General features: G+C 41.5%; 8 protein-coding genes and 1 long non-coding RNA gene across 21 annotated transcripts; 3 read left to right on the forward strand and 6 right to left on the reverse strand.

The window, feature by feature from the left end:
- Nucleotides 1-11801: 11801 nt before the first annotated feature.
- On the forward strand, nt 11802-21403 carry LOC125307564 (very long-chain acyl-CoA synthetase-like). Of its 3 annotated transcripts, none has more exons than XR_007195744.1 (10): nt 11802-12585; nt 12791-13000; nt 13206-13364; nt 14822-14946; nt 15121-15315; nt 15390-15480; nt 16708-16906; nt 19105-19202; nt 19303-19452; nt 19633-19721. XR_007195744.1 is itself a non-coding variant. In XM_048263606.1 (10 exons), exons 1-10 carry the CDS (start codon nt 12111-12113, stop codon nt 19807-19809), a joined length of 1860 nt encoding a protein of 619 aa, XP_048119563.1. In that variant the 5' UTR covers nt 11802-12110; the 3' UTR covers nt 19810-21403. The 3 variants fall into 3 exon arrangements, 2 of the variants coding, with proteins under 2 accessions (XP_048119563.1, XP_048119564.1); XM_048263606.1 differs by having other exon boundaries at nt 19322-19452; nt 19633-21403; XM_048263607.1 differs by having other exon boundaries at nt 12848-13000; nt 19322-19452; nt 19633-21403.
- Nucleotides 21404-21954: 551 nt separating this feature from the next.
- Nucleotides 21955-28781, forward strand: LOC125307306 (very long-chain acyl-CoA synthetase-like). Its single transcript, XM_048263213.1, has 10 exons — nt 21955-22512; nt 22701-22910; nt 23013-23171; nt 24688-24812; nt 24964-25158; nt 25262-25352; nt 25525-25723; nt 27437-27534; nt 27751-27881; nt 28139-28781. The coding sequence occupies exons 1-10, from the start codon at nt 22038-22040 to the stop codon at nt 28310-28312; spliced, it is 1857 nt and encodes a 618-aa protein (XP_048119170.1). The 5' UTR covers nt 21955-22037; the 3' UTR covers nt 28313-28781.
- Nucleotides 28782-28806: 25 nt separating this feature from the next.
- Nucleotides 28807-34157, reverse strand: hdc (histidine decarboxylase). Its single transcript, XM_048263214.1, has 13 exons — nt 34081-34157; nt 33754-33926; nt 33392-33505; nt 33137-33259; nt 32879-33013; nt 32631-32774; nt 32020-32086; nt 31339-31501; nt 31074-31161; nt 30768-30866; nt 30530-30631; nt 30076-30297; nt 28807-29230 (listed from the first exon to the last, which is right to left on the reverse strand). The coding sequence occupies exons 1-13, from the start codon at nt 34106-34108 to the stop codon at nt 28820-28822; spliced, it is 1869 nt and encodes a 622-aa protein (XP_048119171.1). The 5' UTR covers nt 34109-34157; the 3' UTR covers nt 28807-28819.
- A 1057-nt stretch (nt 34158-35214) lies between these two features.
- On the reverse strand, nt 35215-45481 carry gabpb1 (GA binding protein transcription factor subunit beta 1). 3 transcript variants are annotated; one of them, XM_048262802.1, is made up of 8 exons: nt 45204-45481; nt 42744-42851; nt 42352-42519; nt 41673-41867; nt 41432-41579; nt 37826-38005; nt 37134-37249; nt 35215-36628 (listed from the first exon to the last, which is right to left on the reverse strand). In XM_048262802.1, exons 2-8 carry the CDS (start codon nt 42849-42851, stop codon nt 36485-36487), a joined length of 1059 nt encoding a protein of 352 aa, XP_048118759.1. In that variant the 5' UTR covers nt 45204-45481; the 3' UTR covers nt 35215-36484. The 3 variants fall into 3 exon arrangements, with proteins under 3 accessions (XP_048118759.1, XP_048118760.1, XP_048118758.1); XM_048262803.1 differs by lacking the exon at nt 45204-45481 and adding an exon at nt 43144-44081 and having other exon boundaries at nt 41444-41579; XM_048262801.1 differs by lacking the exon at nt 45204-45481 and adding an exon at nt 43144-44080.
- A 139-nt stretch (nt 45482-45620) lies between these two features.
- Nucleotides 45621-59871, forward strand: usp8 (ubiquitin specific peptidase 8). Of its 3 annotated transcripts, none has more exons than XM_048262796.1 (20): nt 45621-46014; nt 46727-46902; nt 47111-47255; nt 47381-47466; nt 47868-48009; nt 48350-48392; nt 48735-48906; nt 49227-49389; nt 49595-49736; nt 50059-50294; nt 50654-51166; nt 51751-51843; nt 52221-52295; nt 52423-52682; nt 52915-53136; nt 53383-53593; nt 55069-55305; nt 55432-55574; nt 57135-57267; nt 57595-59871. In XM_048262796.1, the coding sequence occupies exons 2-20, from the start codon at nt 46799-46801 to the stop codon at nt 57751-57753; spliced, it is 3279 nt and encodes a 1092-aa protein (XP_048118753.1). In that variant the 5' UTR covers nt 45621-46014; nt 46727-46798; the 3' UTR covers nt 57754-59871. The 3 variants fall into 3 exon arrangements, with proteins under 3 accessions (XP_048118753.1, XP_048118755.1, XP_048118754.1); XM_048262797.1 differs by lacking the exon at nt 45621-46014 and adding an exon at nt 46017-46102; XM_048262798.1 differs by lacking the exon at nt 51751-51843 and having other exon boundaries at nt 45635-46014.
- Nucleotides 59872-60433: 562 nt separating this feature from the next.
- On the reverse strand, nt 60434-64979 carry LOC125307056. Its single transcript, XM_048262800.1, has 7 exons — nt 63267-64979; nt 62703-62918; nt 62350-62545; nt 62044-62256; nt 61360-61502; nt 61005-61137; nt 60434-60790 (listed from the first exon to the last, which is right to left on the reverse strand). The coding sequence occupies exons 1-7, from the start codon at nt 64457-64459 to the stop codon at nt 60587-60589; spliced, it is 2298 nt and encodes a 765-aa protein (XP_048118757.1). The 5' UTR covers nt 64460-64979; the 3' UTR covers nt 60434-60586.
- Nucleotides 64980-66214: 1235 nt separating this feature from the next.
- LOC125307058 lies at nt 66215-67033 on the reverse strand. Its single transcript, XR_007195645.1, has 3 exons — nt 66940-67033; nt 66575-66672; nt 66215-66292 (listed from the first exon to the last, which is right to left on the reverse strand). It is a non-coding gene; the product is annotated as an uncharacterized LOC125307058 (long non-coding RNA).
- A 246-nt stretch (nt 67034-67279) lies between these two features.
- Nucleotides 67280-99523, reverse strand: trpm7 (transient receptor potential cation channel, subfamily M, member 7). Of its 5 annotated transcripts, XM_048262793.1 has the most exons (41): nt 99356-99523; nt 92394-92473; nt 91640-91678; nt 90686-90884; nt 90357-90570; nt 89741-89865; nt 89148-89319; nt 88309-88483; nt 88030-88153; nt 87828-87900; nt 86102-86202; nt 85721-85855; nt 85527-85580; nt 85300-85440; nt 84777-84908; nt 84325-84602; nt 83896-84124; nt 83643-83792; nt 83387-83530; nt 82354-82482; nt 81958-82209; nt 81597-81771; nt 80193-80325; nt 79751-79935; nt 79242-79374; nt 78296-79020; nt 77834-78211; nt 76560-76654; nt 76107-76197; nt 75869-75948; nt 75567-75604; nt 74865-74890; nt 73724-73777; nt 73216-73260; nt 72757-72822; nt 71953-72236; nt 70981-71063; nt 70365-70570; nt 70160-70211; nt 68734-68840; nt 67280-68433 (listed from the first exon to the last, which is right to left on the reverse strand). In XM_048262793.1, the coding sequence occupies exons 1-41, from the start codon at nt 99356-99358 to the stop codon at nt 68309-68311; spliced, it is 6030 nt and encodes a 2009-aa protein (XP_048118750.1). In that variant the 5' UTR covers nt 99359-99523; the 3' UTR covers nt 67280-68308. The 5 variants fall into 5 exon arrangements, with proteins under 5 accessions (XP_048118750.1, XP_048118752.1, XP_048118749.1 ...); XM_048262795.1 differs by lacking the exon at nt 77834-78211; XM_048262792.1 differs by having other exon boundaries at nt 77879-79020.
- A 5129-nt stretch (nt 99524-104652) lies between these two features.
- LOC125306725 (signal peptide peptidase-like 2A) lies at nt 104653-114941 on the reverse strand. Of its 3 annotated transcripts, XM_048262184.1 has the most exons (17): nt 114752-114941; nt 114230-114340; nt 113918-114097; nt 113709-113798; nt 113480-113613; nt 112438-112586; nt 112252-112348; nt 110983-111084; nt 110205-110286; nt 109695-109769; nt 109440-109496; nt 109207-109260; nt 108295-108394; nt 108088-108168; nt 107792-107952; nt 106960-106993; nt 104653-106143 (listed from the first exon to the last, which is right to left on the reverse strand). In XM_048262184.1, exons 1-17 carry the CDS (start codon nt 114797-114799, stop codon nt 106103-106105), a joined length of 1596 nt encoding a protein of 531 aa, XP_048118141.1. In that variant the 5' UTR covers nt 114800-114941; the 3' UTR covers nt 104653-106102. The 3 variants fall into 3 exon arrangements, with proteins under 3 accessions (XP_048118141.1, XP_048118143.1, XP_048118142.1); XM_048262186.1 differs by lacking the exon at nt 109207-109260; XM_048262185.1 differs by lacking the exon at nt 106960-106993.
- Nucleotides 114942-116064: the final 1123 nt, after the last annotated feature.

A 116064-nucleotide genomic window follows, 5' to 3' on the forward strand; every position in this document is an offset into this window, starting at 1 on the left:
GTTAGAATGGCTTAGAATGCAGTGCAGCCAGCAACACATGTTATGTAGGCTATGTAGAGTATTGGTCTTCACAACTGAACGTAAATGCCCCCGCCCCTTTTTTACAATATAAAAATGTCTAGTCATTTGTTATACCAATAGGCCTACTATAATAACAGTGCCGCATGGGGATTTGAAGAAAGAGGACCTATGCAGGCTATTTTTTAGACCATTAATTGTTCTAACAAAGTGTTCTATCATCATGGTCATGCGATCATTGAGGGCGAAGAGTGTCCAGCGCTCCACACTCAACTTGTTTACCATTATGAGTGCACCATCCGTGTAGCCTACTTGCAGCGCACTTTGTTGTCAAAATTGGGGGCCAAGCAGCGAAGCTGCGAAGGCACCCATTGTGTTTCTACGTTTTCCTATTATTGGGGGCCAAGCAGCGAAGCTGCGAGGCAACCCATAGTGATTCTACGTATTCTTCTTATTATTATTATAACGAAACGCTCATTTGCCATTGAACCATACAGTAAAAAGTTGAGAAATTTGGCACATTGATTCGTTACAGGCATATGTTTAATTTCAGAAAGTTTGATGTCTGCACCTGGAGTGCTCTAGCACCACCAACATTTAAAATCTTGTATTACATCTATGCACTTACCGTACACCACATTTTGAACATTAAGGTATATTTGGAATCCTTGGATGAGACCGAACTCGACGCACCCCATGACGTCAATTTCCGCCATGTTGGATCTTCCGCCATATTGGATGTCATCAAAAACACTTAAAAGGCATCAAAGTACTCAAAGTTTGTCCGACTTTTGACCAATAGGTGGCGCTATAATTAGCAAAATTACGTTTTAGCCTGTAACGGGTCATGTGTTTGGAATTAAAGCATATTAGTAATATCTGTTAATACCTTGAGAGGTCCTTAGGCCGCCACATGCCAACATGTGATGTCAACATAAATGATCCAACCGCCATATTGGATGTCATGAAAAACGCTTAAAAGGCATCAAAGGTCACAAAGTTTATCCGATTTTCACGAAACTTGACGCAGATGATCTTCAGACCATGACTCATAAATGCATTGCTTTTTGGAGCCATATTGAAAACCCATTGCCTGTGGTGACCAATTAAGTTTGGCGGTGAAGCCAAAGGAAGTGAAGTGATCTCAGCAAGACTTTCGTGTATCAACACCAAACTCAGTACATGGTCTCAGGACCCAATTAGGAAGAAGCTCAATAAATTTGATGACCTTTGACCACTAGGTGGCGCTATTATCACAGGATGTGGGCTCATATTTCAGCAATGCTTTCACGTATTGAAACCAAACTTAGTATATGGACTTGGGACCAAATCCTAAGGACACACAAAAAATGTAGCAACCTTTGACCACTAGGGGTGCTATAATTTGCAACACTTTCTCGTATCGACACCGAACTTGGTACATGGACTCGGTACCACATCCTGAAGACGCTCAATTAATTTAGTGACCTTTGACCACTAGAGGCACTATAATTATCAACACTTTCTTGTATCGACACCAAACTTGGCAAGTGGACTCGTGACTACAACCTGAGGACACACAATAAATTTGGTGATGTTTGAGGTATGCATATGTGTGGGGGGCTATTGGGGTGTGTGGCTGAGGAGGTTTATCCGTGTATATGTGTGTTGGACGGGGGGGTTAATTGGGTGTGTATATAATGTAACAACATTGGGTTGCCATGACAACTCCTGCTAACTGCTTGGCCCCCACATTGCTGCTTGCAGCTATATTTATTATTATTCCGTCATGGACGTCTATGGCAGCCCATAGAACCGTCTGGTAAAAAGTTGTAAAATTTGGCACACAAATTAGGCACAGTCCCATTATTAATTTCACCAAGTTTCAAGTTGGCACCTCGAGCACTCTAGCGCCACCAACAGGCCAAAGTTGGACGTGCGTTCATACAAGTAACTTTTGACCCGTTGGCTCGATTGTCAAATATGAGGTATCGTTGGAATCCTTGGACCAAGCAGAGTTCAACGCGCACCCCATGATGTCATTTTACGCCATGATGGATTTTCCGCCATATTGGATTTAATCAAAAACACCTAAAAGTTTTCACAGGTCACAAAGTTTGTCCGATTGACACCAAACTTGACACACATAATCTTTGGTCCAAGCCTCAAAAAAGTTATCCCTTTTTGTCTTCAAATCTAAAACCGTTCGCCCGTAACAGCCAATCATAATTGGCGGCGAAGCCACCAAACAGGAAGTGAAGTGATATCTCAGCAAAGCTTTCACATATCAAAACCAAACTCGGTACTTGGGGTCAGGACCAAATAAGGAGGAGGCTCAATAAATATAATGACTTTTGACCGATAGGTGGCGCTATAATTAGCAAATTTACCTTTTGGCCTGTAACGGGTGTTGTGTTTGGAATTAAAACTTACTAATTGTGATTGTTAATACTATGGGAGGTCGTAAGTCCGACAGATGTGAATTTGTGACGTCAACGTAATTGATCCAGCCGCCATATTGGATTTAATCAAAAACACCTAAAAGTTTTCACAGGTCACAAAGTTTGTCCGATTGACACCAAACTTGACACACATAATCTTCAGTCCAAGCCTCAAAAAAGTTATCCCTTTTTGTATTCAAACCTAAAACTGTTCGCCCATAACAGCCAATCAAAATTGGCTGCGAAGCAACCAAATAGAAAGTGAAGGGATATCTCAGCAAGGTTTTCTCGTGTCAAGACTAAACTTAGTACATGTGCTCAGGACTCAATTAGGAGGAGGCTCAAGAAATTTGGTACATTTTGACCACTAGAGGGGCGCTATAATCACAGGAAGTAGTGTCATATCTCAGCAATGCTTTCACATATAGAAACCAAACTTGGTATATGGACTCGGGACCCGATCCTGAGGACGCACAATACATTTGGTGTACCACTAGGGGCGCTATAATTAGGAAGACTTTTTCGTATCGACACCAAACTTGGTACGTTGATTTGTGAACACATCCTAAGGACCCACATTTAATTTGGTGTGCTTTGACGACTAGGGGTGCTATAATTATCAACACTTTCACCGATTTAAACCAAAGTTGGTATGTGGACTTAGGAGTACATCTTGAGGACACACAATAAATTCGGTGACCTTCGAATCCAGTCCAGTCCAATCCAATTCAATCCAATCAAGTCCAATCCAATCTAACACAACACAGTCAAGTCCAGTCCAATCCAATCCCAACTCCTGCTCAACAGCTTAACTGCTTGGCCCCCTCATTGCTGCTTGCAGCTATATTTGTCAGTGTGAATGCACTCATGTGAAGGAATACACAGTGCTAGTGACGACCTAGTGACCATCCAAAGGATTTACATCTTATTATTGTGTATAAAAAATATTACATTAAAAAGGAAAAATGGTTGTGCTTTTGATTTTTGAATATTTTTAAAAACAGTATAGTTCTCTACTTCAACTCAATTAGCATTTTGACTTTGCAACTTTCACTTGTATTGGAGTAATATTTGACAAGGTGTATCTGTACCAGAGCCATATAAAGGTAGAGTTGCGACAACTCCATTGACGCTAATGTTCCATTTTTCTCCAACAATGGCAGCTAACGGAAGCCTCAAATAGTTCCCGGAAGTTAAGTAAGGGATAATGTATAGAACGCTGGTCATTATGGGGAAAATAAGTCCGACAGGGGCGAAACCGACCCCGACGCCAGCGAGGGGTCTTGTTTCGCCCTGAAGGGACTTATTTTCCCATGATGACCGGGCGTTCTATACATTATCCCGCTTTATTATAATGGGCTACTTGCCAAAACGAAAAAATAAACTCCATGATATGTCTCTTTACACTTATTTGTTACTGTTTCGTTGTGGCTTTTGCTGAGAAACAAATAGTTCGCAACACACGCTGAACTTGAATCAAACATTCTTTAGAACACAGCTGATCAACCGTCTGCTTTCACTTTTGAATGAAGTTCCAAGCACAAACTCCGTTGCCATTGACAGCGGTCATTCTTGTTTTCAGAGGTCCTTTGCCAAGAAATAATGACCGCTAGAACTTTCGGAAATCCCATTCAAGTCAATGGAGCATTCTACTTGCATTGTGAAGAGCCGTATAATAACAATTAATAATAGCAGCAGTGCAGTTACAGCAGTATAGACTGTTTGTAGCCAACATTTCAGACTCAGATTTACATTCCTTTGCCTCATCCGAATAATAATAATAATAATAACAGTAATAGTAAAGTAATAGTAGGCTATCAATAGCCTAATTATAATAATAAACGATTTATGTATCGACTATGACTTTTCTGCTGCTCAGTATTTATCAGTTCCTCATCAAATAAATTAAAAGAGGATAAAAGCCCAATAAATGTGCTACACGTAATAGCCGAATATAAGATAACCCTTGCCTATCCCATTTCAATTAGGCAGCACTACACCACCACAAACAAGCTGTCATTAAGTTTTTGCGTTTAGTAGGCCTACAACTTTTATGACGTGACGTTTCTTGGGCATTTAGCTTCACCATCACGTCAAGTTGTAACGTATGCGCAATGCTCTAGGCTATGGATTTAAGTGGCTTAAAGGCAGCAAAAGTGGGATATAATGCAACTGCTTTCCCAAAACAATTCCTCCATAACTGTGTATTTAATCGTTTGATATGTGGATAACTTTCAGTGGACTAAACAAAAGGTAAAGATTTTGTTATCACAAGGCTAGCTGGTTCGTTATATGGCGAAGCATATAGCCAACTTTGTTTGCAGCAGTGAAGCTGAGTTTGTTGTTATAACATTGTTGGTAACTGTCAGGGAATTTAACCCCAACATATAGATACAAGAACCACAACACGTAGTATGGCTTTGCCCACAAACTCTGGTACCAAGAGGAGAGCCTGCTAATGTAAGGAAGAATTCCTCACACCATCAGTCTCTGATAGGGTTGCAAAGGGGCGGAAAATTTCCGGTAAATTTCCGGAAACTTTCCATGGGAAGTTAAGCTGGGGAATTTTGGGAATATTCCAAATTGGAAACTTTCATGGAATTAAAGGAAATTATGGGAATTTACGGGAATTAACTGGGAATTTTTGGTAATTCATACTGTTTCATATACAAACATTAATATTTTGTTTCGTAATAAGCAATATGATTTGTTTGTTCGTATTTTCGCTTAGCTTAGCATACAAAGCTAGCTACCATGCTAGCGGGAATCCCATTCTCTACCTATGGTTTACTAGCGTGCTAAGCTAGCAACACTGAAACCACTGAACTGCCCAAGATAAACCATGCCACTCAACAACAAAATCCGATTGGTTGGAACATTAACTGACTATCAGTTTGTTCAGTTAAAATCCCAGAAAATGGTAAAAAAAAAAAAAACACCCTACCACCCTAATCAAACCTTATAGATCATTTAAGTTATATATAAGTTGTCAAGCTTAATCAGACAGATTAATCATCCCATTACAGTTTATGCAAAATTATGTACACCCATTTGAATGAGGACAAAAGTGACGACAAGCCAATAACTGGGCAACTCTGTTTGCAAACTTCCCCCAGTTTCACATCAGTTATTCCAACATGAGATGACATTTTCACTGGGAATTTATTTTCCCCATGCACATGAACACGCCATAGGTTTCCTTTATGTCTAGTAGTCTATGCTGATTGCTGTGTGCATGGGATTGACGTATGTGCAGGGTAGAAATTTGACTGAAATTGCATTAAATCAGGTTGTTTTAACTAATATTATGCTGCAAGATGGGGTTTCCACTACATTTAAGTTCCCTGTTATAGACTAACTTGCCATATAAAAAATTCCCAGTTTATTCCCATTATTTCTCGTTTATTCCTGTTAATTTCCATATATTCCCGTTAATTCCCATGGAAAGTTTCCAACTTTGAAAATTCCCGGAATTTTGCAACCCTAGTCTCTGACTCTGCAGCCCAAAAGCTGTGTCTTTTATTGTACAGATGCACACAGAAAATAGGAAGCAAGACATAGTTGTTTTTATAAAATTTTACCCATGCCGCAAGTCAAGTCATTACAAGTCAAAGGGGCAAAGTCAGAGTTGAGTCTCGAGTCAATAGCATGGAAGTCCAAGTCGAGTTACAAGTATTTTTTTAATTTTGTCAAGTCGAGTCTGAAGTCATGAAAATCGTGACTAGAGTCCAAGTCATGTGACTCGAGTCCACAACCTGTCTTGATTGCCTGATTTTTTTTTCATTGTAGGCCTACAAAATTTGTACCAGCATGTTTATGCAAGACATTTGACATAAACAAGTGAACTGCAATATGCACGGGTGCTACATTTTAAATGCCTTACTTGAGTGTAATGTTACCTTCTTTTATTTAAGTAACATCCAAATCCATCTGTCATTCTGCCATGTGTCCCATTATTTCTCGTTTATTCCTGTTAATTTCCATATATTCCCGTTAATTCCCATGGAAAGTTTCCAACTTTGAAAATTCCCGGAATTTTGCAACCCTAGTCTCTGACTCTGCAGCCCAAAAGCTGTGTCTTTTATTGTACAGATGCACACAGAAAATAGGAAGCAAGACATAGTTGTTTTTATAAAATTTTACCCATGCCGCAAGTCAAGTCATTACAAGTCAAAGGGGCAAAGTCAGAGTTGAGTCTCGAGTCAATAGCATGGAAGTCCAAGTCGAGTTACAAGTATTTTTTTAATTTTGTCAAGTCGAGTCTGAAGTCATGAAAATCGTGACTAGAGTCCAAGTCATGTGACTCGAGTCCACAACCTGTCTTGATTGCCTGATTTTTTTTTCATTGTAGGCCTACAAAATTTGTACCAGCATGTTTATGCAAGACATTTGACATAAACAAGTGAACTGCAATATGCACGGGTGCTACATTTTAAATGCCTTACTTGAGTGTAATGTTACCTTCTTTTATTTAAGTAACATCCAAATCCATCTGTCATTCTGCCATGTGTCCCATTATTTCTCGTTTATTCCTGTTAATTTCCATATATTCCCGTTAATTCCCATGGAAAGTTTCCAACTTTGAAAATTCCCGGAATTTTGCAACCCTAGTCTCTGACTCTGCAGCCCAAAAGCTGTGTCTTTTATTGTACAGATGCACACAGAAAATAGGAAGCAAGACATAGTTGTTTTTATAAAATTTTACCCATGCCGCAAGTCAAGTCATTACAAGTCAAAGGGGCAAAGTCAGAGTCGAGTCTCGAGTCACGAGTCAATAGCATGGAAGTCCAAGTCGAGTTACAAGTATTTTTTTAATTTTGTCAAGTCGAGTCTGAAGTCATGAAAATCGTGACTAGAGTCCAAGTCATGTGACTCGAGTCCACAACCTGTCTTGATTGCCTGATTTTTTTTTCATTGTAGGCCTACAAAATTTGTACCAGCATGTTTATGCAAGACATTTGACATAAACAAGTGAACTGCAATATGCACGGGTGCTACATTTTAAATGCCTTACTTGAGTGTAATGTTACCTTCTTTTATTTAAGTAACATCCAAATCCATCTGTCATTCTGCCATGTGCACTATATCAACAGTTTAGGCCAGGAGTCCACAACCTTTTATGTACCATGTACCGGTTTGATTCCCATTTTTTTTTCACGGACAGGGGGGGTCAGGGGTTCCATGTTCCATATTGTTGTGCATAGCCTGCTTGAAAAGAACTAGCTCCAGTTATGTATGAACAGTGAAGGTAACGAACTCTTAAAAATGTGAAAAACGTGAACTTGAAGAAGTGAAAATTGAACAATATGAACTATGAAAACTGAACAACTTGAAGCTACATCTATCAAGTGTGAACACAAAATATGGGAACAAACATGAACTAAATGTGCATTACGAATATAATCAGTGGGAGCCCTGTGCTTGTTTCCCTGCAACAAGAAGGTTCCATCTGGGGGTGATGGAAGACAGTGACACCCTCAGTGTGTGTGAAATGTCCAGTCGATTGCGCAATTTGGTCTTAGTTGCAGTCATTGCAGAAAACCCGGTCTCGCATAGATACGTGGTGGGAAATGGTAGCTTAGCGTTTTTCAGCGCTTTTACGGCTATCTCGGGATATTCTGCTTTGGTTTTGATCCAAAAACCTGCCAGAGAGGTTTCCTCATACACACTCTTATGACCACAGTCATTTGCAATTTCGATCAACTGCTCTTCTTCCTGCGCTGACAAGTTAGGACTATTCGGGATATTGACAAATGGGTTGCGGACCCACTCATTGGTTTGCCGTGGATCTTTGGAGGATGGGAAGTACTAACGCTCAAACTCATTTGAAAGCGCAACAAGGTGATCGCGCACCAGCTGCGAGAGAAAGGGCCCTGCCTCAGTCTCTCCCATAACCCCCACTACTGTTTGGAACATATCAAATACACCCCGTCCCCATTCATCCCCACAAATCAAGCTTGGCTTTAAATGCAGCGACTTTATCTGCCAGTTTAAAGACAGTCGTCATTCTCCCCTGGAGTGACAGGTTGAGGTCATTAAGCAACCCGAATATGCCACACAGGTAAGCGAGTTTTGACACCCAGTCCTCATCACTAAAATGTGCAGCTAACGGTGACTTTTTTCTGTAAGAAATCTCTGCAGCGGCTCTCGAACACTCTAAAGATGCTTGTTTTTTGTTGCTCATTCTAGCAGTTTAGCTAACTTCGTGTGACACTACCGTTCGCCAAGAACTAATCAAGTGAAGTGAGCTGATTTGAGGCTGCGCAGCGCTGAAGGCAATATGTAAAGTGTTGAAGGCGGGACAGACAGACGTAAGAAAATAGACATTGCAAAATGCAAACATGCGTGCAATCAAACAACTGCATATAGGCTTATGCCATTTAAAAACGTGATATTATTGCAAATTAAATTGAGTTTAGTTTGCATGCATTTTTTTTAAAACTCATGTCGTAGGCTACGGCCCGGTTAGGAATGTCCCACGGCTCGGTCACGTGACCCCTACCGCGGGTCTGAGCTCGTCACCGTCATCACAGCAAAAAAAAATATCTGTGAAACATTTGGGTGATTCGACTTCGACGTTTTCAACCATGACATAGCCTATGCACAATTCCGGTTTGAAAACGTAGCAGAATCTCAGAGTTATGCAGTCAGTTTAGACGTCTGCAGGTGGCTAGCCTAGGCTACATGAAGTTGAATCCCACTATAATTGGCCTGCACATAAGGGATGGAAATTAACCACCCGCCCCCCGCCAAATGCGGGTAGTTTTGTGCGCTGGCGGGTGAATTTGGTCAACTTACCAGCCATTGTGGCGGGTAGAGCTAGCGTACCACAAATAGTCAGATCCGGTCTAATTTTCATACTTATTGACGGTTAAAAATAAGAAAGTGTCTGTAGGGATCATGTAGCCTAACGTTACCAGCCTATAAGGGTAAATCGCGCTGATTTGAAGTTCTACAACTCGTAGTGAGCCGCCACCGCAGCATAGCCTATAGGCACTGGTGCAACGCTTCACTTTCACTTCACTACCATTAAGAAACTGTCACTATGCTTTCATGTGCCACTGCTAGATTATTTCAGCATGACTGCATAGACATAAATCTAGTGAGATCTGTGGATCTGAGTTATATCTTCACAGGCTAATATTTTCACGTAAATAGTTCTCTTTTGAATTGGCCCGTAGGCCTAGGTATTTTAATCCGGCCCGCGACACGCTGCTATTTAGACCTATGAGGCAGACAGACGGCCATCTCCACACCCATTCGTCGTGATGGAATATCTCACAAACTTTTCATTCAAAGAAATTACAAACCGTATCAGAATAAACAGAAGAACTTACCGAACGCAAAGGTGTAAAGCATTCCCTTATACAAGTTATAGCCGTTCCCGAGTAATCCGGTTTTGAAATTAAAGCAAATGTCTACACGGTCTCCAATGTTGGGCTTTTGTCATATATGATAAGGCCAAATACAAAATAAATGTTAACAATATCGGCTAGATAACTGTACAAACAGAGTTTTTCCAATGTAGTTTCACAAAATGCTAAGCATGCATATTACTTTTCTTAAAGCTGAGCTGTGCTTAAATTGTTCAGTGCATGATTTCATTACGGCCAAATAGAAAATAAATGCTAAATGTTAAATATAGCCTTGATACCTGTAAATATTTAAATCAGATTATGTACACTATAGTTAGATCAAGTTGGATTATTCACCCCTTGCAGACACGTGACTTAAGTCACGTGACGGCTCCATGCTGGACGGCAAATTACATTATGTCATAAAGATTATGATGAACTGAACACCATTACTATAACATCTTTGTAGTTCAATGTATTGCTGTTTGGGGTCTGATAGTCAAAGAAGATGCCAGTGGTGTTGTTAGATGAAATGGGTCATGATCGCAAATGTAAAGTTATTAAAACTGGTGGTAACAGCAAGGGGAGATAACGTTACATTAGGCTACTGTAATTAACAGTATGGTAAATGAACACCCATAAGTATTTCTGGACTAAAATATTGCAAAGCGATTTGGTTACTTTATTTGTCTTGCTTTTATCAGTTGTAACATAGTCAAAACGTTAAGAATGTCATATCAGAACATGAAATAATAACTAGCTGCCACACTTAGAAGCTAGCTATTCTAGCTAACGTTTATCGTAGCTCATAGTGCTAGGGCTAATGTAACTCGTCAGTTTGTACGTTGCCCAGCGAATAAACTTACTTCTTACATGTCTTAAGTTAAAGAATTGAAAAAAATCGGAAATAAAAAAAAAACTTGAACGGTATTATCTGTTTACATTCAGATCTTGCCAAAGACTTTGCCTAAGTGCTATCTGTCGTCCTTTTCAGAGTCTATGGTTGCTATAGCAACCGCTGCTGTGCTTCATACACTGAGGAGATAAGCATGCAATTGTGGTTGAAATACTCCCGAAACACAAAGAAAACAAACCAAAATATATCTATGCAAGAACATGGGATGATGTTGTATTCCAAACAATAAGCCAACAGTCGTGGAAGGGCATTACTACGGTTAAATCTCACTATAATCTCCTAGCTGTGCGATATGTCCCATTTACAACCCATTGATTTGATTCGTGTTCTTGCTGTCCACTAGGCTATTTTGCTGTGGCGCGAACAAAACGTGACGTCACTTGCAAGGGGTGAATAGGATGCTCCAGAACTCACACAAACGGAGTCTTAAAGGAGCCACACCACTTTTATGACAAGACACTATAGCAAATGAATGTGGTTCGGTTGACCTTTAGTTTTGTTGCTACTGTGCTTGGAGGACAGGTTTAGGGCAAAACTCAGCACATTTTAGTCATATTGCAATAATGCCGATTACCGTGATCATTTTGGGTAGCCTACTATAATCATGATATCACATTTTCATGCCGTTTCTCTAGTGGCTGGTAAAAAAGTTGAGTGGCTAGTAGATTTTGGAATCCACCAGCCACAGTGGCAGGTAGAAAACATATTTAATTTACATCCCTGCTGCACATGTGTACACGTAGGCCTACTGTAGGCCTATGTAATGTCATGATGTGTAATGTGATGAACCATCTTATGACATTTATACTCAGAGAACGTGCGGTAGCTTACCGTTGTAACATTAGCATAAGCGTCATGACTGTAACAGTTCTTAAATCATGATAGCCTTGTTGATAAACTGCTTATTTCTTTCATGTCTGAAGCATTTGGTCCAGTGGTCTTTGAAGTTGCTGCAGCTGCCTAAAGTTTAATTGGCTGTGATGGCTGATGGCGGCACAAAATTCATAATCCATAATCCATTTATTTATTTATTTATTTATTTATTTTTTTTTTGTGTGGGGGGGCTATAGGGGCTTTCAATGTAAGAAAACATCCATACCGTCCCAGCCCTACCAGAACATGCACTTTGGTGACCATGTTTGCCCTCTCAGCTCACATTCAGAGACATCTTCCAGGCCTGTTTCTTTTTTTCCTCCCAGACTTTGCTTCTGCTTCTCTTTAGCTGTTATACTACTTCTTGCCACAAGGTGGCCACAATGCCCAATAATGACTCCTAGTACTATTTTTTGATGGAAAAAAAGGGCTCTTCAGCTTTGTAAATGATTCCAAACTTCTGTAGTGTTATGTTTTGGTTTTGTTTGTCTGGAAGAAATTTGAGCAGACTTGTTCGGAACTGTCAATATGTTAACTTTGTTCAGTATTTGTTTTGGGGTAGTTTTGTTTTTTATTGGGCTTTACATCCGATTTCCTTACTTTAGACATGACTGTGTGTACATTTTGAAACTTTTAAAAGTGAGTTCAAGGAGAAAAGAGTTCCGAAAGAAAAAGCCTTTCTACACCATCCTGGACTGTTTTTTGGACACTGTCAAAAGGCAACCAGACAAGCCATTCATTGTTTTCGAGGGTCTCGTGCACTCATATGAGGACATTGACAGGCAGAGCAATCGAGTGGCGTGGACATTGAGGACCCAGGCCAGACTGCGCGAGGGGGATACTGTAGCTCTGTTCGTGGCTAACGAGCCTTGCTTTGTGTGGCTGTGGCTCGGCTTGTGCAAACTTGGCTGTGCAGTCTCCCTGTTGAATTGCAATATCAGATCACGATCTCTGCTACACTGCTTCTCCTGTTGTGATGCTAGTGTTCTCATTGCTTCAGGAGGTAAGTGATCAGCATGTAACTTGTCAATCAGCAGATTCATTTTCCAGGGACTGAAGTCTAATTGATCTGAAATTGCTAACTAATTTGAAAATACTTGAGCTATATAGGACCTATACAAAACATTCCTGGGTTAAGCAATTCAGCACTGTGCATACCTCTATTGTCTAAGCTTCTTTGGCTATCATTTTGTAATGATTTTCTCCAGATTTGAAGGACCCTGTTGTTGAAGTGCTTCCAACACTAAGAGAGCAGAATGTCTCAGTGTTTATCCTCAGTAAGGAGTGTGACGCAGAGGGGATGGAGGCCCTCTCAGATAAGATGGCGAATGCCTCAGATAAGCCTGTACCACCAGCATTCAGGTCAAATGTCACCATGGGATCCCCAGCATTGTACATTTACACATCCGGCACCACAGGTGCTCTGGCCTTTGCATTATATCTACCTCATGATAAGCACAATGACTCTATCAATGTTAATGTTATACACATTCTCTTAGTTGGTATTTTAATTTCAATGCATATATTTGATTAAAATGTATTCATATTTGTATATAGTACTATAGATGGACATTAAGTTAATAATCATTTATAAAATATTTAATCCACAACGGGTCTCCCTAGGTCTCCCTAAAGCTGGCCTAGTAACTCATGATAAGGTCTGGAGCCCCTCTGTCTTTCTACTCCTGGCTGGGGTCACCTCAGATGATGTGATCTACACGCCCCTCCCACTCTACCATGGTGCAGGCCTCCTCATAGGGGTGTGTGGAGCCATAGAGCGGGGTAAGTGGTAACAAGACAACTGTGTGTGTGTGTGTCTGGGGGGTATACAATCAAAACTTGTGTTACAAAACAACAAAACACAAGCACTCTGCATGTGTGTTGTGGCTACCATTCCTAGACCTCATCAGATCAGAGCTTTTAAAGCATGTTGTTCCATGGATATGACACATTTCAAGGAAATCCTCAGCTCAGTGAATGCTGTCTTTTAGTTTTAAATATGAACTATAAGAGACAGCTTGAAAAGAGTCATTTCATTTACTCTAGAGCAAGGTCCAGCTCAGTCACATTGTGCCCAAGGTGTACTCTGACCACATTCAAAGTTCAGGACACTTACACTAACTCCAGTTAATCATTCACTCACAACATAGACGATAGTTGCGGAATTCTGTATTAAGTGACTATCTTTTTTCTCCAAAATTTTAAAGCTGCAGTTGGCAAGATTTTTTTTACCATATTCACTGAAACCGACACTATGCTCCGACAGAACAACATAAATCAGCCGGTTTTAGGGGAAAAAAAATGCACTTCTACCTCCACCTACAGCTTGTTATTTGTTTTGCAAAAATCCACAGCTCCCGGTTCTTCTGGTCCAATCAGAGCAGGGCTGTGTGAGATCTGACTGTCAATCACAGTCTGGTGCAGTCTGGTGCGCACTGACGAGCACAAACTTGATGAGAGGGTGCTTGGTGGTAGTGGGGGAGGGGCATGAGAGTTGTAAACATTCAACATTTTGGCTACGTCCCCTCAATCTGTCAGACTTGCCAACTGCAGCTTTAACATTTAGATACTTAGCCAAATAATTTATACAATTGCAATTATCTCTTTCAACATATTAAATACAATATGCAGTATTTGTATCATCACATGCAGCATAAAATCATCACTATATATCCAAAGAGTTGTACCTGTAATGGATTAATTGAATAAAGCCTTATTCAGTCTTTTGCATATAGAGCATAAAGTAACTTCAGGCATCTGGTGTCAATTACAATGTCAGCCAAGGGTATTGGTGTAACCCCACGGACAATATGAGCATGGAAAAATAGAACTGCCAGTACAGGACTTTTTGCTGAAAAAAAAATAATTAATTGCTTGTAGGACAATGACAGTGACTGTTCTGTGTTGATATTGCGCTCCATATGGACAGGGATGGGTGGGATTGGCAAGAAGGAGTAGTTGTTTGGGATATCTGTGATGATGATGATGATGATGATGACGATGTTAAAACTGTCTTTCCTGTCATCATGTCCTACCTCATCAATTTTCCATTCAGTCAAATCCAATCAATCTCTGTGTACCTCAGCACCTTTTTATCCAATCAAATCCAGTTTGTGACCTTTCTCACTCAGCCACAGCTCACCAGTACCTTCCTGGCTCTGTCAAATGTGCTTGACATCGGCATAGTAAACCTCTAAGTACTTGTAAAATTCATAGCATAATTTCTTTCTTGTGCCCAGGTATAACAGTTGTCCTGAGACGAAAGTTCTCTACCTCACAGTTTTGGGATGACTGCAGAAAGTATAATGTGACTGTCATTCAGTACATAGGTGAAACATTACGCTACCTCTGCAATTCACCCAAGGTATCATCATAACCATCCTCAGATACTAAAAGTATGGCTTTGAATGAGAATGCAAAAATACAGATTTTTTTGCAATTGAATTATTCATGAGGAATGTAATGGTTTCACATACATGTGATTGGCTAGTTTAGTTCTGATTCTGATTGAAAATATATCATCTAACTGCACTCATAGAAATTCAGTGACAGAGAACACAGAGTCAGGCTCGCTATAGGAAATGGACTCCGAGCTGATGTCTGGAGCAACTTCAGGAGTCGTTTTGGAGAATTGGACATCAAGGAGTTTTATGCAGCATCCGATGGCAACATAAGTTTCATGAATTACCCTGGAAAGATTGGTGCAATAGGCCGAGTTAATTTCTTCCATAAGGTAAGTCATTCCTCTTTTTTTACATTTGTAACTGAGAAAATTGAGCACTGAACATTGTTTTTGTTGCTTTGCAGAGACTGTTCCCTTATGGTTTAATAAAGTTTGATTCAGAGCGAGAGGAACCAGTGAGAGACTCCAATGGCTTGTGCATAGCCACACCTCAAGGTCAGTTTGTAATCACTCACTGAGACAAAAATGTTGTTATGGTTATTGTATTTAGCAGACGCTTTTAAGACACTTTAGTTATACAGAATTTGAGCATTACAATAGTCCAAATGAACAAGTATACAATTTAAAAAGTTGGTAAGCCTACATTAAGCAAAATAGTAATAATAACAATGATATCAATAACAATATCAAATATCAATAATGTAAACAAACAAAATAAATATACAAACCATAACTCTAAGAATTAATCAATTAAGTGTAAGCTGAACGGGTTAGTTCAGCTTACACTTTCAAAAATTCAGAACAAATGCCAGTGTTTCCCATACATTGACTAATCTGTGGCGGGGCGCCACAAAATAAAAATCGGCCGCAACACATAAATATTCTATGTTTAATTTAATTTAATTTAATTTAAATTTAAATTAAATTAAAATAAATATAAGATCAAATCCTTGCATTGCCATTGAGCTGCGCTTTTTATGCACGCAGCCTTTCCTTGCCCCGCCCCGCTCTCTCTCGTAGCCCGCTGCCCCTCCTCTGCATGTGCATTTAACAAAATATTCACGGTTGTTGAAGGATTGTTGTTGCCACATAGAAGCATTGCATAGAAGACGTCTAGCTAAATTGCTATTAAATCCGCTTAGCATGGTGACCATGCTGCGCAAATTTGTTCAAAACTGCTGCATTGAAGTTAACTCTGCTAAGATCTTATCACAACATAGTAGGCTACATTGAAGAGACTAAACTAAGTTAAGTTATGCAATCAAGCAGTATTTCAAAGCTAACGTTAGAATACTGTTTGGATGCCGAATTTAGCATGCTTAGCCTACTTACAGCTGCTTGTCAATTTCGTTGAATGGTCTCATTTTATTGACTCTGACACTGAATGTTTGCAAAATCCCGATGTAAATGGAAAAGTGTTTTGGGTTCCCTCAAGTGACAGGCATTCAATTAGACCTATACACCCCTGCTGTCCAACTCAGCTACCGCCACAAATTGAATCAAATTCTGTGGAAAACACTGAATGCAATCCCAAAATGAAGTGCACTGTAGTAGCCTACATTTACATGTAAATGTTTTCACTGACCTGTTATCCTATATTTTATTTAATCTTCTTTTTATCTCAATCATATCAATAATCAAATTTCAAATGTTGTATTTTGCACTGCTTTGTTTGTCATAAATTCATTGTCAAAAACAATGTTTCCAAATGTTGCTTTGTAGGTGAAGCTGGTCTCTTGGTATCAAAAATTACCAGAATAGCTCCTTTCTTAGGATATGCAGGAAATCCTGAACAAACAGAGAATAAAAAGCTACATGATGTCTTTCAAAAAGGAGATCTCTATCTAAATAGTGGAGATCTGCTGATGATCGATCAGGATAACTTCATTTACTTTCAGGATCGGATTGGGGAGACTTTCAGGTACCGCTTATTTTCTGGTCAGGTATTGTTTATTTGTGTATCAAGAAGTCTTTTAAATGTAACACATCTGAATATTACTGTGCAATACACCACCATCATAATAAGATGGTGGGGATTTAAAAGGATACTTAACAAAAGCAAGCTGTGATATCAACAAGAACAACAAGAAACAAGAAAACGTTATATAAGCGGTCAGAACAGGATTCATTAGAGAGACAGTCAAGGAAGCAAGGTCGTAATCATAATATAATTTGATATTGAAAAAGTGTGGAGTATATATATATATTTATACCATGGTCTAGGTTGAAAAGGGTGTCGTTTAAAAAGTGATATACTACACCTATGAAGTAGATCTGGGGCCGTATTCACAAAGAATTTTAAGGCTAAAAGTAGCTCCTAAGTGGCGAATTTAGGAGCAACTCCTAAAAATAATGGGCGTGTCACTCCTAACTTTAGGACTCCTAATTTTTTTCACTAAAAGTAATTCACGAAGCATTTTAGACCTAAAAGTAGCACCTAAGTCTGGGACAGCCTAAAAGAAGTCGAGAGGACTCCTAACCAAAGTCCTTTTAGGCAAGTCCCTCCACTCGGCGGCCATATACCAACGTTTTATGGGCACTCATCGGGCACAGTCTTTGGGTCGAACTGCGCGAGCACAAGGCTTCACGACACCAATCTTGCTCCAGCGGCGAGATCACAACACATGATTGGCACGATGTATTCACATCACACCACATGATTGGCTCAATGTATTCACATGTCGACGTTTTGCCTAGGAAGGGGTGGGATATGTGTAGACAACGGCCATATTGGCGTGACAAACTAGCCCCATGCATTTCTATGGAGTATTTTTTGAGTGCTGTGTCTCCTCATTAGAAAGTCTCTGTCCTAACTCACTAAGACCTATTCACAAACAGCTTTTTGTGGCATTTCAGATAGATATATACTTTATTGATCCTCAAGGGGAAATTCAAGAAATTCACATTGCGATGTTTTGAAATGCGTAGCCTATGCGGCAACAGGAGCTTTCAATCGCAAGGGAACAATTTTGCATTCATAAAAGGAATGCAATAACGCCACCAACAACAACCAAAACTACTCATTGTTAACATGTAAATTAAATGTAACGTTTCATTGTGAATCAAATTAAAATGTTCTCCTCTTTGCAAACGTAGGCATATGGTGACAGATTAATTTAATAATGTTGCAAAGATACTGCATCAATCCGTAGGCCTATGTTTCATTAGGCTACTAGGCTATTTGTTTTGCCTTACTCTTTATTAATTTAGGCTAGGTCTTTTTATTCAGTTATTCATCATCTTCTGTCCTTCGCACTACTTGTGTAGCGCACGCATTCTCAGACCTGTCACTCATCATCGTAAGGGAGGTGTTTGGAATCATTCCCGCGTTACAATCATCAGCCAATCAAGGTGGTCACTTCAGTCAAGCTCGTGCATGAGTAATGACGTCATCCATAGCAATGAAGACTCACTCTTAGTTTAGGAGTTGTCATTTTTCCTTACTAAGACTACTGTAGGTCTGAAAGGCTTTGTGAATAACTTTTAAGAGAAAACTCCTAGCTAAAATCTTTTAGTGCGATTTAGGAGTACTCCTAGTGGTAAGATAAAAGGCTTTGTGAATACGGCCCTAGATCTGGTAACAAAAAGTTTAATCGCCGTTCCATATCAATGCTTATGAATGGTAACTATAACAACGATAGTAGGACGGCTTCGCAACAATGGAATCAACTGTAAACAGCTGAAAAAACTAATGTTTTTAGCTCTAAAACTCATTTAGTATTAATTGATTTCATATTTATTTATTTCGTAAGTGACCATGGTATAAACGGGATAATGCCCTTCGATGCGTCCATTATCAGAAATAAATGGACTTCGTGTAAGCAACCGTCCTCCACTTCGCGTCGGACGGTTCACGCCTCCGCGTCGTCCATTTATTTCTGATAATGGACACCTCGTCGGGCATTATCCCTTACGCCCAACGCCCAACGTTTGACACTCCCAATGTGGACTGGACATCCCACTAAATTCAAATAAGCTTTCAGCCAGTGACCATGCGTTTTAGACTGTCATGATAGGATCCATTATCTTTATTCAGTAAAGTTAATGAATGAGTGGGCCTTCTGATATTGTTGTTAAATGTTCAACAAGATATTGTGTTTTATTTATTGAATCGTTCAGATGGAAAGGAGAGAATGTTGCCACAACTGAGGTTGAGGATGTCCTGACAGAGTTGCATTTCATTGAGAATGCCACTGTCTATGGTGTCAGAATGCCAGGTACAATGTGCTATGGTAAAATGTGAGATACATGTAATGATTTCATTGTCAAGGAAGAGTTTGTGGACTTAGATCTAAGATCTGTATCTTATCATCTAAGATGTAGCAAATCTGTCCAGGTCACGAAGGGAGGATAGGCATGGCCACTGTAACAATAAAAGCAGGTAGAGAGTTTCACTGCTCTGAGACTTTCACACATGTGGCCAATAACTTACCATCTTACGCTCAACCAAGATTCATCCGGATTAAGGTATGCCCTATAGTGTATTGAAATGCATGTGTGTACATAATTATATGGGAATTTTATTGACTAGTTGGTATACTTTTTCCAGATTCATACTTTATTGAGATTCGTAATGTCTCAATATGAAACATTCACCATAAACAATGTTTTAATTTCTCTTTACTATCCTTTTCTTCTGTGTTTCAGAGTTCCTTGGAGGTCACAGGGACATTCAAGCACATGAAGGTCAATTTGGTTGCAGATGGTTTCAACCCATCAGCTATCCAAGATCCACTGTATGTTCTTAATGAAAAAGAACATTGCTATGATCAGATGACTATGAATTATTACAAATCGATTAATTCAGGGGAAGTCCATTTGTAATTAATTTTTAGTTAACATTTAGTTAACATTTAATCTGCAAATGATCTGCAATGGGAGAAAAAGTCAAAATGAACACCCAGTTTTTAAATTGCAGCACATTTCTACTTGGTCTCCAACTTCGGGCTGTAATTCTAATGTTATAGCACCCCAAAATAATGAACTGCTGCTTGAATATTGTGTTCTTTTTGAACATTTATTTAAACTAATTACATAGAAAACATAATGAACTGCATACATATTCGTATGCATTATGTCTATTTTCGGCTATAGCCTAAAACCATGACTGAAGCCTAATTACTCTCACGTTCTTAAAGTGACAGGCACTCAATTTGACCTACACACTATAGCCTTCAGTGTAATGACATTAAAGATAAATGTAAGTCAATATGACAATCGTGTAAAATGTAAGTCAAAATAAAAATCAATATGAAATATTCAACTATACTGTGTATTTTAGCTGGTAATTACGTAGATCATAAATAATATAAACTTAATATGAATATGAATTTCATCATGTATGAAATACAAACATATGACATGAAGCCACCTTTTCAGTGAGTGTGTTGGGGGGAGTCTATATTGTGTAAAGTCTAAAATCTCCACTGGTGTGGTGGGGGGCTCCCAAATCAAATCAAGAAAGTATCAAAATTATTGACTTATTATCGATATCAAAACAATACTTTTGACACACTTAAATTATTATCATGTATTTTTCATTGGCTCCAGACTTATGCATGAGATAGATACAGGGCTTAAAGCAATGAAAATGTCTGTGCCTGAAGTTATCAGACATTTATAAGGGCGTCATATAGCCTATACTGTAGTCTCATTGCCTATTTTCAAATCTTTAGCATACCAGCTCATGCCAGAATTCAGGCACAGTGCCTGAACACTTTAAGCCCTAGATAGATAGACTACAGAACATCTATGAATCTGTAAATAACTATTATTGTATTGGATTTGAGTTGTATCGATCTACAACACCACTACAAATGGCACTGGGAAACCCTACATACTGTCATATTTTATTCACCTGGTTTAACAACTACCACATGTTTATATAGCCTATGTAGTCTAGGGCCTAGGCTATGGGCCCCATGTGTCTGCCAAGGTTGTGCAAGATTGTGCTGATACCTTTTGCACCCTTTTGCGTTGGCTGATACCTTTTGCGTTGACATCCTGGTAACCGCTCTGTATGCTATGACTGATGCAATGTTGCCATTATAGCCTCATTTCGTTGTCTTTGTACTTGTAGGCCTACTCTGCACAATGACAAAAGTTGAATCTAATCTAACCTAATCTAAATTTATCACATGAAATGATGTAACATTTTTGTTTGTTTGTTTTTACACTTCAGTAAATGCATTGGTCTTAAGCATAATAAATTGCCATAGGCCTACACATCTAAAATGATGTTTTTTGACGCTTGTTTTTTGGATTTGCTTGTGAGTTTCTGTGAAGAAACAATTCCAACAACTGACCTAGGTCTTCAACAAAACAGAGTACAGCCAAAGATAATGAATGAGTAGCAAGATGGGTCGTCCTAGTTCATGTCTATGAGGGCAAAGTGGAGTTCAGTCAGAGACGGGCTCTGGTTCAGTTCCCGCCTGCAGAGGGGCGTGTCACTGACGTAGGCCTATGACTTACGTTTGAACGCCTCGGTTCCACGCCAGACAAGCCGGAGTACAAAATAAACTTGGTGTACACCTTCATTAATGTTGATTTTCTCCCGACTGGAGGGTCATACTATCACGACATTCTACTGAAATAGGGAGGAGGGTTTGGAGATCATGATACCGTGTCCGAAATGTGCATCCATTGCTCAGAAAAATAAGGCTTTGACAAATTCTGGGAAATTCTGGGATTCTGCCATAGACCTCAACGTTAAAAAGAGAGCCCGATCACTGCATAAATGTGCGGGGGCGTGTACTGCTACCCTATTTGCATACATTTCCGGGGACAGGAAATGGCCTCTCATTAAGTATCTTCGTAATCAACCATCTTTGTTAAAGCTTTACTAGACTATTTCACACGCGTCATTGGCCTTAAAGCCTTGTAAACGGGCCTATGTTGACCAATTTCCTGTGTATCATGTATCCACCTCCTGACATGATTGGTTGCTGTTTTGTTCGTAGCAGTAATCCCATTGCTTATTACCCCAGAGGTGGAATGTATTCAGAAACCACATATCCCATATCGGAGCTTCTCTTTACATAGCCTACATAAACATGTATGCCATATTTACTTTCTTAGTCGGTTTGGCTTTTTTGCCATTTTTTATTTACGCTCGATTTCCATATTTCCTAGATGATGTGAGGTACATATTTAATGGTATTAGTATTGGGAATCGCGTTAAAAGATATGCTTCTAAAAAACCCTGTTATACATTGCTGGACCGTTTTCTTGACAAAGTGAAGGCACATCCGCTCAAAAGTTTCATAATTTTCGAGAATGAAACGTATTCTTACCAAGACGCCGATAGACGAAGCAACAAAGTTGCCAGGGCTTTGTCGCAGCATTCAAAACTTCAAGAAGAAGACGCAGTTGCCCTGTTCCTTGGAAACGAGCCGACTTACGTATGGCTCTGGCTGGGGTTAACCAAACTTGGATGTGTACCTGCACTTATAAATTACAACATAAGGACGAAATCGTTGTTGCATTGTTTCTCTTGTTGTGGTGCAAAGGTACTCATTGCAGCTGCAGGTGGGTATGGGCATGCATACTAAAAGGCTAATGTGCAGTCAACTTCAGAGTTCAGAGAAAGCATAAAACGGGCTATCTGATTAGGAAGAATGATGGTTGCTAAGCCTTAGTAAAACATCTGAAAATGAAATTGTTTAATCACAGTATGTTTTCTAGACATTTTTGAATTGCATCTGCTGTCTTTTTAGAACTGAAAGACGCTGTTGTGGAAGTTCTCCCGGCACTTCAGGAACAGAATGTCTCAGTGTTCATCCTCAGTAAAGAGTGTGACACAGAGGGAATAGAAACCTTATCGGATAAGATAGATGCTGTTTCCGATGAGCCCGTACCATTAGCACTGAATTCAAACCTGACAATTAAGAGTCCAGCTCTGTACATTTACACCTCTGGAACAACAGGTATGCCTCTACATGATGGGATACAGAAGTGACCATTCTGTGTGTGGGATCAACTCTTAGTCAATTTATTATTTATGCTGAATTGTGTATTTCATGGCAAAGGTCTACCCAAGGCAGCTGTGATCAACCATGAACGAGTGTGGCTGGCCAGTTCCATGCAGACTGTAGCAGGTGTACGGGGAGATGACATCATATATGTTTACCTCCCTCTGTATCACAGTGCTGGATTCTTGATGGGACTAACAGGAGCTATAGATCAAGGTAATTGTCATGTGACTTGAAATTCAAGCTCCAGGGCATGTTGGTTACCACCTCTCTCTCTCTCTCTCTCATACTGTATCTGCAAGTCTACACATACAGGTGGGTCTCAAAAAATGTAAATATTGTGGAAAGGTTCATTTTCACCCCTTATCTTTCATATATTCTAGATTCATTAGATATAAAGAAAAATATGTAAAGCCATTTTTTGTTGTAATCTTGATAATTACAGCTTACAGGTCATGAAAACCAAAGAAGAATATCTCAAAATATTAGAATAAAGAGGTTATTATAATACAGAAATGTCGGTTTCCTGAGCCTTTAAACTCAGGCTGGTTCAGTAAACACAACCACAATCATGGCAAAGACTGCAGACTTGATAGTTGTCCAGAAGGCACTCATGGACACCCCCCTCAAGGAGGGTAAGCTACAGATGGTGGGCAGGGTGTTCACGGAGTGCTGTATGAAAGCATATTCATGGAAAGTTGACTGGAATGGAAAAGTGTGGTAGGAAAAGGTGTGCAAGCAACAAGGATGGCAGCAGCCTTGAGAGAATTGTCAAGCAAAGTCGATTAAAGAACTTCGTGGAACATCACAAGGAGTGGACTGAGGCTGGAGTCTGCATCAAGAGCCACCATAGATACTTGTCCAAGAAATGGGCTACAAGTGGCATATTCCTAGTGTCAAGCCACTCCTGAATCAGAGACCAGGTTAGAGTGTCTTACATGGGCTAAGAAAAGACAGAACTGGACCATGCTCAGTGGTCCAAACTCCTCTTTTCACATAAAAACAGAATTTGCACTTCATTTGAATATCAGGGTCCAATCAAGGTCCCAAGAGTCTGGAGGAAGAGTGGGGAGGCACAGAATCCAAGTTGCTTGAAGTCCAGTTTGATGTTTCCACAGTCAGTGATGATTTGGGCTGCCATGTTAATGCAGTCTTCAACCAGGAGATCTTAGTGCACTTCATGCTTCCATCTGCTCATAAGCTTTATGGAGATCCTGATTTCCTTTTCTAGGACAGACAACTCGTCTGACCTGAACCCCATAGAGAATCTATGGTTTATTGTCAAGAAAAAAATGAGAGACACCAGACCCAACAATACAGATGACCTTAAGATCGCTATCAAAGGAATGGAATAACACCTCAGCAGTGCCACAGGCTGATTGCCTCCATACCATGTACACGCCAGAACAAGTATTGAGTGTAGAAATTAACTATTTTAGACTAGTCCGATTGGTTCATTTCTTTTCAAAAGGTCGACATTTCTGTAGGCTATTATAACCTCCTTATTCTAATATTTTGAGATACTAATTTTTGGTTTTCATGAGCTGTAAGCCAGGTTACAACAAAAATGGCTTGACATATTTCACTTTAAATCTAATAAATCTAGAATATATGAAATATCCACTTTTTGAACTAAATTAGGGGGTAAAAATTAACTTTTCCACAATGTTCTAATTTTTTGAGACCCACCTGTACATCATATATAAATATTTCATGTTTTGTTTGAGTATAGGTATAACAGTGGTCCTGAAACGCAAGTTTTCAGCATCACAGTTCTGGAATGACTGCAGGAAGCATAATGTGACTGTTATTCAGTATATTGGTGAAATAATGCGTTACCTCTGCAACGCACCAAAGGTAAACATTTGCACATTTATACTTCCCACAATCCCATAATCCATGCTGTGTGTTTCAGATAACCTTATCATACAGCACAACATAATGTGAGTCATTTAACAGTCACTGTGTATGACCGTTGAGAGAGATTGTCTGCTTTACCACCCTGTAGAAAGACATTGACCAGAATCACATGGTCAGAGTAGCCCTCGGCAATGGAATCAGAGCTGACACTTGGGCAGAGTTTTTGCAGCGCTTTGGAGACATCCGCATCGTTGAGTGCTATGGCGCCACAGAGGGAAACACAGGCTTTGTGAACTACGTTGGCAAAGTTGGGGCAACTGGCCGGGTGCTCACAATTCAGAAGGTGAGGAGCATTGACCAATAGAGAAGATGTAGGTGATATTTCAGGACTTTTCTCCTGTATAACTCTCATCTCTGTTTTTGGTTTTCTTTGCTTTGTCAACAAGAAAGCTCAGCCATTCGCCCTGATCAAATATGACACAGAGAGAGGAGAGCCAGTGAGAGACTCCAGAGGCTTTTGTGTGGAAGTGGCAACAGGTAATTTCACTAAAGATCACAAACCACAGTGTTTATTTTGTATATTACCATGGGATGAAACTCCTATCCTTACCTTGAAAGTCAAAGACATTGCTACACAAAATAATGTAATTGAAGGTACTAAAAGTGGGAGAAGGTTCGTTTGAAAGAGACACTTTGCTTTCTTTCACAGGTGAGGCTGGCCTTCTTGTGGCAAAAATCACCAAAAGAGCTCCTTTCACTGGCTATGCCAATAACACCCAGCAGACAGAGAAGAAAAGGCTGAGGGACGTGTTTGAGAAAGGGGACCTGTATTTTGACAGTGGAGACCTTCTCAAAATGGATGAGGAAGGCTTCATCTACTTTCAGGATCGGATTGGAGATACCTTCAGGTGAGTTGAATCCGGTTGGGGTTCCAGTCGTGTAGTTGAATTGTAGTTTTTGCAGGTGGTTGAAATGGTCCATTGAGAACCGAATAGAAAGGCCTCTTTTCAGCTCTCAGGTTGCTTCTAAGCTTTGCATAACTGAAACTCACAAAGCCCATTAGGTGTGAAATGTGATATTTACTCAACATTATATGAAGTTTGAATTAAGAGCATTCCTTCAAATCTATTGCAAGGCCCCGAATGCATCTACAAAGGGAATGTTTTAGGTCAGCTCACATACCATGAATGTGGAGATAATGCATACATTCTCTTCATCTAGGTAGTCATGTGAATGAGGAGGTAACATGCTATCAATGCCTTTATCTCTATAGTCATCTGTCACTTTGCAGAGAGTAACTCTATTATACTTTGATACACGTGGTAGACATTTACATGTGGAATGAATATTGTTGCTCTTAAATATTTGTGTATTCCAATTTTTCTACAATACTTGCAAACCATTTCTCTCATGTTTCAGGACTCATATGCAAGTGAAATTTGATATTTACTTAACATGTATATGAAGTGTGAATTAAGAGCATTCTTTCAAATTCATTGCCAGGCCCTGCATGCAAAAAACAAAGAATGTTAAATGTGAAGAAGGAGATTCTTAGGTGAATTCACATAGCATTGGTATGAGTTCATTACAAGATTGATACTGAAACAAGCTGCGACTGTCCTGTCTGTGTGAGGTTTCTTGGTGAAAAAAATGTAAAAGGCAGTCAGAGGTCTGAGGCACACTGATTTTGTGAAAATATAAAAAATCCTTTATTCCATTGGATTGGGCTAGCGCCTACGCGTTTCGACTCTACTGAGTCTTCCTCAGGGCAATCAGTAGTTACACCCACCGGTATTCTTTAAAAACAATCAATCAGAGTCATGTGATCACATACAAGATACAATATTAATGGATAATAAATAAAAACTTTTGATTACCAAGCCAAGATAGGAGGATAAATACATCAAACAGTGCTCTGGATACATTAAGGCCTAGAGATCCAAAACAATCCACATAATACAAGATGTTACAAAGTGTTAAAAGTGTCAAACATTGTGGATATACACAAAAACAGTATCTCACATAGTATTATATAATTCTCAAAACATGTAGGCATACATGATTTGATATTAAAAGATGCCACATTATTATTGGTAATTCCCGAAGAGCACTAGCCTGACGAGCCAGACCCACATCAAGATGTAGGATCTGGGGACTCACCATTCGCAGTGCTCCGTCCGTGGGGCGGGATAAACGGCTGTCTTTCAAATCCCCTCTGCACGCAATAGGATAGCGCTACAAATCATGAGTCCCATGCGTTTTCCCACCAGCGGAGCTAGTTGGCTAGTTGTTTAAACTTTTGCCAACTTAAACAAAGCTTAACGGATCCGTATGTAAGATTGTGGCCAAAACTGGTACTGCAATCACTTTCAAATTACTGTAGAGCGATGTATCCCCTCCCCCTCAAATGTATCCCCTCCCCCCCATGGACTGCAAATTAGATGTGGAATAAACGTTGTTGCTCATTTAATATGTAATTTTTTTCTACAATTTTTGCAAACCATTGCTCTCAGTCATAGACACATACAAAACACAGTATAGTTACTGTACATGCAACCTTGCTGTGGTCTATGCATTTCTCTGAATGACTTCAATGAGTGATGGTCTTTCAATTTTACCAGGTGGAAAGGAGAGAATGTGGCAACCACTGAAGTCACTGATGTTCTTGTCACTCTGGATTTTATAGAGGAAGCCAATGTTTATGGTGTCAAGGTCCGAGGTAATTCATGGCTAATTCATATACGCTGACCTGAACCAAGGTGGACTAATTCAGATGTGTGGAGGTCAGGATCTGACTGAGTGCTTGTGTGTGAAATTTGTTGAGGTTGGATAGTTTGTATAAATGTTGAATGATTGATTTTACCACACTAAATTCAGTAACCCTGAATTTCAGTTTAACCATGTAAGTAAGTACTATGTATTCATTTCCAATCAGGCAATGAAGGAAGGATTGGAATGGCATCGTTAAAAATAACTGAGGGAATGGAGTTCAACAGCACTGCCACCTATGAGCATGTGAAGGCCTACCTTCCTAGTTATGCAAGACCCCGATTTATTAGGATCCAGGTAAACTTTTTTAATCTGAACTCACCATGTCATGATCTCTTTTAGCACTTAATACATTCTTAAACAACCATGTTAGAGCTAATGATCAAAACCTGCAAATGTTCCTGTTAATTCTCAGACTGTCTTAGTTCAGTTGAACAGTTTTTACTTACATATATACTTTTAATCCCATAAATCTACTTAAATTCTGCTAATTTTTGCTTGATTACTTAGCAGATGCTTAAACTAAGAGATCTCTTTATGTAATACAATCCCAGAATTCTCTTGAACTGACCGGCACCTACAAACAGAAGAAAGTGAAGCTTGCCGAAGAGGGATTTGACCCATCTGCTATAGACGAAGCAATGTATTTCCTGGAGGAGAGCCAGGGCTACATCCCCATGACTAAGGACATTTATAGTGCCATCAATGATGGAAGTATGAGGCTGTGAGATCATCTGCTGCCTCGTGGCTGTGAGATAGGTAATTTGCTGAGGAGATTATGATGACTGATGTGTTTTTGCACTGTAGTGATCTTCACATTGAATATGCACTGTTCTTATCCCTTCAACTCCAAAGGGTATTGTAATCATGTCTGTCTGTCCATGTGTGTCCTGCACTGATACACATTTTCTATAACTTGATCCTCCTCTTTAGGAACTGGATGCAAATATTTTTCCATTTCTTTACTGACCAATCATCTTGGCTACACTATAAACATACTTTGTTAATGCAGAGACATTACAACACTCAGTTTGTTAATGATAACTAAAACTGTTGTTTTATAATTCAGAATTTTATTTTATTTTTTTACCTAATTTTTTAAAACATTTTCAAGAAAAGGCCTCCTGATGTATGAATGTTATTGTGGATCAAAACCTGTGACAAACTATAAGTTGAAATAAAGGGCTATGTTGATAACATTAGTGAGAGAGTGACTAAATAAATGATAGCATTTGCTATTTAGTCTGCAGTGCATAGGAGTCCATTTGGGACATGCTAAAGCAGTTGAAGCAGTTGACTCTGCTGCTGATGATCCAAGGCTTGGGGCACGCCTGAAAGCTCTTGGTGGGGCAGTAGACCTGCTGCATGCCACACTGCATCCATGTCTGGGCAAAGCTGGGCACACTATAGAACTTGGTCAGCTTCTTCAATACCTTTCTGCCCAGGATTCTGTCGGCTTGTTCCGGAATATCAGACAGGGTCGCGCCGGCATTGGTTGTCGAGCCATCCTTTGGGACGGTCACGGGATCTCTGGGGCTGGACAGCAGTGCACTGCTGCAGCTTAGAGAGCGTGCGGTCTTCTTTACACTTGGGGTCACTGGGCGTGCGGTCTTCAGTGGCTCTGGTCTTCCAGCTTCATCCTTCAGCTGATACAAAACGTAAACACACACCTTGAATGAGGTGCACACTAACTGGCAGTACATACTACAGCAAGCATGTAAGGTGATTTAAGAATGATCACCACACACATGAACTCTGACGTTACCCTGGGAATCCAGAGTTCTCATTGGAGCACAATATCAATTTACTCAGCGAGTGACTCTGGCAATAATGATGCACGTTACGGACCAGAGGCGATTCTGGCAATAAAGAAATGATGCACGTTGCGGGCCAGAGGTGAGCTTAACAGATGGCTGAAGTGCCCTTGAGCAAGGCACCTAACCCCTCACTGCTCCCTGAGTGCTGCTGTTGTTGCAGGCAGCTCACTGTACCGGGATTAGTGTGTGCTTCACCTCACTGTGTGTTCACTGTGTGCTGAGTGTGTTTCACTAATTCACGGATTGGGGTAAATGCAGAGACCAAATTTCCCTCACAGGATCAAAAGAGTATATATACTTATACTTATACGTATAGTGTTATCCAATTGCGTGCAGTGAGATTTTCAAATGCATGCTTGGTGCCGCCCCTCGAGTTGGGCCATTACATTATTCATGGCCAGACCCTTAATCTTTCGGATTTGTGTCTGGAATCTCCAGGCTACTCTGACGTGATACAATTTATGAAAAGGCCATAGATGACCAAAGAGTGGAAACATTCCTTGTATTTCTACCTTAATCCACATCTAGACCGGCGACAGCCATTCATAAAGCCATTTGTCTGCTAGGATGTGTTCCTGAGCTTCATGCCCTGTCTGGGGAAGCCATTTTGGCTCTTTTCTACTTTGCATCTCAATTTCCTTGGGGTTGACAGACCGCTGTGAAAATGGCCCTACCTCTGATGTGCTGCTGGACAGCCTGCATGGCTCCTTGTCCAGAATGGCGGTGGCCGTCTGGCGTATGATGGCCCAGTCCCTGAGGATGTCCTCTGGGGTGGTGAACTGTGAGGTCACGGTGAAACGAATGATCAGCTTATTGTAAATGGCCGCAGGAATAACGAACATGGCACCCGATTTTGTAAGCCTTTGCAGCAACTCCTGTGTCGGGGCATTACCTCCCTGTTTTGGGGAGAAATGACAAGTAATTTATTTTTGAACTCTTGTGGTTGTTCTCTCTCGGTAATAGCAATCACTACCCTGGAAAGTTGATTTTATTTTCTGAGGTACAAGGTGCAGTTGTCCTCTTTTCTAGTTCATTGCCTTGACTTATGTACATGACCTACTTCTAGCATGCATTTAATGGCAGGGACAAAGCCTATAACTGCAAGGTCAATGAACCGGTTTAACATACCTTCAAGCAGAAAACCACCAGGCCCAGGTGCCGTTTGGCAGGAATCTCAAAGTTAGGGTCACTTCTTACAAGAGATTCAAAAAGCTTAGCCATATCCACACCCTAAAAAACAAAAAATACATTAACATATAACACATAACAACTTTTTAGCTCTTTTAAAAAGTACACATGAACAAGTCATATGCCTTTTTTTCATTGCAGCTGTGTTTGTTAGCTAAATCCTTGGGAGAGACCTTACATGTCGAATATGTGCCTGCAAGTTCTTCATTCCAAAGGTGCGCATGACAAACCAAAGCTTCAGTGAACGGAAACGGCGACTCAGTGGAATCTGCCAATGCTGTGCAAATAAGCAGATTTAGTTTTACTATGAACTATGAATTACTATGAACAATCAGAGAAACACATTTTGTTACAATGAAGCAACTGGGGCAAATTTAGTGAAAGGTCACTTACTAACTCACTCACTACAGTCAATCTTATGGGCAAAACAAAAAGCTCTTGATTATTAATATTCTGTTAGAAATGCTATAGGGTGTTTCTGTACCATAAAGTCGGTGGCTCCTGAGTTATCATGCCTGAGATAAATGGGGTCAACACTGAAGGTCTGCTGGAGTTTGCACTTATCCTTCACCCTGCCAAGAAAAGTGATGACAAAACACAATTTCACAATCCCACACAGGCAAGTTCCCATGCTGAATCAGTCTCTGAAACGAGACTCCGAATCCACTCCTGATCTCTAGAAATCCACTCTGGATCTCTAAATGTCTATGTAGCAGGTGATCTAGACCGGTCACTGAGCAGTTGCTCACCAGAAGGCGGTGCAGTCGAAGTGAACCATCATCCATTTGGAAGGGTTGAATGCAAACGAGTCTGCAAACTCAATGCCTTCAAGAGACCCTCGCAACTCGGGGCACAAGAAAGCCGAGCCGGCATACGCGGCGTCCACATGCAGCCACAGTCCTTCTCTGGCACCTGTTACAGGTCAGCACACAGAACACCAGCCTCGTGGTCAAGGTCAACAAAGCCTCATACTTATCACAAAACAGCAGTTGAACACTAGTGATTCACATACAGAGCCAGTCAAATATGGACACAGTCATTAATGGGTTTTTCTTCATTTTGATACTATGTTATATACATTGTAGAACAATACTGAACACATCAAATCTATGACATAACACAAGTGTTTAAAAAATAAAGTATGTTACATGTATATCAAAATAGCCACCTTTTCAGTTTTGTACACTTCTCAGTTAACACGAGTGAAAGAAAAGCCGCCAAGTGCTCACATATATGGGTAGTCCTTCAAGAGATTGTTGGAAAACCATACCAGAAGTTGATTGAGGAAAAATAAAATATTTTTGGAAAATCTATTACCAAACATTTTGCTTTGTTTACACTTAGTTTTAGTTTTGACATTCAGTATTCTTCTACAAATGTGATAGTCTCTTTCATTTCTTATAAAAGAGGTGAAGAAGTCGAGCACTCACACACTGGCCCCAGCTCTGACAGGTAATCAAAGGAACACACTCCTGTGCTGCCCAGGGTGGCGCAGAGCTGACAGGGAACAAAATAGTTCTCATTATTCCAGGCCAATTAATGCAGAATTAACTCAGCCATATGACCTGTACACAGCAAAACAAGAGCAACTCAGTTATCAGAAACAACTCAACAATGTGTCCTGTTTTAAGACTTACTGTACATGCCCTGTATTTTAACTATATAGTCAATTAAAAATTCTGGTTTTGTATTACATCCATACAGTGATAGCAAAGTTCTCTGTCAGATCACATCAGTAGTGCACTGCAGCCATCTGCTGCATTTAGCACACTAGCGCCCTCTCCAGGAGGGTGTTCAATTACTTCGGTGCATTTGAAAACACAAGGGCTCCCATGTGCTTGGATATCTATCTAGCTATCTAAAAAAAAAAATCCCTAGGGATGAATAAAGTAAGTCTGTCTATCTATCTATCTATCTATCTATATCTTTTTAGCATAAGGGCACAAGTTGCATTTGTTGCAGAAACAAAAAGAAAACACGTTCTCTAATTTCCACTCTAAACATGTAGTTATTTACTATGTGAGGACCTACGATGTCTTACCATCACTGGGATGAGGCCATTCTCTCGGTCCTTCTCTATAGCAGCTTGGAGAGTGCTCCCACGCAGACCGAAGTTCTCATCAGTTGGAAGGAACCTGACTTTCACCAGGGAGATCAGTCCAGCTTTCTCCACCGAGGAGTGAGCCTTCAAAGTCATAATCAGACACATAGGAGAGTCTCAGTTTCAGTACATGCCAATGACTTTGTGATGGTGAAGTTGTTTTCAGGTTTCTGTGTAGCTATCCTAACCTGGTCAGATGCATAAGCAATAAGCCTGGAGTTGATCACTGAGTCATCTGTGTCTGCTTCCAACTTCTTCAACTGTAATATCTTGTCTTTTCGGGCCGCGAGTAAAGAAATCAGGGTGCATTCACTGACAGTACTCTGAAAACATGTGCAAGGAAAATTTAGGAGAGCTCTCACAAAATTAAGTTAGGAGAAATTATAATCACATCATTTTTTGAGAAATTACTGTTCTAATACCGTTGCCACATATCATGCATTTACCTGCAATACGCCCCCTCCTCTGCTGTCAGGGTGGTGGTGTAGGAAGTGTACTGGCAGACCCAGAGCCTTACACAGCCAGTCTATCACGTTCATCTCCAGTTCTGTGCATGCAGGACTGGATGCCTGTGAACATTACACATTCAGAAATAAGAATACACGCTTCCTGATTTTAGATGCAAACAACTTTCAAGGTGTTCTGTGCCTTTGCGTGGATTCAGATATCATGTGAAATGAGGATGACTGTGGATGAGTTACCCAGGTGAATCCTATACAGTTGATGGCATCAGCGAGCATGTCTCCCAGTAGAGAGGGCCAGGAGGTCAAGGCAGGAAAGTAAGCATGCATGTGTGGGCTCTGCCAGTGCACCACCTGATGGAAGCCCACACAACTGTCTTACACCAGTTCGTATTGTATTAGGCATATTATGTCAGGTTTCAGTGCTTCTATATAATCAAACATAGATAATGTTTTCATAGGACTTCTCGGGCAAGAGTCTAAGTTGCTTTAAAGATTCTACATTATAGATATAAAAGTGCTACTCTATTTCTCTCTCATAACTTGAATGTCACATCACATTTGTCCACAATTGTTTCTGAAAACAAAATGGAAGGTCTTACCCCAGGCATTATTATTTTCTCCACGTCTTGGAAAATAGAATCCCAGTTTTCTCCATCCAAGGGAGCATTTTCTGGAAGTAGCTCTCTCATGTACCCTGGCTGGACATCTGGAATGACTTGTCTTTCTCTGATCTTCGTCAGGTATTCTGTGATGTAATCTACCATCTCCTTCCCTACACATGACAGAGCACATTTATTGAGAAGCTGTTTACCTAGCAGAGCATTTGAAACAGTTTTAGTGATTCTATTCCACTTGTACACCTGTAACATGTCTCAATTTGTCCAGATTGGTAAAGCATCTTCGCATCATGTTGTTTGCAGCCTCACCTCTGCGGTTGTACTCCTCTGCTTGCATGGTCAAAAGCCCTTTCTCAACTTTTACAGTAATGATGAGTGGTTCCTGATGGTCCTGATGTTGCTCTCGTTGTTGAGGGGAAACGCAGAGCAGAATATATATAACCTTGTGCAGAGAGCACACCCCTTTCATGACGTATTCAACAAACCGGACAATTGTGTGACGCTGAGAGCCAAATGTAAATAAAAAAATGTCCCTGTTGAATTTTGTCATTTTTTCCCATAATATTGTTGCAACTCCAAATGGCTTAAATGTTTTCTTTTCTACTTATTAGGACAAAAAGCAAGGAGTTTCGGGTCACAATGGTTTGTTGAGAATTAAAATTCCTTTTTTTACAGCTTTACAGCAAACCATAGTAACCATATATAGCATAATGACTGACTGGTTTTGTGGCCTACTGGTTAGGGCTTCGGGCTTGGAACCAAAGGGTTGCAGTTTGGGTTGCAGGTTCGATCCCCGACCAGTAGGAACGGCTGAAGTGCCCTTGAGCAAGGCACCTAACCCCTCACTGCTCCCCGAGCGCCATAGTATCAAGGCAGCTCACTACTCACTACTACTTGGCCTAGAAACCTGATTTACATTTTACATTTACATTGATGTCATTATAATTAAAGGTAGGCCTATATAAAGCTGAGGACAGTGAGAAAGACCACTGAACTGCAAAAATACATTAAAAATATTATTGATGGGCATGATTGATGGTTAGTGGTGTGGCACAAGATAAACTCTCATTTCACCCTCATCTTTAATGGTTGCAAAAGGTATCAGGGATTTACGTTCTCAGGGTTATGTCAATGTAAAAATATATTAATATCACAAATATCAAAAAAGCACAGGTGAAAACATTCTGAATGTTTCCTTTGTTACTACATTTTTCAATCTGACTCAAAACATGTTTGAGGAGGTGGAAATATAGACGGTAAATATAGACAAACCAAACAGCACAGTGCCGTGTGTTTGTTCTGAACTGGAAACTATAGAGGGTAAATGTAATTCAGAGATAGCCCAGGGAACAGGACTAATAGAGGACCCTAATGACTCAGTCACTGCACACTTTATTTTCATTATCCTACGTAGAGGGATGACACAAGGTGGGCACAGTCAATACATACTAACCCCTTCCCCAGATCATGAGCTTTTTACTAAACTGAACCCCCCAGTCTCTTTCAATCCCAGAGAAAAGACCACTTTTCCACATTTAGGTATAAAAAGGTTTCCACAGTGCTTTATGGAGAATTATTTACAGTTTAGTATCGTGTTTTTAGGGATGTACATAAATATGACACAATATAATACATATACAAACATACATAGACAGCATAACAAAATGAATAAGTCATATTTGTTGAAAGCTTTAACACCGTGTGTGTTTAAATGTTAATATTGACCTATTGATGGCTCCTGTTTAAAATACCAAGTCATTTTTCTGTGTCCTTTTTGTTCTAGTTATCTCTCATAATAGGATACACATAAGGCCACTTTTCACAGATGAATTCACACCATGAACAAATCATAACCTCACATAATTCTTGTCAGAATAACAATACATGCATAAAAACATATTTTAAAAATATGACACTAAATGCAAAATTTGGCAAAATGTGCTGAAACATTTCCAAACGTCAGTAAAACACACAAGGACATAGTTAATACTGTATAATTTAACATAGTATTAACTATGTCCTTGTGGAGAGGAGACAGTGAAAGATGGGGATACTCTGTGTCATCGGTATCTGTGGTGTTCTGTCATTATAATTAAAGGTAGGCCTATATAAAGCTGAGGACAGTGAGAAAGACAACTGAACTGCAAAAATACATTAAAAATATTATTTTGGAAAATGACAGGGTTGACAAAATACATCATATATGTTGTCATAACCAGGAGACTAAACGCTATAAGCCATCATATTTTCTGATGTAACAAAATGTCTGACTGTTCATTACAACATAATTAGACAACTGGATAATAATTTGACCTAGGTAAACGCAATGGATTATGTCAGTTTCATCTATCGACATAACATACCTGTTTCAATTTGAAATCAAGTTCAAATAACATTTAATTTCCATTCAAATTAAAATTTTATCATCAGTGGCCATATGGAGACACTGAGCTTATAGAGGGGAGGCATCTGTGATGACACCTACTTGGGACATCTGCTTTGCGTCCAACCCCAGTCACCCAAATTCCACAGTGGCTTCCCTCCGCTTCCACCGTTTCTTCCGTCTCAAATGAGTACAATGTTTCACACACAGGCCGACCCCACACAGGTTCCCTGTGTGTTTATGTGTGTGTTGCAATGTCCATGCTGAGAGGTCATCCTCCTTCATGAGTTCAGTCTCAGAGAGTCTGTGACTTCATCCTGCATGGAAGCCTCACGCCACTTTCTTGCCGCGTGTGATGGCCTCCAGCTTTTGTCTGTAGGCCTCGGCCTCCTGCTCTTTCTTAAAGAGCTGCTGTCTGTATTTTTGCGCCTCGCGATTGGCCTCCTCTAACTGCTTCTGAAGGGTTTCCTTCTCCTGTTGGAACAGAAGGTCTCTGTGAATTCCAGCATGTCCTTCACGCTTGTTCATTAAGAGTACTACAGCTGTTACACCTCATGCAGCCTTATTTCAGCACCGAGCTGTGCTGCCACATGCTGCTTCGCCACTGTGCTGCTGGGTAGCATTATATTACATCCATGCAGAAAATGAACCGACGTGTAAAATGCCTGCCAACACACAACTGTGTATTTGATGTTGCTGAACTGATGGAGGAATGTTCAGATGGATTAAACATGAAAAAAACACTTCAAGTAATAATTATTTTGCTGACAATAACACACACTGATCAGTGGGTAAAGAAGTGTTTTATCATAATTTAAAGTGACCGGGGAGTCTATTGAGCAGGTGTCCACAGATTTTCCCCCCTAATCTTGAGTTCCACAACATGGTTGGAAGTACTGAACCTAAAATTACAAGATCATTAATGATAAAATCAAAGTCATGCTCTGGGAGGAGATGGGATGGGATGGGACGAGATTACCTCTATTTCCTGGCTCACGGTGTTACACTCCACCACTTCTATGCGTTGGCGTTTTACTGTGGGCTCCTCACTGATGACCGTCTCCTCTGCGATGTCAGTGGCAGGCACGGTCAACACTGAATGGTCAGACAGAGTTATGTACTCTCAGTGTCTCATTAATGAAGATGCAAAAAGCAATGCAAATTTACAGGCTAAGACACCTCAATGTGTTGATTGGAAAGTTTCACCTGATTGAAGAGCTAGTGGCTTTTTACTTAACAATACAGTGTATTTTTCAGTGATATAGTGGCTAATATGCTTTTCAATATGATCAATACATTCATCCAGCTCATGCATACAGATTCATGTGTGCTTGTATACTGAGGCACAATTCTAGCCTCCAAAGGTCCTTGTGCTATTACTGGACATCTCCCACAATGGCCAAACTTCTCACTGTTAACTGCAAGTACTCATACCCAACAATCTGGCCTATGTATTATAAAACATCAGGGTGTGAATTGGCAATGAATGCCAAAGTTGCCTAGCAACATTAATTCACAGGTCAGCAATGAAAATTACTTAGTTAGAATGGCTGACTGCGCTGCAGGGACATTTAATATTAGTGTCCTTTTTTATGACTTGCAATGCATATTTCCCATATGAGAATTTGCTTAACATAACATGGACTTTCAATGATTAAACAAATCACTGACCTTGCTGACCATCTGGCATGGTCACGATGATTGGTTGGCCGATGCCCCCACCCGCCTGGAGGTTGCCCAGCTGAATGCCATCTGTTACTATGGTAATCACTTGCTGACCACCTGAACTCACAACCTGTTGAATGGCACCGTCCACGGTATCTGCGGTCACAACTTCCTCTGTCGCCACAACTTCAAGAAAAACACACACAGAAAAAAACTGAATTATGCATGTTTAAACTAAGCTGGGTGTTGTCTGCATAGCCATGATAAGCGATCTGTTTGTTCTTAATAATGCGTCCGAGTGGGAGCATATAAAGATTGAATAAAAGCGGCCCCATAATCGATCCCTGGGGGACACCACAGGTTAGGGGTGTCTGGGTGGAGGTACAGTCGCTAATGGCAACAAAGAAGCTCCTTTCCTCTAAATATGACTTCAGCCAGTTGATGACTGCACTGGAGAACCCAACCCAATGTTCTAACCTGTGTAATACATTTTGTGGACAACAGTATTGAAAGCTTCACTAAGATCCAATAGTACCAGTACTGATGTTTTCCCTGCATCAGTGTCTAAATGTATGTTGTTTAAGACATTGATAAGAGCTGTTTCTGTGCTATTATTAGCATGGAAACCAGACTGGTAGTGATCTAGACAGCAATTAAATATTAAAAAGGTAATTACTTGATCAAAAACTATTTTTCAATGATTTTGCCAATGAACAGGAAGTTAGGGGGCCTACTGTTATTTAATATGGAGTTATCCAGGCTTTCAGCAGCTGTTTTTAAGGACTTTTTAAAGAAAAGTGCCAGACTATAGTGATCCATTTACAATTCAGAGCATGTTGGCAGCCAGTTGATAAAAAAAACACTTTTGAAGAAAATGTGTGGGTATGTCCACATGATGATGAATAGAAACTGTACCGTTTTTTGCCAGGGTTTCCCTGTCTACCAGGCTAAATTCAAGGCTAATGTTCAATCTGGCTAAATTCAAGGCTAATGTTCAATTTTACCAATAAAAAATAATGCAAATTCATTGCATTTGGCAGTTGAGAAAAGCAATGAATTATTGCTCATGTTCCATTAAGACAATTATTGCTCAAGTGCCATTAAGACATTCTCAGGTGCCAAGACCTGCTCAAGACATTCTGGAGGGTACATATTTTTTCCAGAGAGCTTGGTATAGCTACAGAATTTTAACCATTAGTTTGACACCTAACCATATGTATTTCTCACTTCATAGCACCAGTTAGTCCTATTGCTACACCAATGTGTTCACCACCCACATGCTAAATTACAAGTTGGCAAGTGACAAAGACAAATACATCATTGCACAACTAGCACCAGAATGAAGAGCTATAAAATGATCCTACAAAAGGTGAATGACTGAAATATCACTTTAAGCTCAGCAGTTCCCAAAGGCAAATCTCATATCTTCGGTTGCATACACCATAAACCATCAAGAGATGATTTCCCCTGAAATTGTTATGACTTGAAAAGGGATCATTCATAATCATTGTGGGCAAATAAAACATTAGGCATAGTCAAAGACTGGTACGACCTTCTGACGTGGTTCTTTGATGTAGCAATATGTCTTGTAGGGAAGAAATCAGATAAAAAGCTTTCTGAGGCAGAACAGTGGCTTTCATCTAGTGGATAATTATTGAGATTCACATGGTCAATATTTGCTCTTTCCTCAATTATGCTTTCATAACAGAAACAGCACAAGACACAACATAATGAAGATATACTAGAACATAATGGACCAACACATATCAATCAAAACATGTCAGATATAGAAGTGACACTTCCGTGTAATTAACTGTGTTTGATGACTCACATGTAATAACAGCATATGCAAAACATTATCACAAGGCATTAATCTATGGGGTAGTTGCTCTGGTCCCTGAACAGGTACAAAAGAGGTCGCACCTGTGCAGTTCCCAAAGACTGACATTTTAAAATGCAGAGACAAAACCTGGCACACGTCATGGCTGTTAGTTTAAGCAAACAATTCACTGCCATGTAATCATGAAGCATTTTATGGCAAACAAGCTAACTGAGTCCTTTTCTATTTGTGTGACACTGAAAAACAGAGGACAAAAGAATATCAATCTAATGAAACCACATCCTTGCTTGTGTATCATTGGATCAGTCATATACTGTAACTGATTATCAACAAAGAAACTGCAGTCCTGTTGTAAAAATATTCAGATGCTTAGTGACATAAAAAGGGAAACAAAATAAGCCTAATTATTTGGATTGCGTATATTACTTACTTGCCTGTACATTCACATTATAAAGATATATGTATACCATGAGCAATAATTCATTAAACAAAAGTGGGACAATGTGTTGGTTCTATATAAGCCTACAAGCCACTCAAATGACTGAGAATATGTTATTAATCACAACTTTAGAAAGTTCTAGCTGGCTTGCCTCTAGAGGCCAACAAATGCTGTTGTCTCACTGATTACATAATAAATGGATTATGAGCAGTATAAAAACTTGCAGGTTACTTAGGCAATAAGCCCCAAGAAGCCGTAAGTTCCAGTGATTTTAGAACAGCTAAGGGCCATTGTTAGACACGATCCGCAGCTGAGTTCTATAGTCAATGACAGCAATCCTAACTTTTGTATCAATTTGTGGCAGTGCAGTAATATAGAACAAAATGCGGTCAACGTGAAGGATTGTGCTGGGTTTTACAATGGCATCGAGCGTGATTCAGCCAATCATAATCAATGACCAGAGCTATCCATTTTGATCATATTGATTGAATTGAATAACAACATTCTCCATAAACCAAAACCATAACCTTTAAGTCTGTAAAACACTATGAGATTCCACTGTTAACAACTGGCATCATGAGCTCATCATTAACTTGACATATTCCAGCCCTTTAGAGGACAAAAGACAAATGAAGAGGCTCATTTCAGAATGAGACTACAGCCTGGCAGCTGATTGCCATAGAGGAGATGTGTATGCTAACCATACTGTAAGCACTGTTAAAGGACCATTAGCAGATTTGTGTTAAAACATGAGCTTTGGGAAACTTCAGTTTAAGAGTGAGAAATGCACTGTAGGAGTAACACAACTAAGGAAAGTCACATACTATTGGCAGGCTGCAGAAGGCTACCTTGGCCTCCATGTCTTTAGCAGGAGATCCCTATTCAGAGGCCCGGTGGGTAACTAACTAACTACATGTTGGTCTGGAGAGCTTCATCAAAGAGTTGTTTTGTTTTGGATCATTGTCTACTGGGACTCAACTGAACTGAATTACTTTTGAACCTGAACTACTTTTGGGGCAAAATAAAAAGCAACCAGTTCACTCACAGAGGATCAGTGTTTGTGCTGGGCCAGAGAGGGGACCACTGCTTCTGTGGCTTGCCCTTGTTACACAAATAACCACACACACCATCACTGACCTGTGACCTGGGTATCATATTCACATCCTTTACACACATCAAGGGATAAAAGCGACGTGAATAAGGAAATTCAGCTACAGCACGCATGTCAGATTAGAAGAGTGAGCGGCAATTCAAATTCCTAGAATTATCCAACAGGTAATGTGCCAAACCTCACTTACAATACACTATCATTTGTGCCTTCCTAAAGGCATACCTGCTGATTTACCAGAATTCCCTGAAGAGACTAATCCAGCCAGGTTCACAACGCCTCCAGGCCCAATGATAAACTGTGGAGCTGCTGTGTGTATCGTCATGGTGTCTGGACTCTCTGGGTTTGTGTTGATCTGGTTTTGCATGGCCACCTGTGTGATGAAAATGAATGTCATAATGTTGATAATGGACCACTGAACTCTGTGATGCACAAAAACATGTCTTTCAGACCTATAAATGTCTACCTGAAGAATTTCAGCGAGTTCTTCATTTCCATTATCCAAGGCAATGTCCAGGGCATTTTTGCAGAATTTGCTCTGAGCGTGGACATCAGTACCATATTTGATGAGGAGCTCCACAACCTCTCGGTGGTTGTGTTCAGTAGCCCAGTGGAGAGCGGTCATTTTCAGCATATCTTTGGCATTGACGTCAGCCCCGTGCTAGTCAGACCCCAGTGAATAAAGTCATTGTTATCACTTCTAAGAAAACAGATAATAAAAGTACCGGATTTCAATAATGATTGCTCAATTTAGTTTAAAGGGACACACATGCTTGGGAGATATCAAAGCCCTGTGTGTCTAATATTGACAATATCAGTGCATTTCATTTTAATGGAATATTAATAACAAGCAACACTGTGATGGGCAATTCAAATAGGAAATTGTGTTCTCCATTCTTATGGTAAGGGTTTTGACTCTGTATAATCACTTTAAGTAATTTATAAATTTTTTACAGTCTTTTTTGAAAAAATGTCAAATTCCCTCAAAATTTTAAATATCTGACCAATCACAAGTATCCCTTTGAAAATTAGCTGTACCATTGTACCATTCCGTAAAAACTAAATCACCCTGCCATTCTGTGTAACAGTGAGTGGCCAAGTTATGTAAAGTACATCTTCAAATCAAATGATTCATCCAGCGTTACCTTCAGTAGCACCTCGACAATGCTAGCATGCCCTTCTGAAGCAGCCATATGAAGGGGGGTCCTGTCTACTTTGGTTCGAGCATCTCGACTCACACCTGCTCTCAGTAACACCTCTGTGGTTGAGTAATGTCCATACTGGGCTGACAGGTGCAGGGGAGACGTCCCAAGCTGTTTGGTGATAGCATTTATAATTCACAATTTTAAAATAATTCCAATTTACGACAGTCAACATCAATACCAAGAAAAAAGGAATTCACTCAAGAAGCTAGGACTTTGACTTGAGATCTAATTAATTTAACCTTAATTAAACCCTGAGCTTTGAAACAGAACAAATATGAAAAAATACTCTATAGAACCTACCAAGGAGGAAGTATGATGTAAATGATGCTCACCCAGTCTGTTGTGAAAGGTGCTCCATTAGCCATTAGTATCTGAACTTCATCATCTTGACCTGATCGTGCAGCTTCCAGAAGCTTTTTCCCCAAGTCCACTAAAGACATCTGTAGTTATACAAAAAGAGCTTGTATGGTTATGGTTATGGTTATAATATTTGGCAGACACTTTTAACTTATAAACTGTACCGAGTCAATATTCATATGTTTATGTTTATGGTATTTGGCAGACACTTTTGTCCAAAGCGAATTACAGTATATGAACACTGCATTAGTTACAAATAAGTTTCAAATAAAGTTGAAAAGTTTACATTAAGCATACTACTAATAATAACAATATCAAATATCAACAATGAAAATAATGAGTATTTCATAATACAAAAACCATAAACATACAAACCATTACTCTGTGAGAGAATTAATGAATTAAGTACAAGATGAACAGATGAGTCTTTAAACATGTCTTGAAAGTCCCAAAAATATCTCAAGAACATGGAAAATTGGGTAACTCATTCCACCAACGAGGAATCACTTAGGAAACCTCTTAGAATGAATGGATGGTCGACACAGCAGACGCTCATCAGCGGACTGCAGTGGACGAGAGGGGATTTGGAGCTGGATCATGGAATTCAAATAGCAAGGTGTAAATTAAAGTGTCCTATTGGCCAGGGTGAGGGATTATATATCTTATATTTTAGGGATTATATAGTTTATATAGAACGCCAATGAAGAGTAACTTATAAAGATTTTACATGTGTCTTCTTTGGCTGATTAAAGACCAGATGTGCTGCTGCATTCTGCATCATCTGTGATGACCTCATTACACAAGCAGGTAGGCCAGCTAACATTGAATTACAGTAGTCCCGTTTAGAAAGAATCATGGCCTGCACAAGATATTGTGGTCAGATGTTGTGTCAGATAAGGTCTGACCTTCCAGATACTGTATAGAATGCTGACATGACTTTGTCACCGAGGCTACATGCTCATATAGTACACGGTGTATGTATGCTACTATATGTGTGTGTGTGTGTGTGTGTATATTTAATTCACTGTTACTTATTTTTGTGGTTGAATTTCACTACTAATAGAACTCATTCATACCCATTACAAATCGTTGTATATTGTTACATACAAGTTATTTTATTATTACATCATTACATACATTACAACTACAGGATTTAACCTAAGTAAATCATTGTGTGATTTTCAGTATATGATTACTACTCTCCATTTCTGGTGTATAATTACTCTCAATTTCCAGTGCATTTCTGAAACAGATTACATGGTCATGTGATCTCGCCAGGTTTTGTACAGTGACTATCTTTTCAGAGATAAGGCCATGTGAGCACATTTTATTTTCAACCAAGAATTCATCAAAAGCCATATTCAATCAGAAAATAATTGTTTACCCTAATCCAACACATACAGTATATATATATATATATATATATATATATATATATATTTTTTTATAAAGCATATAGCATGTGGTTTAGATCCAATCATCTGACATGTTTGTCACTTACACTTACTCAGCAAATCACTGGATTATGGGATAGGTTACTGTATAATTGCAATTCAGTACATTCAATGAAGAGAATAGGCTTATCCAAATAGTGGTGTCAAGTGGATGATCTTTATTGTTCACTATTAACACTTAAGTACGGCCTAATGACTCGAGGTCCTGTTGCAGTAACTCTGATGCCTTACTAAAACTGTGGAAGACATTACTTTGATTACTAAAACGTCCATGCATTAACATATCCAGGGTGGGAGATGACCACTGCAGTTCAAGACATGGTTAAGCGTTTGGTGGACACAGACCCTAAGATGTTAGACCTATGTCTGATCTCAAAGGGCTTTGCTTGCAACCAAAATGCAGAAGTGAACACAACATTGGTGGCATTTGCTACAGCCTTGTCTGTGAGCCCCCCGAAAGCCTGATCTCTATTTTTTATATTCGATGCTGAGGATATTACGTAAACCAGCATGTCATTACTCTGTTTTTTCAAAGTTCCAGACGTTTTCAAAGCCTGCCTTATGTCTTATGTCTCAGTTTTTGTTTGAACAACGTTACCTGAAGCTAACTAAATTAGCATAGCGTTCACAACATTGCGCAGCCCTTTGTTGATTCGAGTTTTACAGCTAGCTGCTAGAAGCTAGAGCGTGCCTGTCCACCATTTTCTTTTGCTTTGGAAAATAGCATTCATCCGCCATAAAAAACAGCAAACGACGATGTTTACTTCTAGCAACTACTAATGCACGAATGAATGGTATCTGCCAAGTTAATGTAATAAACAGGAAATCGTTAGAATGATCGAGGTTCCGGGGGAAGTGGAAATATTTTTTACCAGCAAAGACACACCAACTTCCACATCCGGTGGGGCAATATAAAACACCCCGACTCTGACCTGGAAAAGATTCTTATTGCCTAACATGTTGATCATTTACAAGTCTTACCTTGAGTTATTTTCTTAAAGTAATTGTAGATAGAAATGAAGTCCCCCGTAACTCAGCTAATGTAGTTCTTTTAAGACGGCGTCTCGGCGCTCAATTTTTAACTGCGGGAAAAGTGCCCGTATATAATGCGGATGTATACCATCACCATGTTTCAAATTACATTTGGCATTGAGACCTTTTCAGATTTACAGAGAGTTTATATGATTCATTATGTTAGTAACCATAATAACCATAACCGGTTGTTATGATGACTCATCTGCGTGCCAGTAAATACCACTTTGACCTTAAAGAATACATTTAATGTGTTGGATAATGTGTGTGCGGAGTGATACAGAACACCAGAGTTAATGATAGTAGCTGAAGTACATGCCCAGGACTTATAGTAATAAGTAATAACAGTAATATCTGCCATGACCGTAACGTTGCTTTCTCGTTTTTTTAATGCGATAATTGTTGCAGAGATGTAATTCCACACTTCAAATTCACTATTTATCACTTGGACAAACGCTTCGTTAGCTAGATCCAACCTGCCTGCATTCATCCAAACCTGTGGAAGTTTAAATCTCAGCGTTGCTCGTACGACTTCACGTCAACGTCGCATTTAGTATTTGGTGACAGTTGCTTTCTTCAGTGTCTCCTATAATATGTTCCTCATTTAATATTTCTGGCACTCTCGTGTGTACAGCGTACTGTCAAGAAAGCGTACATGCACAACTGAACATCTGACGACCCTTTAAAGTGAAGGGTAACGTTACGGGAATTGTTCCGGTGTTGCAATCATCTGTTGGAGTTGTAAAATAAATCTGAAGAGGTAGGACAGCTACTTTGCCGTGGTGCGGTTGTTTTATGTATCTGTCTGCTCGCTCGTGTGATTGTTTCAGATTCAGTATCGTGTTTTGGTAATTATCCTGTCTAACAATTCTAAATATTTTCAAAACAGGAACCTTGTAGCTAGCATGTAAGGCTAGCCAATTAGCTGCAAGGTAGCTAACGTTATCTGTACTTCCTGGATCAATATGGTACTTCACAATAAACGTTTCCCACAGCTCTAAAGCTTTAAACAAAATCCTGTCAGACAGACACCGTAGCTCTCACGCTGACGGCACCCTTCTATGAACATACTGGCTGGTATCAAAGTGAAGTTATTAAATGCATGAGGTTCAGGAGGTCCACAGTTTGTTTGCTAGCTGGCTAACAAGCTATCATAGCTAGCTGGCTATCAGTCGTACATGAGCTAGTTATTGATAGTAATTTGTTTAGAGCTAACTAATCAATAGAGATATGTAACCCTTATCTCATGTTTCATGTTAAGAACTTAGCATTAGAGATGTAGATTGTAACGTTATGTGTTTGTTTTTTGCTATGTTGATTTGTCAACATGTTTGTTATTCCTTTAGCATGTTATGGGCTGACCTGTTGGCTGAAACAACAATGTGTCAAACTTAGATGTCAGGTTCTTCTTATCTTTGAAATTGAGAGAATGGATGTACCAACCAACTATATTTTGATATCCTCTTTTGTAGGCATGACATTGATGACGAGCATGTGAGCACATCGACTTCTAGGTGAATGTTAATCTCAATTTATCCGCCAAGATGCCAGCTGTTTCAACAGGGGCGAAAGAGCTCTACCTGTCAACGTCTCTGGGTGAATTGAACAAGAAAGCAGAATTTAAGCCGGAGAAAGCCAGCACAAGACAGTAAGACCTAGTCAACTAATGTGGAGCTTTCTAACGTTTTACACATGTAGGCTACCCCACTGTAAAAATATCATAATGTGTAGGCCTGCAGTATTATGTCCATGTGTAGAATAGCATTGTTTTAAAATCATTTTTGCATATGACAAGTCTGTGATACCAAATGACATTAAGCAAAGTAGTGGGAGTTAAAATATGCATTTTGTTTTAGCTATGTTCAGAGTGCCTGTAAGATGTTCAAAGCTGCCGAGGAGTGTCGCCTTGACAGAGATGAAGAAAAGGCCTATGTTCTGTACATGAGATACCTGACAGTTTATGATGTCATTAAGAAGAGACCCGACTTCAAACAGCAGCAGGTACAGCATATTTTAAGGCTGAGGTCATCAGTACTTTTTTTTATTATGTAATGCAGTGGTGAAATATTTATATACAACATCAATATCCAAGCTTCAACTTTTTTTCTATTTGCCTTTCTCTTAAGGATTATTACTTGTCAATGCTTGGGCCATCCAGCTTCAAAAAAGCCATTGAGGAAGCAGAGAAGTTATCAGAGAGTCTAAAACTCCGGTCAGTTACTTCTTTGATATTGAAAGTTTTTACATTCTCCAAAGACTCATGCTAGGGTTTGGCGATGTCTACAGAATGGCATATGACTCGGTATAAAGTGAAATATCGTCATGGATGATTACATTGAGGCGGGAGCTACTTAAAATGCATATATATCTGTACTACGGGCTTAACTTGATCCTCAGGGAAATCCCTACAAAAAAGTAATACATAATACATTAAAGCAAAGACACAGGAATTATAGTGTGTATGTCGCAGGGTGCACCATATGGTCGGAATGGACAAGGGGGTCACGATGCTGGTCTTATTATCGTGATGACTGTCAGCCATCAATGGCATTGGCGCAACCCTAATTCATGTAATGTTTATTGAAATACTTTGCTTTGTCAACCTGTTATCAGGTATGAAGAAGTTGAAGTTCGTAAAAAACTTGAGGAGAGGGAGAAACAAGAAGAGAAACGACGCAAAGAGGAAAAGCAGGAAAAGGACGAGGGACGGTCTTTATCAAAAGGGACAACTGACTCCCGCAAAGACAATAAGAAGGTACTTCCAAGTCGATCACATTTATTATCAGATACATGTAATTACAACAGTGCAGACTTCTTTCTATTTGCTATTCTGTGGGAAAATATGGCTATAGCATGGACCCAGTGGTCCTTTGTAGTTTGATAGAAGTTCAGAGGTAATACATCTTATATTTCATTTACCTATTTGCACATGCAGTGATTATTGAGCCAATACTGAAGTAACTGGAACTTACTATGTATGTTGTTGTCTGCTTCAGCATTCAGTTGTTGTCTTCCAATTGACTATGGCTAGCTCAGGAATGGATGGCTGACTAATAAAACTGAGGTAATACAAATGCCTTAATTTTCCAATGCAGGTGAAAGGAGAACAGAATGACTCAAAAATTGTACCATCAAAAGGTTAGTGTCAAGAGATGTATGCATGTGTCTGTGTTGGTGTTGAATGTGAATACAGAGTGCTTAAAGACATGTAGAGTGATTGACCAGGGTGAATGACATAGCATAAACTTTGTGTGACTGAAGGAAACAATGATGTTTTCAAAAGCTGTGTATATATATATATATAGTATTAGTTGGTCAGATTTTGTAAAAGCCAGGTTTAATTAGAGAAAATGGCTATCCAAGCTAACCCAAACATCAACAAAGTGACTAAATGTGCACTTGTGCCATTTAAATGTGTCTCATCATGTTGACATGATATATTTACATTGAAATGTTTCTTGGGACCCCTCTTCTCTTCAGCTGCTGTGCCAGTGGGAGGGATCACAGCGGAGAAACTCTTCCACATGATGATGGACCACAGCCTCAGTGTCATCGTTATGGATGCGAGAAGCCTCAGGGACTTCGAAGAGTCGCAAATTCAAGTGCCGGCACAGAAGTGCATCAGTGTCCCAGAGGAGGCCATCTCCCCAGGGTAAGAGCTCCTCATGCTTGCATCAGTACAGCCGTGCCATGATGGCCAAGGCCGGCCCAGCCTACTGCTCAGCTGAGTTATTTGGCAGCACCAATGTCGTAATTATTTTGCACCACCAATATGCAAATGCCTGGATCAACAGTTCTGTTCCCAAGAATGCCCTTATTTGGATGCATTTGCATGTGATAATTTAAATAATTTGCATAGTGCTTGCCATTTGGAAAGTTGCTAAACAAGACCTGTCAAAATGTCCACGTACATGTAGATGGATGTGGTTACATTGGCTTTTCTCACCATCATGAAATGCTTACTGTTTGTAGGATAACTGTAAACCAGATCGAGGTGAAGCTTCCAGAGGCCTCAAAAGAGTTGTGGAAGCGTAGAGGTTTTGTGGATTATGTGGTTCTGCTAGACTGGTTCAGCTCTGCGGCAGACCTCAAGCTGGGGACCACACTGCAGAGTTTGAAAGATGCCCTTTACAAGGTGAAACTCTTCTGTATCCTATACCTATAGCACCACTCTGTGTACAGAGCATATGTTCTTGTTCTCTAACAACAATATTTATACACACTATATAATTAAGCACCGCAGCCCAGTGCCCTTGTAGAGGCTATAGTGTTTGAGGGTCTCAGGAACACAGGAAAAGTGTATGTGGTCATAGTCCAACGGTCATGTCTGTGCTCCACAGTGGGACAGCACCACCATCCTCCGCAGTGAGCCCATGGTGTTGGAGGGAGGCTATGAGAACTGGCTGTTCTTCTACCCCATGTACACCACCAATGCTAAAGTTAAGCCCCCAAGACAGCAGGCCTCCAGTGCCATCCCACAACGTAAGTGCAACTAAGTGCTGGTTTTTATTGCTTCCTCAGATTGATTTTGTTGGTACATAAGATCATGTGAAGGACTGATAAACGCTTAGTCGTTCTCACTAGCTGTTCAGGCTATCCACTGTAGTTTCTTGGACCCGGTAAGAAGCATCCCCATTGAAACCGCCTGTTGTCAAAAATATTACAGAAGCACAGTAGTGCTCAGTTTTTCTGTGCTGTTTTGGTTAGTGTAAGTCAGTGTCTTTGTCAGTGAGTTGTAGAATCTGATGATATCTAATCTGGCCTTCACCAGTCTGCCTCACATGAGTCATGCCTGTGTCCACAGTGAACTTCAGCTACCCCTCGCTGGAGGAGCCCAAGCCCCCGGCGGCCCCCGAGCCCCAGCAGCCAGTGCAGGTGAACGGGAGAGCAGCGGACGAGGCCCTCCCACTGGAGCCAGCAGCGCCAGAGCCCTCAACCGTGGCTCCCGCTGTCCCCGACGGACCTGTTCCTAAAGTGACCGAGACGACCAAGAAAGTTCCCCTGCCTCAGACTGGCGTAACAGTTAAACCGACCCCTCAGGTAGCAGCTTACTGTAAGGTGTATGGTTACCTGTTCTACCAGGGCTGAGCTGTGTTTCATTGAGTGACAAATGAACAAAAGGCTTACTGACTTCTCCACTGTTAAAATGTGTTTAGAATGCTGCTTTTATTATTATATTATGGCCACTTTAATTATATCATATATAATTATAAGGCCACTTAATCTTACAGAGCTGTACTACTACACCTTTACCACTTACCAGATATGTGTACTAAGAAATGTATGCTCCTGAAAAAAAGACAGGGTCTGACTGCTCAGTCTGTAACCCACCATCACCCTGTGCACAACTCTGTGTTGTGTTTTTATTTATTTATCTTTCATCTTGACCATTGCCACAGGTTGATCGCAGTAAAAAGCCCTCTGTCAGAATCTCGGATGGCTCAAGACCCAACAACGAACCCCCAACTAAGGACTCTCAGCTGCCTCAGAATGGCCCGTTTGTGCCGGACCGCTCAGTGAAGCCGGCCTTCGAGTCCGGCGGCCAGCTGTCGGAGGAGGAGCGCATCCAGATCCACGCCGAGGCGGCGGGTGTGAAGGACAAGGCCCGCTGGGAGCTTGAGCAGCGCAGGAGAGCCCAGGAGGAGGAGGAGGCACGCGAGGAGGAGGAGCGGCGGAGGAGGCAGGAGCAGGAGGAAGGGGAGAGGAAGACACCCGAGGAAGAGGAGGAGGAGGAGGAGGAGGAGAAGGGCCGACAGGAGCGCGGCCGGCTTGAGCGGCAGAGAGCCGAGGAGGACGATCAGGTGGGACAGGAGAGGTTCAGACGAGGGCAGAGAACGCAGAAGGGAGAAGGGCAGCTGAAAAGTGTCTCGCTGGACTCGCCCATGCCCAACAACGTGGTCAGTGAGATCAAGGTTGGTCTCCTCACACAACACACTCACAGCTCTCACCGCCATGTACATTCAGTAGATTAGTGCTGATGTCACAGGTAATTAAGTAATGCCTTACAAATGTTGTTATACTGTACATAAAGAAAAACCTTTGTAGTTAGCTGACTAGTGAAGTCCAGAAAGGGCTTATTTCAAGCCACACCTTATTTTGTGTGGTTTAGTAAAGGTCAATTGCTAGATTATGGCATACCGTAGTATTAAAGATAAAGCAGATAAGCATTTTTAAATTTAACTTGAAAAATGCCATTGAAATTTACTTTGAAATCATATGATGAAATGCACATATTAGGACCTTCAACTGGAAACAGTATGTTCATTCAAGTCAGAATTATCTCAAGACTCTAAAATGATCCACACTCATTAAATTCATGAGTCATTCCTATAGCACAAACTACTCGCATCAACTACCCACTTCCCCAGCAAGTCCACAGTGTCAAATTGCATACGACCATCTTCACTGACCTCACATTATCCATGCATAACCCCATCCTACAAGTAACGGCCAAAAAGACGACAAATGATATCAGTTCTTTCCTGTCTCAACTCAGGCACCACTGCAGCATAGTAGTGCACTTGCGAACGGCAGCCGTAAGGCAAGGATTTTAGACGGTAGCACAGCCGAGGGCTTTGACAAGCCAAAGGTATATCAGCTCCTTACCAGGTTGTTCAGCATGGCATGCTTCTTTTGTAATGGCAGCCTCCACTGTTCAAGGGAGCCTGCAGATGGCCCTCATGGATGTGCATGGAAATGTTAGGGTTTCTGATGTGGTGGACTTTGAACGTCCATTACAAAATGTAAAATGTGATTGAACGCGTCTTTGATGGGATGATGGTTTTATGATGAACAGAAATGGACAACTCTTGTGAATGCTCTAGTAGAGCACATCGGGCTCTGTCGACCTGGTGGTCCCAGCTAAAAGAGATTGGATTTATGCAATTGTGAAATTGTGAAGGATGTTGTTGGTGTTGTATATTGTTATTGTGGCTACCGTGAAATCTATTTCTTTCCATGCCACAGCGGGAGCCCTTAACCAGAGCACGCAGTGAGGAGATGGGACGCACTGTTCCAGGCCTGCCAGTCGGGTGGATGAAGGTAAGGGGGCCACACAACACCATTACTTACTGTGTTGTTTTTGTCTTTGGTTTGTGTATGCTTGTAAAAATCGAATTTGTTAAACGCACTATTTGCCTCATTGGTTTTCCTCTCCTGGCTGATCTAGTTTCTGGACACAGTGACGGGTACGTACCGGTATTACCACTCCCCGACCAACCGGGTGCACTTGTACCCCCCGGAGGTGAGCGTGCCCCAGACGCCCCCGGCCACGCCGAAGCAGAAGCCGGCCAAGCCCCCCGAGGCGGAGCGGGACCGCGAGCAGTCCAAACTCAAGCGCTCCTACTCATCCCCTGACATCACCCAGGACCTGCAGGAGGAAGGCCAGAAGAAGCCCACCCCAACACCCACCATCAACAGAGAGACCAAGTATGTGCCATGTGTGTGTGTGTGTGTATGTGTGTGTGTGCGCGTGCGCGCACGTTACATTCCCTACACATTTTGAATGACTCTTGTTGACTGGTAGAAAAATAGTAAATCCCTAAATGTACTGTATGTGGTTTGTTTAGAAAGATGTGCATCCATTTCATATATATGCAACTGTGTGCAAACTACAGTTACTCTGAGAATGTAAAGTTACATTTTTTGTTTTGACATCTAGGCCTATAACTGCTAGCACATATGCGAAGGTTGAAAATTCCAGACCGTCAGCAGCCAAGATCCGTAGTCTGAACCCCACATTTGGAGGTCTGGGACCAGCCCTGACCGGTCTGAGGAACCTGGGGAACACCTGCTACATGAACTCAATCCTACAGTGTCTGTGTAACACACCCATCATGGCTGACTACTTCAACAAGAACCGCTATCAGGATGACATTAACCGGTAAAAGGTTTCGTCTCTTCTTTGGTGAAAATGTTTGACACATTTCTGAGGGCATATTGAGATGGTTCATAGGGTTGCATAGTTAATTAAATGTTTCTAATGTTGCGTTGTTAACCATTTAGGATGGGAGCTGGGGTTTAGTGACAAATATAGCTAAGCATAAGTTAACAATCTAGCTAAAGCTTGCACTGTTTCTTTTATATTAAAGATTTGATTCTCTTACTTCTTTGTTCCTGCTTGCCACAGAGCCAACATCCTGGGTCACAAGGGCGAGGTAGCGGAGGAGTTTGGCGTGATCATGAAGGCTCTCTGGTCTGGCCAGTACAAGTGCATCACTCCACGCGACTTCAAGGTCACCATTGGCAAGATCAACGAGCAGTTCTCTGGCTACGAGCAGCAGGACTCCCAGGAGCTGCTGCTCTTCCTCATGGACGGCCTCCACGAGGACCTCAACAGAGTAGGGACAGACCCTTTATCTACACACACCACACTCAGAAATGCCCACTGCACTTTGCATGATAGAATGAGAATATTTCTCTATGTTTGTGGATTGTGCCAGTAGCCTTGAGGAGATACTACTACATATTATAAATGTACATGTACATTGTACAAATAATCATGGCCAAACCTGTAAACGTGTACTTCTCTAACCATGGAGAGCACCCCCAGTCTTACCATCATGGCATTTTACACTACTGCCAGTGTGCTGCTTTTAGAGTGAGTCTTTTATAATTCAACACAGCCAAAACATGCTCCTTCATAACCACATCTAATGTACTTATCTACAGCCCTGAACCTGTAGTTCATGTTTTGCTGCTTTTGAATGGTCATGAACTGACTGTTTGTGTCATCGGTGTCTCTTTTCTTATTGTATTTTCTTATTGTATTTTCTTTTGTTTTGATGGCAAACGTAGAGAGTAAGTAGCCCTGTCCATTGCTCCTGTCCATTGCTCCTGTCCCCCCTCTCAAGTGTGTTGCGTTTGCTGTGTCCAGACCATATCACATCCGTCCGAGTCGCTGTCCACGCCTGAGGCCTGCCACTAGTGAATCCTAAACCTGTCTCATCCCAAACCCCCATGCTTGAGATGTACTGTATTGGCTTTATAGACAGTCAGAAAGACAGAAAAAGAAAAGAGTGAAGAAGCAACCTTGTCTTGTTAAGTCATGATTTGGGAGACTGTTCTTCTTTTATCCTCTCTCACCATTCCATGTATTTAGCACAGAGCTGTGAAGCATTCAGAGACAGCCTCTGATACTGGTGTTAGCCTGCTGTACATGAACGTGTGGGCCATTGCTAAAGCATCGTGAATCACGTGGAGCACAGTGAACTTGGGCTTGGCATAGGCATTCACAATGCTCGGGTGATGCCTGATGCATCCCACCTTGTGTGCGCTTGATGTGCCCTCCTCGATCTATGTCTCCCTCTCTTTCTTTCTTTTTCTTGTTCTCTTTCTCTCTCTGTCCATCCACTGCACTGTACAGTGTTGCCTCCCTATGTCAGGTGGACAGTGGTGTCTGGTGTCTGAACGTCCTGTGGTCTGTGCTTCATCTCATGGCAGCCTACTTCCTGGTCATGTGAAATGTATGCATTTCCATCACCTGTCCATGAACCTTTCCTCTGCGTAGAATAGGAAACATCTTGAAAGTGGTCAAGATGTTGGCCCTTGTAGTTACCCTGGGTTTGGACTTTTGGAACGCTGCATGAACACGGAATGAGACTGAGATGGTTAAAATGTAAACGGAATGGACTGTTGATGGAGCAGTTGGGAGATGATAATCACTTGCAAGAATTAATCATTGGTCAGCTTGTGTGTGATCAAAATAGAAATGGTGTTCCATTGCAGAGTAAAACAAATGGCCACACAGTTAACAGTTAGGTTGCCACTGTTTCTTTTTAAACACTCACAGAGGTTTTGTGTCCCACTCACTCAGGCAGACAACCGCAAGCGCTACAAGGAGGAGGCCAACGACCACCTGGACGATATCAAGGCAGCCGAGCTAGCCTGGAGCAAGCACAAGCTTCTCAACTCCTCCATCATCGTGTCGCTCTTCCAGGGCCAGTTCAAGTCCACCGTCCAGTGCCTGACCTGCCACCGCAAGTCCCGCACCTTTGAGGCCTTCATGTACCTCTCCCTGCCCCTGGCGTCCTCCAACAAGTGCTCTCTGCAGGTAAGCCAAGGAGCCGCACACAGTTCACCTGTGGACATCCAGTCCATGCATGTAGGAATGCACTCAATGTCTCTGGGGTGTGTATAGCATGCTGCTTCCTCAGTTTGGTTTCTTCACATGTTAAAGGATTGCCTGAAGCTGTTCTCCAAGGAGGAGAGGCTGACTGACGCAAACAAAGTGTTCTGCAGACACTGTAAAGCCCATAGAGATTCTACTAAGAAGTTGGAGATCTGGAAGGTTCCACCCATCCTCCTGGTGCACTTGAAAAGGTAAGATCTGATGCTCCAGAAATGTCCAGTCATATAATCTCTATATTCTCTACATACTCTACATACACAGCACATTATTTCATCAGGAAGCTTCTCCAACACACATCCCCAACATACTTACAGCACACTGCCCCAATACACAGCACATTGTCTCATGAGGAAGCTTCTCCAACACACATATTGCACACTGCCCTCTCCCCACATACACAGCACACTATCCCATCTCCCCTGTTATCCCCCCAACACACACACCAAGACCCCTGGCAGTTGGATCTGCCGTGGATCTGCCCAAGGTTTCTTCCTTGGTAAGGGAGTTTTTCCTTGCCCCTGTTGCTCTTGGGTGCTCCTTGTTGGTGCCCCCCACCCAATCCCAATCCTCCCCCACCTTTTTTTATGCAGCCCTTGCCACTTAATCTACTAAACCCCTCTTCTACTGCACTTTTTACCCCCCATTAATGCACAAATAGGCTGACACCAGACATAATTTCACTGCATTTCTTACTTCCAGTAACTATATGCATGTGACAATAAACTTCCTTGTATCCTTGTATCCTTGTATTCCAAACCGAGTATTAGTCAAACATTGAATGCCAGTGCAGTCTATAGCAGCGTTTCCTAAACGACGGGCCATGGACTGGCGTCATTCTGCAAAGAGGAAACTGCTGCTCCACAGAGCCGTAACCGCAAAGGTCAAAATATGCTTGGTGCTTCTGGCACTCGCCTGATCATTTGTGGCAAAACTGAATTGTATCATCGAACCGCGGACCAAAAGAAAAGAAAAGTTTCCAGATGAGGAATAAACTTGCTAATTTGGTGTGATCAAACGTAGAGGGTGGTAGTGGGATGAGCACTCATCCAGCCACTGTAAAGCATTGAGCATTGTATTTGTTTTTGACTGTAGTTCACCCTGCCAACATCAAGTTATTATTCAGGAGATACAGTTTTAACAGCAGGATTGTGAAATTGACTAGCAGATGGGAAAAGTGCAAGGGGTCTGCCAGGAAGCACACTGACACATTCCAAAATGTGTCCACATGGAGCAGAAACCATCATACAGCAGTTTTCTGTGAAACAATGTATTTATGAGAAATGCACTGACTGAACTATTTGATAGTTGATAATGCCCATCAACAAATTGTGATATTGATATTGATGACAGACAGCGTACTAGTATTGGTACTTTTAACTGTAATAGAGAAATGTCATCCACACTGTGCCAAAGCTTATCTTAGATGTTTGTATATGGTGGTAATTTGGGACCAACATCACATTTTTGCAAAACAGTGAGTGTCCACATGGGTTATGCACCACTTCTATATTGCTGAGTAATATCAATCTACTTCAGATTTAACTTACATGGATACCAATAAGTACCACATATTTCACCGTTTAAAAAAGCAGGAGACTGACAGAAGAGCCAATAGTAGGAACCTGCCACATGAAACTAGCATCTTTATGTAACGTTTAGGCATCAGAGGTACCAGGGTTCTGTCTTTGTGTGGACTAAGGCAGCAATCAGTTTGTTGAGTCCCAGTGATGAGTGTTTTGTGTGTGCGTCAGGTTCTCATATGAGGGCAGATGGAAGCAGAAGCTGCAGACCACAGTGGACTTTCCCCTCGAGAGTCTGGACCTGGCGCAGTACGTCATCGGCCCCAAGCCCAGCCAGAAGGGATACAACCTGTTTGGCGTGTCTGTGAGTCTTTCAACAAGTCATCCAATTCAGTTCACAAATTTACAATTCAGTTTACAGAACCTAACCTAAACCTTTGAGATCCTTTAAACATTTGTGCATTAGTTCACTTGTTTAGCACATTTAGAACAATTATGTGGTTAAATGTAAATAATTCTGCAACATTTTTATTCATTGATGACACTTTCTAGAACCTGTTGAATAGAGAAGAGAAGTACACTTTCTCTTTCGCAGTTTCTCCTGTTCCTCATGACTGTCTCCTGACACTGGCTCCTCCCCCTAACTGACCTCTGTTTTTCCATGCCCCCTTCTGTCCCTCTCCTCACCCAGAACCACTATGGTGGGCTGGACGGCGGCCACTACACGGCCTACTGCAGGAACAACCCCAAACAGCGCTGGTGCAAGTTCGACGACCACGAGGTGTCGGAGATGTCCACCTCCTCCATCAGGTCCTCGGCCGCCTACATCCTCTTCTACTCCTCCCTGTGAGCTGTGCTGGGCTGAAGGAGAGCTCTGGCACGTGGGCATAGAAGGGAAGGACGGCTGATTTTAATGCATGTTGGGAGCACAGCTCCTGTTGAGGAGTGGCGGGCGTCTTAGCCAGAGGAGTCGCCCTGCTTGGGGGTGTGTGGCCGGCCTGGAAGAGACTGGACGGACGTCGGCCTGCGTCGCAGTTCATAGAGGATCACCTACGTAGATATTGAGCATTTACCTCTTTAAAACACAGTAACGGTAGTGGGACGGGGAGGTGGTGGAGGAGAGAGCTGGAGAGGACCCAGGCGGGTCTTAAGACCAGTCTTCATAGCGCTTAGTCTGCCTGCGCAAGCTAAAGCTAACAGTGTTGCACGGGTCTTCGACTGCTCCTGAAACATACAGCGCTCTAACTTGATTCTGTTTGAGTATGTGATGACCTTTTTTTGCATTTGCTTTCTTAAAGCTTCCCTATTCTGTGAATATACCACCATTGCGATTTTAAAAACAGTAGAATTACCTATGTACATACTGGTTGCAAACCTTGCACATCATGTACATATAACCAAGAAGTGTTTATTTATTTATAAAGTGACCAAATCTGTTAGAGAAGATGCAGCCTCTCAAAGCCTAGCTGTTTGCTTTTAAAGCCAAGTCAGAACTCTGTCCCATCACACTTTGTGTCATAAGGGCAGCCTCGCAGAGGCATTAGAATCAATCACAAATTTAGGTACAATTGTTTTTTTGTTTTTTTTGATCTGTTGTACCATTCCATGACGCATCCTTTTTTAAACACTGCCATCATACAAGGTTGTTTAGATGCACTTTTCTTTCTTTCTAGAACCTGTAATGTGAAACACAATTATATAAGAATAATCTTGTAGCAAAATGATTTCGCTCATCCAGAGGAAGATTTAAACATATAAACAGCTGCTGCTCAGTCGCTCAGTCATAGAGGGGTTTCTCATGTCCTGCCAGCTGATGCTGTGCCACACTCCTACCATGAGGACACATGACACCAGGGTTAACTCGGAGCACACTGACAAGGTCATGACCCCCAGAGCCACCTGTGTGCCCTATGTCCATTTCAGACCAGTGTAACACCCAGGGGAACTCAGCCAGAGTTTGGAAGTGTGTGTTCCACAATCATGAGTACGCCCCCAGTGCTCACACCCTTTCCTGAGGATCTAAATCTGGAGCGTTCACTTAAAAAATCTGATGGTTTGCGTCATAGCATTTGGGCAAAGGAACGGTTGCTTTTTTGTGCTTTAGTAAACGCAGTGAAGTACTAACTGCCACAGTGGTCAACTTGTATAAATCTTTTGCATATAAAACAGTAAGCATAGGAAGCAAATTCATCTTGTTCTAACGTCACAGTAAAAACATTGAAACACAAATATTGGTTTCACTAATTAGAGAGGAGAGTTTTCATATTGTGGAAGTACTACAATGCTTTTTTCAAATGGCACAGACCATGCTCCTTGTGTGTGGGAGCGGCTGTATTTCACAGGAGCTCTAACCTCAGTTTCTCCTGCATAAACTGCACAGTTCCAGTCAGAGGCAGGCATCAAACCAACTGCCAATTGAAGAAGCAACACTCTAGAATGAGCCTGGTTTGCAGAAGCTTGTGCACTGCGTGTGTTCATTCGGTGTGCTGGGTCCCCTAATCCAGCTGGACTCCAGCAGGCCCAGTCTTACCACACAAATGATCCTTTGGGACACAGGAAATTCAGATGGACTCCAGGCCTCCCGGTCATTCAGCCTTAAACACTCTCAGCTCAGTAGTTTCAGTGGGTTAACCCAGCGGTAGTGGACACGTCCTGAGATGAAGATTAGCGTTCTGTGGAGTCTCAAGTCTCCCTCAGTGGCCAGTTCTGTGAGCAGGAAGCACAAATTCTCTAAATAGAATCTGTTTGGTGATTGATAAAAGTTGAAGTAAAATGATATGAATCCCACATAACTTTTAGCATGAAGTCTGGCATGAATCAAATTTATGTTTTATGTATGGATTTCATTTTGTTTCTTGAATAATCTGGTTGACTTTTTTCCATAACCATTGACATATATTAACCTCAAACATTTAAATATTATGTATCTACTAATCAAATTGTTTAAATAAAGGAGGTGAAACACAAATGATTGCGTTACTGTTTTTTGCCAGTAGGGGGAGTGCTTGACATAGGTCTGATAGATTGTTAGACTAAACACTCAGCCAAAGTAGAAACCCTCTGAGCTGAACTCTAAAGCACCTTTGAAAATGTATTTTTGTAGGATTATCAGGCTAACAACAACATGGATATAGCCATGGCTATACAACATGCAACATGGATATAACATATTCTACTGAAATTTAGTGACAATTACAATTTGGATGCAGTGTACAGTGTTTCTGATGAGGAAATGACCCTTACAGCTATCAGACTTAATTAATGTATAAGTATATATACTCTTTTGATCCCGTGAGGGAAATGTGTATCTGAAGAGGAAGCGGAGTGACTTTCCTGTCTCCTTTGGTGTTGGTGGGTGTTGCTGCCCTCCATAATTTTGCCCATGACCTCAGCAGTCAGGAAGGAGAGAGGGGGCGTTCAGACCTATCCCACTGAACACTGTCACCATTTCACTTAGAAGGCAGGAAATGTTCTCCCACTCATTAAAACACAAGAGTCAGGCCATGAACCGTTATGACGCATCTAACACATTTTATGTTCAAATGTATTTAATTTATTTCAAATATGCTCTTTACATGACCAAATATAACAATCCATCTTGACATAGCAGGACTTACATTTTTTATAAAGTTTGTGTTCTGTAAACCTATTACATTTCCATTTGATGTTGCCATTGTTAGTTGCTAACGTGTGTGAAGGCGCGCCGCTGGAATACGGGGTCTACTATATTGTTCTCGTGAGTAGAGAAGGATGTACGCGTCTGGGGACTGAACAACAACATCTGGGAGGCTCTCCACATTGGCATCATCAAACACGTGCCATCTCCTGGTCACGCTGCTGCGGCAGCATGCGGTGTAGTGGCCCATGTCCAAGTCGCCGGTGTGGTTCTGTGGAATGGCAGGGTGAGAAAGACGTAAACAAACAGGGGTCTGTTATAGACTACAAGACTGGTTTGGCTGCCTGGTTAAAAATAAAGTCTGAGTAATGCAAGAGTCTGAAACTTGAAATCACTGGCTGTCTGTTAAAGGGCTGTTTGTGTAGAACTACCAGCTGTCAACTGTATAGTCGTGTATGCAAATAAAAATGCTTCACAATACTCACCACCACACCATATAATGAATAATTATTGTGTTGAGATGATGAATTGCTTAGATAAGGAGAAAGATCCAAATTTGTCAAAGGGAAAATTACATTTGTTCTAAGCTTCCTTTTGGTTTGTCCCTGACAATCAAACCTGAAATACACAAATTAATGGTTGTGAATACATACAAGTAAGCTTACTCTTTCATACAAAGTAGCCTAATAATAAAAAAAAAGAGGTCTGAAGTGTTGCTTTTGAAGTGCTTGGAGTATACTTAAGATAACTTCCTGGATAGTTGACAGGCTTGAATAAGTTAATATATCTACAGTTTAGAAATCCTAATGCTTTATAATGTTATCCTAAAGTAATGTGTACCGTTTCAGATGAAGTATGAGAACCTCTGGGGGTTGAGACAGCGTGGTGAGGACAGCTGCGTCGCGCCTCATCCCACACTGGGTGCACCACATCTGGTCTCCTTTGGTCAGAGTGCTCTGCTGGAAGAACAGAGCCAGGCAGTCCTGCGGAGACCAAGCTGTGAGTCACCAGTGGACCAATATGCCCCAAAATACATTCGAACATTTCCCATGGGAGTTCAAAACACTTTTCCCCAAACTATAAAAATCACCCATGCCATGTGTGGGCACATGAGAGGCCTTGCTCACTCATCACACTCATCCAGTTCTATGGGCACACTAGGTCATTGTTAGTACCATACCAATGAGTTAGGGGGAAGACAAAATGAGAAGGGAAATATTTCAGATATCCAACAGTTCAAGTTCATTTTTACCCCCTAATTTAGTTCAAAAAGTGGATCTTTCATATATTCTAGATTCATTAGATATAAAGTGAATAATTTCAAGCCATTTTTTGTTGTAATCTCAAATAGCACATATATATTTGAGTATCTCAAAATATTAGAATATACATATAACACAGACGTGTGTGTGTGTGTATCCAAGACTCAAAAGAATATTGTCATGGTCCAGTAACAGTCCAGTGGTTGGCTCTCACCAAGTGGTCATTGTCAGTAAGCAATATAGCAGCAGCAGCAAGCCTGACCTGCAGTGGACACTTGTAGTTGTCGGGTGGGATGGGCAGGGACAGGATGGTGAAGATCTGGTTGCTGTGCGTCTGATGGTCACAGTGCATACAGAGAGTGTTGTAGGTGAGCTGGCCTTCAAAGAGGTTTGTGATGATGGACGAGTCAGTGGCAAGGTTAGGGGTCTTCTTGCCCTGTTTAGTGCTGGACACCCTCTTTAGTTTGCCTCCATTCTACAAGTTAGAGAGAACTCATGGCTGTGACTTAATGTGACTTTCTTGGATTTCAAAGACAACGTTATTGAGTACAGGACTGAGGCTGCTCACCTTGACGAGGTCGTCATGGAGGGCGTTGAAGAGGAAGAGAAGAAACTCCTGGGCATCTTGCTGAGAGTTGTTGCTAAATAGAGAGTGCTGGCCACACATTTTCCCTCTCACTTTGGAAGGGCACCAAGTGTCCATTTGTCCTGACCACATTGTCTCCAGGCAAGTGACAAAGGCCCCTGCCACCTCACAGGACCTCCTGAGTACAGTCAGATAACAACACACATTTTAGAAATTAAGCATGTAAGGGCAATTCATTCTATTTCCATCAGTGTTGTGTTGATATCGTTCACTTGTGCACTTAAGTGTATGTATGTTCTCAAATGTACTACTGCAGATTGGCAGATGTTCCTCACCTGGATATGTCCTCCTTGGTCTGCTCGCTGAGGAGGTGTTCCACCAGAGGCACGGTGCTGCAGAGGCACTGCAGCACAGCGTTCATGTAGCAGGAGTTGCCCGAGTTGACCAGGCCGCACAGGCCCGGCTGCCGTCGGGCCCCAGAGACACCGCTGCTGGTGGAGCTGAGCTCCTCTGGAGAGATCAGGCAGCGGCCGCTGTCAGAAGACCAAGTTCTGACACAGACACGGGATTTAGAGCATTGAACTCAGTGAACACAAATGGAATATTGATGGATTGTACAGAGACCAAATGAAATACTTGCAGTCAAGGGATAATGGTGGATTTGTGGCAAAGTGGGAATGATCAAATATGTATTTCTTGATGATAATATGAAATTATGGAGAAATTCCATCTAGTTTTGCAATAAGAATTCCAGCCTCTAAGTACAGCTCAATGAGTAACCTTTCTCTTATGACATGCTTTCATATGGTCTGTGGAAGGTGATAACCAGGCACTGAATACACACTCTCAGTTGGCACCAAGGTCTACATTACACCACATTTGTGATGGTTATCACAAACCTTGCATTTGAGTTACAACACCAGTCTGTTGAGTTGCGTGCTTCTGATGTCCCTGGAGTTGCTAGAAAGTATTCCATGGGCAGTTGTGAGGCAACGACTTTAACAAACTCACTCAAATTCATGCATCCCTCAGTTTTCATAACTGGCATTGAGTGCATAACAAAGGAGTTGATGGCAGTGAGATGCACGGTCAGCCAGAAGCCCTGGAAGAGCATGTCTGTGACACCCGAGTTGCTTAGCACCGCAGGGCCAACCCAGCCCTGGAGATGAGACTGTAGCAGATTTGAGTACTGCTCCACCAATGGAGGGCACTCGTTCTCAGACACAGGCTCATTCAGGCCAAAGTTCACAACCTTGAGATTTATTCCCAGGCCAGAGAATATCTGGGTTAGCTTGCCCTTCATGAAGGCTGAACTGTCCAGTTGCACATGGTAGCCCTTGTTGACGTATGGTTTGAGGAGATGGTGAAGCACTTGCTCCAATACTGATGCCTGAGAGCCTCTCTGGAGCAGCGGCATGGAGTACAGGTAGAAGTTGCACATATAGCCAGTTGAGAGCTCAAAGAGCACGGCCACATTCAGGGGGCAAACCTGACCGTCCACCAAAAGGCTGAACTTCTTCACCAGCAGCTGTTGGCCAGGTGTGTATGTTTCTTGGAAGCGACGTGAGACGTGCTCTCTGAGCGTGTGGAGAATCTCCCAGTGCTCCTCCTCACCGCGTCTGCATAAACACAGCAGGGTGTTCTGGAAAGAACCGCTCAACTTCTCCAACCAGTTCTCTATGGACGGCGTGATCCGAACAGGACGACCCAGGCAAGCTTCAGTGTGAAGCCCAATTCTGAGGCCAATGGCAATCCACATGACAAAGTCAAAGTAATGAACTTCTGCCAACCTCTCTGTATTCTGACAGTAGATTGTAAGGTCCTCATCAAGGGTTCTGTTCACCTTATAACATAGCTCCTCTATTGCAGTTCTTTCCAGCAGTGTCAAAAAGAACTCCTTAGGTGAGCTCTGAGTCAGAGACATGGAACTTTTCTTGATTCTGGCAACAGGCCTCACCTTTCTTGATTTGAAAAGGCCAGGAGCACACAAGCCATTTCCCTCAGAGGCGATATCCACTGGCTCAAAGAATGGACACTCCTCCTGAGCCCATGCAATCTCACGGACATGCATCACTCTTGCTTTCAAACTCATGATGGATAAGGGTCAAACAGTCCTCCAGAAAAAAAAAACCCCTTCTACATTTGACAATAATCGGTATGGAAAGAAATGCAGCAACCACAACAGTTGACCAACAATGACCATGGCCTAAAGATTTGTTTCTGTCTGTTGTAAGAGATGATTCAGCCTGAGCTCCACTCTGCTTCAAACCTCTACCAAACTGACGTTTGCAGCGAAACCTGCTCTCAAGAGCAACACATTCTCCAATCCCTTAGAGTTGTGCTGTTTAGGGAAATTGCTTGTGTTTGAGAGTGTACAAAAGAGATAGAAGACTCCCTGACAACTGTGTCCTAGCAACCTTTTCTTACCAGTGATTCTACTTGTGATCTTTAGGATCTTTATGTCTTAACATATGGCCAATAATACATAAACACATAAACTGTATCAAACACATCTTACACATTACAAAAAAAAAAAAAAAAATGTGAATAGTACTATAGGCAAAATCATTAGAACTAGTTAATCAAAACTACTTACCTTTTCCCACGCATTTCCATTTAATGACTATTACTCTGAATATTGATTCATTGTTCATGCATTCATCACTGACAATACATTTATGACATCATGTTTATTTTCAGAGATTCTAAAAAGTTCTACCTGTTTTCAGTCTACCAAAGCACAAAAAAGGAAAGGCCATTTTAAAAGCTTACGGTTGGTAATAATGCCCTACAAGTAGCCTAATGCCTCATAATTAACAAATATATGGATAATTATGATATTACATATTATAGCACCTCCTAATTACATCATTTTTTAAAATTATTATTTTACGTACATTTTATTTTATTTCTTATGTAGGCATTTTGTATTCTGTAGCCTATTGTATTATTATTTGGTATTTTGGCATTTTTATGTAATCATTTGATAATTTGTAAATAACATTGTAATAATTTCTAAAGCACTTTGGGTCAACCCTGTTGCGTAAAATGTGATGTATAAATAAATTGTCTTGACATCATTTTATTTATGTATTTATTTATTATTTGAAAGAAGAAGAAAAATTCAGTCATTTTTATCAATCTGATCATTTAACCATGTTACAATCTGTCAATTCAAGCTGTAAGCTTATTGTCCAAGAGGGGCACTTCAGAATAACTTAATAACTGTTGTAACCTCTAGATGTCGCTCCTGACAAATGTTTAGTGTCAGACAGAATCAGAGGAACAAGACATTGGAGATAGAGATATAAACGTTATTTCTATAAAAACATGAAATGCATGCTTTAGCAGTGGAGAATATGTATTACAGGCATATTTTGCTGGTTGTGATGAGCATTGAAATAAATGCTTACATTGTAATGATGACAAATGCCTTGGTTGCCAAGTGTAAAATATGCCCCCTTCAATTAACAAGATTATGTGAATATGAACATTTCTATCTCAAATTTGATAAAATGAAATGCAATTAAAACTGATATTTTAAAAAAGACTGGTTCACATCCTTTGGAAATGACTCTGAGCAAACATCATAGACTCCCCTTGCGTTTCCAGGAGTCCAATCATAAACAGAAATCATTTCCTGATGCAAATCCTGATCCAGCTGTCCTGATGCTACTGAACCACACAGCTTTTCTCCTTCTTTTGTACCATGGCGACTTCCTTACCACTGCTACCCTTCTGGATGGCCATTACAACCTATGAATCAAGTGTCAAAATGAGTTTTATCAACAATTCACAATGTACAGTAATACTTATGACCGTTTACCTTCCACTTGCCCAGTACTTGCCTCTTTTGTATCTGGAAATCCATGAGTCTGCAGTTTAGAGTAGATGAGTTTGCCATTTAAAGTGACTTCAAAGCTGGCTGTGCAAATAAAGGAGTTGAAGGAACAATTAGGCTACTTGTGTGGCACATAAACATGTCATAAATTCCTGACAGCACAAAGGCCGAAAATTATCTACGTCTGATGTTGGCTGTCTATTCTTTCTATTTAAGCAGAGAAAAACCTTCCATGTATTCTACAGTAAGCTTATAAGTATAAAGATGACTATTTGAGGTGAATGAGTTCAGCATGTCTTTTTCCATGAAGGAAAGACTAAGGTCTAGATGACAGAGCAAACCATCTGAGGTTTAAGTTGAGCTTACACGGGCGTCCAGTCCTCCCAGTCACAACCGCATCGGGCACAGCCTGCTTTATCTCAAAGGCCAAGTCCCGATAGCGGGAGGCGTACCCTCATCCATTGCTGTGAAAACAATTAAAGTACTTTTTTTAAAACACATGAACAATTTACAGTAGATTGAGGTCATTCTTGAATTTCCCCTTGGGGATCAATAAAGTATCTATCTATCTTTTTCTTGCTCATGTTAAAGCCATCTGATAAATTTGTACATAGGCAGTGGTATACATGACTAAGTGATATCTGATAGGCTTAGTCAACAATCCTTATAATTCTATTAATGTTAGACACAGACATCAATGTATAGCATATAATCATTCCAAGAGAGCTTACCAATATTCAATGTGCACCTTCACCGTCATGCTGAAGACTGCTCAGAGCTTCTGGTGGTTTGGCATCAGTAGGTATTTAGCAATGTCACTGCCTAGTTATCAGTCTCCAGGATACGAGTCAAACCAGTTTGTCCAACCTACAGTTTGCCAAAAGTTTTTCCCTACATCAACATCAGTCAACGGAGATCATGTGATCCACGTTGTTAGAAAACAATTCAGCCACTTTTATTTCATATTTCATGATTCATCACCTCACTGGTAGGAAAGCAACTTGTTTGCTGAGTATATTCCATGAAGCCTACCTAAGCGTAAACTCAAAATAGAACACAGACACAGAGATATGCCGTTTTGTTTTCTTTTTTTATTAGTTGAAATGATATACAGTACAAAATGTTTTACGGCAATATACTCTTGCTTTTCACAATACCCCTGCATAAAATATTCCCCATTTTATTCTGTGAAGTTCGTGCCAAATATCTGTATCTATAAGATACACTAGGTTAAAATGATCATACATTACTTGAATGACAAAAGATGACAATAGTACCTTTATAATTATATTTCGCTTTGGACAAAGGCGTCTGCTAAATCCATAACCATAACCATAACCATAACATTAAAAATTCCTCTATAATCATTTTTGTTGACACAGTATCAGCATTTGACACATTAAAATGACATATATTGAACTGTAAAAGTTGCATTGCAATCTGCCCATATTTTACAAGATTTTTCAAATCTGTATATATTTTCAGTAAGTGTGAACCACAAATGCCATAATACATATTTCTACACATATCTTACATTTATAAAAACGAGTTTTTGACATTCTGCTCAAAAGATCTTGCAGTTTAAATTAGAGCAGGTTTCCCTTCAAAACCTACTTGAAACACAGCCCAAAAAATACAATGCACTTAAAATCGCTTTCAATTTGTACAAGGCAACTTTGCATTATTCATAATAAATACTATTCCCCTCAAAACAATAAGATTGTACCAGTTTAATTGTCACTTCTGCATACTCATATTTAACATATATCCTTTTAAAAATAAATTCATAAAAATCATCTTCCCATGCCCCAACATATTAAAATCTGGTGGAATATTTCATTTGATCATAGAGGGACATTTCACCAGAGAAGAGGGCCACTGTAACTTCCTCTACACCATAGTTCTTCTGGCCTTTCTTCTCGAGCATGATAATTGACCACAATAATCAATAACAAAAGCAAATGAGGAGGTGAGGTGAAGTGAGGTGAGGGAGGACACGCCGTGCCTGCATGCGTCTACCTTGGCAGGGACAGAGACAAGCTTCCAGTTAACCAGGCTGACATGAGCCAAAGGCAAATATTCCTCCTTCTTGCTCCCTTCTCAAAGCATGAGGCGCATGGAATGTCGCTGCTCTTTGGTGCTGCTTCCGGGTAGGGAGGAGTCATCGGGCGGGGGGTCTTGGGACAGAGTCACCTTGTCTGGTGTATACTCATTTCGCTTCAGGTCTGCCATTGGTATGGGGAACAAGGATATGAATGATTCCTTTTAAATTTACAGTTAAATTTACAATTTTCATATTAATGTATTTTGGCAAGTACATTTTAAACTGCTACAACAAAATTCCATGATACTGACTGCCCCAAAAATGATCAAAGATCATTCCCTGAATAGACTTTATTATCCATGATAATAAAGGCGTTGTGATAACGTACGTGAAAAAGGGAGAAGAAACAACTACCCCTATCTAATATTAATTTGCAAACACACCCACCCACATAACATAACAAAAGGTGCTTATCTCTTACCAGGAAGCTTGAGTTTGCGACAGCAGGAGTTACAGTGATGTTTAGCACGGAAGTTCCTTATTGCGTCATCCCCCAGGTTTGCGGGTCCAAAGATCATGTTATGCGATCTGAAAACACAGATAGAGTGACAATTATTATTTGCACTTTGCAAGAATACATTATAGTATTATATACATTAAGTATTATACCCATGCCAAATTTTATACTTTATCTGGATTTCACCAAAAGTTTTTCTTCTGAAAGGGAATTGCATTGTCATGTGTTTGCATGACATTATCGATTTGAGTGATATCGTTATCAAATGTCAGACGGATGACGCAACAAGGCGTTCCTATGGTTCTTAATCAGTCATGGGTGTGGTTTGGGCGTAACATCATTTAAACCAATGAGAATGACATCTGTCATTCCCTTAAACAGCAAGCAGCGCAACTTCAAACAGCGCATCGGTATTTTGATAGTCAGCGGCGCATTTGAAAGAATCTGCTTGCACGCGAGACCGTATGGAACAGTTATTTCACTAAACTAAACCATGCTTTACGTAAGGGATCGTGTATTGTCCGCCGGTAATTATCAGAAAATAAGTCCCGACAGGGAGAACAGAACCCCGACGCGCAGCGGAGGGGTTTTGCTTCGACCTGAAGGGACTTATTTTCTGATAATTACCGGTGGACATGGATGACTATACCGGCGGACGAATGACTGAATAAAAAACCTAAGGACATTTATCCTGCAGAGGAGTTGCTGCTCACATCTTGTGACACATCTTCAGCTGTGCATCATATTTGCCTCTCGCCTTTCGCCTAATCACTTTTATCCATCATTACCAATTTGCAAATGATGGTGAATAACTACTCATTGTGAGATGTATTCTGTAATATCTTTACTCTAATTATGTTTCCCATTGTAATCCTGTAATTTGAAATGTTTTGCATGAATGTGCACTGTGTGCATTTGTGGATGAGAGAAGCTTGGTGTGTTGGGCACCTGCCCATATCACTATTGATAATGTGCTCTTAAAAGAACATATAAACAACTCGCCATGGATTTCTGACCAGGTTTCTCTTGGTCAGTGGCGTAATGCGTTTTAGGTAGTGTACAATAGCAATTTTTAGACAATGCGCCAGACCCCTCCTTGGGTCGTTAGTTGCCACATCCTGCGTTGCTCACAAAAAGAGATGGGCATGGCGAAAAACTCGAGTCTATGATAGGAATAAACTTTGCGTCATGATGATTATAGGCTTTAGACTGCGCTTTAGACAATCATGATAGAAGACAGTAAGGCCTCTGTCACACGCTGCTGTCATTTCCATCGAGAGGAAAATCTTTGGTTTAATCAAGATTCACTATAAATCAACCTTTGGCATGGGTGGGTATTAAAAACCAACGGGGCTTAAGTGTAGTTGAGGACAGCTGAATAGTAACTCACCCCTTTTCACCACTCTTGATCACAGAGGGATCAGTCAGAATCTCTCCAACCCCTACAGAGGCACATGAGGTAGGAAATGAGATGACCATTAAGACCAGCAACATACTTGGTTATTCTTATTCCTTTCTGGTCTATGCAGAAAAATAAATAGACCTAGAATAACAAAAGATCTTTAGAACACACACCCACACCCACACACACACACCTTGCAGGTCAAGTACTAAGAGCTCTCCTCTGGTGTACTCGTACGACCAGTGGCTGAAGGCCAGCATGGTCTCCTCCAGCAGGTTGGTGGGGACGATCTCGTCGCCATTGTTGTTGTTGAACTTGCGGAACTCTCCGGTGATGCACTCCTCAATGGCAAACCACTGACCAGCAGAGTGACAGTAGAGCAGGAACACCTCCAGAAATCTGGATGGGTAGATGGACAGAGGTGAATCAGCTCTAAATGGACACAGTGGAACTGACCAGCTATATTTCATGTATCATTTGGATAATGATGGTAATCAGCCGAATGTAACCACATGTAAAGATATGACACACAAGGCTCCACCGTGACATTTACAGTGGTATAGAACATGTAGTTATGAGGATACATAGGCTAGTCACTAAAAATGCTTTTGGATTTTACTGGTACCAAATGCCATTTCCAGCTGCTGCTACCAAACATATAGTTTCCATGAAGTGCTGCTCAGCCAGAAACCAAGTCAGTCACCACATGACGTAATGTGAGAGGCAGTAAAATGTTTTCATATATGCAGCAAGTGAACGGCCTAGTCGGCAAACCACCAGACATTAGACTGGTTTCAGAGGCTTTTTACCTGGGAGAGTAAGGGATCGACTTCGGCCTCAACTGGTTAAAGGCAAAGGTTAGTTTCTGTGCAGCCCTCTGCTGCTGAATTTCCTGGAAATGAAGGGAAAGAGAAACATGAATCTTTGTTTTTGTAAGGCTTCATTTCATCATTCCAGTTTAGCTTTGCAGCAAATCTCTTCTCACACTCTCTTTCTGTGTGATGGGCACACTTGTGCATGTGCAACACCACACTACAAAAAAAATGCAAGTCTTTTGAATAGCCACACAGACCACTGCTGACCACAGAGATCCCCAGCTGTGTGGGCTCAGTTTGAGGTTAAGGGCAGCGGTCACGGCCCGGCTCCAGAGCCAGCCCGATAAGAGGAGCCTGCCCGCGTGTGGCGGCACAGGATGGGCCTGTCTGCAGCACCACCTCCCACCCACACCCACGGGACTCTGCTCTCAGGAAGCACCCAAACCACTTTCTGCCATCTCCAACCTCCACACACACACACACACACACACTTAGTTACTCAAAAACTACGCGGATGTTTGTGTGGAAAAGAAAAGGTTCCTTTCCGTCATCACGCTCAGGCTAAATCTAGAGAGGAATGCAGTGGCTGGCCTGAGGGGGAAGCAATAGGGCCACCAGACATTTCACAGCCAAAATGCTGAAAGATTGAGGGCAGAGAGTGGCAGCCTATTAAAAGCCAGTCACTTGTGAGGAAAGTTAACACCCCCACAAAATCACAGCTACCACGAAAGGAAACTGCCAAACTATTTTCACCAATGTAACAATTTGGTAACTTTGGTAACCCAAACAATGCTGCAGTCATTTGATGGTGCTTTGGACCAAGCCACTTGGCTCCACTGGATGGCCTGTGTATTTGAAAACATCTCAGCAGCCAAGACCCGGCCTGCACACACACACAAAATCACACCCAGTGCAGCCAGCGGCTGATTGGACACGGCAGACCCAACTTCAGCGCCAGCTCCTCACCCTGAGACAAAGGTGAAGCACGGTCTCCTCCTTGTAGATGCTCTGCCAGGTGTTGACCACTTCGGGCAGGAAGGACTTGACGATGTAGAGGTGGCCCGGCTTGAGGATGTCGTACTCGGACCAGGTGCAGAGGACCTTGAGGGCACGGCGCAGGCCGCCACCCATCTCCTCCTTGCTGAGGAACTCGATTTTGGCACAGAGGCCGCGCTGGGCCCAGGAGGACATGCTGTTGTTGATTGTGTGGGGGGAGCTCTCTTCCAGCCGGTACACAGTCACTGGCTCCCCTGAGGGGGACAGAGAGAGAGGTGTCAAAAAACAAGTGATAACACTAGCACTCTCTAAAAGCTTTAATGGTATGGCATGCTTAATGGATGATAATACACTACAGGTTATTGTCAGTTTAGTCATGAAATTAAATGCCATTAGACTTTTCCCAAAATGGTAAAGTACTTCAAATCGAATGGCTGTTTTGACAGTTTTTAAATTAAATGACTCACGGCTCTAAATTGTCAGTAAGTTACACATAACTACAATCATCCCCTAAACAGCATGACGTATACAAATACAAATACAAATAAGCACCTAGGATAGTATATTATTTTCCACATAATTTTCATGTTGGTCAGTTAAAGGACAGGACACTGATGACTGAATCTAACAGTGACTCCTGTCACACCTAGAACCTACAGCACTTCTGCCTCTGAGGTAACACAGCTAAAGTAGCTCAGCTCTAGGCTCTGGAGTGAAGCTTGAGAGAAGGGAGGGGGGCTGGCTGGAGAGGGGGGTGGAGTGGCACAGCCTTACCTCTAGGGGGCACAGGGGTGAACGGGATGCTCTGGGACAACCGCATCAGGTTATTACGCTCCACAGCTAATACAGGGGGGGACAGACCAACCAACGGGTTTATTACACTCAGCACAGAGAGGAGAAGAGGGAGCCAACACTCAGCTACCATTCCAATGCGTGGTTACCATGAAACAGTAATGCTTTACATTAAGTCTCCTTACATTTATTGAGTTAGTTAACATGAGAAAAAAGCCATATGCATCTCCTTTAAGAATTAAATGAGAACTACTAGTATGAATGCCTAACGACGCAGTCAACTCCTAAAGCTTGGGTGTGTAACATCCAATAGCATGTAGAAGACCTACAGCGTGTTCATATTGCTGGCATTTAGTAGAATGCAGTAAGAACTAGTTGTAGAGAACTTCATGTAAAGCATTACAAAATTACAGCACATAAAGACCACTGCTGCACTCTCACCTGAGTACTGGTAACTTTCCATTGGCTTGAACGGAGACCCGATAGCTAAAGGTACAAACAAGGTCAAGTTATTATTGCCATTTCATCCATATAATTCACCTGGAGACACACATTTGCTTTATGAACAAAGTTAGATAGAAAAGAGAAGAATTTAAAACAATAAAATGAAAAAGAAAAAAATTAAATAATAAAGAATGAATAAAGTAGTCATTCAGTTGCTACTATGGTTAGTCACTCTATGGCCATCATTATGGCATGTGATAGCTCACAGGCTATGATGCCTTCTAACAGCTTTCATAGCACATTCAACTGATCAGCTGAAGCATTAGTTTTGGTAGCCAGCCTCTACATCCAAAAGTCTCACACTACTTTAAACAGGCCATCTTTTGTAGAACATTTTTTGAACTAGCCCAAAGAAGAACATTTTTCTTTCAACCACTGCGCATTCTTCAGCCAGCAGGTGGCAGAGCAGGAGGAGTAAAGAGGGACCATAGAGAGACAGACTCACAGTCTTTCCTGGGTCCCAGGTGTGTGTGTCTGGTTGTGTACAAGCATGCTGCAGCTGAAATGAACAGGTGAAAATGGAGGTTACGTTGGCTGAATGGCAGACCCTACGGTCATCCCCACAGATCCCCATGGGTCCCTCGGGTCAGGGATAAGGTCAGATGGACAGGTGGACATTCCTGTTCTGCCTGCAGCACCGTGGGAAAATCAGCCCCGGGACACACAATCTGGAGATGGCTATCTGGATGTGTGCTAACAAAACTAAATCGGGGGAAGTGTTTGTTTGGATGCTCAAGGCCCAGCAGTGCTGCAGGCAGGAATCTACATTTCAGTGGTCTCCCACAAACATCTCAAGAAGGGAATTGCAGATTCAGGACAAAACAAAATAAAACAAACAAAAACAGCACCACCTACTTAGGGAAAGATAGCAAGACGTCTTAGAATATGCATGGTTTACCAAAGATAATCCCAGAACTGCTGCTGAAGGGAAACGCTGAGGGCAGCCCTAGGCCCTGGGGTGTGCATGATGTTCGTGTGTGTGTGTGTGTGTGTGTGTGTGTGTGTGTGTGTGTGTGTGTGTGTGTGTGTGTGTGTGTGTGTGTGTGAGTCATGCTTTCATCAAATCTGATGTTACCCCTTGGGCGCTGCGTTCCACCAAGGAATGTTGTCTGGCACTATCGCCACCACACACTCGGCAATCCTGACTATTTTCCTTTCCCATTGGTGGAATGACTTACCAACAGAGCAGGGGTGTCCCTCTTTATCGTCGAGCTCTTGAAAGCCAAACTCTTCCAAGAAGACCTCTTCTTCTAACACGTCTAACAACTCAACACACCTAACATGCACATAGCATGCACTTCCCTTCTTCTGCTTCCTTTACCTTCCTCTCCTTCTACCACTACCACCTTTAACTACCGTTTAACTCATACACACAACTTCTGCACGCTTATTCTCTGGCAGTAGTAGCATTCATGGTTACCTCAGGTCTCCTTGGTAATGTATGTTGAATGTTATTCCTCATTTTGTAAGTCGCTTTGGTTAAAAGCATCTGCTAAATGACTAAATGCAAATGTAAATGTACATGTGGTGCGTGCCAAGGGTCATGACAGGGGAGATGGAATTTTGCGAGATGAGATGGTTCATACCATTGAGGGCTTCATCTTGTGGGCTTCTGTAAAGGAAAAAAAATATGATGGTAATTTTTTCTAAAGAATGTGCAACATTTTTTCACCATACTTCATTATCAATCACATGCAAAAGTCTATGCAAACGTTAGTCTGACTTCTATACAATCAGACGAGATCTGTACTCTCTGTAACAGACTAGATGGAGTAGACAGAGTGGCCTCTTAGAAACATTCTTGAACAATCATGCTTTTTTCACAGAGAACTACTTCTCAGATAATCGCAAAAGTCTCAATAATCCCTTTGTAGTCACTGCCGACTCTAGAAAGTTTTTAGCCCGGCATAGAACAGGAGACTCATAAGATCCCCATGCTGAAAGGACCACTTCCAACTAAAAGCCTTAATAGCTTTCAGCTGAATGGGCGATTGTTTTCCTTCTCCATGGCAACTCTAATCCGGGATTGGCCGAGGGCCTGGGCCACACTCTGTGGGACCGCTCTGATTGGAGCGAGTGGCGGGAAGGAGGCCATGGGGTAGAGAATGTGACCCCTGATGTCGTGCCAGGTGTGAACCTGCAGCGAGGAGACCGTGGCAGGGCAAGGCTGACGGCCGTATACCCACAAGGAGCCTGCTAGCAATAAAGACGCAACTCGCTGACCCTGGCCTGGCAATTATTAACACACTGCCGTAGTCTTTGATGAAGCAGAGGAATCGATTACTTACAGACTGCTGGCCTGGGCCGATTTGCCTTGTACGCGCTCCTGTAATGACAGAAGTGATTGTGATCAAACAGTGAGGTTAAATAACCATGCCGATGGCAGCGCTCCAAAAACATCACAAAGCCGAGGGGCAATAATCGCTGTGAATTTCAACACCTATTTACCACCCACTCAATTAGCAAGACCTGCCAATCAGACCCACACGGTGGAGGAGTCAAATTCCACTGCAAGTTACGCTGGAGAACGGTATGCAAATGAGCTCAAGGCAGGATTCAGAGTGCTGGTGTGTTGTGTGAACAGACTGACCAGCAGCAGAGCAGCGCGTGGGTCCTTATGAACAAGGATGTCCTCTGCAGACACTCGACTGTGTTCCCGTTTGCTGAGAGCTGGGAACACACACACACACACACACACACACACACACACACACACCTTTGTTAGGTGGGTGCAATGAACATGAACTACCTGATGGGGTCTGTGTGTCTAAGAGGGTGCCAGTGGATCTGCCTGTGCCAGCATCATTGCATCGTTTCAAAGCGCTTACTTGACTCCGGATGCAGAAATGAAGGGTTCCTGTCAAACTCTGTGAAGCCAGCGTACGAGTTCACGGTCCTCATCTGACCTTCAGCATGACCCTAGGATAAAATGCACAAAACAAGCACAATGGAGTCTAGCAAAGCAAACAGGTGAGGTGTGGTTATGCCACAGCATTGTGCATACAAATAGGTCAGATACAAAACATGGATTAAAAGAAAGGAACAAGTGACATACACAAAATCATACATTAAACACCCGGTCATCCATTTACAATTTTTGGTAAACAATTTCTCCTTGCGGGAAATGGTCTGGATATTAAAATACACATTTTGCTGGTTTATGTTTAGAAAGCACCAAGTTGTTTGGCAACCTGACTGAACTGCAGAATGACTTGGACCACAATGGGCCGTTCTGTGTGTTTGCACCATTGTGCAGCAGGACAGAGGCAAAGGAGACTAACCATTCCCTTGGACTTCTTGGATGGACTGGGCTGTCGGCTGCCAGCAGCGTCGTCTCTGGGGAAAGAGTGCTGCAGATCCACGTCGTCCTTATGGCCTTCACCAGATCAGAGAGAAAAGCACAGTCACCGAGCTGGTCAAGAGCGACGAGCAGCTAGCACTGTTGAGCTTTACAGTGAATTCAGGCTGTTAACACTCTAGGGAACATTACCACACAAACAGCAATACACCACTCAGTTCAGCATAAAACTGCTCATCTGAACAGGAGTTCTGATTTGCAAATCTGGATTACATAAATCCAACTGTCTGTGTTTATGTAACATCTAAACTATTAAAACTGTAAATATATCTCAATACTCTAAGAATGTTATCATCAGAATATTGTCAAGTGTGTGTGAAACATTGCCAAAGATGTCATCATGAGTGACTAATATGAGTTACTATTTGACCAACTGCAGGCAATAAAAAAAAAGACTTCATACTGCAGTTAAGATTAAGGTTTGAAAAGGAAATGGTAAAGGTTAAAGTTATTAATAAATAAATATGAATAAGCACACCACATAAGTCCAAGCACCACCGCATAAGTCTTACGTTCAGATATATTCCCATTTCTGACCAGCAGGTGGTCAAATAGCAACTCATAAGCAAGTAGACCAAATGAATATTCACCCACTTCCATCCACCAGGTACATCCAACAACAGAGCAATCAGTTAGTTGCCTTGAGCCTTGAGGCTTTTAATATCAATTCTGTCTGCCACATCTGTAATGTTTTTGTATTTTTTATATATCTGTAATGTTTGAACAATGCCTATCTGCTGACAAGGCTGTCTTGTAATTCTGGAGTTCAGTGGTAAAAAATACCACTTAATTTTGTTAAGGTCTCCACATTTCTTTAGTTTACTGAATTTGTTCTGACCCACTTGCCAATTTTCCTTTATATCTAGGCATAGATGGTTTTCTAGATTAAGGAAGATTAATCTACATCAATTAACACAACAGATGTGGCATAACACAGAAATATGGTTGGGGAAAAAATCCTGAGTAGGCCTATTTGTTTTAGTAATTAACCCATCACAGTATATAAGTCATAAAAAGAGCAGACCTATCATTCCAAAAGGAGCCCAAAAGAAAACAGCCCATGCAAAGACGAGAAGATGATGAGTCCTTAGAGTTAGGGACTTCAAGAGCTGAAGAAACGAGCAAACCCTGACACAAATGCCCAAGCAGGCCAGCAACCAAGCACCCTCTTCCAATAACTGAAGCTGGAATTCAAACCTCGGCCTCTGGCTGCGAGTCTCAGTCTGTGCAGCACTCCTTTACCATTGTGCCTATGCTTTGGGGGCTTGGCAGGGGCCTTCTCCTCGGGGGACCTCCCAGCAGCAGGGGCCGGCTCACAATCAGCATGGCTGCTCTCTCCCTGGGATGAGTCGTTTGCCGGGCTTGGGGGGTCCGAGGGCGATTGTGATTGGGCCGCTTCACTGGCGCTACCCTGACTACCTGGGTCAATACTAACCTCTATGGCATCCTCATCATCACTGAAGGCCTGATTGACATAGCCATCAATCTTAGCGCATGCGGGCATGGAAACGGGGCGGTCCCTCTTAGCGCATGCGGGCATGGAAACGGGGCGAGCGATGTCAGACGTCTTTGAGACTATGAGAACAGTGGGATAAACAGAGCTGGCGTCTTCCTCCTCCTCCAGCTCCTCATCACTACTACTATGAGGATCAGACTTACCAACGAAGGCCCCAAACTCCACAGTGGAGCTCTCGGGCAGGGGATCCTGCTCTGGCGGGGTGACCTGGGAGAGCCTGCGGAATGTGGAGGTGGCCGTGGGCTGGGAGGGGGTGCTCACGAAGAACTGGGCGGCCGGAGGCGGGGCCCCCGGAAGGCTGCTCGGGGTGTCGTCCAGCGGAGGGCGGCCAGACCTCCGCTCCAGGAAAGGGTGACCCCGCAGACGCAGTTCCGGCGGGGTCATGGCGGTGGCGGCAGCACTGTGGGATAAGGCACTGCCCGAGGGTCCAGCCTCCGGGAGGATGAGTGCTGTGCCCGGCCGCCGCTCCGGGTTGAGGGCCTGAGCCAACTCTGGCCCCGGCCGCCGGGGGCCCACCTCGTAAGTGCTGCTGCCGAACAGCGACTCCGCAATGTTGCCACACGCCGAGGCGGGCGGGAAGTAGGCGGCGCTCCGGCGGGCCAGTGCCGACGACTTGTGCGGCAGTCCAGTCCCGCCATCGGCCACACTGGACGCCAGGTTCTTGGTGAGGCTCAGCTCACGCGTGATCTGGTTGTGCACCTTGCTGGCCTCAGAGGCGTGCTGTGCAGTCAGAGCCTTCAGCGTGTCCACTGTCAGGGCCGAGAGATCCTGCAGGTGCCCAATCTGGGAATCCAGTGTGTGCAGTGAGCGCTTGATGAAGTTCACCTTGTTGCCAACTTCCTTCATCTGAATAAACATGCTTTCAACCCTGTGGAGATTTCATTCAAATAAAACTCAACGAATACCACTATGTACAACAGCTTGTCACTCTGAATATGCTGTGTGAACATGCAGAGAAGTCATGTAAAAATACTACAGAAAACTAACGAGTAAAATTCATCATTTAGAAAATACACTTACAAATGCCAAAATAAAATATTTGTTATAATAAAAACACATGTGTTTTAATCATGCTGTAAAATGACTCACCTGTCTGAGGTCACTCTGATCCTCTCATCACTGCCCGTGTGAAACTGGTCATCCTTCTCATGGAAGTATGTTTCAACACACTGCTCCTCAAAGTCGTGCAGTTTCTTTTGGTCTTCCTCGGTGAGAAACAGCTCTATAGGAGAAAGGGACAGAGACAACGATGCTCACTGACCCATGGCTGACCACATCATGTCAACTCAGCCTCTGGTATGACTTATGATAAGCCACGTCCCATCTGTCACACTATTTCACATCCTGCTGGAATTTTGTCCATTTGTCTCAAACACCCATTCCTGAACATGTATTAATTACCATCTTAACATGCCTCCCCCTTGAGTACATGAGTGTCCTTGCTCACTCATTCAGTTCTATGTTTACTGTGCTGTAGGTCATTCTTAGTATCCATACCTACAAGTTTATTTATTTAAATATATATATATATATAAAAAAAAAAAGACATCACACATCTCTCTCACGCACACACACACAATCAAAGAGCCTTGTCGTACTCGGGCCGTATGAGGAACTGTCCTTCTTCCTCTTCCTGCAGATGTAGGCGAAGAGAGAGACCAGGTGACTGAGGGAGATGAGGGGAGGGGGCAGGACCGGCCTCTCGTGGTACACCATGATGAAGTGATACCGCTGATACTTCCACACCAGGTTGGACATGGATTTGACTTGCATGTACACATTGCTGTGAAGAGAGAGGGGATTGATTAAACAGGCCTGAGTTCTGCACAGGATCACCTGTTCCACCAGGATTACAAGGATTTACAGTGTTTCATCATCTAAAGTAGAGCCTGTCATTGACTTCCTGCCCATTACAAAAATATATTATCAATTTCACAGCCTTTTAGAAAGACAAGGGACACAATGCATAGAACACCACAACGGCAATCATTGAGAACTGTCAGATAGTGTGTGGGAGATGAGAGTTAATGATTGGCTCACTTGAAGAAGGCTATGAGGAGATTGACCATGAGAATGTACTGAACAAAGAGGTAGACCGCTTGCAGGAGTGGTGTCAGCCAGACTCCACTTCTACAGAGACTGGCATAATAGGAATCCGCATTCTCCGCACACACTGCAAAGGAACATGAAGAACGTCAGATGAGGCAGAAATGTGGCCGCTAGGTGCCGAATGGTGCATGCTATTTGTAAAGCTAAATGTACAAACTTATGCAGTGCATCCGATGCTTTTTGAAAAGATAAATTGCCCTCACAAGTATCATTTGGGACAGACCCATTCAAATTCATGTTGCATTTAGCATTACATCAATAAAATGCTAACTATCCACTCACTGAAAACTGATCTCACTGAAAATGTGACTTTTCTACATGACCACATTTGTGCATCAAAACAATGTTCAATTATATTTTACTTTGGTGAGAATAATATATTTGGTGTGCACGACTGCTGACATGGTTTGGTGCAGAAAATCTGTCAAAATACCTTAAAGGCTCAGAGAAGTTTGTAGAATGTGCAGCTTTGTGTTTAGACCCTTGAAATAAGTCTGTGTACCTTGGTCTGTTGTTTGCCCCTTGGTCCTGGTGACAGCTCTGAGATTTGCTCCATCCTCTCCATTCATTTAAAGGCTATTCTGCCATTGTAGTCTAGTTTTTGTAAGAGGTTTATTTACAATCAATACAGAGAATGAAATGAGAGCCTTCATCCTTGTACATGTCCAGTATCCAACTGCACACCAGTAGCCAGGACAACAGTCCTCTATGTTATTATGCGACAAGGACAGATGGTTGAAATTGGATACTCCATTTTCAAAAGGACACATGTGTGATACACTTCCCAAGTCAAATTGATCTATGCTAAGGGGAAATCACAACATAAAATGGCGCCAGTGTGCCTTCATTGCTCATTTGTGCTGTGCTCATACTGTACATTGGTTGAATGTATGTATTTGAACCAGCTAGCTGCAAAACATATAAATGAATGGAGGGAAGGGGGTCACTAAATCTCAGAGCTACAGGCAACCATCATGAAAACCTCACACAGACTTATCTTCAGGTGAAATTCAGACTTGAAATTCATGTTCTACAGCCCTTTATCCAAGAGAGGAATTTTCACGCATACTGCTTACGTGACTTCGAGGTACATTTTACTCCAGAGAATGCCTCAGCTGGGTGGGGAAATGTGCATCTACAGTAGGTGGCAGGCAACCTGGTGTCCCCACTGGGCTATGACCAGTGCGGTGGGACAGTGGGGGGTGAAGAGGCTCTTTGATTAGGCCATTGTGGAGGTATGATTCCCATGTGTTGGTGCTAATCAGCATCCCATGCTGTGCCTGAAAGGTCTGTAATAAAAAAATCCCTTTCCCTCACCATCATAGTCCTCCTTACCGTCGATTTCATATGCATACACTTCACCATACATCATCCAGTATGGCTGAAAGACCACATCTTTGGCCAGTGTCCATGAGGCAGTCTCGTTCGGGTACAGGATGGCTTTTCTGGGGACGCCGAAGCTCAAAAGCACTATCGCCATGATCACCACAATGTAAAACATGTTGGCCACCTGCCAGTGCAGCAAAAGCCAATGGTTAGTGCCAGTTTAGCAATTCTGCTTTAGCCTCTAGTATTAATTGTGGTTATAGCATGTAAAACTGTTATACATGTGTTCTATGTTGTTAAATGTAAATGCAACAGCTTAAACACGTTATATACAAAGCCAGAAAAATAAAACATTATAAAAGCGACGTACCATTTTGCCGATCATCATAACATATGGTCCAGCTTGCTGGTTCACGGCCAGGATATCAAGGAGACGCACGTACCAAAATATAATATTCAAGCAATACATAGTTCTTCCAGCAATAAAGACATCATCTTCTCCAAATCTCAAACCGAATCCCACAAAAAAAGACACGATTGCAGCAAAGTCTGATATGTTAAAATAGTCACTGAACCAGACTTTGATCTTTTGACCTATCTTCCCAGCCTCAGACATAAACATCTGCGTGGAGACAAAACAGAAAGAAAACAAACACTGAGTGAAGGCCTCAGAAGAGCAACACATCACACTATAACAAACTGCACTGCTTCATTCATGGTCATGCAAGTTGTACAATAACGCAGATGGAACCCAAGGGTCAAGTACCTCACGTAGTTTCTCAATGGCAGACGTGAATATGTAGAGGATGACCACCCACTCCTGTGGTGAAGGGAACGCTGGCATTCTGACCAGTACAACGTACGAGTACAGCATCAGAAAGCCCAAGTAAGCTAACTGATACAGAAAAAGAGAACACAGTAGATAAGACAGATGCATCAGTGGAACTTCTTGTACATCTTACCCAACTGTGATGTCTTCAGAACTCTCCTGTTTAATCATTTCACAGCAGGAGGTCTAGAGTAATAGAAGCACCTACAGGCTGAGCAAATTACTTTTCTTGGCTCACTCCTATAGGAGACCACAATCAATACATTTTATTCAAATGAATATCCTTGGGCCCATCAAACAAACATCCTCATTAATGACTCGCCTTTTAACAAATTGAAGATTCAAATGTAAATATCAAATAAGACATCATGCAGAAATCAATTTACATTAGTTATTAATGAATTGGCTTTCCCTGGTAAATGGAGATAATCGGCAAGACTGACCTACTTCCAAAGAAAGCAATAGAATAAACTAATAAGCACACACACACACACACACACACACACACACACACACAACTCCTGCAGCCAGAGCACACAAAGCCAGCATGTAAAGCCAAGTCTTTACACTGAAACACTTCGGGATTATTTGAGGTTAACTGCTAAGTGGCGGAAATCTGAGTTAATTAATTGTCCGTGGTGGTGATTTATCACTAAAGTGTGCAGCCAGACGTGGGACTCTTTGGCTTTAAAACTGACCAAGGGACCTTTAGTTGAAGTCCCCCAGTGCCATGGAGCAGCAGTATTATGTGGCGGAGTGTTTCACTGATACGATCAGCTCTCCACAGCTCTAAGGGGGAGGTGAACAACACTCCATCAAGCGAGACAAGGTAAACAAGCAGCCTGAGACAGTGCTGGAAATCGGCCTGGGGCGCACAATGGCCCTGCTGCAATCACAGAGAGCCTGCTGCTTTTCCATGATGCTCGCTATTCTCAGGCTGCCGTGGGGCAGGGCGTTCGGGCATACGTACCGTGTTGAACCAGAATTTCACAATGGGAGCGTGGTAGAATGCATAGAATTTCCTGGTGATGGGTAACCTCCTGGAACGCACATGGACCTCGGGCTCATTCTTGACCTCAACATTGTCGTTCATTCGAACTTCTTTGAAAACATCCTGGAAACAAACATTTACTTTAATGCCTACGCAATGTAGTATTATATGTAGTTATACTACAACTGTCATTACAAAAGCCCAAACTTGTTCCTATTGGGTAGGTGATCCATACCATTTGGATGTCTTCCACTGGATTCTGTAGGTTGTGGTCACTGTCCTCCATCTGATGGGCATCCTGAGACTGTGGGATGTGCGACATCTCTGCTTTTGTCTTGTACTCCAACAAAAGGATGGCAGGGGGGACCAAAATGCTCAAAATGACCTAAAACATGCAATGTAGATACATTTGACATACTTACGGAAAGACACACTATCCACATCAAGCTATTGGTTAAGGAGAAGACCAATATGGCTGGAATAGGCACCTTATACCAGGAGTTTTTGCGCATGTTGAGACGACCCATCCACATGTCGGATAGCAGCATCTGGGTGCAGGTGTGGGCAACAAAGGGCCGCAGGTGCGAGGACACGGCCAGCTTCAGACAGGTGGAGTTGCTCCAGTTCTTCAGCTCGTAGGTCAGCAGCTTCATGGCCATGGTCTCATCCTGACGGAAGGACTCCTCCAGCAGGTCCACAGCCAGTTGGCCAAATTCACTGCAAGGACAAAAGCAATCAATTCAAAAACATGGCTCAAACGCAAAAACACCCCCCACTGAAAAAAAATAATTACTCTCCCACTTATTTCACCTTGAGAATCATAACCAGGAAAGACAACTCCAAATCCCTGTCTCTTAAATTCCATAAAAGATCCAATCAGATAATTAACTTTCTCTATCACTGGGAAGACCACTCACTTGGAGTAATCCTTCAGTTCGTCTGAAGTGTCGTCCACCACATCACTGCGCTTGGCTTCGTAGCCCATGGAGCGGCACAGCTTGCAGGCCACCAGGGCCTTGGCCATGGACTCCTCGCCATGCTGCCAAAAGAAGAGGGCCATCTTCTGCCGCTTCATCAGCACGGCCCACACTAGCAGCTCGTTGAAGGGGTAGGGGAAACGCCGAGTCTCGGGATCGTCAATGTCCACGATGTCCTCTTTGCTCTTCTTCTTGGCCTGCTCAGTCGTGGATTCCAGCTAGAAAATACAGCGATACGAGATAATTAAATCATTAACACTCCAAGAAGTTGAAGAATGCAGAACTGGTAGCAGAAGCAAGAGAACAAGTCTGGCAAGTCCACAAAGACCAGAGAAGATAGGTGTTAGAGGAAGAATAGGAATCCATGATGGAGGCAGACACGTGGAACTCACCTTGGGCTTGTAAGGCTGAGCAGTCTTGATGAAGTGATTGTGCCTGGTCTTCTCTTTCTTGTCTGCCTGAATGCTGAAGGACTCGTGGCTCTTGCGGAGGTTGGAGCCACTGGGTGCATGGCGACCAGACCGCTGACAACAAATAAAGTCAGAAGATGTCAGTGCTCTTGTTTCAAAGTAAGCTTTAGAAAAGTATAAACATCTGACATTCCAGTCAAATGGAAACACTATAGAGATACCAAATAATGTCTTATGTCTGACAAATATCTGTTGTTTTGGGCATTTCTAAGCTTGTTCCAGTTCTTCCCATTTCAACCCTCCACTGGATATTTTCCACATACTTTGGTGATGGAGTTAAACTAAAAATGACCTGGAATTTAGCGCTAAAAACAAAATCCGTTTCCACATCCGTACTGCTTTTTATTAATTTCCCGTTGTTAGCACTATTAATAACAATCATAAAACAATGTGGAACGTTATGTGGATAATTTTGGTTAGTTTTGGAAAAACCACAGATATTTACCCGATTGTTTCCATGAAGGTTGTTGTAGATTATTCTAAAGCGTTTTCTTGTATAGTTGCATCTGTAAGTTCCACCCATGAGGTACTCAATGACGAGGCCCACATCAATTAGTGTTATTTTGTAGTTTGGTGGCAAGTTACCCTTTACAGAAGGATAAAAAGGTTAGGAGGAAGGCACAAAGATTTAACACTCATGGTTTAATGAATTACAAATAGGGTATGTCACACCTGTTTGACATCTCTGACAAGATGAAAGAGAGTTGGATTTGTTGGTAATTGTTTCTAAATGGAGAAAAGACAGAACATCAATCAATGGGGTTGAAGCCAAGAAAATTCTTACTCTGAATAAAGTACAAAAATGTTGCCTTAATCTGGTGGCCTCTGTCCATTTAATCAAAAACATATAAATCACACTGATTTACCGTGTTGTAAAGTTCCTCCAGACGATTGATAGTTAGGAATCGATGCATGCTGACCCCATTCTCAATAAGCAGCTTGACAAAGTCCACACGATCCATTACAAGGGCATCTAACATGGCTTGTTCCAAAGACCCAACCTAAAACATGAACATTAGATTTTTATCTAATCCAATGAACTTCTCATTTAGCACAACTACTTTGACTTTATGTTACTGCTATATTCAGTAAGATATCACAACTAATAGAACTACTTTCAAGATAGCCTTTCAGTTATGAACAGTCATAAATGCCTGTTGGCATATTCATAAAGGATAAGATGGCGTATTCATAAAAGAATAAATATTCCTTGAGCAAACTTTTTTTGCTGCCAAAAAAACACATACCAGTAACTGCTGTCCATACAGCAACACATGATCCTTAGCTATGTCCACTCGGTCCCAGGCCAGGGTTAGGACGAGTTGGTCAAAGGCAGAAGCACTTGTGCCTGCAGAAAGAAAGGAAGCCGACTTGATTAAACTGTATCATTAATGAACAAGTGATGAACTACAATCAGATAGATAGTAAGATTAATCTGGTACTGCAGCCTTAAAGTCGATTTTATACATGCACCTTTTAGTCCAGGGCTAGGTTCCCTCCCTTCTCTAGCAATCTGCCCATATTTAATGGACTACAATTAAGGATTATCCATTATATAAGGATATGTGTTTTTTTCCCCAATTAAATGTATAAGCATTGTACATTTTTGCTGTATCTGCATTAACTGGCAGAAGAGTGATTACTTAAAACAAGTATACTTCATTGAAAGCTTTCATTGTAGAATTCCTTCATTCCTTCAGACACCAGAACAAAAGCGCTATTCCCCTAGACTTTTTTTCTGCTGCCAGTTTACAATGAAGCACCAGGACAAAAATAGGGCAGCACTATTTTTCACAACACATACAAGCAAATCTATAAAGATTATATAAAGATTGAGAAAGATATAAAGATTGTATGGGATGACAGCATAATGATGTGGAAAAGTTGGGAAAGTTAAAAAATTAAAAACTAGCCCTGTGGGGTTAACAAAAGTGGGCAAAAGCTCTCAGCCTGCTGTGTTGTCTTAAGGGGCCAAGAAAGGGATGCCTTACTGGTTCACCAACAATAATAGAGCACTGACAGAAATATTTAAACTCTCAAGCACACCCTCTAGAGAGCTTTAAATGGACAGACTGACCAAACTTGTTTTTTGTTTTGGCATAATTCGCTTATTGGCAAACATGTTAAGTAGGTTATAGGTGGGACAGTAAGGCATACCAACAGTATTGTCTATCCTAGATCCTGACTATGACTACATCAAAAGCACATCCGCGGGACCAGCCTGGCACAAAGAAATGTTTACTCAACACAGGTGAATAACCCAGCAATGTTCTCTCTCAAAAGGTACAAAGGCCCAGGCACTGCAGTAATAACGACAGGGGAAATAAAAAAGAAAAAAGAAAAAGAACTAAAGGAAAAAAAGAGAGGGAAAAAAAAAACGCTTTGTAAGATAAGAGTCCAACAACAGAAACTTAAGGAGTTTCCCTGCCAGTGAGTCCCCTTGTGTGGAATGCAGGGGGGAAAACGCTGCCCACAGGGAGGGGCTCTCCCACTGTTCGTCTGTGTGGATGATAGTCGGCCTGCTCCAGCGGCCGAGGTCCCTGCGCAGCGAAACCCAATGCGGGCTTGGCCACATGCCCTGCTGCCACAGAGATGAGGGCCCACAGGAAGAGCGTGTGACAGAGCGGGACCGGACGCTCCCCCCACCCCACACATCATCACCCTGCCTGCACATCCACTTGGCAACGGGGGGAGACCGTTCCCAAAACACATCTATATTAATTTAGGGAGCGAAACCATCCAGAATGTAAACAGGGGCAGTGAACCCCAATCCCGCCGTGCTGACATCTGTGTGCGATTAGACGCACGAGGACACAGACTCACGGATCACAGGTTTCATTTATCAACAGGCATGACATGGGACCATGAAAACCTTTAGATTAATGTGCACCATTAGATAACAGGGTACAAAGCATCAGGCTTTATTTGTGCAATAGGAAATAAAGATTTCAGCGGCAGATTGTTTTCACCTACCTTTTAAGAAGGCTTTGAGTATGGCAACATCTATATCTTGGTGCTCCTCTGCTCCTACATGAAAGACTGTTATCTTTTATATTGCCAAAAGGGAAGATGGGGGGAAAAAATACTTATTAGGACAGCAAAACTATGGTCAAAACAAATGATGTGTTACAAAATGGCTTAAATATGGTGCTTGGTGTAGATTGGTATTATTTACCAATTCTTTGTTCTTCATGCATTCCATTAACGTCTGGAAAAGGTGGATGGCATCACTGTGGCTGAAGTTGAATGTCTTCTTGATTGTAGCAATGATGTCGGCCTCAACACCGTCTGGGAGTCCCCTGAAAGGCAATCATCAATACTCCTCATCACAAGCTGTTCATACTCTTAAAAACCTTAACCAAAAAAAAAGGCCCTGTTGAGCACTATATTACTAATCCTTCATTGACCGTGAGACAGCTGGCTACACTGTAGTGTGCCGGTTTCCTTCACTCACCCTCCTTCTTCGGTCTGTTTGTGCACGTAGGCCAGGATGTCAGCGGCCCGGCCGGTACCCTCACACACCACCACGGGCACTGGGGGGCTCTCCTGCAGGTACTCCAGCACCGTCAGGATCACATTGGGGCCCCCCTCAAAGATCAGAGCCACCACTGGGACACCCTGACCGATCCCTGTCCACACACACACGTTTGTTTACATTGACGGATTTAACATAAACAAAATACACAGTAAAACACATCTGATAGTTTATGTCAGTGATGTTACTGAAGAGGCCCATCACATTCATCAATTCCAAATGATTCATTCTGATTATGTGGTCCTGTATTCGTTAACCATTACCTTTTCACTGCACTAAGAAACGTATTGCTAAGCAATTCTCACAAATATATTTAGTTCTGCAAAATGACTCATAATTCTAGGTTAAACATCATAGATAGAGAACAAGCAATTTTTCATTCATTTGCATGCTCTGGCAAATTACTGTTTTAAGGTCACAAGTCCGTAAACAGCAAAATAACAATTTAAGCTGCACTTAACTTGGAGTGATAACAGTGATCAGCCGTGGCCCCATAGAGGCAATTTCACAGCAGCAGTAGTCCTAAGAGTAAGCTATATTAAGACTATGTAGTCACAGCACATGCCTTATCTTGAAAGTTAAAAGTCTTGATTTAAAATGTGTTTTTAACTGGGCATCAAGTGGACAAGTCAGATACAGGGAGGACCCACACAAACATGCTTTTACACATTTCATGTGCCATTTCTCTAAAGAGTTTGGACTACTGTACTCCAGTAGCCCCAGCAGTGGATGGGCATGAGGCTGAAGGGAGCCCTTACTGGCATGGATCCTCTGCAGGTTAATGTGCTTCTCCAGCTCTCGCCGCAGGTTGACCTCCGCCCCGTATTTCCCCACTGTCCCATCATCCACTAGGATGAAATGCGAGTGGAGGTTGTTGAGCACGTTCAGCTTGCTCAGGGGGTTCAGCAGGGTTTGGTATGGGGCGACCACCTGCACAGTGAGAGGGCATGCGCTGTCATTTGGTTATCACGCTCTTGTTTATTTGTTATCTTTTCTATCTTTCTCCCGTGTTTTCCCCTAAGTGACTTTCTATCCCTTTTCACATGCCACTATTTACATAGAAACAGTTTCCTCTACAACTTTAAGGAGGCTAAACAATCCAGAGGTCTGAATACTTTGGACGACCTGTTCTCCAAACAACTTGGCCCACCATCAATCAGACATGTTTGCCAACAATCGATATTTAACACTGAAAGAGACACATATATCTTAAGGCAAAATACCTTCATAATCTACACAAGATGTTATTATGTATATTGTTAAATCAAAGGAGACATTTGTGTTGTGTGGTGTTGTGTTGTGTTGAGTAAGGATTACATCCCAGAGGGCATTAGAGAGAGACTGGACTCACATCTCTTCCAATGAGGTCGTTCCTATTCTCTATAACCCCCCAGGGGGCAATCCCAATAGTGCAAATTTTCCGTGAGGATCTCGAAGAGTGCTCTTTCAGGGCGTCCCCAACATGTTTGGCCACACCTGCAAAATACAACATAAAAAACAAAACAGCAGCTCAGGTCAGCAAAGTTGAGTCTGCCAAGAGTTCCACCTGACGTGTTACTTATTCCCAAATCCCACAGAAAGTCAAAACAGAGGTGTGTTCAGTCACTGTCAGCTAAACAGGAAGACAGATGCCTTTTTAAACTAGCAGCCTCTTAAAATAGTGCTGCTCTACAGCATTAGGCCTGTCTGGCCCTTGACGCCATCATTACCAATCCCAGTAAATATCACGTTAGATAATTGGCCCACAGAGACATCTCCAAAAGCGTATCATTAACTCCTTGTTTCTTAGTCTTCCATTAGTGGCTCTTTGGCAGACACCACCCTAGATAAGCTGGCATCCAAAGTTTTCAATGTTTTTTCCAATCAACTTCCTGACAAATGTTGTGTGTAATCATGCTTGTGTTGTTGGTCTCTGGTGTTTATTGTTGGAGTGGAGGGGTAACGGGGCGGTGCTATGAGGGTCTTGCCTGTGTTGACTCCACCAGTGAGGATCCATGCTCCGGTGGTGACAGCAGCTTTGATCAGGCCCTTCCCCACCACCTGCTTGATGCGTGGATGCAGGTCGAAGTTCTGGACGCCTCCATGGACAGATATGAGGATTTTGGGAAGCTCCATCTGCCATTCTTTTAGCATTAGGCGAAGGACACTCTCTGGCGTCGAATCGTAGGATAGTCGACAGTACTGCGGAGAGAGGACACAAGTGAGTCACGTCCTCAAGTTATTTAAAGTGCTTAAGCAACACTCTGTGATTTAAAGATGACCCAGAGCCAGTCTGACTGAGCTCGGGATGGCCCACCTTGGCTCTGTAGGAGTGGGATCCTCCCTGGAAGTTGATGGTGCCGTAGGCATCGGTGGGGTTCTCCTCGGTGTGCTTCTCCATAGACCACTCCTCCAGCTCGGGCATCTCATTCTCACCCAATTTCACATCCGAGTATTTCATGGCCAGGCTGGCGGTGAAGCCCGCATGCTGCCTGACCAGCCGCCCACAGCAGCACCTGTGGACACGAGGCCCCACAAAACTCTGCTTAACATGTGCAGTAATGACAGGAGTCCTACATGACATTTTATTTCCATAATGACTGGAACTAATGGCACTGTTGTGATAACATGTAATTGCCATTAAAACAAGTCATAACACATTCACAAAAGGTTGAGTAACCATACATCTACAGTCTACATAGCATATTTCATGTCTAACTTTTGCTTATATTTCTCTGCTGTTTTAGAGTGGTGTTGGGTGTCATGGACCCCGGTAACCCAGAGGCCTGATACTAGATCAGTGCCGGGGGAGGGTGAATCCTTTGTTCCCGTAAACCCTTCGGCCACATGAGATTTTCCACCTCACACCCTCCTACATACAGTATATGCCAGTAAAGGCTGAACCCCATCCAAATTTCATGCTTTGAATAACAGTAGGGAACACAATTACATCCTGGCCTTCGAAGCCCAGGAACTAATTGCTTCCTACAGAGGGGTGGTGCACAGTTTTGTATACCAGCCCTGCCTAAAACTGGAGATCTGAGGCCAAACTCAGCTGATAACGCTGCTACAGTTACAGCCAATCTGGTCATGTGCTAGCAAGACATTCTACACATTTAAAAATGCATTTAAAAAAACATTTACAGATGGTGTTGTCTAAAATGATGGATAAAAGTCATCTTTGGCAAACTACTGGCCAGCGCTTTTTATAGTGGTTTGTAGTTAGAGATAATGAAAATCACACTGAATGAAGGAAACGCCAGACACTTACCGCACTAGCTGCTGGCAGACCTGACATCCTGGAAGACATCTAGACAAATAAAGAAAAACAATACATATCAATATTTGCAATACACATATAGTGCTTGTGTGTAAAACAAATCTACACTACTGGTAACGTGTTACTGATTTCTGCTTCATGTTAACAACAAGGGTTTATACAAACCCCCACTTCTGTTAAAGGTCAAAATCCCTGTGCAGAGCTCTTCTTGCTCCAGGTGCTGATGGTGTGCAGTATAACTATTGAAAAGTCAAAAGAGTAGTATACATCACACACTGGAGTGTGTGATGTATACTACTCTTTTGACCCCACTTCTGTTAGTTTAGCAGTTCATCAAATCACTCAGTAACAAAATGTCAGGCTCCAGGTCCTGGAATGTTCTGACTGACTTATTGCCTTGAGCACTCAAGAACTCAATGGACTAGAGAGGAATAGTCAACTTATTGGTTTGGATAGACAGCAAAGAATTTGATCTGTTCAGACAACGAATGATAAAGAATGATGATTCTACGCTCAAGCTCCAAATAGAATCCTTCTATAGACTTTCCACATGAAAGTGTGACATTCCAAGGTTTGGCAAAACTGCAGAGGTTGAAAGTCAGCAATGTGACTGTTACACAAGAGTTTTGGACAGACTAAGATTCTTGATGCCATTTTTTCTGTGCTTTATATTGGGCATTAGACACACAATTTACATTTCAGTGGCATTGTCATTGAACATAAGGAGCAAGCAACCATACTATACCTGTGGGGGTCTTTCGACACTGGTAGTATATATACACATTCCCTCTTGGTGAAAGTTCTTTCTATCCAGGATTTCTGGGACTGCACAGAACCAAAAGATCACAGATCGCTTAGACAAAGGCAAAACAGGAAGATTACAAGTTAATGTAAACACAAAGATGCAAAGGACAGTAAGGAAAATGACAGGAGAGCGAATGTGGGTAAAATAATTGATATTATTAAATAGATGAATCAAACATCATTTTTTTCTTCCAGTTATTCATAAACAGCATTTCCATTTCATAAAAACCAGAGGCATGCAGCAGCCATTCCAAAGCCCTCTGAAGTTCTCCTGCAGCAGCATTGTTGAAGCGCATCTCAAATCAACCAAAATGGCAGAGGTTATAAGTGCCCCGCTAATCCAGGCTTTATTGAAAATCCTACAGGATCAGTACACTACTTAATAAACAAATAAATGTAATCAGGGAAAATCCTTTGTACCCCTAGTCCAGCGGAGGCCATTCACAGGCACAAACTCAATCACTCCACGCACTGCTTCCGGCAAGAAGTTGCATACAGCTGGAGGGATTTAAACTCCTAAGAATTTTTAATTAAAATTTCGAGCTCCACTACCTTCTGGTTTTTTGACAAAAATAATTCAGGGGCCCCAAAGACATCTGAGCCACGACATACACTCAAGCACACAGCAACAATGTCAAAGTCTCAACACACCGCCTGGTGAAGAAACGCTGACACCATGTGAGGAATATCTATACTAATTAGCCAATTGCATTTGCGTCGGCCATAATGAAAATTGAGCCAGGCGCTCTGACAGATGTACCTCAAAGTCATCTTCTTCGTCTCGCTGCTTCAAAGCTCGGTACAGGAACATAACCACAGTTCTTCCAGCATCGCCCACACCACCCAAGCTGTCCAAATCCCTTAATCACTCTTTTGTTTTCATGCGACCGGTTTGCTCCAGGTGTCAAAGTCTAAAACCACGTATCGGAATCTTCCACACAAAAAAAAGAACTTTTCCAGGTTAAAGGCTGAACAATCAGACAGAGGGTTCCGTCCGGCTACATCTCCGCCCTGGTTAATTTGTAAGGGTGAGGAGAAGTGGAGGTTTGGGGCTTGATGAATGTCTCTGCGCCAAGGCAGATTATTGGAGAGGAGCGAGGGGCTGGAACTGAGGGTGATCTATGCCATGGACACCACAGCACCTGGAGAAGCATGCAGACACATTAGGCTGGCTTCCACATCAAAGGAGGTGGCCTCCCTGATTGCCCGTTTGCACGGCTAACACTAAAGTGGGAGTGCTCTCGAGAGCAAATCTGACCTAGCCACATGTTTCTGTCAGACTACCTTGGCGCTACTATTTGGAAGCGTTCCTCACTCATATTAGACGTTATTTAAGTAAGTATGAGGACAAGTGCATATAGTGTTCTAACGGTGTACAGGGGAAAAAATCTACAGACACTTCTTTCTACAGTCTTGAGTTAATCTCAGACTGATCATCAGTAGCCCAACAACAGCAGGATGCAGTCCCTCGCTGGAAATTATTTCATAAGTGGCTTCCCCACATACAAGGTTTAACAATATGCAAAAGAAGCTTACTTGGAGGGGCCATGCCAACAGGAACCACAGTAACATTTGCCAGAAAGTTTTTGCACATTTTATAAACACCATCCTGATTAGCTTAAGAGGCACTTTTAAAGAATCCAAGGCAATGAGTTGAATGATGAAAGCATACCTCACCAATAGGCATATTCACTTCAACACTTCCACTGGTTTCAGCTAATGAGTGGCACCATTCATGCCAGATTTTACGAGAACCATCTTGAGATTAGTGTGTATCAGAGGAAAGGCCTCTGCTCAAAACCAGACCGATTTGTCTGTGTTAGGGGTTTAAAGGTATGTATTTGCACCGAACCGCTTAGTTACAGGATGTTAGGTTCAATAAAGATGTGTACTGAATGTACCGAATGCAGTCTTCAGCAGTAGGCTTTTTTTCGTGTGGACCATGTTTCAAATGGGAGTTTCCATACAAACATATTAAGTGGCGGACCATATGTCAGTTTAGTTCATGAATGGCAAAAAAACATTTGACACCTTTTCAAAACACTATTCCTGCTAATATGTGTTCAGTATCAGCAATATTGTCAGTGAATGATAGACTACACCACTGCTGCTAGCCTAAGTGATACGCAGAACTACGCTAGCCTGGGTTTTCCCATGCTGACTGATTATACACTATTTTATTAACGCTGCTAAGCAGCCTGGATTCCATGGACTTTGTTTTCACCTCAACGAAGGAACCAATCACAGAGCGGAGGGGGGGACAGCAAGACCATGACGACACACCGAAGCGGTTATGAGCTAAGTACAGACGAATTTGATAGACATCCGTAGCGCCCAATAAACGGCTCTGGGCATTCGTAAACCACATTTCAAATACGAGAAAATGTACATGTAGTTCCCAGACCGCATCTCAATGAGATGAGGTTTTGGCGCCAGGCTAGAACTATGCAGTATACCCACTTAAAAGCATCATAAGCTCAGTATACCCACTTAAAATTAGCCTGGAGATTCCAGACCCAAATCCGAAAGATTAATGGTCTGGCCATGAATAATGTAATGGCACAACTCGAGGGGCGGCACCAAGCATGCATTTGAAAATCTCACTGCACGCAATTGACTGTATACGACCAATGTTTACGGACTTGATTCCGGACTTCGACGCAATTGGATAACACTACGACTGTCATCTGTTTAGCTCGCCTCTGGCCCGCCTATATCAGATACACCGATGTGATTGGTTCCCCGCGATACAAGGGACAAAAGTAACGTGCATCATTACTCATTGCCAGAGTGACTCGCTAAGCACATTGAAACTGTGCTCCCGCGAGAACTCTGGATTCCCAGGGTAACTAAAATAGGCAAGGATACGTATTAACATTTGGAGTTGATCACAGTATACCCACTACAGCTAACTAGACTACATCACAGTATACCCACTACAGCTAACTAGACTACATCACAGTATACCCACTACAGCTAACTAGACTACACGACTGGCTAGCAGTACTTACAGGCTTACTGTACCAAAAATTAACCGAACCGTGACTTCAACACAAGAGGTATGTACCAAATTGTGATTTTTGTGTACTGTTACACCCCTAGTGTGTAGCATGTCATAGCTGTCCCTAAATAGGACGGTAACTACTTAATTGGGCTGCTAATGCTAGGCTAAAGTCCCTGAGCTGCAGCCTGCAGGCCGCGCTGGAGCAGCGACCACACGGCTCCCCCGAGTGGGCCTTTGCTCCTCCTCATTCCCACACCGGTGGACTGTGGCACTGCCTCAAGCCTTTTTCCCACACTGTAGTGGAGGAGGAATGGCCTGCAGTAACAGTTAACCTTCCTCACTTTCTAGTGCCCTTACTTGAGCAATTGTCTCAAGATAAGATCTATCCCGTCACTTCACTCACATTCACAGACACACACACGCTCAGACACACAGGCACACATACACCTAACTGTGCAGTCTGTTAACCAGACTTGCATTATCTGAGCACAAAGGTGCATAATTATCTAAAACTAACACAGAAGCCAGCAGGGGTATATTAACACTAGACTGCCCTTTACAGATGAAATGCACCAGTAGGGGGACAATATCTTACACTATCTAAGGGAAAAAGCATTTAAAATCTTTTGAACTTTGTTCCCTTTTTAAATATCATTCTATTCAAGAATGCCAACTTGACAACACATGTTAACCCAACAATTACTGCTTTCCCAGAAGGGCTCATAAAAATGGATTCTGTGAACTGGAGAGCACACAACTTTCTGTGAAAGAAGGCTAGAGAAATCACACTTGACAAACCAGTTTTCAACAGCATGTGACTACAGGTCTTAAGCTTGCCCTTTATCTATAAATAAAGCAGAGTGCAAACACAAAACTTCCACGCTGCTTCTTTAGGACTAGACGCCATATGACATGTCTAAAACTCTCCACTGCAAAAAAGAAAAAAACTCTTTCTCTCTAACAAATACTTGCAACGTTTATGTTTTTTTCCCCCTTTTCAAACCGAGGGCCTTGCTTCCATGGGTAATTGTAGCTTTGTCATGAAAATGAACACAAAGGCTAAACACACACACACACACACACACACACACACGTGCGCACACACAAACAGAGAGACCACATAAAGGTGGAAAGGGAGGCTTGAGCTGCCTGCTCACACTGAGCTATAGGAGTACAAACTGCCCAACTAGTGTTACTGTACATCAGCTGTGCACTGTGCCCTACATCCACACGGGATCCGCGAGTCCTTCAGGCGCTGCTCTGATGAGGAGGATGCTGCTGTTAGTGCCGCATCCCTACACCAAGGCTTTTTATGGAAACGCACCACCACAAGCATGAGAACTGGAGGATGCCGCATGTCATTCATAAAACACACACACACACACACACGCACGCACAGCAATTCACAGCACAGGTCCAGATTATGTTAAGCCCAACTCATCCCAGGTGTGAGATCCACTCTGGTCTCCCTTTTCTTACAGAAGATATTGATGTTGCGCTGGACTCCCAGCTGATCTATTCTGAGCTATTTGATATTCACCCCCTGACCTTCTACATTGCATTATCGAGCATCTCTATCTGTTATGCCCCCCACCCCCATCCCCAGGCCAGATTAAAAGAAAGAGTTTCTGGGCGTCGCTCTACACAACTGGCAGTCAGCCATGAGAAAATGGCCTGCATGGCATCAAGGCAACTGCCTTAATATTGTCTCACAATCAAAACCTCAGGAAGAGGGCAGAGCTAACAAGACCTGATCATAGAAATAATCCTTCAGTGGTAAGGCTTAATATGTTACAAGGCCTATGTGTGGTATGGTAATTGCTTTGCAGTGCTCAAAAGCTGCATGTAGAAAACATGGAGGGTTACAAGATTTTTATATACTATTAGTCTTGATTTATGCTTAACCTTTTACCACTTTATGTCCATCCTGTGACTGCTAAACCCATGGTTGGGGCGGAGGTCCCGTCCTTCCAGAACCACTGCTGAGTAGGAAAGCAGCAGGAGTAAGCTGAAACATGTGATGGTCTTAGAGGCTACGGTGTGAGGGAAAAGACCTCTCCACATGCCTGCCAGCAGTCACGCCACAGAGAAGGTCCACAGGCATCAGGCAAACAAAGAAGTTGTTTGGCAGATTTCAATGCCAATTTTATATGCACTGCTGCTATTGTAAGTGTATTGTAAATGCAAAGATGGGATGTAGATGAAGTCATTCAGACTGTATCATCATGTCAGCTGATTCAAGACACAACACCCCCCCCCAACCCTCCGAAGACGAGTCTGTCAGAGACATAAGACTTTTTTGTTTTTAGAAATAAACCAATAAACCACTCTTGATTACCTTACATGTGTATGATCTATCTGTAAGAATCATGGTAATCATAATAGATAATTGTTAATAATAGAACCGTAGCATCTTCACGCTTTCCTCTGCTGTAATTTGAATGTTATTCCTCATTTTTTTGTCATTTTGGATAAAAGCGTACTGTTGCTTCATTAACATAGACTGCACTAACTATATCTTTGTCCTGCAAAAGGGGACAAAGTAATAATGACATGTTCAGAAAAGCTGGGTTTTCCTACACTGTGTTATCTGCAAGGGACATGCCATTTCACCAGAATTCAACAATGAGGTTGGATATCCTTGTATGGATTTCTGGTAAGGATTTCAACTACTAGGGATTTCCATTAACATTATGCCACATTTCCAGAGCTAGAGTATTTCCAGAGTTACAAACCAAACATTTGTGATATGACACAAAATACATAGGAGTAAGATAAACCATTTCTAACCTGAACCCTGAAACAAACGCGTAATCTGTCAGATCAATCACCCAGGAGTCATGCTGCTGAGGAAGTTGGTGACGCCAAATTGTGTTGAGCTACTGGCGCGAGCCAGAGTGGTGCAAAGTGACTGTCCTGTGCAAGCCACGCTGACAGCACACCTGTCCTTCCATGGGTTGCGCGCTCACTGACAGATCATGTAAGAGCATGTGATGAAACTTATGGTAATTACTCAGCGTCTTCTGAGAGACAACCAACATAACTAAGGGTCATGCGACTAGCAAATATTATCTATTCTAGCTAGGAGAGCTCGGTAATGTTAACGTTAAACTTTGACAAAAACATTAACGTTAACCAGTCATAATACGAATTACAAATTACCCCTTTTCACGTGGGTCACCTAATGTAATCATACAAATGCTAAACCTTCTGATATCCTCATGTCTAAAATTACATTTTGATCCCAAGGACAAACCGATTAAAGATATAAAGTTAAGCAAGCCATCTGGTTGATGTCAAGATGAATAGCCAGTCTGACAATTCTAACTGTTGTTTACAAATTAGTTGTTTGTTAGCAAAAAGCTTGAGAGCCTAGACCATTTACCATCTAGCATATGAACAAAATAGCCAAGAAACCATATCAAACACTGGGTTGTTAAACAGCAAATATGATAACTCAACATTACTTTCGAACTCAGATGAGCTGGGTGGCTAGCCTTACTTTCCTTTAGCTAACAACATTAGCTAAGTAGCTAGCTCACCAGAGAACGTTAGTCAGTGAGAGCATGCATGCACGAGTGGGCAAGTAACGCAAATTGCACATACCCATCCCTTAAATATTATTTGCACACCTCACTGACTACTGGTAGGGATAATGGGGCTAAACCCTAGTTAGCAGCCCGACAGAGTGTAACTTGCCGGTTAGAGAACTTAATTTTATCGGACGCACTACTAGCTATTGTCATCGGTCCCAGGCTTGACAGTCGGCATGCAACGACTTGCTCAAGAGACATTCCACTAACTCGTCTGACTGAAAGAGCTAGCCTGCTGCTCCAAATCTGTGTGAGTCCCCCAGCATTACAAGGACGGGTAGAAAAGTATGAAATATCAAGTCGTACCATTCTCTTCACCGTTCAGACTCAGGAAGAGCTGTTTCGTGGTTTTTAGCCATCTATTGACGGTGTTATCAGTTAGCCTTGAAAGGAAAGCCCAGTTGACGTTGGAGAAATCTGCCTCCGCTCCAGCTCCAGCGGAAGGTTGCTTTTTCATAATTGTGCGACTCCGAACTGACGCTGCGTGACGAGTCAGCTGAGTCAGCCCGCAGGTTAGTCACGTGAGGCAGGAGGAGCAACAACGAAAAAACTCAGACACATCACCGCCACAGACAGTATCACGCAGGGCCATTTTATGATTGGGCATAGTCTTGCATGTGACTTGTACGAGGCTACAATCCAAGACATTGAGAAGCAGTAGCTCTGAAGTATTCTTCTGTACAAAGTTTATCAGTACCTTCTGAGGTTGACCTTATAACATAAAAGCTTCTACTCTTTGATGCAGATATGGAAGTTAGTTGGTGGAGTGGTTGCCTATATGTGTGCAAATGTAAACAGCCTTATCCACAATTTGCTGATGTCTTTAATTGTAATTTAGCAGGAGGATATATTTCAGGGGTCATTCAATCAAATATCTGCAAGTAGTTGAGGTAGGCCTACACCAATAGGCTTCTACAATGCTGACAAGGGTCCACCATTGTGGTGTGTTGGTATATTTCTTGCAATAGAGCAACATGCCATCAGACAGTTCTAGTAGGCTATTGGTCTGTTTTAGATAGGCTACTTCGGCTCGTCCTATACCTATATGACTATTAAATAGCTTTAGTGGCCTACTTATGACAACTAAACTCACTGGACATTGCAGTGAAAATGCAGGTCTAAATGTGGGTGGTGACACTGACAGACATGATGATTAAGCAGCCCATGCACATTTCTATATGTGCCAACACCAGCAACTTAATGGTTTGTAGGCTATGGGCCCTTCCACTATACCACATTTTCAGAGGATAATATTGTGTGTATTGCACTGCATTTATTTGAGATGTTCATTGATAAAGATTACACCAACAGGTTATAACCTTTTTGGTTTCTAGCTCCACCAGTTATGTTTCATTATTAAGTAGCAGTGGAAGCAAAACTTGTGCTGTAGCCCACCTACTGTTGTTGCCTACTGTCCAGCACCACTTGCCATGGGTTACGGGAATAGTTGGCAAGTGACACGGGACAGTTTGCCACACGTCACCAACATCAGTAGTTTTTACTCCTGCCTTAATATTCAAATAACACAATATCTCACCTCTAAAATCACAAAGATTAGAGAAAAAGTACAAAAACTAAAAACTGACCTCAAACAAATTCTTAGTTGCACTCTCTTCTGATTTTTCTGGTCTCCAGAATATGAAAACAGATTTGTGTATCAACAAATAATTTTTTCTTCTTTCCTCTCCTCATCAATTGTCTAACGACCCTTCAGACTTCCCTGGATCATATACAACCTTTTACAAAGTAAACTAGCTCCACCTCATGCAACTAACAGTAACATGCTGCTACACTGATGCTTCTGTTTTAATAATCTAATAATGTCATATAAGAGAGCCCAAATCATGTTTTCATTTTATAACTTCACCTGCTGGTAATGTTTAAAGCAACAATTCAGGCTTTTATCAGGTAACTAGTTTTGGCAAATTCATGTTGATGGTATGCCGTGTGATTAATACCTGTATTGTTACACCAACACTCGGCTGCTTGAAGTGTGAATTTTTCATACAGGACTTCCACTTTTAATGGAGTTACTTTGATGCTTTTACTGAAGAAAAGGGCTGTGAAAGAGGTGGAAATCTAGTTCCCATTCTGCATAACGTCCCTTAAAGTTTTAAATAACAGTGAGAGATGTTCTCTATCAGAGATGGTAAAGGTACACACTGTCCACTCAAATAGAAGTAGATACTTCTGTAAAAAAGACTCAAGTCAAAAGTACAAGTAGTGATTCAACTTCTTTACTCAAGTAAAAGAAAGTAACTAGTGCATCCTCTGAAATGTAGGCTACTTGAAGTATAAAAGAAAAAAGTATACTAGTCTTTCTGAAGGACTATTTTACCAGTTGTTTCTGTAAAAAGAAGCAGACTAGCCTACGGTGATATTTTAATTTAATATATCTAATTCCTTAAAACTATTTCACTGTCCCTATGAAATTTCATAACAAAAATTCAAGCAAACTTGTTGCCTACTACCAATCCAAGGATGAACTTGCAGAGAAACAAACATTCTGTTTGTCTGTACATTCTGATAAAGTACTGAATCCAACAAAGAAGTTTTCCATCATCATGTAACCATTGTTTTGGTGCTGTCCCTTAGGTGGCACCCCTACAGTTGCAGCCAACCCCCTTTTTGAATCACTATTGATGTCCCTTCCATTAAGGTTGAAATTAGCCTTGATGTTGGGAAAGCACACAATGACCTTAAATGCACATAACTGATAACTCGCCTCAAATGCAGTAACACAAGCAGCGAGCCAGTTTTGAAAATATTAGGAGTAGAAAGTACAGATATTTCTGTGAAAATGTAGAGTAAAGTAAAAAGTTATTTAAAATAAATACTCAAGTACAGATACCTGAAAATGCTACTTAAGGACAGTACTTATTTGTACTTTGTTCCTTCCCACCTCTGTTCTCTATATTGTAGGTCTATTTTGGTTATGGCAATAGTAAGGTCAGATGGGAACATCATAAGAAGGCACTCTTTGCAAAATAAGAATGCATCTGGTCATGTAAAATAGAGAGAGCAGAGCAGAGCATTTTAAACCCCCATTTAAAATATTTAGCTGATCGCTTTTAGTGTTGGATTTGGATAGTCACAGTTCTTTAATAACAATTTGGCCCCTTTGTATTCCAATAGTATATTTGTGAGGACTAACTAAGCAGTGTGTTGCTGTTTGAGCAAACATGCTAAATAAGATTCCAATGAGTGGAAATCCCCTGTGTTTGTATAGTCCACATATCTCAGTTAAGTTCAAGCCATTACATATTATCAGTCCTTATTTTCATAGGTTTCAGTCCATGCTTAAAAAATTGCAAAATGCAAATATCCAAAATCCATGAAACGAGCGCATTCGATTCTCATAAATCTGATTCTGAATAAAAATACGAAATAAGGGGGGTGTTCTGTTCTAGCTCTGTTTTGAGGGGGGTTCTTACCCCTCAAGCTTGAAGGCAAACCCTAGCTCTGTTTTTCATCACCAACCAACTGGAAAAAGGTCCACATATGTTCTGAGAAGTAACTGTATTGACACACTATATCCATCTAGTCCCATTGGGGTTGTATTGTGAATAATGTCATGTCATGTGCATCTTCTTGCATTCCAGTTGACAAGAGTGTTGATAGTCAATAGTAAACTGCATCATGAAAACATCAGCAACACTTTTTAATGTGTGTAAGTTGCTTACAAAAAATAACATCAAAAAAGACAAAGTGTAATTCCAGCAAAAAAAATGACCCAAGGGTGTTTTTCTGCATTAAAACACATCAAATAAGCCGTGGAGACAGTATTTTTCGTTGATCAACCACTACAGAGCCCCCATAGCCCCAAATAGGGGAGAAACAGCGGATTAGCTAAGGGCCATGAGCAAAACGCTTCTCAAATAGCATTTTTTTAACCAGTAATATTGTTCAAAACAGCATCAAACCTCGTCAGTAGCTTGCTCAAGGTACCTACACATAAAATTAATCACTAACAACATAGATAACGAACCCGGAGTTTATTAAAGAAGATTGTTAATCTCACAGAAGACTAAGATCTCACACAGAGCATGACGTCTATTGCCGGAAGGTAATGCCTTATACGGACTTTCCTTCGAGAGGAGCTGGTAGGGGGACAGTTGGTAAGTGTTCTTTTAGTCTTCTGTAATAAACTTCAGGTTTCGCGTGTGGCGTGTGATTATTAGTATCATTGTATAACTATTTGTGTAAGCAGAAATATTGTTGTGCTGAGCTCTAAGAATAGAGAGTTCAAGTTATATGTTGTTGTGCTGATTTCTAAGAACAGAGAGTACAACTTAAGTGTGCACCCAGACAGACAGGAACTGCACCCTGTCTGGGTGTGTGTGTGGGTAAGAAGAGTATGTCACAATGAAGTCGCTATGTCTTGCTTCCTATTTTCTGTGTGCATCTGTACAATAAAAGACACAGCTTTTGGGCTGCAGAGTCAGAGACTGATGGTGTGAGGAATTCTTCCTTACATTAGCAGGCTCCTCTTGGTAGTTTGTGGGCACATTTATGGCACATTTATTGGCCTTTTAGCCTCTTTTAATTTATTTGATGAGGAACTGATAAAGACTGAGCAGCAGAAAAGTCATAGTCGATACATAAATCGTTTATTATTAGAATTAGGCTATTGATAGCCTACTATTACTTTACTACTATTACTGTTATTATTATTATTATTATTCGGATGAGGCAAAGGAATGTAAATCTGAGTCTGAAATGTTGGCTACAAACAGTCTATACTGCTGTAACTGCACTGCTGCTACTATTAATTGTTAACTTCCGGGAACTATTTGAGGCTTCCTATAGCTGCCATTGTTGGAAAAAAATGAACAGCGTCAATGGAGTTGTCTATGGCTCTGGTACAGATACACCTTGTCAAATATTAGGCTACTCCAATACAAGTGAAAGTCAAAATCTAATTGAGTTGAAGTAATCAAAAATCAAAAGTACAACCATTTTTCCTTTTTAATGTAATATTTTGATAATAATAAGATGTAAATCCTTTGGATGGTCACTAGGTCGTCACTAGCACTGTGTATTCATTCACATGAGTGCATTCACACTGATAATTTTGACAACAAAGTGCGCTGCAAGTAGGCTACACGGATGGTGCACTCATAATGGTAAACAAGTTGAGCGTGGAGCGCTGGTCACTCTTCGCCCTCAATGATCGCATGACCATGATGATAGAACACTTTGTTTAATTAATGGTCTAAAAAAATAGCCTGCATCAGTCCTCTTTCTTCAAATCCCCATGCATATTATAGTAGGCCTATTGGTATAACAAATGACTAGACATTTTTATATTGTAAAAAAGGGGCGGGGGCATTTACGTTCAGTTGTGAAGACCAATAGGCTACTCTACATAGCCTACATAACATGTGTTGCTGGCTGCACTGCATTCTAAGCCATTCTAACATTTTGAATGACAAAACAGCTATGGGGTGTGTAATGGCTTAGAATGCAGTGCAGCCAGCAACATATTTGGGAACATTGAGTTCAATGCTCCAGGCATCTTGGAGGAGAATGCACTGTAGGCCTAGTTCTTGACTTGTTAGGGACCAGTTGGGGCATGTTTCAGGTCTCTGTTGCTGAGATAGTTTCGATCGTCAAGGTCATAATCGCCAAGCATCTTGTAGGGGCTGTTTTTAAAGAGTAGCCTAGAGATTGTCTGTGCTGTGGCGAGTGAGATAAGGTAGGTTATGTGTTGCGTGATATCTCTGCACCCAAGTAGCAGTGCTTCGCCCCAATATACTGTAGTCTCAAGTCAATATATCTGCCTAAATCGTCTTGTCTTCTTAATCTGCATTGGCAGTTGTAGCCTACTCGTTGTGAATACCAGGCCAAGTAATTAGGGATTTTTTTATTGGCTCACTTTCACTAACAATGCAACGAGAGATTCCATTCACTAAGCTATAAGACAATGCATGTAAGGAGACAGAAATGCTTTTGCTCACTTATCTATCCCTCAGTAAGAGAACAAAGGATAGCCTACTTTGTTTGTCTTTGGGCTTGTGCTTATATACGGAGCCCCTAAGGATGTGAGCAAAAAAAATCTAAAGTTTAGTTTCATGTGCTAACGCGAAACTTTCATTTGCTCATGCGAAACTTTCACGCACACATGAAACTAAACTTTACATTTTTTTTTGCTCATGTCCCCTTAGGGGCTCCGTATTAGGGGCTCCGTACTTATAAGTGTTTTAAAACACTTCAATATGTCAACTATGATATATTGATAAGAATGATATATAGAAAGCATGATTGATGACATATTAATATGCAGTAATAAGATAGTGACTTGTTTAGGACTCGAAAAATAAGGACTTGGACTTGGACTCGACTTGGCCTTGGTAATACTTGACTTGGACTTGCTTGGGACATCTTTGTCTTGACTTGGGACTTGACTTGGACTTCAGCGTTAAGACTTGAGACTTACTTGTGACTTGCCAAACAGTGACTTTGTCCCACCTCTGGCCCTTAGCTAATCCACTGTTTGCAATTTAGGGCTATAGCATATACCGGAGCAGGCTCTGTAGTGGTTGATCAATGAAAAATACTGTCTCGGCTTATTTGATGCGTTTTAATGCAGAAAAACACCCCTGGGTAAATTTTCGCTGGAATTACACTTTAAAGGTCAATTTAAGGCAGCAATAAGGCCCCTCCCTCAACAAATTCCGATCACCAAAAATGTACACCAAAGCTCTGAAAAATTAATGATACAAAACCTTTTTATACAAGTTGTCTGTTATTTGATAATAAACATCTCAAACAATTAAAGTGCTTTGTCCAGTCACTTTTGTCTGTCACTGAGGCAAAAATGTCAGCAGTAGCCTTTGATATTCAAAAAAGATTTTACAGCATCACAAGAACAATTAAGCACATCAAGAAGTAATCACCAATCTATTAATGTCAATTTAAAATCTAATAAAACCATGATTGATCATTATGAAATGTGTGCCATTACCAAAGTCCCTTTGTGTTAAAGGTGGCGTCATGTATACAAAAATGGAAATCTACTGATCCAAACATCCAGTGGCTTATGGGTTACAATCAGCATTTTCTTTCCCCACTGGCATATCCAGGTTCTCCATCTGTGAGGAAGACACCAGGAATACACTCTAGGTTAGAAAGCTTAATATTAGATCTGACATGACAGACAATATGACAGACAATTTCACATTACTTATAGATCTCATAACTTTAACTCCCTGATTTAATTATTTTTTCATATGAGTAACCCAGTATTATTTGAAATGTTCAGAAATCTATAATAGATAGTGTATAGTACCTCTAGAGAAGTTACTTCATAAGATATAAAATATATCAATATTGAGTACACAGACATACGTATAATATGTACAAACTACTGACTCTCATATCAAGAGATGGATGGGTTAACAGCACATTTCAATGATGAAACTTTGTACATGAAATAAACTGCAGTGAAATTATCAAGAAAATGGTTGCTATAGAGAAATAAACAGCATGCAAACTGTGTTTCCAATCACTGGAAATGAAAAGTGACCATGACAACGTCATGATTTGTTAGTCTGTGGACACTGGATGGTTAGGAAAGGACGGTGAAAACTGGACAACCCCAACAACCCCAGCGAATGCAGAGCATATGATGTAGAATGCTCAGTAGAGAGGGAAGCAGGATGGGTCTGCAATGGCCAAATATTTAATCCAAGCAACTGTTTGGACATGGAAGATGCTGAGCATCGGCACTGTTGAGTACAGAGCTCAGCACATTCCCCAGAGTTCTGGCGACATCCAGTGGCCTTTTAGTGGCAGTGGATGGACATGGAGGCTTGAGAGGGTAGCAGAGGAGGAAAAAAACACACCACAACTTCACAACAAACGGCAGGAAGCAAGCAGAGGAAAACGTCTCATACACTCAGACAGACCTGGCGATAAAGGCTCCCTGGTAGAGTCCAACACCTAATGGAACATCAAGTAGTCATTTATTATCACTTTTTTTGGCGAAGAAGAAATGTAAATGTTGTACATTTAAACTAAACTTAAACGTGTAAGGTTTCTTTAAAAAGTCTCTCACTTTGTTTTACATCTGCGCTTTCTAATTCAAGTCTTTCAACACAGTGTAAATTTTGGGAGTTCAGCAAATGTAATATTTACCCCCTAATTCCCAAGGACACTTAGGTCGAAGCATAAGCATAGAACTGTCTCACTGTGAAAATATTCCTTGCTTCCTAACTGCTGATTGGATGGATTCACACTCCTCTTTATTTTAACAACAATGTACTGTTTCAATAACAGAAGATCAGATGAAAAAAAAACAATTGCTAAACAATCATGTAATTCCCTTTCCACAGGTTTTCATGAATTACATGATTAGATGATTACATGAACTTTTATGTTTTCCATTTACACTCTGAGTGCCACCTTACAACCGTAACAACAGGTAAGATCAGGATCGCCTAAGAATTAACTTAATTTTGTTTCGGTAGACACCCGAGAACATAAAGAAAGCCAATAGCTGTGGGTTTGTCCATCTACTGAATACACTTTTTGTGCATTGTTGTACAGTTCCTCATGCTCCCTTCCTCTCTTTCTTTTTAAACAGAAATGAAATCTGAATCGCTGACCAACAACATGTGACAACATCTGACCCGCTCCTCCTGCTCTGTGCGAAGCCTGGGTGAAGATTAGTCGACAAATAAACAGCTCTGCTGTCAGGCATACTGAGCTAGGCTTGGAGTTGCCTATGTGCACACCCACCTGGTAAGTGGTTCCTGCCCAAAACTGCTGCATCTCTTTCCGGCTCCACGCCACCACAGCACTGGTGATGAGGGTGAAAGGCACCAGGTATAGCAAGGCTGGCTGTCCCATCTTGGACAGGAGCATAACCGCGAAAGTCACGATCATGCCCAAGAAGTAGGCTGTTGAATTAAAGACAAGAATCAGAGGCTGTACTCATTGGTGTCCACAATTGGAAACTGAAAAGATTTTTCCACTAGAAATACTACTATTGCAAAATCTTTCCAACAAAAGGCATATTTGGAAACAAAACGTACCTATTGTGCAACAAATGAAGTACACTCTCCTGGAGCTGCCAGTCCAGACATCAAACCTATGGCAGTAGGCGATCAGCAAGCCTAAACAACAAAAACATTTCCTTGTTCATTAAAAACAGACCAAGACCATTGACATTGCTAATGTGTAAGACTGTTGTTACCATGACTTATCAACCAGAGAGAACATATTGGATGAAATGATTTCACCTGGCACAATGATGTCTCCATAGCCCAGGATTGAGAACTGCATGCCACATAGGTTCTGAGCCCAGGCAGAGAACCTGGGGACCCTCATGACCACCGGAAGCTGAAAGGCAACAAGGAGCTAAGCACTGGAGGACTACAATCTACAGACTAACAGAGAAGACATCTTGAAAAAAGAATGGCAACATCTAAACAGCTTTTCAAACCTCCTTCAAAAAGGAGATACAATATGTTCTTCTACACATACTGTAACATATTAAGTTGCAAAAGTAATTCATTGTGAGAGTAACCGCTAGCTTCCAAACACTACATGCTATAGGTGTACTTGCAAATACTTTTGTATAAAATAATTGCAAGCATTTAGATGTTATCCCATTAAAACAGAACCAAAAAGAAATCTGAAACACTCAACATGGAAACTAACAACAGTTACAAGGTCACAACAAGGACACAACAGACACACAAACACAAACAGATACAGATTCCCACCCAACATTAATCTGTTAGTAATGAAAGGTATATAGATGTAATATAAACTCCATCAAACTAACACTTTCAAAGTGAGGGAGGTATTTTTTAAAAGAAGCACCACTAAATTGATATTAAATACTATTTTTTTCAGTGTTAGGATGCAACTGATGCTGAATCAGTTGACTGACTCAATCAGAAATTCTACTTCAAATAAACCTAGGTTTTAACTCAAAGCTATGCTCCAAACATGGGTAAAAGCTCCAGTCACATGAGCAAGGGGATTTATATTTCAGACAGCTATTCTCTTGGACTGTCTAGGAGTGTTGTGTGAAACATAAATCCCTTCATAGCAGAACTATGAAACAGCTGGCCACTCTCTCCGAGAGCTGGACAACATGTTCTTTGTACCCGTTTCCCCATGAAGAGGTGAAAGATGGGTCTTACTTTCTCATAGGTGGGTGTGGGGTCGGCTGGTACTTCCACAATGTTACCATCAGTCTAGAACCAGAGCCAAGCCCAAATACACAGTCAGTAATCTGTCCCTGACACAAACAACCACAGAGGCGCAGCAACGAAAATCAAGTGGGCAATGTTAATGACGCGTTTCCCTGCTATGCTAACCCTCTTACAGCAAACTCCATTCAATAAAAATGACCTCCTGTCCTGGTCATTCTCACCTTCTCCCCAGCAGACTCTGGCCCCAGGGCAACTTGGACCATGATGCTTTCCCCATTCTGTAGACAGCAATACATAATGCAACAATCTTAATTATATGTGCTGAATAATAAAATAACAATACAGAAAACACACAAAATAGTCTAAAGCCTAAGGGAGAAACTGCTTGTGCTGTATTATGATTTATGGTAAAATGGGTAAAACACTCCCTATTTTATGAACAGGGATTAATCAAACAGATGTGTGAAGTGACCCACCGCTGTGAGGAAGGGAGTAATGAAGACAAAGAACACATCATAGAGGAGCAGCAGGCTCAGCAAGATCACGCATATCTGTAGAGAAGACAGACAGGGAGAGAACACTTTAGTAGGGATTGAACACTGTCTTACACTCGTCTTGTGATCTGGCCAGCGTGTCCTCTTAGTGTTGTGGTAAGATAGCATGCATGTGGGATGTAAGCTGAGACACAAAGCCCCAAAGTGTCTAATTACTGTGCTGGAATGCGCTAGGTATGTTAAATACAGCACGGCTTTATGAAGAATGCAGAGCCACTGCAATATGGCTTCACCAAATGTTGGCGAATTCAAGCACATCACTTGAGAAGGAAACTGAGATGTAGACCGTCCTATGGAAGCAAAACAATTTCTCTAGAAAAGACTGTTATGTAAAATGTTCCAAGTCATCCATATCTGATCCATCTAAAAGATCCATAATGAAGTAACATACTGTGAAATGAAGTAAACATTAAATAATCAGTCTGTTTTTACCTTGAAGTTTGAGAGAGTGATTGTTTTCATGAAATTCAGACAAAAGGCAATGCCCAACAAATCTTGGAGTATCCAGATCCATCTAAAAAGATGAAATACCTTGTTTTGCCGAGTCCAAAAATAAACAGCATGTCCATCACCAGATTACTGACTAACAATTCTTAAGATTAATAAGATCACTTGCAAACATTTATAACACCCCAAAATGTACGTTTAAAAAAGGCTTAATTTACTGTTTGGATAATGGTCTGACACTAAAACATATTTACATTTTATAATCCACAATGATTCATTCAATACCAGCCTGGAAAGTAGATGCATGACTACACTATTTTCATGCCAACTTTTCAGACAGACCAGACCTAACAGATCATTTACAGGTATGCAGGAGAGGTATGCTGCAGGTGACACATTACGTAAGGAAAATAGGATTATAAAAATAATTAAAGAATTGAGTCTTTTAGCCAAATGTAGAATAATAGACTCAAGTGTAAGCCTAACATTAAATAGTAGAAGTCTTTATGGCTCTCCCAGCTAAAAGGTTCTCAGGCAGTCATAGAGTTTCCCATGCAAACTTTCCAGACCTAACGTAAGTGTTTTATGAGCCCAGACAAGATGTATATCAGTATAAGAATCTCTTGCAGAAAACAACAGCTTAACTTTCCCCGCTCTAAAAACACTCCCGACCACTTTGTGACCACACATCATAGCCTCCCACTTGCTGTGGAGTGGCTGGAACAGCAGCATGCATTGATGAGAGTGGGCCTCCAGACAGTACCTGTCCTCATTCCTGTACACTCCCCAGACCACAGCCACGCTGACACACAGGGCCGCCAGCACTAAGGATCTCACAGAGACCTCTTTACTGTGGCAGGAGAAGCTGAGGGAAAATAAAGACGGCAACAGTAGGTCAGAAAATGTGTGTCAGGCCCAGCAAACCTCAGAATGAATCACTAGACATACGCAACACAGGGACATGTGACTGTACGCCACAGCACTGCAACAGGGCTGTTTTTGGAACACACCCTTTTGAGCGCTCCCTTCAATGTCAGATGAGTCAGGCCAGCTTTCAACGCATTAAATGGAACTAACAATGAACTCCAAGCAATACAACAGGGCAAAAAGAATGTTGTCTGAAATACAACTGCAAGTCCTATTAATCATCAGAACATTTTTGCAGTTGTAGAAAAATGTATTTCATTTACTGCTTCGAGTCAAAGTGAGAGGCTATCCTCTCTCAAATCATAATTTCACTTTACAGGTGAGGGCATTAACTTTGATTCTTGGGTAATTTTAGGTTTCCACAGAGCCAGGGACCTATGGCTTGCAAGCCAGATATGGCTCTTTTGTTGATTGCATGTCCCACAGAGAAATTTGAGCTGAGATTTTGCATCATGGTAAATAAGCAGCTAAAATAGGCAAATATTAAACTATTTTGTCAATCCTACATAAAACGCCAATGACTACAACTGTGTTTTCATTTTCATTGGACAATGTGGCAGTTGTCATGTCAAGTTCAGACTCTTCAAGTTCAATCTCCTTACTATCCTAACTTACTTGTTGGCTACCATTAGAGCTCCTGAGGGAGATCAGAAAGATCAGAACTACCATCAGGCCAAGCGGACACACAAGTTTGCCTTTATGGATAGAGCTGGGTCTGTTAATGTTGAGCATTGTTGTGATTGAACGCTACGTTCACGTTTCCCTTATGTTTCCCTGGTGTTAGATGATGTTAACTAGCCTGGTAATACCAGACTAACTACTTCATTAGATTATAGGTGGGCTAGACCTGCTAGACTTTAACTCTTTTTTTTTTTCAGATCATTTACAGGTATGCAGGAGAGGTATGCTGCAGGTGACACATTACGTAAGGAAAATAGGATTATAAAAATAATTAAAGAATTGAGTCTTTTAGCCAAATGTAGAATAATAGACTCAAGTGTAAGCCTAACATTAAATAGTAGAAGTCTTTATGGCTCTCCCAGCTAAAAGGTTCTCAGGCCGTCATAGAGTTTCCCATTCAAACTGAGACTGTAATTAATCTTACCTGCATATTCCACACCCAACCTTATTCAGCAGGGCATCCAGACAGCTATACAAAGCTGTTGCTGAGGCCAGGCAGAAGATGGCGATGATAACATAAACTGAAAGAGGAACCAGGTCAACACTGTGAATGTGCTGAGCAATTGCAATGCTTCAGTAACTGTCCAAAGTTGGCTGAATGGGCACTTACCAAGCCACCTGTAGAAAAAGTACATGAGCACCAGCATAGTGCACATGAGGGCCACGAAGATGACTACTTTCAGAGGAGAGTACAAAGACAGTTCACCACTTGATGTTTCTTCAGTCCTCCCAGGAAAAGCCCCTTCACTCTGTTTGTCCCTGATAAGGAACAAGCGAAATGTTCCATTCAATGTTCTGACTCACCATTTACATTGCACACCATTTTACACGCATAGACTCAATTACGGTAACCAAACATGGATGTTTTGGATGCCACATCTTTAAATGGTCTTTCCAAATGATTTTTACATTAAGTAACATTTTGTAATGTAAATCAGGTTTCTAGACCAAGTATACTTGCATATAAAAGGAAATTGGTCTCTGCATTTATCCCATCCATGAATTAGTGAACACAGTGAACACACAGTGAGGTGAAGCATGTAATCAATAAGGGTTCTCTCATGATGAACACACATATTCACATATTTGGAATTTGCTCCAAAAAGTTTTGAAGCTTTCACAGCAGTGAGCTACCTTGCTATAGCGGCGCTCGGGGAGCAGTAAGGGGTTAGGTGCCTTGCTCAAGGGCACTTCAGCCGTGGATGTGGGCATGGGAGAGCAGTGCTCAACCACATTCACATACCCCGCCTACAGGTCGGGGATTGAACCGGCAACCCTTCGGTTTCAAGCCCGAATCCCTAACCAGTAGGCCACAGCTGCCCCCGTGAATGTTAATCAGGTTTATAGGCCAAGTATACTTGTGTATACAAGGAATTTGGTCTCTGCATTTATCCCATCCGTGAATTAGTGAACACACAGTGAAGTGAAGCACACGGCACTTCAGCAATGGATGTGGGCATGGGAGAGCATGCTCAACCACTTCCCCCGCCCACATTTTTCCTACTGGTCGGGGATCAAACTGGCAACCCTTCGGTTCCAAGCCCGAAGCCCTAACCAGTAGGCCACGGCTGCCCCCATTTTTTGTGGAAACTGCGGTCCGATGCAGGATCCAAGTCATGTTAATTGACAACAAAACGCATAAAATCACTCACTTTTCTGCTGCACCACTCCAGAAGCCTCCCAGCGCAACTGTAGACACTGCGATGATCAGCATCACAACAATGCTTACATCAAACACTGGCACAGGGGGGGCATACAGTCTTGCACTCATATCTTTGCCAAACACCTGAGAGAACACAGACATGTAGACCATTTCCATTTTGACACTGATTTCCAAAACACCTATATTGATATATTTCATGAAGGAACATTCAGTCTTACCTGCTGAGCATCAACAAAGTCTCGATAGCGCATGAGGACCAGTGGAATATGAACCTTGCCATATTCTGATTCATTTGCTGATGGGGGAGTCTAAAAGTGTAAAAACATGTATATTGTATTCCCATCTAATGTAATTGCATGATAATTCAAATATCAAAAGTAATTATGATGTCAATGTGTCTTTTTACACTACTTTGTTCAGTACGTACCATAGTATTGTTACTGGCAATGATGAGAGCAGCAGCTCCCTTTTCTTGGGCTACCAGTGCCTTTTGACTGAAATCACATTGCCCCCTCATTACCACAAGTGCCTTTCCCGTCACATCGATGACTATAGCAGAGGAGTTACAAAGATAACTGGACACCAGATTCACCACCTGGTACGTCACCTACAGGGAGAAAAGACCAAGCTCAGAAATGATATCCCCAACCTTTCTATGGCATGAATGCAATTACACAAACTAACGGAGTCTGCTTGAAACGTAAAAATATTAGTGTGCAACCACATTCGGTGGACTTACCGAATCTCTGAGAGAGTTGGAGAGATTTGTCCAGGCGGCATTGTAAACAAGACAATACTCTTTATCGATGGATTCATTCGAGATGTGCAAAATAGCCTCTTGAGAGTACGTCTAGCATAAAACAGTATGAAAATGACAACACTAAAACAAGAATACAATTTCACATTCATACTTTGGTCTTCAGTCATTATCGGTAGAAGGTGATAACTTTGACAAAGACTATCACATAGGTGACGTTAGCGTGAACCAGTAGCAGCTAACCTTTGAGTTTTCTTCGGAAATCCCCGACATTATCCAATGAATAGCTAGCTGGCTAACGTTAAGCTAATTTTGGTGTACGAAGCGATCATTTAGCGGTTATTAACTTTGTGAAAAATAAATACACATACACACACAAGTATGGTAAGTTCATAAGCGTCTCACATCAGAGACATTAACAGAGCTATTAACATACAAAGAAACTGCGTGATTTGCTAGCTAACGTTAGCTTAACTCATAACGTTATCAAGTTTTTTAACTCACCTGAGTTGACAGGAAAATGACAGATAGTATTATCCATATTTTTGACATGCTGTTGACAGTCGTGATTCGTATAAATACTGTTAGTACGCGGTTTATGTGTCTAGTCAAAAGAAGTTAATAGACCTAGCTAACATTGAAGGGATCTCCTGATTATCAGCATAGTGCTGTCCCGAAGTTGAAAACAAACCAATTTCACTTCCTCTTCCGTTTCATAATCAGCGAGATGACAAGCCAAGTAACATGTCCGTCAAAAAGTTTATCCAGCCAAGATTTTGGTCTATTTTTTTCTCCACTTAATTTGAACAAAATTACCCTTTGTTTAAAGTACTTTATTTAAACATGAAGAGAAAAATACAGGATTTGTACAAAAATACTTTTCTGAATCATATTTAACAGTGTGTTCTACCGTTTGCAAAATTCGATGTAAAATCTGAGACCCTGAATTTTTTTTTAATTGTATAAAATTCAAGTGGCTATGATCATAAAACTGTTCTTTAATGACATGACTTTAAAAAAGAACATCATGAAAATGTGCCTCAATATGCTTAGTGGCCCAGCCACAATATCAATACCAATATGAAAACCAATTGCTTGATGACTCCAAAAATAAATACGCACCCACACATAAATCTAAAAAGTGAAAAAAAAAGACAGCAAGAAAAAACAAATAAAAAAAACCTCATACATAAATTCAACAAGCATCAAGCTAATGGATCTATTTTACAGTGCAACCAGCATAGCTATGAATGTATTGCAGTGCTTTCAGTATGAAAATATATACAACTTCATCAATACCAGAGGATTTTCTGCTTTACAATATGATCGGAGTACATTTCAGCTTTTAAATTGGCCCCTCGTTGATCAGTAGTTTCTGTCGCCTTATTTCAACCTAGGGAAAACAGATAACACAGGTGATATTTAAGCTTCAAAGCAAAAATAAATGAAGTAATGATTAAACATTATAATTATATTACAATCACTACACTCAGTCAGCTGTCAGTAGGCCTACCAACTGTACTGTTGCCAGTACGCTTTTTATGTAGTGGCCTTGCTAGACTAGACTCGAATTCCTGCATTTTTGAATTCCTGAATTTTAAGCATTCTATTTGTCTAATTGGTCGAATGGCTAAGCATTATTAAATTTAATAGCTAGTTTAGGTTCAAACAAACCCCATTTTGAAGAAAGGTGCCAAAAGGAGATTCAAAACACATATACGATTCATACATAGTCAATCATACTTACTTGATTATATTTGGACACCATCCGATACACCATTTCCGTATCCACCTTTGGACCTCATCTGTGCTTGAAC

Source organism: Alosa alosa, chromosome 14, assembly GCF_017589495.1.
Source record: "Alosa alosa isolate M-15738 ecotype Scorff River chromosome 14, AALO_Geno_1.1, whole genome shotgun sequence".
Taxonomy (NCBI): domain Eukaryota; kingdom Metazoa; phylum Chordata; class Actinopteri; order Clupeiformes; family Clupeidae; genus Alosa; species Alosa alosa.

Bases quoted from the DNA above. Each gene is read 5' to 3' on its own strand.
- LOC125307564 (XM_048263606.1), top strand. From the start codon at position 12,111: ATGTTAACTTTGTTCAGTATTTGTTTTGGGGTAGTTTTGTTTTTTATT. The intron at 15,481-16,707 runs GTCAGTTTGTAA...GTTGCTTTGTAG, and splicing joins GTGCATAGCCACACCTCAAG to GTGAAGCTGGTCTCTTGGTA. The intron at 19,203-19,321 runs GTACAATGTGCT...AAATCTGTCCAG, and splicing joins CTATGGTGTCAGAATGCCAG to GTCACGAAGGGAGGATAGGC.
- LOC125307306 (XM_048263213.1), top strand. From the start codon at position 22,038: ATGTATGCCATATTTACTTTCTTAGTCGGTTTGGCTTTTTTGCCATTT. The intron at 22,513-22,700 runs GTGGGTATGGGC...CTGTCTTTTTAG, and splicing joins GGTACTCATTGCAGCTGCAG to AACTGAAAGACGCTGTTGTG. The intron at 22,911-23,012 runs GTATGCCTCTAC...TTCATGGCAAAG, and splicing joins TTACACCTCTGGAACAACAG to GTCTACCCAAGGCAGCTGTG.
- hdc (XM_048263214.1), bottom strand. From the start codon at position 34,108: ATGCAAGCAGAGGAGTACAACCGCAGAG. The intron at 33,506-33,753 runs GTAAGACCTTCC...GGCTTCCATCAG, and splicing joins AGAAAATAATAATGCCTGGG to GTGGTGCACTGGCAGAGCCC. The intron at 30,632-30,767 runs GTAAGGTCTCTC...TTTGTTTTTTAG, and splicing joins TGCAGGCACATATTCGACAT to GGTGTGGATATGGCTAAGCT.
- gabpb1 (XM_048262801.1), bottom strand. The intron at 37,250-37,825 runs GTCAGTGATTTG...CTGACCATTCAG, and splicing joins CATGCCAGATGGTCAGCAAG to TGTTGACCGTGCCTGCCACT. The intron at 36,629-37,133 runs GTAATCTCGTCC...CTGTTCCAACAG, and splicing joins CCGTGAGCCAGGAAATAGAG to GAGAAGGAAACCCTTCAGAA.
- usp8 (XM_048262796.1), top strand. From the start codon at position 46,799: ATGCCAGCTGTTTCAACAGGGGCGAAAGAGCTCTACCTGTCAACGTCT. The intron at 47,256-47,380 runs GTACAGCATATT...CTTTCTCTTAAG, and splicing joins CCGACTTCAAACAGCAGCAG to GATTATTACTTGTCAATGCT. The intron at 50,295-50,653 runs GTAGCAGCTTAC...CCATTGCCACAG, and splicing joins CAGTTAAACCGACCCCTCAG to GTTGATCGCAGTAAAAAGCC.
- LOC125307056 (XM_048262800.1), bottom strand. From the start codon at position 64,459: ATGAGTTTGAAAGCAAGAGTGATGCATGTCCGTGAGATTGCATGGGCT. The intron at 62,919-63,266 runs GTTTGTGATAAC...TGTCTGTGTCAG, and splicing joins TGTTGTAACTCAAATGCAAG to AACTTGGTCTTCTGACAGCG. The intron at 62,546-62,702 runs GTGAGGAACATC...GACTGTACTCAG, and splicing joins ACCAAGGAGGACATATCCAG to GAGGTCCTGTGAGGTGGCAG.
- trpm7 (XM_048262791.1), bottom strand. The intron at 90,571-90,685 runs GTGGGCCATCCC...CTCTCTCCGCAG, and splicing joins CCCACTCCTACAGAGCCAAG to TACTGTCGACTATCCTACGA. The intron at 87,901-88,029 runs GTAAATAATACC...GCAATATAAAAG, and splicing joins GCATGAAGAACAAAGAATTG to ATAACAGTCTTTCATGTAGG.
- LOC125306725 (XM_048262184.1), bottom strand. From the start codon at position 114,799: ATGTCAAAAATATGGATAATACTATCTGTCATTTTCCTGTCAACTCAG. The intron at 113,614-113,708 runs GTAAGACTGAAT...GTGTTCTCTCAG, and splicing joins ACTTTGTTGATGCTCAGCAG to GTGTTTGGCAAAGATATGAG. The intron at 109,497-109,694 runs GTGGGTCACTTC...TGCTGTCTACAG, and splicing joins TTACTCCCTTCCTCACAGCG to AATGGGGAAAGCATCATGGT.